The sequence below is a fragment of the Neolamprologus multifasciatus genome, chromosome 17 (assembly GCF_963576455.1).
Source record: "Neolamprologus multifasciatus chromosome 17, fNeoMul1.2, whole genome shotgun sequence".
Taxonomy (NCBI): Eukaryota; Metazoa; Chordata; class Actinopteri; order Cichliformes; family Cichlidae; genus Neolamprologus; species Neolamprologus multifasciatus.
This window is the reverse complement of record NC_140455.1, coordinates 15,191,652-15,293,605: the sequence shown is the minus strand read 5'-3', so window position 1 is coordinate 15,293,605 and position 101,954 is coordinate 15,191,652. Positions and strand designations below refer to the sequence as shown.

General features: G+C 39.2%; 5 protein-coding genes across 7 annotated transcripts in view; 3 read left to right on the top strand and 2 right to left on the bottom strand.

Annotated features, from left to right (window-relative positions):
* arhgap39 (Rho GTPase activating protein 39) overlaps positions 1-2,808 on the bottom strand; it is a 66,713-nt gene extending 63,905 nt beyond the window's left edge. Inside the window, exon 1 of one of the 2 annotated variants that reach the window (XM_085139049.1) lies at positions 2,550-2,808. In XM_085139049.1, coding sequence (XP_084995175.1) covers positions 2,550-2,560 — 11 coding nt within the window. In that variant the 5' untranslated portion in view covers positions 2,561-2,808. The remainder of the gene's footprint in view (positions 1-2,549) is intronic. The other variant, XM_085139050.1, reaches the window with a different exon arrangement.
* Positions 2,809-7,650: 4,842 nt separating this feature from the next.
* LOC146499130 (calreticulin-like) lies at positions 7,651-13,893 on the top strand. The gene is made up of 9 exons (XM_085139053.1): positions 7,651-7,864; positions 8,486-8,587; positions 9,960-10,163; positions 10,299-10,393; positions 10,496-10,705; positions 11,059-11,172; positions 11,284-11,427; positions 11,616-11,708; positions 12,620-13,893. The coding sequence occupies exons 1-9, from the start codon at positions 7,771-7,773 to the stop codon at positions 12,830-12,832; spliced, it is 1,269 nt and encodes a 422-aa protein (XP_084995179.1). The 5' UTR covers positions 7,651-7,770; the 3' UTR covers positions 12,833-13,893.
* Positions 13,894-14,005: 112 nt separating this feature from the next.
* On the top strand, positions 14,006-39,095 carry rad23ab (RAD23 homolog A, nucleotide excision repair protein b). Of its 2 annotated transcripts, XR_014870441.1 has the most exons (11): positions 14,006-14,244; positions 19,499-19,580; positions 25,999-26,078; positions 27,873-28,318; positions 29,001-29,047; positions 32,099-32,226; positions 32,302-32,422; positions 33,225-33,282; positions 34,920-35,101; positions 35,378-35,524; positions 36,009-39,095. XR_014870441.1 is itself a non-coding variant. In XM_085139051.1 (10 exons), the coding sequence occupies exons 1-10, from the start codon at positions 14,176-14,178 to the stop codon at positions 36,120-36,122; spliced, it is 1,416 nt and encodes a 471-aa protein (XP_084995177.1). In that variant the 5' UTR covers positions 14,009-14,175; the 3' UTR covers positions 36,123-39,095. The 2 variants fall into 2 exon arrangements, 1 of the variants encoding a protein (XP_084995177.1); XM_085139051.1 differs by lacking the exon at positions 33,225-33,282 and having other exon boundaries at positions 14,009-14,244.
* Positions 39,096-42,857: 3,762 nt separating this feature from the next.
* On the top strand, positions 42,858-91,317 carry eps15l1a (epidermal growth factor receptor pathway substrate 15-like 1a). Its single transcript, XM_085138286.1, has 28 exons — positions 42,858-42,997; positions 44,418-44,460; positions 44,581-44,670; positions 46,581-46,628; positions 46,864-46,959; positions 47,152-47,220; positions 48,521-48,646; positions 49,197-49,256; positions 50,171-50,413; positions 51,516-51,673; positions 52,867-53,023; positions 53,977-54,039; positions 54,293-54,313; positions 56,951-57,036; positions 59,556-59,588; positions 61,595-61,667; positions 63,474-63,635; positions 63,944-64,141; positions 64,823-65,002; positions 65,521-65,626; positions 68,134-68,184; positions 70,287-70,423; positions 70,806-70,869; positions 72,109-72,251; positions 74,803-74,896; positions 77,768-77,929; positions 82,027-82,043; positions 85,394-91,317. Exons 1-28 carry the CDS (start codon positions 42,858-42,860, stop codon positions 85,538-85,540), a joined length of 2,967 nt encoding a protein of 988 aa, XP_084994412.1. The 3' UTR covers positions 85,541-91,317.
* Positions 91,318-97,832: 6,515 nt separating this feature from the next.
* Positions 97,833-100,644, bottom strand: LOC146499127 (Krueppel-like factor 2). Its single transcript, XM_085139054.1, has 3 exons — positions 100,213-100,644; positions 99,024-100,017; positions 97,833-98,937 (listed from the first exon to the last, which is right to left on the bottom strand). Exons 1-3 carry the CDS (start codon positions 100,282-100,284, stop codon positions 98,762-98,764), a joined length of 1,242 nt encoding a protein of 413 aa, XP_084995180.1. The 5' UTR covers positions 100,285-100,644; the 3' UTR covers positions 97,833-98,761.
* Positions 100,645-101,954: the final 1,310 nt, after the last annotated feature.

Here is a 101,954-nt window from a genome sequence, read left to right as displayed (position 1 = left end):
CACACATGCCCAAGCATATGCGTGATTACACACTATCTTACACAAGGAAGACAAGGGATGGGAATTCGTAACAAGTTAGCAGTTACGATTCCATGATCAATATCACTTATTGATTCAATTCCTTATTGATTCTCATTGCGTTCTTAAAGACATCAATGGTCATCAGTGTTGGAGTCAGAAAAGTAATGGATTGCACAAAACACTTTTCTTAAAAGTAACGCAGTACCTTAATTACTCCCAGTAGAACGTAATTCATTATTCAACTCGTTACGTTACATTGAGTTTGTCCATAACACAATTACTAGTTAACAATTTAAACCTTTAGGTTATAGTTCCACACTACAAAACAAATCCCCATCTTAATGAGGACACACATATGATCTTTCTCTTAGCGTTTAGGTATAAACACAAAGCCGACAAGCCGAAGCAAAGATAAAAACCAGCCCAAAGAGTCTTCAAAGCGACGTCCACAGTGATTCTACTTTAGAAACATGAAATGGTAGAAACGGAGGCTGCAGCCTGACTGTTCATCGCTGCTTTTGTTACCAGTTAAAGTTCAGGGTCTGGCTGCTGTGGTCGGGTCAGCATTCACTCAGCTTTAACCTCTGGGTTCTTGCTAGCTTAGTGTTAGCATGCTGTCTGTGCAGGCTGTCTGTGCAGGCACTTGCAATCAGTCTGTCTTGGATCCAGTTTGCACTTTACAACTGGGCTCTCATCATTCTATGCAATAGAAATAAAAGTTAAGTCCATATCCCTGCTGTACACTGCTCCACTGCACACAAACTGAAATCAGCTGATTGTAGTGCAAGTGGAACTAATAAGCAGGATCAATAGGTAGCAGGCAATAGGTAAGCAGGGAACACTGGCTCTCAAATCCCTACTTAAGAACTCAAGGAGCATGAGATCAATTTATCCACCTTCCAATTGGTGGACAACCCACGCTACCACCTGAGCCACAGGTACCAGTTTAACTTCTACAAGACTGCGGCAGCAATTCTTAGTTTGCATTACTTTTACTTCTTATCCTCAACCTTTAACTACACCATCCAATCATCACTGGCTAATACAGCAAATAAAGCAGATATGCAAGTGTGAGTTTTCTTTTGACTTGGTTCTCTGTGAAAGTAATATATGAAACATAAAAACTCACACAATCGGGGTGGCGAGAAGAAGGTGGTGTAAAGCGGGCTAAGATTCTGATGCTTTTGATCCAAACAACAAGAACAACTGCATTTGAGTCCAAAACTACTTATCTCAAACCTTTCAATTATTACTGTACCTTGAATTCAGATTTGTTTAAAATGACCGTTTTTGAACAAATCAATAATCTGAATGGACTGACCTGCAGTCGTGATTTTCATGAGGCTAAATGACCCCTGGATATTCCCAGCCTTCATTTATTAACACACCCACATGAGCTTGTTAAGTTCTGGGGACAAACTGCCACGATGTGTTCCACACCCTCACTTTCAAGGCAATCAGCGTGATAAAAACACGTCCATATTTTTGATGTTGGCAGCTGAAGAACACCGGCCTGGGAGGCTGGATTCACGTCGACTCTACACTCTATTCAAATTCAGCCTGTTTTGTTTATATCAGGAAAGACAGATTTACATGAACAGCATAAGAACCTGTTCGGCCTCATTAAAGAAAATACTATTAAATAGGAGCATGGAGGAAACAGGAGGATTTGAACATACACCAAACAAGTCCTGATCCAGCTGGATTTCTGTCGTTAATTTCCCACCTCCCTGCACTGATCATGGAAGATCATGGCGAACAGAGGGGTGCAATTTTACTCAATGTGGTTAATTCATTATATGAACACCGAACCTCCCACGCAGAACTACTAAATGAGAAAAAGCTGTTCACGCCTGTGTTATAAAAAACATTGATGTGTTGGGATTTGGCAGGATTTGGTGTTGCGTTTTCTCTACGCTCGAGAGTTAACCACTCATTAACTGAGCTGAGAAACTATTTTGTTTGTTTGTTTGTTGTTCTTCATAATTATAGGCTAATGAATAAGGAGACACATATGTAGTTCTGTGATTGGGCCATGCACCTCTAATTCTAGTGCCGCGCCATGGGAGTCGCCTCGATCCATCACAAGGACGAGATGCTGCAAAGGAGGATTTCTCTATTCGAGCCTCCTCTCGAAGTGATAAGGTGCATTTCCTGTCAGCATCTACTTATAAAAGCAGGTTAGCAGCATTCCAGCAAAGAGATGGGAATTTAGACCGACAGGTGCAACAGCATCATCATCTAGCCTCCACGCATCGCTCCTTCCACGCTGACAAATATCCAGATACAACCACCCCGGCGAATAACTAACAACCGAGGAAGATGACAGGGAAAGACACTAAATTCGCACATATGTTCTGCGTGGAAATCCTTGAATCGTGGGAGCGAATACGTGGCGAACTAGCTAGTAAGCACAGCCACCAAGCGAACCGCGGCTGCTAGTCTCATCTCTGGGCTGGCTGCCTCCCTTGCTTCGTGCTCGTTTTCCCCCTCAACAAGCAAAACAGTGCGAGTGTTGCTGGACTCACCTCTCGGCCATTTTCCCGACGGTTTTTAAAATCCGTTCAAGATAAATCCCACAACATCTCCCATGTTGCCTAAATTGCGGTTACCGTCACCGAGTCGGTCATCCGTTCCAGACTTCTATCAAGCTGCCAAAATTAAGGTACAACACATCCGACCATTACTTTCAGCATAAAAGCTTCTCGCCAACGATATAGTGTCCCAGTGACTGGAGAAACGTTTTATGCAGTTGGGAAGTCCACCGAATTTATGTCAACAAGCACTATACTGCAGCCTGGATGATCTTATGTCAGCTGTTGTAACATGACAGCAGTTTATTGCACTGTTATCCCACAATACGAAGCTCATGTAAAATTACAACCAGAAAATTTGAACGGCAAGATCTCAACTTTTACCGAGGGACACCTGGAAACCGTCCCTAATGACACACCTATCAACAAAATAACAAGAGGAAAAATATATATATAAAATTTCTGATAGCATCTGCTGTGGGCTTCTTTTTAGTACCACAATGCTTTCCACAGCTTTATGTGGAGGGGAGGCAGGTCTACCCTGTGCCTCCTAAAGTCCACGATCATCTCCTTTGTCTTTGTGGTGTTTCACCGACCTGAGGAATATTTACAGATGCAAATGACTTGTCTTTTATCCTGTCTTCCTTCTCTCACCCCAACCGGTCGCAGCAGATGGCCGCCCCTCCCTGAGCCTGGTTCTGCCGGAGGTTTCTTCCTGTTAAAAGGGAGTTTTTCCTTCCCACTGTCGCCAAAGTGCTTGCTCGTAGGGGGTCATATGATTGTTGGGTTTTTCTCTGTATCTATGAAGCACCTTGAGGCGACTTTTGTTGTGATTTGGCGCTATATAAATAAAATTGAATTGAATTGAAAATGATCAACAATTTGAAAAACACACCTATCAAAGCAGTTCATCATAATCACTCACTGATCTGAAATCAATGTCAAATATGCCTGTCTAGACATATACTGACAGTAGGTTATTATTAGGTACTATTTGGACCGTTAAAGTGCTGAACTAAATCCTGTACTTACAAGAGAACCTCTGGTGGATGCCTTAGGACTAGGTTTAAAATTGGGTTTAAGGCTGGCTGACAATTGAGATTTTTATGTTTTTTATGGTTTTGTGACCAGTTTTTATTGTTGCAGTTGTGCTAGCAGGATAAGAAATGTATTTGGTGTCCTCACAAAGACAGCGGACATCTATCTGTGCATGCCGTTTTTAACCCTAAGTGGACATTCAGAGCATTTGCTGCCTAGACCTGCTTCCTAGATTTTTCCATTGTAAAGAGTTTCTATGCTCCTGTTAACACATCAGCATTTGGTCATTTGGTTTATTTTATTTCATGTTATTATTAGAGTGGATATTATGTTGTAGAGGAAAGGGGGTGAGAGCAGGTTGTAGAAAGACAGGAGAACGTGGCAGAGGAATATAAAAGGGTCAGAAAGACGAGAGTGGCAAAAGTCTAGGATGTAACTGTTGCATCTGCAACAGAACACACAAAGAGAAACACACAACAACGGAACAAAACAAAGTTAGGTACACAAACAAACATACTATTTTGCTGTGATTTGTGTGTGTGCATATGTGGGAAAGAGTGAGAATGTGTGTGTCTTTGTATGAGCGTTCGCCATGAAACGTACTTGAGGATGAGAGACTGGAACAAGGCCCCCAAGGAGCTAGAGGCAGACGGCCCCAGACCCAATAGATCTGCGGTGTCTGCAGCCCCCCAACAGTGCTGAGACCCAATGCCACACATTCTGATAAAATGTGAATCCCTAAAAACAGTGGAAAGTGGCGGGTAGGGGGGATGACCTTTTGGATTGGGAACAGGACCTTGGTTGCTCCAGGATTTCTTTGAGAAATTGACTGTTCACACTGAAGTCGACTCCTCTCAGCTCTTCACCGCCTCTTCTTCTTTAAAATATTCAAAATTGTTTTGAGTCTGCATCCACCACTTCATTTACCCTCCAAAAATGGGCATGATGAAAGCTGATTGTTTTAACCACATTATCAGTTTCAGGTGAATCTGGATGAAATGTCTCTGAGAAGCCTGAAAACAGAACGTTGTCCCTCATGCTGCGGGCTTGAAGCACAACTACAGTTTCTTTGATTTTTTAAAAAGTTTTCTTCCGAGAGCCAGGTCATTCATTCAGCGAAGGATTTCACCAACTCTCTGAGGGCCACGTTTTCAGCAACGGGTGTTTCCACCTGCTGCTGGCTGAACTCCACAGACTCATGCAGCGCCAGAAAGTCTTTATGAAGGAGTTCCAGCCAGGCATGTTTTAAAGCTGGAAAGTTTTTGCATCTATGGACACCAAAATGTACATCATATCACTGTTGTGTGGAGAAACCAGTTCCAACAGAGTTTTCGGGGCGGTTTCATTTCAAGGATGGCATTCCTTTGCTGCCTAACGATTTATAGTTAGGATGATTTTTCCTTTTATGCACAACCCCCATGCACACAACTAACCTCCACCCACTCTGCCTCCAACTACGCCTGAGCCGAACCAGGGTTTGATGGACCAGGGTCTCTGTGTGACCTGGGTCCACCATAGCCTGGTGTATACGCCCTTGGAACCTTACTGGTATGCAGGTACATCCCTCTCGAGCTAAGGGAGAGTGTTGTAGGGCCGGGAACATGGAGCACCTGTCCCATCTTCATCCACAGGCAGTCCCAGTGAACATGGCCTGGTCGCCCACACCTCCAACACTCCTGTCCCAATGCTTGTGCAGCTCCCGGTGGGTGGGGTATACCATCTCTAACCTCTGGGGCCTGTGGAGAAACAGAAGAGACAGTAGGATTAGATGGATCTGCCGGCCACTACTGCAGCGGATCACAGGGATGATCCACCATCATCTGGGCTAGCACCTCCACCGGTAATGCCGTCCACCAGTCTGTAATCACACAGACCGGGTTTTAGACAACACTTTAGCATGAAGGACCCACTCAGGCAGAGAGCTGTGATAATGACACTTTATTTACTTTTACAAAAATATTTGACAAAAAATGTCCTCAGGAAATTTCAATTTCCACAGGCCACAGCGTCTGGCTTTCTCGGCTGGCCCCACCCCTGCATCCTGCTTACAGCTCCCCTCTCCAGGTCCATGCCAACGTGTGTCTACTCACAAAAGGGAAGGCATGATTAGATTATGAGGGTCAGCTGTGTGGGTCAGCCTTCCCTGACACCACACCCTGCTCCACCCATCCCCTACAGCTAAGCCACAAACCACAACCCGCCAACTTAGCTAATTTAAAGGCAAATCTCCAACCTTCCTTTTATCTCTAAAATTCTTGAAAGAATAGTGGTAAAACAGCTAAAAAACCATTTGCAGATAAATAATTTATTTGAAGCATTTCAGTCCTGTTTCAGAACTCATCACAGTACAGAAACAGCCATAGTGAAGGTTACTAATGGCCTCACACAGTTGGCTCATTTCTAGGGAGGCCTGCTGGACCTCAGTGCGATACTGCATACTGGTGAACACAATATTTTGTTACAGGGATTAGAGCATGTCGTAGGAATTAATCGGTCATAGCTATCTAATAGACTCCAATATATCCATGTACATGGGAAGTTGTCTTCATGCACAAAGGATAATTATCAGTTCCACACGATTCCATGCTAGGACTAATTCTGTTTACATTATACATGCTTCCCTTAGGTAGTATCATTTGAAGGCACACAATACATTTTCATTGCTATGTAGTTGACACCCAGCTTAATCTATCCATGAAGCAGATTAGTTAAACTGCAGAAATGTCTTAAAGACATAAAGACCTGGATCACCTGTAATTTCCCCCTTCTAAAACTGAGGTTCTTGCACTCAGTTTAAAAAATCTTAGAAACATGGTGTCTGATCATACGTATTCTGGATGGCATTACCTTGGCCTCCAGTAACACTGTGAGAATTCTTGTATTCATTTCTCACCATGATATGTCCTTTAATGTGCAAATTAGGTAAATATGAAGAACTGATTTCTTGCATTTCCACAAGAGCTCTAAAATCAGAAACATCCTGTCTCAGTGATGCTGAAAAGCCAGTTCATGCATTTACTACTTATAGGCTGGACTATTGTAATCATTATTATTGGGCTGTCCTAAAAACCTTTGGAAAAGCCTTCAGTTCATTTAAAATTTTGAATCAGCTAAAGGCTGCTGCAAAATGCTTTAAAGTATAAAGGACATTTAAAATGAAAATTTCAACTTATAAATGAATTGAATTAAACTTTATCAGCTCCACACTGTAAGGTGAGCGGTTCTTTAAAATACAGACGTAGAAATCTCCACTTTCAGGGATTTAAATAAAGCTGCGAGGGCAAAATATGGATCACAAGTAGTTTCTCGTCATATCTTCGTTTTTCCTTATGATAGATGATCCAAGTGGTTTCGGCTCGAGACAGGTGGAAAAAACAACACTTTTTTTCTGAAGCAACAGTGACTGTCCACTGTTGGTCACCATGATACCCCCCAGGGTAGCAAATCGATCACGTGACTGAAAACTATGACTAAATCGCTGAAACTATTCCCGATTTTCCTAGCAAATGTGGGACAAAAGAGATGATGGGTGGCTCAAGATTACACAGTATTGTAGTTATGGGTTTAATGGGAGGCTAGACTACCCTGCAGCACTGCAGGTAAACTAAAGGGTCGGTTGAGCTGATCGGTGGTGTAGCAAGGAAAATGTCGGCTTGTTATTTATATTACAGAAAGCCAGCGGGAGAGTGGAATATGTAAACAAATTTAATTAACCTGAACGATACCGGCATCACCCCGTGCTTAGTGATGGGTGTAACCGGTCTCGTGCCTGCTGATCACTGAACAGGGCACACAGACGGAGGCCTTTAAAGCCTGCTTTGAACTCTCTCGTATCTTCTTCCAAAACAACTGTTAATTATTCAAAAGTCAAATATATTTTCATAACGTAACCGGCGTTTTAAGCCTTCCTTCTTCCGTCGGACACCCACATTTTCATTTTCATCGTCCCTGGCTAAAAACTGCAGGAAAGCAGACGCCTCCTCCGATCTCCTTCCGATCGAACACGAGCATTCCCGAAAAATAAACCGTGGTCTGTTTCCATTGGTGAAACGCTCGTCCAATGAACCAGGGCCATCTGTGTGGGATTCAACGCTGTTAGATTTCTCAGCTTACGTTTCCTTCATCGGACTTTCAATCTCATCGTTTCACCACCTGCTACCAGACTGCAGCTAGCATCATGAAGTTTCCGGTGGTAATTACTGTAGTTTTGGCATCGTTAGCTCTAACTATCGACGCTACGGTTTACTTCAAGGAACAGTTTCTGGATGGAGGTAGAACACAGTCCATTTCATATCTGCTTGTCTTATACGAATGATTGCATTAAAAAAAAAGTCAACGTCTTCACGGTAGTTCACATTAAATCTCTTATTTGGTAATTTAATTAAAGACAACTTAATATATGTTCCTGGAAAGATAAGGTAACTTACTCTATAAATTTAACCCACTGGTATAGATGAGTGGCTGGCTGAAAATAATAGCGTAATACATTAGTAAAGCATACGCTCCAATGTTATTTTTAAGTTAAATGTGTCTAAATGTCGTCTAGTACTGGGTTAAGGGCGCAACTATTTTCTATTTTCCTATGTTAGGCAAACCATGCAGAACCGTGCTGAAACATTTATGGCTAAAAGCATTTGGATAAAATATTTGGAGCCCCTTAATATTTTTTTTAAACAGAACAACTCTAAACCCTGTCACTACATATAGGAGTTCATTTATATAATCTCAAAGTTTTTCACTTTTATCATCATGTTGAGTAATTACATTTGGAGTCCTCGGTAGGTTTGTGGAACAAGTAGTGTAATAAATGTGCACGGTGGCCTGGTGTTAATGTAACCAGAATCAGAGGAATTCCAGTGAGTAACCAGTGGGGTTGCATTAATGTGTTTCAGATGGATGGAAGAGCCGTTGGGTCGAATCGAAACATAAATCAGATTATGGACAGTGGAAACTGAGTGCTGGAAACTTTTATGGGGATGCTGAAGCTGATAAAGGTAAGAATACTATGTTGTGTTAGAAACACAACTGATACGAGTTAATTTGTTAAAATTGTGTTATTTGCATAGACCAAGAGTTGGTGTCTTATCATGCAAATGCAGCTAACACAGGTTTGCCAATGTAAATGTGAGCACAGGGTCAGACAGGCTCAGGACTGGAATATCCTGCAAAGAGCCTCCAGTGCTCTCATGGCCTTTGATACTCCAATTCCAAACCTATTTTAAATTTGGATACTCAAATGTAAAATGTGTGTTTCGAATTAAAAATAGTTAATATTGGACTTTAATTACAGATGGAAGAATTATAAATATGACTGATAGTCATAGAGTGCATGGATGTAAACACAGTGCTCTGACCCAATGCAAAAGTACCCTTTTTTTGTCCAGAGAATTTTCCCTGTCATTGTCTTGGCTCTTTGAAACCAGATGTCCTGACCAGGCTGCAAATCTGACTAAAAGTATGGGACATGGCATATTTATATAGCCCAGCCCCATCATCAACTTTTTGGGTACTATTGGAAACCATGATTTTACGGAAGAGGATTAGGGCCACTGGGAATAAAAAGTGGGCACGTCTTTTTTTTCCTCTCCTTTTTTCTGAGAAAAAAAGTCTGAATTCTGAGATTAAATTTAGAATTCTGAGAAATTCTGACTTTTTCATCATAATTGTTTTTCTCAGAATTCTGAGATTAAAGTCAGAACTTTCTCAGAATTTAAATCTCAGATTTTAAAGTCAGAATTTTGAGAAAATTCTGACTTTAATCTCAGAATTCTGAGAAAAAAGTCAGAATTCTGAGAAAAACAATTATGATGAAAAAGTCCAAATTTCTCAGAATTCTGGAAAAGAAGAAAAAAAAGACGTGCCCACTTTTTTTTTTTTAGTGGCCCCAATCCTCTTCCGATACAAAATAAAGATGGTTTTATTTCAGATTTTAGAATCTCTGACGTTGTTGAAGTGAAACATTGAACCACAAAATTCTGTTAGTGCAAAAGAAGAATAGAATTAAGAAATTTAGGGTGTCAAAAATGTGGCCCGTGGGTGAGAATCGGCTTGCCAGGGGTCTGTTTGTTTGACTGGATGGGGCTTCAACATGTGAAAAATCCCTAATTATTCAATGGTTTTCATTCTACTGCAGTTCCTACTATTCAAGATGTAGTTTCAGAATCCCAGCATTAGTGCATAGGATTATAGAAACAGAAAGATTACTTTTATTTTTCTTAAGGCATTTCAGGCTGCTCAGTGTTCATATGGATATTTTAAGAATATACTTCTTTACATGCCTTTACTGAAATTAGAAAGAGTTGTGCATTTATATTCAGTCTATATTGGTAATAATAATAATAATAATCACTTTTGTACTCATTCTAGGTATCCAGACCAGCCAGGATGCCCACTTTTATGCCCTGTCAGCCCTCTTTGAGCCATTTAGCAATGAGGGAAAGCCCCTGGTCATCCAGTTCACTGTCAAGCATGAGCAGAAGATAGACTGTGGAGGTGGTTACGTCAAGCTCTTCCCCGATGATCTTGACCAGAGTGACATGCATGGAGACTCCCAGTATTACATCATGTTTGGTGAGTCTTGGAGAGACACTGAAGCCTGAAACCAGAACATGATGTTTTTCCATCTGACTTTGAACTGTTCGAAATGAAGTCCTTCTTTTGTAATCATGGTATATAATCATATCATAATGTTGCCTGTGTACACAGGGCCTGACATTTGTGGATACAGCACAAAAAAGGTTCATGTGATAATTAACTACAAGGGTCAGAACCATCTTATCAAGAAAGACATCAAATGCAAGGTAGCTATGCACCAAGACTGTTAAATATTTTCCCTTTTTAAATTTTGTAAACCATGAATCTGTTAGAGATTTCCCATAAATTCTCTCCATGTCATCCTTCAGGATGATGAGCTGACCCACTTGTACACACTGATCGTGACTCCAGACCAGACATATGAAGTGAAGATCGACAATGAGAAGGTAGAGTCTGGCTCCTTTGGGGACGACTGGGATATGCTGCCCTTAAAGAAGATCAAGGACCCCGAAGCTAAGAAGCCAAGCGACTGGGATGACAGGGCTGAGATTGACGATCCCAGTGACACAAAGCCTGAAGTAACATGACTTAAAATGATTTTAGATTACTTGCAATAAAGCTATACAGATGTTCTGAGATCGAAGTCCCAAATTTACAATAAAACCTTGAACATGGTGTTAATGACGTTGAGCATTTTCTTATTGTTCAATTTTGTTGTAATACATAATTTCATTAGGCCATTCACTGCAGCCAGAATACACTGAATAGTGCCAAATGTGGTGTGATAATGTTGATCCAGTCTTACATTAATGTTGCCATTCCTTGTTTTTCTTGGAACAGCCAGGATGGAGCTATCTGTACTCTTGGACAAGTCACATTCCTGTTTTGATTGGCATCTCTGATTGGTAACTTCAGTGCTGCTGTCTTCCAGGACTGGGACAAGCCAGAGACGATCCCTGACCCTGATGCCAAGAAGCCTGATGACTGGGACGAGGACATGGATGGAGAGTGGGAGCCCCCCATGATCGCCAATTCAGAGTATAAAGTATGGGCTGCATTGCTTGAGGTTTACAGAAAAAGTGAAGAATTTCCATTGGAGGTCTTTTTACTAGTATAAAGGGGGGAAAATGTAACTTATTCTCTAATACCTTTGTAGGGGGAATGGAAACCCAAACAAATTGACAACCCTGACTACAAGGGAACATGGGTCCACCCTGAGATAGACAACCCAGAGTACACTCATGATGCTACTATGTATAAATTTAACAACATTGGAGTCCTGGGCCTTGATCTGTGGCAGGTAATTATACTACACTACTCCCCCATTAGGGTCTGTTATAAATAAAATGTTACAAAACCGTTTCCTTCATGTAAAAATGAAACTACATTGCGGTTTATTTATTTCAAGACAAATCAATTTATAATGTATCTGTATGTCACGACAATATAATATTGCATTGTTTGTTTTGTTTGCTTTTTCATTGAAAGGTCAAATCTGGAACCATTTTTGACAACTTTCTGATTACCGACGATGTGAAAGAAGCAGAGGAATTTGGAAAGGAAACCTGGGGAAAAACCAAGGTAGGACTGTTTAGATGTAAATAGTTTAATGGGGGGGGGGAGTTTCAATTTAAAACCCTCTGTCAGAATACAGCCTGAAATCAGTTCTAGTCAGAATTAAGGGCAACACAATAAATAGACAATGCATATGTAGCTTTACAGAGTTGATCAGACATTTTCCAAAGAAAGAAGATAACTCAACAGCTTTCATGTAGTCTGTAATGTTTCCACAGCTCACAGCTGATCCGGATAAGTGGTTTAGGGCATGTAAACACTAGAAAGCTATAAAACTATCACATGTGAGCAGTTGTCTAGGTATTTAAACAGGGAAGATGGTGCTTCTTGTAGCTTAAGCAACATTAACTATAAGGCCACTTCAACTCTTGAGCAGCTTATTGCAAATTGATTCTTTGAGCAACTTTTGAAATTCCATATTGGCAATACAGGTTGAGTTTCTTCACCTAATAAGTTTGTCAGTATTATACCATCTAACTTTTAATGGTTGGCACATTATTCATGATCATGATAATTTTTTTCTAGGTCCAAATGATTGCTGGTTCTCATTTGGGGAAGAAATATTTTTAGTTCCGTAATTTATTATGGAACAAAGAGTTTTGGTCTAGCTTATTATTTTGATGTTTGTTTTGTGCACCTTGTTTGTTTATTTTTTTGTGCTTGTTTTTTATTGAGAACTCGTGGTTCTCAGTCAAAGTCCTGCGTTCAGTTTGGACATCAAACTTGGTGTACTTAACATAAAAAGGACCCGAACTAAAAGTTTGGCAGGTGATAAAACAACAGGATTTTAATGAAGACAAAGAATGTAGCTTTTAGGTTCAGCATTGGTTCACACTGCAGGTGACAGTTCAGTACTCCCCTATTGTGGATTCACTTTCCATTATGTTAAACATTAACATTGTTCTTCACCTGCCTAGGGACCAGAGAAGAAAATGAAGAAAGAGCAGGAAGATATGGAAAGGAAAATGAGGGAGGAAGAGGAGAAGGAGAAGAACAAGGAGGACACTGAAGGTGATGATGAGGATGACAAAGAGGATGCTGAGGAGGAGGAGGGAGAGGAGGATGAGGAGCCAGATGATGATGCTGGGATAGAAGAGGAGAATAATGGCAAACCAAAGGACGAGTTGTAACGGTGTGAGGGGTGTGTGTGTGTGTGTGCGTTCCTCAGGTTCAAATGACAGACCCACAGAAAATAGGCTGATGCCATCTGGACTGTAGCTTTTCGTATAGCAGCCTTTTATTCAGGTGGGATGTTTGAGGGATGGGATTTCTTTCTTGATTCCCAAACCATCAAATTGGAGAAGGGTTTGTTTATGCTTGTGTTTGTGTGTTTGGTATATACGTGGATTTTCTGATTTAATGTGATTTCTTTCTTTCTTTTTTTTTTCTTTTCTTTTTTTCCCCTTTGGAAATCCCATAACTTGAGCGTCTGCGATGTCTGGTTGTGCACTTTGATCTCTATCATACCATGATGCACTGTTTGTTTTCTGAGGTGATCCTTTCGTAAATTATTCAAATATTACATTTGTTTGTGGACATGACAGTTCACAACGTTTTTGAGTTTGCTCATAAGTCCTCTGTGTGATATGTGTGTGCGTGCGCGTGTGTGCATTCCCAATATTTTGATTGAGTATCTTTACTTTGTGAACACAGTTTTGAGTTAATAAATTGAAGCTTCTCAACTTTGCTGTTTTTCATTACTTTCAGTAGTTGATCTCTGTTGCCCTCCTAACTTTGGCGGTTTCTTTCACACTGAGTGATTTTAATCTGTGTATACAGCAAGTATTTAAGTATTTGTGTGTTATTTATGTGGCATGCTCATTTCAGAAGCTGGAAAACAAATCAAGTCACCCACTCCCAGTACTTTTAAAAATCATTGACCAAACAAAGTCTAATTTGCCTTTCACCATGCATCCCTTTTTAAAAAAATTGTTATTATTTTTTGTTTTGCATATTTGTATAGCTCATTTATTGTGAAGCACTGGGCTGCAGCTTGCTTCAGTTGATGTCGCTGATTACATTTGAACATTTTAAATGCTTCATTCAGCGTGATCAGCTGACTGAGTTTGACAGGCAAGCTTTGAATAGACAAAAACAAAATAGTTGCATTGATATCTCTAATCCCTGACAATCTGTACTAAAGGGACTATTTGTGAGTTAAATTTGGAGGCTCTAATTAAAAATTTTAATCTCCTTGAGGTAGCTGTGTTGTGATTTAAACTGAATTTAATTGAATTATAATCATTGTAAATATTTTTGTGCTTAGAGTTGGGTATTTCCGACAGGATGTGAAGTCAGCAGCATGTCATACTGTGACTCCAGCAGTAGATGGCGTGGGTGGCCAGCATGCTCAGCGGCACTAAGACAGCTGAGTCACACATATATACAGAGCCGGAAAAATACTGACAAAAAAAGAGCTGCTGCTGTTGAGAAATTCTTCCGAGTCCACTGTTGTGCGAGAACCACCGGAAAGATGCTAACTATAACACTGAAGACACTCCAACAGCAGACGTTCAGAATCGAAATAGACCCAGAACTGACGGTGAGTAGAAGTTAACGGGGCCGAAGTAAACATGGTCGGGCTCGGGGGGCTGGCTGAGGCATGCGGGAATTTTACCCGGTGTGGGGAAATCGCCATAGTAAAGGGTGTTTAAATTGAGATAAATCAGTTATTTTTTTTAATTACAAAACCCCCCAAAATAAATAACATTACGTCGATGTGACAAAAATGCTTCCAGACAAGTTATCAGTTCTGCAGTATCGCAGAGTTCACATAAGGTACTATAGCGCAGGAAAGACAGGAATAGACCACAGTTTCCTTCAAAATAAAAGAATAAAACACTATGAAAAGTAGGCTCCATCCCCACCACAACCATGCGGAAGAAGCTGCATGAATGGAAGACCTGCAGTTTACTCATGGATGGTGTTTGCGTATTCACTGGGTTTCGTTGTGACGTTATGCAGTAAATAAGCAGCATGTGTGTACGTTGAAATAACAGACCGGAAATATGTGTGTTTTGTTATTTCACTTGACACTGTTTCACTCGGACTTGTTTCAGTATATCACCATGAATGACGGTGCAGTATTTTAAGCCTGTCCGCAAATGTAACACTGGGATGGCTGATCGTTAAATCTGTTAGATTAAAAAAAAAAAGGTTTCCTCATCAAATAATAGTTCATCAAATTAAATTATGTTTATTAAACTAATAACGTTTTTAATAACGTTTTAAGTATTATGTCATGTTAATGGCAGGGACTGTAACAATCATTGGCATCACACAGTGTTTGGTGTTTAGTTCTTCTTTACATGTCTTCTTATCAGTTGGTTATGCAAATATATACTGATGTAAAAGTGTACCATGAGCTATATAATGAGCTTATAGCTTTTTATGTAACTGTCAAGTCATTTTAAAAATGTAAAATTGCTCAATTCATTACTAACTGGTGCGCTTGATTGCCGTAAGGTTTGTCACATGGAATGTGCATTGAGCTGCCTCCAGAGAAAAGAGGGTAAAGATATTTAACCAGCTTAAAACAAACTACAGGCATATGTTGTTTTATTACAAGAGACTCAGAGACCTGCCGCATGAACTTAATACACCTTTGTTTCCTAATGTGTTCTCAGCCTGCTATAGCTCTAGGCAGAGGAATGTAGTGATTTTAACACAACACATAAAAATATTAATTTCACAGTACTCACAGTTATAGATCCAGAGGGAAGAATTCTAATTATTAAATTATCCATACTTAACAAAAAGTTCTGTATTGTAAGTGTATACGGAGATCATTCTTCCACGTTTTTTTACTGCACTCTCCCTAGATTGCTTACTTGTTCTTGGGGGCGACCTCAACTTTGGACTAAATGAAGAAATGGACAGCTGAATTCAGCAGGAACTCAGCGCAATTGGCTGTCCGCAAATACAGTGGGGCAAAAAAGTATTTAGTCAGCCACCGATTGTGCAAGTTCCCCCACTTAAAATGATGACAGAGGTCAGTAATTTGCACCAGAGGTACACTTCAACTGTGAGAGACAGAATGTGAAAAAAAAAAATCCATGAATTCACATGGTAGGATTTGTAAAGAATTTATTGTAAATCAGGGTGGAAAATAAGTATTTGGTCAATAACAAAAATACAACTCAATACTTTGTAACATAACCTTTGTTGGCAATAACAGAGGTCAAACGTTTACTATAGGTCTTTACCAGGTTTGCACACACAGTAGCTGGTATTTTGGCCCATTCCTCCATGCAGATCTTCTCAAGAGCAGTGATGTTTTGGGGCTGTCGCCGAGCAACACGGACTTTCAACTCCCGCCACAGATTTTCTATGGGGTTGAGGTCTGGAGACTGGCTAGGCCACTCCAGGACTTTCAAATGCTTCTTACGGAGCCACTCCTTTGTTGCCCGGGCGGTGTGTTTTGGATCATTGTCATGTTGGAAGACCCAGCCTCGTTTCATCTTCAAAGTTCTCACTGATGGAAGGAGGTTTTGGCTCAAAATCTCACGATACTTGGCCCCATTCATTCTGTCCTTAACACGGATCAGTCGTCCTGTCCCCTTGGCAGAAAAACAGCCCCATAGCATGATGTTTCCACCCCCATGCTTCACAGTAGTTATGGTGTTCTTGGGATGCAACTCAGTATTCTTCTTCCTCCAAACACGACGAGTTAAGTTTATACCAAAAAGTTCTACTTTGGTTTCATCTGACCACATGACATTCTCCCAATCCTCTGCTGTATCATCCATGTGCTCTCTTGGCAAACTTCAGACGGGCCTGGACATGCACTGGCTTCAGCAGCGGAACACGTCTGGCACTGCGGGATTTGATTCCCTGCCGTTGTAGTGTGTTACTGATGGTGACCTTTGTTACTTTGGTCCCAGCTCTCTGCAGGTCATTCACCAGGTCCCCCCGTGTGGTTCTGGGATCTTTGCTCACCGTTCTCATGATCATTTTGACCCCACGGGATGAGATCTTGCGTGGAGCCCCAGATCGAGGGAGATTATCAGTGGTCTTGTATGTCTTCCATTTTCTGATGATTGCTCCCACAGTTGATTTTTTCACACCAAGCTGCTTGCCTATTGTAGATTCACTCTTCCCAGTCTGGTGCAGGTCTACAATTCTTTTCCTGGTGTCCTTCGAAAGCACTTTGGTCTTGGCCATGGCGGAGTTTGGAGTCTGACTGGTTGAGGCTGTGGACAGGTGTCTTTTATACAGATGATGAGGTCAAACAGGTGCCATTCATACAGGTAATGAGTGGGGGACAGAAAAGCTTCTTACAGAAGATGTTACAGGTCTGTGAGAGCCAGGGATTTTCCTTGTTTGAGGTGACCAAATACTTATTTTCCACCCTGATTTACGAATAAATCCTTTACAAATCCTACCATGTGAATTCATGGATTTTTTTTTCACATTCTGTCTCTCACAGTTGAAGTGTACCTCTGGTGCAAATTACTGACCTCTGTCATCATTTTAAGTGGGGGAACTTGCACAATCGGTGGCTGACTAAATACTTTTTTGCCCCACTGTATAGTTAAACAGTACATGATAAATTTCAGACTTTGCGATGCATGGTTCCTTCCACCCTAACCGTAAGAATTATACTTTATTCTCACATATCCATCACTCCTACTCTCGTTTCTATTATTTCCTAGTCAGCAGCTCACTGTAAAGTGACATTTCAGACACTGAGTTGCACTGAGATACTAAGATGCCTGTATCTTTAATTCTAATAAGTTAGAAAATCATTCCACCAAGTAAAAACTGGAGATTAAATACATCATTGCTTAAAGATGAAGATTTTATTAAATATTTTAAAAAACAGTGAGCTTTATATTTAGACTGTAATGACCTGCATGGACCATCAGCATCTGTTTTCTGGGAAGCAGGAAAAGCTGTGATGAGAGGTAAAATAATTTAATTCTCGTCACATAAAAAGAAAAGAGAAAACAAACATATTCAGGAATTAGTAGAAATAATCAGATCGTAGAAGTGTCCTCCCAGGAACAGGAAAATTCTGAAAAAATACATAAACAAAACTAGAATTAAATTAAATTTTCAATAAAAAAAAATTAAATTCTTACTACAAAGACTGCTTGCAAAAGTTTGAACATGGTAACAATTCAGGTCGATTTCTAACCAGTTAAAAATAAAGAAAGAAAAATGACTATAGGTGCCATTAAAGACTTATCTGGGAACACATTATATGACCCTGAAAGAATAAACAACACTTTCAGGAAATTTTACAAAACTTCATATTACCAACAGACGAACCCATCAAAAAATTAAATCGATCCATTTCTTGACAACGTAATCTTTCTGAAATGATCAGACAGTCAAGCAATAGCACTGGCTTCACCGCTGACATCAGGTGAACTTTGTATGTATTGTATTATTTAATATAGTTCAGACTGTTACTGTTATTGTCTTGGAGCAACGTAACCACTAAATTTTCTTAGGGATTAATAACGTATTCTGATGCTGATACTTGTGTTGAAAGTGTGGACTTCAAACTATGTACCAGTTTTAACATTGTGTTGATAGGCTACGAAAAACCAGAGTTATGATGAGAAAAATACTTCACTCATACTTTTTCTGAATACTATCATCACATCTAGTGTGGGAAGAAACGGTAAAAACAGTAGTGATGTCAGGCCTGCAGGTTATCCCTGTGATTTGTTCGGCTGTCTTGTGGTGAACAGAAACTATTTTTGGAGTGGCACAAAGTGTGGCATCCCGAGGCATTAGCTGTTTAAATTTACAATTTATATTTGCATTTAAACATTAAATATTGTTTGTGGTTTTTACAGTAAAAAATATGACTTTTTCTAACTTGGATTTTATGATTTTTGTGTAATTTTAGATCAATTGTGTTAACACGGTGTCTTAATATAAAACAATAACTCTAAATTCAGACATGTGAGGTTGTGCTGAAAAGAATGATATCAAACAAGGCAAGTTTTAAAGGTGAAATACAAAGGCAAAATCAAAAGTAGTGAAAAACCGCCAATTAAACCCTGGACCTGGAGGGTTAATTAGCCAACAGCTGCCAGGTGTGCCTCATCAGGAGGGTCGAGGGGCGCGGGGTGGGAGATGCTTTCTGGAACAAGCCATCGGAAGACAAGAGAGAGAGCAGGTCAGTACAGGAGGACCCAGGGGATCATAGTTTAACATGCAAAGAGGTGCAGCTGTTAAAAAGAATTTACAGACTAATAAAATGCATAAATGAATCCACATCAACTTATAACAATATTCTAGTTAGAAATCCTCGTGAGAACCAGGAGATATAATACAGCAACACTTTGTGTCTCTGGTTGAAGTAAGAAAATCTCCCAAAAAGTCAAAGTAATTGTATTTAACATCACTGTACTTGTGATTATTTATTACAGTTGTATAAAGCGCTTTGATTGCTCAGAAGAGTAGAAAAGCGCTATATAAGAACCAGTCCATTATTTATTTTTCGATTTAGGAAAACGTTTTCTTAAAAAACTCTGATTTTAATATGTCACGTAAAAACAATGAACAGCTTTGTTTTTTGTGACAGATGTATGCAGTTAAACTGTCAAAACATATTAGGCGGTATTGTGGCAAAATGGCATAACTGGAATTATAAAAGCAACAATCAAACTCTTAACTGTGCTCTCATTTTAAATAGTTACATTTTGAGTTATATTGATAATCACAAATAATCACTTTGACGTGAGACAGTGAGTGCAGATAAATGGATCTGTCAGTTCACAGTCAAAGGATAGTAAGAAGAGCTCATTCCAACTAATATTTCTTGATATGTTTGACAGGTGAAAGCCCTGAAGGAGAAAATAGAAGAGCACAGAGGTAAAGATGCATTTCCTTCAGTGGGACAGAAACTCATCTATGCAGGTAAGCTTGAAGGTTAAGAGAAAATAATAGCTGTGTTTTAATCAGACCTTGTTTCTCATGTCATTACCTCAAAAAAAAATAGTAATAATAACTTACACAGTATAATTAATTTGGGAAATGCAGACTGCAAACACACTATAATTATAGTAATTAAATTGAATAGAACAGCTGTGGCAGAGGTGGATAAGCTGCAACAAATGTGGCATTTAAACAGTTCTCCACTTCACGACCTCTCCCGCTATCATCTGATCTTAAAAGATTGTCTGAGAAACAAGTGACAATACCTAAGTAAGTTATGTGCCCAAGTTTTAGTACAGACACCGCCACAGCAAGCAGTTGAGATATAATTGAAATGAAGACTGCCATCTTTATACATTTCAGAAGAAAGCCTTATATGTTTGTTGCAGTTTATATTAAAATTACAAAAATTGTTGTCTTTTCTTTTACATAACTCGAATGTCACTATGTTCAACTTCCGACTGAAGGATTTTAATCTAACTCACTGGGCTGAGCAGGTTTTCCATATGCTGTAAGACTAAAGCAGAGGTCCAGGCTCCAATCTGCTAATGCTTCTATTTGTTCTCTAACCCCAGCTTTCCTGTCCTCTCTCCACTGTCCGAACACAATAAAGAGTAAAAGCCACAAAAAATACATTGGGAAAAAAAACAGAAAGTAAAACTGCTTCAACACACTAAACTGTTTATTATTGGAAAATTTAACTTAAAGTATTAAATCTAAAAGTACTTTCTCTGCAGAAAAGATTTCTCATTGCTATATGGAATAATACATGTTCTGAACAGATTAAACGTATTCATCCATCCATCCATCCATCCGTCCTCTTCTGCTTATCTATTCAGGGCCGTGGGGGTGCTGGAGCTTATCCCAGCTACCGTAGGGCAAGAGGCAGGGTACACTCTGGACAGTCTGCTGCAGGGCCAACACAGAGAGACAGACAACCACTTGCACTGACATTTGCACCTATCTAAAACGACCAGCTAACCTAACCCCACTTAGTGCATGTCTTTGGACTGAGAGGAGGACCCAGGGAGAACAGAAAGGCCTCGGACACATGGTAGATTTGAACCCACAAACTTCTTGGTGTGAGGCGACAGTGCTAACCACCACACAAGATGCTGGCCCAGATTAAATGTATATTAGAAAAATTTAAATGTCACAACTGGAATTAAAGGTGAGCATAAGTTTGAGTTTGACTACTACCATAATGCTGTTGAATTGGGGTCATCATAACACTTTGACTGGCAGCTGCAGTCACGGAGAAACTTGCACATCTCTGTTTGGGAATGGAGGATCAGGACCCTGAGAGGAGGTCCAGCGTTTACTTTCCAAAACCACAATGGACTGTTTCAAACTGACAGCGTGAGGTGTTCTGCAGTAAACTGGATTAACCGACAAAAGGACCCGAGGCCCTGGCGTACTTTTTCGGTAAGTTAAATGCGTGTTTGTCAGCTATTTAGCAACTGTGTCCTTGGCTAGCTAGCTACGATGAGCAGTTGGCTGTCAGGGAAAGCGGTGTTCATCAGTTAATCTGTACACATGAATGAACTGAGAGCCGACACTTTGAGCTTGAATGTTCATTAAATTCAGTGCTGTAGTTCAGACATTAGCTCAGCTGCTCTGACTGTACTGAACTAAAGGATGTTCAGACCTGCAGCTGAAGGTGAGGCGCTGAAACCAGTTACATGAGAAACAGAGAAAAGTCACCGGCCTGTTCAGTCACTAACTAACGTGTGTTAAGATTGGAAAAGCAACAGGCTGGACTGTCCTTCAGCTCTGTGTAGAGCTGATTATTAAATATGTGCAAACAGCAGCATGTTTTCTCTCTCTAGCCACATCTGTAAGGACAGTAACACGAAATGTACAAAAGCCTTGCAGTTCAATAACATAACAATTTTAACTGTAGGTGAATTGCAGAGGACTGAGAATGTTCTCACAGTTACAGCTTACAATACTCAGGCAGCAGCTCAAACACTGGTGATGATACATCCATATGTTTGTCTGTTTCCCTGCAGCTGACCACGATGCACCAGGACTGGAAAGCTGCTCCATCATCTCATGTTTGGAAATCACAATTTAAAAACCACCAACAACTCAAAGGTAAACATTAAACTGTAAACCTTTTTGTAAATAAAAAGCTAATGTCAGCAGAACTGTAGAACTGAAAAAATGTAAGCGTAGAACTGCAGATCCTGAAGCGTGTGAGGACAGGAAAGGATCAGATTTATTTCAGACTTGAGGGATGAACATTTTACGGTTTGGGTTGATTCTGTTCTCTTTGTGATTACAGGAGCTGCCCTCAGATTTGACCTCAGCACCACCCAGTGACAGCAGACAGATCATCCTATGATTCACACTTTGCAGTAACTCCAACATTAACTGATGAAAAAAGGGCAAAGGCTAAAGTACCATATTGTGTGCTTTCAGTGAAAGCTGCAGCTGTTTTATTGATAAAGTTAAAGACAAAAAGTCAAAGGGATTAATCATCCATGCTATATATATATCAGCATAAACAGTACCTCAGTTTGGTGTTTCAGAAAGCTGTTGATCTCAAACCTGCACAGCTTCTGTTTAAAAGACTGAATGTAGTCAGCTGCATGAAGAAGACATGAGATTTTCTCTGACAGCATTAAATACAACCTGATGAAGGTCAAAGGTCGTCACTTGTATGTTAAACTAAAAGGTTAATCTGCAGTTCTTTCACACTGCGTGTGTTATTTGTAATTGAGTCATTCATACCAGAATAATCAGAGACGATAATATATATTTTAAATATATAACTAGCTATAGGACTGAATACAACCTGATCATGCGAGTCCAGAGCCTCTTTACATGAGGATGATGTGCAGTACTTCTAACAGCACACAAAGCAAATGTCACTGTCACACCGTTCATGATGTGCTGGGGTTGCACATTTTCTGGGATGGGCTTAAGGCGGAGGTCTGATGATTTCCCTCTGAGGGCGCTGCTGGTAAACAGTTTGAGTCCTGCTTGATCCCTGCGATGAGCTTCAGTCTTCCTGATGTTTCTGAAATGACGTCTTTCTCAGTAGTTAAACAGAACATCTGGCAAAGGACAGCTGTGGTCCTGCTGGTCACTGGTTTCCCCCAGGGTGAATGTATCTGTTGATGATTCTAATAAATAAATAGAAAAATGACACCGCCTTCTGCTGCTGTGCTTTTAAATCTAACATTTTATTTAAAGTTTCCATGTTACCAAGTATGAGAGTGCTCTGTGAGTGTAATTGATCTAAAACTGTTTAAAACGTCATTTTTATATTATCTTTGGTCTTATGTAAAATCTCAGGGCAACAGTTAATTTCCAGATAATTATGGTATGAACAGTAACTCTGGGCCTCTGTGGAGTGTGCAGTAGTAACAGGTGTGTAGCATTGCTAACTAGATAGCAACATGCCTCTAACACAGTGCGTATGCTAACGGCTAGTCTAGCAAATGAATTAACAGGAGCTAAAGAGTTAAATGTTGTAGAACAATAAGATGTTGCGATGTGTTTTTGTAATTATAACAACGTGGTTGTTAGCATAGGCAAGTTTAGACCCTTTTTCATCAGAGCACCCCTAATAATGGCCATATAAACAGTAGTAATAATAGCATATTTTCATGTTATTTTCTGACATTGTCTTCAAATGTTATATTTTCCTAACTTTTCTATTGATGACAGTACAGGATAGAATGAAAGCAGGTTTTATGTCCAGTGTTGTTGATGTCATGGTGTTACAGTCCGCTCATACAGAGGCGTTGCTGCTTCTGCAGCCTGGTTTGTCATCTATAGCCTGATAAGCCTTCCATTGCTGCCACAGAAAAAAGATAAAGAAGTAATTAATTCTTTGAGCTGATCTCTTGCAATGAAATATTACACATTATATTCCTGTAAATAATTAAATGTGTCACTTCTATAATATTAACAAGTTTTTTTTTTCTTCTTTTATCTTTATTCCAAGGTAAAGTATTGTGTGCCAAGTAAATGGGTTATAGCAACACCTGGGTATGTACAGGTGCATATATCCAATCCTACACAGTTGTTTTGTATGATACAGCACAATTCCTCAGCATCATTTGAAATGGTTTTCTCCAAATGAAGAAAAGTCATTACCAAAAAAGAGAAACCGGTACAAGACAGCATAGTGGAAAAAATATTATTTCTTAATAAAAATGAGCAAAGTCACAGTCACTCTAGTATTCATAAGCACATTCATGTCCTATAATTTGACAACACTGCAGCAGTTTTAACATAAACATCTCATGCCCTACTGGATTTTATTCAAACATAAACGTGAAATCACACTGGCAAAATTTTTGACATTGATAGACTTCTATTAGCGTTACCCAAACATTAATCCAAAACTAATTAGATGAATGAATGAACCACAAAAAACAGATTCGATTATTTATTTCTTTGTTCTTAGTACTAATTATTCTCATGCCGACACTGTTGTAAGACAGAAAAAGGCTGTCACAAATAGCTGACATTTGGGGTGGGGGTGCCACGTTGTCCATCTTTTTTTACAGTCATCGATCTTGCCTGTTTCATGAAACCAGTCATCTCCATCATCAAAGGTTTCCTTCTTAACATGTTAAAGGAGTTATTAAAAGTTTCTTCAAACTACACATTTGCCAGCGTTATCAGTTAGAGAAAACCTATGAGGATAATAAATAAAAGCCACAAATTTGATTAGTTTAGTTATTTAGTTTAGTTATTTCCGATCAGTTTTATGATCACATAGCAAACTGCACATACTGATTATTCTTAAAGTGAGTTCAGTATCATATATTTGTCTGAGCTTATTAGGTGCTGATATGGGCCAAAAGACTCTGAATGTAAAAGTAGAATTCTTATTGTGACTCCCAGAGAAATTAAAGTAATTCACTTAGATTCACTCAAAAAAGAAGAAGAAAATATTACTCTCTGGCTTCTTCTACAGCCTGTCTTTGTCCTGTCAGACACTACACTGGCACACTGGGTCCAGGCTCCTCCCGGTGCGTGACAGTTTGTGGCCTCATGTTATGAAAGATGCAGTGCAGGAGGTTGCAGCACCAGGTTGCACCTCAGATTGTCCACGAGCTCAGTGATGCCCTGGTCCTGATCTGGGAATAAATCCTCTTAAGACACCACCCATCGAGTGCCCCTACCTTGTCAGGCAAGCGGGTGGGGGACATACAAACTATGGAGTAATACTTTGAATTGCTGCAGTGAAATTTCTGCAAAATGGACTAGCCTGCCACTTTTTTTTTTTGGGAGATTCAAGGTGTTTTAGAATTCACCCATTAGTAGGATGATAATTCTCATTTGTACCATTCAATGTGGTGTCCTTTCTTTCCTAAAACATGACCTAGTCAATATCAGTCTAGGTATCCAGCTAGATTGCTTTTTAAGGCATAGCTCAGAGATCTCTGTCTGACTGGACTGGGGAGGGTCCTTAAACATTTGGTCACAGGTTATTTCAGATGTGAAAACAATTATTAGCTTATTACTGATGCAGTTACATGATAAGGGCTTTAAGCAGCTTGTTAAAAAGCTTGACCTTCCAGAAAAACATATTGGTAGCGCTTTTTATTACAGCCTTGTAATAGTTTAGTAGGATAACACGGAGGAACAGAACATAATAAGGTGGTAAGTTCTAAGTTATTACCATTCAGTTACCAAAGTAATAACCACTTAATACTAAAGTAATATTGTGGTAGCAACAGTGGTTACAGTTGAGTAATATTACACTGAAATTTATGTAATTGGATAATAATGGCCCAAAACTGGGGGTAATAATGTGGAAACACAGCTCTGTAAGAAAGTGGCAATAGTAAGGTAACAAGTCAGAAACAAGTATTAATAATGTGTTATTACCACTCAATTACCTTTGGTAGCTTAAAGGTGTGTTATTATTGACCGGAAACAACTGTGGTAGTTTTTACGTAATAAGCAGAAACCAAATAATAACCAAATAAGCAAAATGCAAGGAAAGCAGGAAACAGAGTTTTGAAATGCAAAAGTGCCTAATAACATATTCATAACCATGTTAATAAAATTTTAAAAGAAACTTAAGTGTATCTTGCAGTTTTAAAAAGGGAAGCCATTGTAGAAGTGCATAAAACTTTTTGTTTCGTAAAACGTTTCGTAAATTATAGAAGAAGGATGATGCCACTTGCAGTTGCTTGCCTTGGAGATTGATGGATCACACTATGATTGTGTGATAGCAACAGTGAAAATACTCAGCTCAAAGCTTTTTGATGGGACTTCCTAAACCAGTGATTGATTTCACATTGGCTATGTTTATATTTTCTATACACCCTACATGTAAAGGTTACAGCCTATAAATCTGTTTCATAGTCAGTGTTCAATAATTCTGTCATATCTTTTGTCACTTGCTGTTTCTGTGTGAATGTCACAGGCAAAATCTTAAACGATGATATCCCACTGAAAGAGTACAGAATCGATGAGAAGAACTTTGTGGTGGTCATGGTTACCAAGGTTAGTGTCTTTGGTTTCTTCTTTAGACGGTCATGTTATACACACAACTTTGTTGCTGTGAGCTTGCTTGTTTTTTATTTACTCAGTTTTACTATAGCTTGTGATGGCTGCCAGGGTGACTATATTGGTTCTGTGCACTTCCTCCATAAAAACAATATCAATACACTATTATACTCTAAGCATCAATTCTTAACACTATCACAGTTATTTATTGCAATCCTTGTCCAGTTAAAGTTGTGCACAACAAAGTTCTCCTGAAGACTTTTGAACTAGTGCTTAACTCTTTGCCTGCCATGTATTACCAATACTGCTATCATATCCCTGTATTTCGGCACTAAGCCTCTGCTAGAACCTTGTGGTCTAACTAACCCTCTGTTAGTTCATTTTTCCTGAATCTATTTAATTGGTATACATTTTTTCACACCTTTGGTTCTTCTAGTGAAGTTTTAATATCTGCAAAAATTTCTAATAACACATTTTTCATATCCTTGAATATCTCTGAAAACTAGTTTTATATGCCCCACTTACAGAGTTTTTGCTCACAAGCTGTTCTGTCTTACCTGCGAAGCATTACAAAAAAGTTATTAGTTCCTTTGCATGTCATTGAGTGAAGTAAGTATTTGATCCCCGAGCAAAACATGACCAACTTGGCGAGCACGGTGGTGACAGTTGTTATATGTGGAATTTTGTCCCACTCCTCTTCACAGAAACTCTCTAAATCATGTCGATTCCTTGCCTGCTGCTTGCCTCAACACAAAGCTTTCAGCTCCCTCACAGATCTTCTAGGACTGAGGTCTGGACGCTGACCAATCCCTCATCTTAACGTGCTTCTTTTTTAGGCACTCATTTGTTGCCTTGGTGGTATGGTTTGGGTCATTGCCATGCTATAATACTAAGTCAACACTCATCATCAGTGTTCTGGTAGAGGGGGCTTCTCATCCACGAGTTTACAATACATACCTTTGTGCTTGGCTGTGGGCTGATTTTCTTTGGGTCACACACTAGCATCTCTCTTTCTCCACAGTGGGTCAAGTTGATGCTAAAGAGATCGATTTTGGTTCCATCTGACCACAGCACTTTCTCCCAAGCCTACAGTCTTCTCTGTGGCGTCCTTTAAGAGGTCGTTGGTCTTATTCATGGTGTGGAGAGGTTATAATGGAAAGAAGTTATTCTGTGGACAGGTGTGCTTTATATACTTAATGAGTTGAGTGCAGGAGTATCTGTAGTTGATCGAATTGACTGATTGGTTGTGACCAATCCGTAGGAGGCTCGGTTGTGGGAGATCAAAGATTTATTTCCCTCAATGACATGCACAACAATTTATAACGTTGATGTAATATGTTTTTTTAATGTATATTTAATATCCTGTCTCTCACAATTAAAATAAATTGGCACAAAAATTAATTTCTTTGTAAGTGAGCAAACTTACAAATATATTAGAATTCAATGAGTCGCTTTCTCTCAGAGTCATATTTCTGAATGTGTAATAATGTTCTATGGTTTAATCTTCTCCATAGTAGTCACATTTACTTATTATAAATAAAGGAAAGTTCTGCCCTTTGAAGTATATGGGTTTTCTATGGGAAAGCCCACTCTGCGTTGCCTAGAGAAAACCATGATGGGCATGGGCTAATCCACACTTGTCCACTGTGGGCTCACATGGAAATGTTTCTTGGGGTAGTTTAACAGGGTTGCATCCTAACTGATTCTGTTTTAGTTACATGTGTGTAACTGTGTGTTTGTTTGACTATCTTAGCAACACCACTAATAATCAGCTCTCAAATGTCATTTTAGCCCAAACCAACCTCTCCTGCTGAAGCAGCCACTCACTCCGTTCCCACGCCAGCTGCAACTCCAGTGCCACCCTCAGCTGCAGCATCAGCACCAGCCTCTGGCCCAAAACAGGTGCCCTCCACACCAACACACACAATGTCTGCTGCTGTACCTGCCTCACAGTCAGTGCCTCCCTCGGAAGCCCCGCCCTCTGTTCAAGAAAACACCACTGTGGCTTCTGTTGGTGCAACAGCAAAACCCACCTTGGACTCACACTCAGAATCAGCTCTGGCCTCTGGTTCCACAGCCACTGTTGCCTCTTCCACAGCTCCTGAAGCTGTACAGGAAGCCCCTGAGTTAGTCCCTACAGATAGCCCCACCCCTGCTGCCCAGTCAGAAGAAGAGCTGAGGGAAGACCCAGAGAATGAACCATCTGGCACAGCACCAGTCCAGTCCTCTGCTTCAAGGTTGGATAATAGTTTTATGTAAACTTTGGCAGTTTAATTGTTAGATCAAGAAATATCATAAGAAGTTGTAAAATGGGTAGGTAAGCTCATATTATTCTAGTTTAGATGGTTATATATTGAAGAAGCTCTAATTACTTTCTGCATGTCTTGTCACCTTCAAAGAATCAAGGTCATTTTGTGCCTTGTGTGAGAGCATGGATAATTACAACTTTAGATGTAATGCGTAGGTGGTCCAGTACTTTTCTTCGTATAGTGAAGCTGAGTAGTAATTGCAGTGACAGTTTCTTTTCTTCAAGCATAAGTATGCTGCTGTAAGTCGATCATAAAACAACACAACCTTGATGAACACGGTGAATATGGATTCATTTTCATTGTTTAATCAGTGTTTCATTCATTCTGGCCATGTTAGTGCTGTGGCTGTAGTGAGGAACTCACATGATGTATGTTATTTCCTTTTTTTAGTTTTAGTATATTACTGGCACTCAATTCAGTTTGATTTATATCGTGGCAGTTCACAAAAACAGTCATCGTATGCAGGAAGAGAACCTCAATAGTGGATATAAGCGTTTAAGTTATAGCATCGTGCCTCAATATAGAGCAAGGAACACTTAAAATCCTAAATCCTGGTTCTTTAGAATGAACATTTATGTCATGTTTTTATATGTTTGTTCATCTCTCTCAGCCTCGTTGATGAACTGGGTCTTCTTGAAGAAGCAGCATCAATACTGGGTAATTATCAGCGATTATTCTTTTCTTTGTCATAAATAGTAAAATACTAATGTACTAATTATATGGTGCTTTTTGTTTTAATCATTAGAGTGCAACTGATACAGTAAACATTTTCTATATTACAGCATACGTGGAGATAGTAAGGAAATTAGAACAGTAGTTTCTATTGAAAAATTCAGCATTTAAACAGATACAGACTAAATAAGTGGAGTTCAGTTTTAGCCAGTAGTTGACAGCATTTTTTTCCCCAAGCTTGACTGGAAATGTATCTTGTCCACTGCAATACTTTGGCAAGATACGAACGAGCCACCAACCTCCTGATTAGTAGACAACCTGTTCCTGAGCCAAAGCCCCTATGATGTACAGTACTGTGCAAAAGTCAGGTGCTACCTCTCATTTATTCCTGTTTTGCTTCCAATGAGTGAGACTGTTTTTCTTTGGACATTGGCTACTTTCTTACTCAATTTAAGTCCTGATCTTTTTGTTTGCCTCTTAACTCTGACCCATGGGTCATAACTCAACTGATGATCCACAGTTGTGTCAAGACATAACACACAACAAAAAAAACAAATCTTAAATTATATATTTTGGCGCTTTATTACTTGCAGCCTCTCAACCCCCCCACACACACACACAAAATTTGTTTCCATTTTTTTTAGCTGAATGTATGACAAAAAAATCCAAAGATGGCAAAACTGGAACCATATGCAAGTATTTTTGCACCAATAACGTGTTTTCTTAGTCAAAAATGTTTCATATCTCACTGGAAAGTGGAGAACAAAAGAAGAAGTTGCAGTCCTAAAAACTTTCTACAGCACATGAACAGTATCTGAACGTTTGTATCATCTAGCTGACCTGACATCATGGAGATGTTCTTTCAGTTGATCTGTCCACTGTTTGCTGTTTTATCAGAAATGATCACAAAAGGTGGAAAGATGTAATGCTTCTTTTTTCTCTTTTTAAAAAATATGTTCTTCAAAGTGTTTTCTATCTTTAATAGTAAACCAAAGAACAAAGACTAACAGTCACTAATCACAAAAAGCAAAAGGATAAGACATCACTCCCAGGCTTGTAATTTCTTTCTCATTCATCCATTTGTGTGTCTTTATGTTGGGTTATCAGCATTCTCTTCAGCCAATATCTTTGATAAGGTCCATAAATGGTACTCATACATAAACTATTTTAAAATTATTTAGTAAAATCTTGTTTTTTTTGTTTTTGTTTTTTGTCGACACATAGTTCTATAGTAGTATTTTACTGATTAACATATAGATATAATAAGATGCATTGTGGGAGAAACAGCCATCCCGCCCTGACTGATCTTACCCAACAAAGATGTATGCATATTAGCCAAGTTTTGAATGGCTGATTGAATAGCCTGAATAACAGTGGGAATTTTGGTTTGCATATTTGTTTTAATAAACCTGGTTAACTGATGTCACACTTGATGACATACATTTGTACTGTGCTGGTAGTGGCGTGACCTCTGACACAGTCCAATTAATCATGCAACCAGAAATTTCAGAGAGTGGATCAAATGGAAAATGAACTGGTTCACCCATTCACACAAGCACGTTTTCCTGTGTAAGTGCTTTCTATCTAACATTCACACACATTCATACTCGGATGCATCGGAGACCAGCTTAGGGTTAGTATTTTCCCAAAGGACATTTGGCACGCAGACCGGAGCAGCTAGAGATCAAACCACCAACCTTCCATACATAGTGGGTGACGTGCTGCATATCCTGAGCTACCCTGGAATCAGTAATACACGAGATCTCAAATGCTGCTGTGTGGGGATTACTGAAGCTAGAAGAATGTTGTCAGCATACTGAAAGCAGTTGTTAAAGGTCAAATATTAATGGTGATGGTAGTAAACCTTCCCTGGTACCACAGCTAAGATTAAATTGGAATGACATAATTCAATTAGAAAAAAAAATCAGTGCTGATGGTTCTGTGTACTTTGCATAAAAAGGAGGCAAAACTCCAGTTCTTTTTCAATGTATAAGTAGAAGCAGCCTTCTCAAATGCCTCCATTCTGGTCAAAGTGGGACCAGTATTATTTCTGAGTTTTTAGATAATAGGCAATAATCTGTACAACCAAACCAACCACTGAATGAAAATGGTTAGTCATTTCCACAATATTGGGAGGTTTTTCCACTTTGGAAAAGATGGCTGCAAGAGAGGGTAACATAGCTTTCGATCAATATGTTGACCATTTTCCTACAGCTTTTGTTGCCCACCATGTTTAATGAATATGACTTTTTGTGATTTGGTGATTTCAGTGCACATTTGTGGATATTGTAACGTACAGGTTCACTTTAATAGATGCTGTTGGATGAGTCATGTTAACAACCCCTGCACTGTTTTTCTTGGCCGTCATACAATAATTACACTGTCTGTGTTTTCATTGGTTAGAATAAGTTAAATGTGTTCTGCAGTGAACTAAACAACACTGGGGTATTGGAGCATTTCCTTTTAGTATTGCTTGATCATGTTTCTTCTACTGTGAGAAACCAAAATATTGAAGTTGAGATTAAAATTCAATGACTTGTGCAGCCCTAATATGGGTTTTTGAGATTAGTAGATCATTGCTTTCCACTTAATTTTACATTTTAAATTGCATCCCACCTTTTGTATATTTGAGGTTGTATCTCTTTGAGGCTGCATAGAGACAAGAGGAGGCACAAAAAGGCAGCGTGGACGCACAAGTTTGTGAAGATAATAACTGGAGAAATAGGCAAATTAAAATATGTAAATTTATACCATAGGTTCAAGTACTAGAAATCTTGGACAAGTTTGAATTTCAAGGCCAGAGGTTAGGTTTTCTGAAAATCTTGCAAATGCGATAACTCAAGAAGGAAGTCACCTAGGACTGTTTAGGTAGAAAATTCTTAATTTACAGATTTACAGACTTTCAAGTAGCACTATTCTGTATTTAGTTCTATTGATATATCTACTGTGCCAAATAACACAAAAACAACCTGCGCACTTCATCTAGGTTCAGGTCAACTTTCCTGCCCCTAAAAACCTCTCTTGTTGTTACCACAGTGACTGGACCAGCATATGAAAACCTGGTGTCAGAGATTATGTCGATAGGATATGAGCGGGAGCAAGTTGTTGCTGCACTAAGAGCCAGTTACAACAACCCAGACAGAGCAGTGGAGTACTTGCTCATGGTGAGAGTTTAACCAGCTTCATAATCATGCTGCTGCTGTATTGTAAACTATACAGTAACTGTTCATGTGTTGCAGGGTATTCCAGCAAGGGCTAGTGGTCTGCACAATCCACAGCCAAGTAGACATAGTACTCCAGCCAACCCCTCTACACCTTCTACAGAAGAACCACCACAGCAGCCTCCAGCACCCCCCAGTAGTAAGAGCCCAAATTATTTATTTTTACTTCTCTTTAACTTTCTGTTTTAAACAAGGCAGCTTGTTTCCTCCGCATGAACTTCCTGGGGACATGGAAATTATGCCAAGATGACAACTGGAATAACTGTGGTCTAAAGCTACACAACGTCCACAAAAATTCTGCACACCATTAACGTTTTATCACTAGTGGAACTTCAACATCACCAGAGGAAGAATTTGGAAGTATTTCTTTTTTAGATTATTTCACTTTTTTACTATTTCCACTTTGTGCTGTGTACCAGTACCATTCCCACAGTATGGTAAGACCACCACCGTGCTTGACAGTCGGTACAGTGTTCTTAGGTGTGAAAGTCTCACTTTTACTCCTCCAACTCCTCTTGTCATTGTGTCCAAATATTTTTTTCTCATCTGACTATAAAACATTTATCCAGAAGGGATTTCGCTTGTCCAAATTTGTCCTTTATACAAAGCGTCTTTGAATGGCAGAGATGCAGAAATGTCTGCATGTACCACAGAGCCATATCTCAGTGTTTTGAGTGTCTAAAGAAGTCTCACAGGTCTGAATATACACTTGAAGCCATTTATAATTCTTCTTGTTTGATTTTTAACCGGACTTTTAACAGTTTAATAAAATTGGACCTTTAACTGTATTTCCGTAAGTTTTACAGTTTTTCCTATTGATAAAAATCTCCCTTATGACCATTCATACTACACAAAGGAATCAAGAAATAAACAATTATATGACAGAAAACTTTCTGTTTTTCACTTTCTACTACAGAAATTTCTGTTTTTTATGACTACAGTTAAACCCCACACCAAAACACTGGACAGTCTGGCCAATGAGCTACCAGAACTTTTTCTGTAAGTTTACACATTTATTTCTTCCAATTTAAGTCAAAAGAGTCATGCTGACAGATTTCTTTCTTTTCACAGCAACTTTTTCTTTATCATGTAGAAAAACACCAAGTTTTGCCACTAGTGGACGATGAGAGTCAAACCTTAAATACTGATCTGTATACATTGGTTTACAGTACACATCAGCGTTTAAATGTCCCCCATTACAGATGGAAATCTCACAGCTAGCCTGTCATATCCTCCGTGGTGAATTTGATGTGTTCGTGCGTGATTATTGAATTTTGGTACGTCCTGAGATTTGATTTTCATCCAGGTGTCATCCACATAATCAATGACATGGAGGTGTTCCAGGGTAGGATAACAGAGCCCTCTTTTCCCCTTCTTCCATGTACAAGTTGGGGACAATGGGTGAAACTGGGGAAGCCAAGGCACACACATGTTTCTGCCTGTAGTACTGACCCTTGTAATGAAATAGGTGGAATTAAGACTCAGATCCAAGACCAAACAGACTTGGTTGGTGCTGAGAGTGGTCGTGTTGCTCAGGTTGGGGTCATCCTGTTATCTCTTGCAAACTACCGCCACTGCTTCAGTGACTGGAACACAAGTGAAGAGAGATGTAACATCGTACAACACTATTATTTTATCTGCCTCCATAATGACGTCTCTCACCTTCTCAACAAAATTCAAGGTGTTCTAGATGTGGTGTTCAGAGCTGCCTACCAACGGGTTAAGGATCAAAACCAGAAACTTTGAGTTGTTATAGGGGACTGAGTTAACCATACAGACAATTGATCTTAAAGGTACACCCTGTTTATGTATCTTATGTAAACCATACAAACTTGGTGAAGCATCCCCTGGGTATCCGGTCTTTAAGTCTGTTGTCATTAGCCGCTCCCGGGACCAAACTCCGCTTCAGGTCCCAAAGTCAAACGAACACTGTGGCATCACTGAGAGTTACAAACTGTTTAAATTCTTTCATCTTTAATAAAATGATCAGTGTGGCTGCTCTACCAGGTGAAACAATTAAGTTTGACATTCAGACAAAACAGACAAACCTGGTTAACTGATGTCACACTTGATGACATACATTTGTACTGTGCTGGTAGTGACGTGACCTCTGACACAGTCCAATTAAACAGAATTTATGAAGTTAGCAAGGAGTTAGCTAGCTAGTTTCCATCTAAAGATGATATATCATGTTCTGATTGAGGGATTTCTGAAAAATTAAAACGTACAGCTCTGCTATCACTTTTGACATAAAGGAAGACAGAAAACGAAACAGTCGTGACATTTGTAGGGTTATTGAATTTGGGCTAGCTGGTATGTAATAATGTGCTACATTGTGGCTAGCTACACAGCTATGGTTGTCTTGTTCTAACTGCTTCAGACAATCTTATCAACCTCTTCCTAACCACTTCCTGGGTCTCGTTTCAGGGCCTCATAAGTATTTTTGTCACTGAGCAGTAACAAAATTTTCTCATGATAGTCTTTCTGGTTTAGCAAAACCGTGCACCAAGACAGAACTATGAAGCCACTCTCAGAACAGACTTCACTGTTTGGTTTTACTGTCTTTACATTGTATCCTATAAAATGTAATCTCTTCTTGAATAGCAACAGTTAACATTTTGTCCCCTCCTGAGCAGGGCCTGTGTCCAGCAGCCAGCCTGTCACTGCTGGAGGAGGGTCTGGCTCCATAGGGAACCCTCTGGAGTTCCTGAGGAACCAGCCTCAGTTCCAGCAGATGAGACAGATCATCCAGCAGAACCCAGCCCTCCTGCCAGCCCTGCTGCAACAGCTCGGGAGAGACAACCCACAGCTGCTGCAGGTACCACAGCACAAAACTCACCGTTCTCTAGTGGCGTTCTGTCAGAGTCTGTTAATATAATTTCTGTTTGACTGTTTAAGGTATCTCAAAGAACTGTTCCTAATAGTAAGAACAATAAATAAATAAATCTGTAAATGTATTTTTCAGGAAACATTTCTCTGATATGTTAATGCAACGTAAAATCCCCCCAAGTGACTATACTAACTTGTTTACCATGTCCACTGTAGTTTGCCTAAACTGGGTGGTTGATATACAGTTCAACTGTGTAACTTGCAGCAAATCACAGAGCACCAGGAGCGTTTTGTACAGATGCTGAATGAGCCACAAGCTGGAGATACAGGAGGAGAAGATGCTGATACCCATGGGTCACCACACACTAACTACATCCAGGTCACCCCACAGGAAAAAGAGGCAATTGAGAGGGTGAGTTTGCCAGTCACATTGACACAGTCACCAAATTTCCACAATTTGTGCAGAAATTAGGAACAAATATTTTTCTCTTTTAAACATATGAAAGGAAATCAGTCTGAACACAACCTCCTACTGAATTTCCATGACTTTTGTTGAAACATCAGTGATGGAAAATTATGTTGCTGGATCCTTGATGTTTTTCTGTTAGCATTAATGAAACAAATTCTTAAATATGCACATTGGAAAAAATACAAATTTGAAGGGCAGTATTCTGCAATATTCTTGATAATTCTGAGGCAGCTGGTTAGAGAGTCAAGCAGTTATGTATACTTAATAGTTTTTCTTCATGTAATTTTTCAAACAACAAATGAATGCATAAATGCAGGAACACGAGCATGAATGTTTTATAGTAGGTGTGTTTTTACATTTAATAGTCTTGTTGAATTGTCCATAAGGTGAAAGGAGGACTGAAAATGTAAATGACATTGTTTTCCAGTTAAAAGCACTGGGATTCCCTGAAGGTTTAGTCATCCAGGCGTACTTTGCTTGTGAGAAGAATGAGAATCTAGCTGCTAACTTCCTGCTACAGCAAACATGGGACGATGAGTAAGCCCACATCACCGGGCTCATCACTGCTCAACAGAGGGCTGCAGAGTGGATGACACCACTGCAAGTCTGCCAGGGAGAAACAAGGGCATGAGAGGAAGGGGATATTTCTTTTCACACCATGAGACTGTGGCCATTAAATGACGATGATGATGATGATGATGATGATGACATGGTGTTCAAAGTTAGTTGCGCTGCCTACTCTTCATTCAGCTATGATGATCATCATAGGTGCTACCACTGAGCATTGCCTCACTGCTACTACATCATTACTGCTGATGCTTGTATTGAGTGACCACACTGACAGAAGTCCCACCAGTAAATTTGCAAACAGCCTACATCACAGGCCAGCAGGATTTAAGTTAGAGGATTTCCTCTGCAGTGAGCTCACAGGCTGCCTGTTGAACATGTTAAACTACTGTACATGTGTAAAGTAAGGTAATATATAATAAATGAGAAAAAATGCATTTTCAACATGCCTACATGAACCTACATGTTGGAGTTCCCTGAACATTTGACTAAAACTGTTGACCTCACTGCTTGGAAGCTACTATTGATTTAGATCAAAGCTCATATTGGATCCTGTCACTTCCGCTGCTTCTTTTGTCCATGCAAAAAGTCTTTGCAAATTCTTCTATTGGTGTCTGACCATGTAGATGTGTAAAAGGTGACTGAATTTCACAGCTGGATAGTTGAAATGTTGACACCTATTCAACCGTTCCCCAAAAAGGAGAAATGATAAAATGTTTTTAATTGAGATCATTTACATTTTAATTAAATGTAGAAATGTTAGTGTCCTCTATCTTTCACAAGTCGAGACTATCTCAAAGTTTTGTCTTTTTGATGACTGACTTACTCAGTCTGTTGAAAATGCACATCTGATAATGTCACAAAGAGTCCCTGCAATTAGGGTTAGAGAAACTCGTTTTCCACAAGACACCTGTTAAGTCAGAATGAATCACTCACACAAGTGCAGTTAAACTGTTGTTGCCTTGTTAAGGAAAGCTCTGGGGACAGTCGATAATAATGATAATAAGGCAAATAAAGAAACAGTGATGTAATTCGTCATCTGCTGTTGCTGCTTCTCCTCTTCCTTCTCCACCATGCATTTGAGGTTTTAGTAGCTCCTCACTGAGTCTGCTCTTGTGCCCTGCATTTTGACTTAAAGGTGTTTTTTTTTTCAGTTTGTTGTGATGGTGTGATTGAGTCACTTTATTTTAGTGTCATTACATTATTAGTACAAACTGCATCTATTAGTTAATTTTTTTCTTGATGGTTTGGATAAGTAATATTTTACTTTATGTATTATTAGGGGCAAGGATTAATTTATAAATTTCAGTCAATAAAATAAACTTAAGGATGATTCATAGAGCAGACAAATCCTGAAAGTACAGAAATATACACGATACTTTCTCCAGCTGACACAAGGGAAACTCCTATTTTTTATTTACTCTCAATGATTGCTGTTTTAATTTGACATTCTCACATTTGTATTGGAGAAATGATAAGACAACCAAGACAACAGGAAAGCCTTTTTAGGTTTGTACTGTGTTAAGTTTACAGGGAAAACTATGTTTATGTGCTTTTTCAGCATAGAATAAACTTCTAGGAGGTTTTAACTAGTTTTTTTTACCAGTTTTGTTAGATTGGACCTTACATTACTATTCATGTAGCCATAAAGGAAAAAAAATATGAAAATGTGAAACTTTCTGTAAACAAAGAATCCATGAATTTCTTTTAAACAATCATTTTCTGTTCAGTGTTCTCATATCACATCCTCTATGCATCTTGAAACTGGAAAAGGGTTAGGCTGCTGTTCCTCCATGCCTTACGGTCAAAGACTTCACCACATTTTATTTTACAAACAGTGTTCATTTAAAAATGGACTAAAAGAAATGGGAATGTCAAGTCGGTTTTCAGCATCCAGTGTGCTTGTGTTTAGACACACAATTGTTCTGTAGTGTTGTTAATGGGATAAACTATGGGAGCGAGAAATTGTATTTTGCTTTGACAAATGCTCATTAGCTTGTTCCTTGCAAAAGAATTTTATTTATGGCATGCCTTTGGATTAAGGATTGATCAAACTGCCATTGTGGCATCTCTCTGGTGTTAATTTGTCTGTTTTCTTTTTTGGGTCTATAAGAATTACTACCAACCTTAAATGTGCGAGTTGAGAAGTAGTTGTGATGGGGGTTTTTTTGTTTTGTTTATGCATTGTGTATATTAAATGGCTTTTAAAAAATGAATAGTGATATTTTGTCATCAATATTATTTTTGTGTGTACTATATTACTGCAAGCAGGCATTGCATATTTTCTGTGATTGCTCTGCTGATTAATCTATCAAGGAATAGCTCAGAAGGTAGAGTGGTCGCCCCATGATTGGAAGGGTTAGGGGTTCAAATCTACTGAGGTACCCCTGAGCAAGGTACCGTCCCTACACACTGCTCCCCCATGCGCCTGCTTAGTGGCTGCCCACTGCTTCACTGAATGAATGGGTCAAATGCAGAGGAGTAATTTCAATAAAGTATACATTATTATTAATAACATATTTCTAGGTAGGAGAACCCTGCTGATGCATGTTCCTCTTGCCACATCCTACTTGTGGCCTCTGCTGTGGCTTCAATCAAGACAAAAATACAGATCAAAACTGGACTGCGGGAACCTTAAACCTGCATTCTCCTTAACTGCCAGTAGGGGTAACTCTTGTGACAACGACGTAGATTACCGTAGATCGATGTAGCTCAGAAATCAGGCAGCAAACCCCTCTGATCCATACGACGCTAACTTCACGTACACGTCCTGAAATGTAACACGTCGATCCATGAAGCCCGCAACTATTGTAATTAGTATTAGCATCAGTATAAAAAGTCACATTCTTGAAGGGTGCTTAAGCTGCCACAATGGACGTGAGGGAATCTACAAAAAAGTAGAAAAACTACATAGACAATGTGTTTGCCTCCTAAAAGAATGAAACATTACTTACTATAAGAAAGCGCGGACACCGGTGGGAAAAGTCTGGTTATTTATCTCTATCAGCTGTTAATTAACGCGTAATACACCAACACAAGTGCATCACTTACGTAGGTTACGTCGTAGCTCTACGAAGGCTCATCGCAGATAAAACAGGCATCAGATTGTACATGACCTCATATGTGACCTCTTCTGATAAAATTTGAAACGGAATTGATAAACTTAACAGCAAACACACAAACACACACAGAAAAGGCGAATCTGTGCTTTTGGTTGTAAAATATTTGTGACACATCGAAGAATTCACGTTAACGATAAATGTAGAATTTCAAAGTGTAGCTTCAACGCTGTCTTCCGTTTATGCAGGAAAGCGTGCCGTTGTCCAATAGGGGGCGGGGGGGTCATGTTTTGGAGAGGAACGTTGGGTGCGTTCCCGGAGCAACAGGGAAGATGGCAGCCCTCACATCTCTAACCCAGGTAAAGATGCCGTAGTATATGACTTATAGTTTAGATCAGACATATGATTTTTCGAAGCGTGATACAATATACGTGATTCATGGCAGTGGGTTTTAATGTAACTGCGAACTGAAGACGAGTTCCTCTTTAAATGCAGTTCGTAATGAGGCAGGCAGCTAGTAGAAAGAAAGGCCTATTGCAGTACCGTTAGGTAGCGGGCTGGATAGCATCAGCTGGCAGTACCTAGCCGTGTGGCCATTTACCTACGCCCGAAATATATAATATGCAGTCGCCCGATTATTATTATACGTTTAAGACAATAAGCACCACGAAAGCTGTACATAAGGTTACAACAAAGTGGAGCGTAAATGAAAAAAAGTGTCAATAAACTATAATAACGTTCACTCATCGAGCTAGCAAGCCCTAGCTAACCTAGCCTAGTACTGCAAGGATGAGGATAAACGCTCATCCAAGCAGGCTGTGCATTGAGCTGTTTAAGATTTATCATGCCGAAATAAAACGGTTCTTAGCTCTCAGCGTGGGAGTTAATGTCGAGGCTGATAGCATCCACGCTAATGATAGTCTTGCTTGCCGAGTTTGCGCGTCAGTTGTATAATGAATGAACGGATTTTAAATAGCAAAATAGAAGCGTTATATGTTATATATTTGAATGACCTGTTATGTTGCGATATGCACGTCCTCTATCTGCACTAAAAGAATTCTCCTCAGTTCTTCTTCTTCTTTTTCCATCTTATCCAAAACTAATGCCTTATGTAGTGTGGAGGCCCCAAGGGTCAGGCAAAAATATTTTACTTGCTGGGGTTATTTATGCTTGGTTTCTTTCAGCTGGCAGAAAAAAATGTCGTTTAAAATACAGTGATAGTGGTAGCTGCATTTGATGGATGGATGATAAATTCTATTTTGTTAAAGTTTTATTTATATAAATCACAACTTAAGACTCCGTGATTCTGGTGAGACAATAATAATACAAAACCCAGAAAGTGAATGGTTTTACAGGTGGTGACCACAGACTGTTGCTCTCTCCTTATGCGTCCTCACTGATTTTTCTGAAGCTTGCCTACTAAATAAGCTTCTGGCCTTATCACAGACTGGTAGTGTGACCTCTGTGTGATGTCTTCTTGGGCTTTCTAAATGGGTGAACTGGAGCAGCATTTTATAGTAACAGCTCCTTTATTTAGTGTTTGCATTGATGACAAAGGATAACAAACTGGGATTGTTAATTCTTGTGGTGAAGCAGTGCGAGGTCTCTATGTTAATCCTCTGTTACTCTGAGGATTACCCACAATACTTTCCCCTTACTATGTGTAACACATTTTATCATTTGCATTCTGCTGTATACATTGGCAGTGTGATCATATAGTGATTTCGGTTTGTGCCAACAAAATAAAAAAGACTGAGACAATCAGTGTCTTAAATTACCAAATTTGAAGATAATACTATGTATGTATGCTCTAAACCGTGGTACACAGTCACATGCCCGCATTTATGACGAAGGATAACAAAGTGGGATGGTTACAAACCGTATGAGGTCTGTGTGAAAAGATGGCATCACATCAGAGTTAGCTAGCTATACTCCAGATCATTTTTACTGGTAACGATTTGACTCAACAAAAGCATAACAGAAATAATCCACACCAGATGATAATAAACCAAAAATCCCAAGTTCAGATTCTATTTGTATTTCTTTTAAGTGCCATATATTTTTGTCCACAACATTCACAGATGTGTTACCTCTATGTCAGAGGTGTCAAAGTCATTTTTACACCTTAAGTGGGTCCAGTGAAACTCCCCTTTCTGTCAGTGGAAAGAAGTTAAATATTTAACTGTTTTTCTACATGATAAATGAAAAGCTGTTGCAGCAAAGAAAGAAATCTGTCAGCACAACTCTTTGGACTGAAATTGTAAGAAATAAATGTCTCCACTTACAGAAAAAGTTCTGGTAGCTCATTACCCAGATGGTCCAGAGGGATGCATTCCTTAAGCTTAGTGTAAAGCAGTGGTTCACAAACGGGCTAAATATTTTTCTTTTCAGTGACTGGTGTGAACCTGCTTGTTGCTGCAGATCTTCTCAAACATGGGTAACAGTTAAGACTGCTACTCCGAGTTCATATTCAATGCCCAGCTTTGATCTGTATTTTGTCTTGATTGAAGCCACAGCATAAAGCCTACCTCACATAAGTAGGATGTTGCAAAAGGAAGCTGTATGGTCAGGGCTCTCTTACCTAAAAGCGGGTAATCTTTCTCCACTCCAATCCAAAATGCAGCCAGTGTCTTTGACTTAAACGGCATCCTCTTTGTTGAATCAGAGGTGAGATAAATGAACTGTTCCTCCTCAGATGTGTTGAAGCCAGCAAGTGGTGTTGCACTGAAGGGGTCACGGATCCAGTCATCTTTTTTTAAAATCCTGCACCAGAAAATATCTCAAGAAATGTTTCTGAAGGGCAGACGTGTTCTTTCATGCATGAGATCACTGTGTTCTGCAGCTTGTTGTTGTCAGTGAATGATTTCAAATTCAAATGAGTCCACATTTCCTCATTTCCCAGCCATAGCTTGCTAGTCTAGTCTGCAGATCCCCACAAAGTCCTCCTGTTTGTTACTCTCAGTGCCTTCATCCATCTGTAGAGCAAAGCGGCTGTCACACACCTTAAGCTGCTCCTCTGTGTCCTTTCAGATATCATAAATGCACCTGCTGATTGGACAAAGGAATAGCCTGTAGTCTGCTGGCTGTTGTGTCATCAGTCATAGTTGAAACCATATCCATAGCACAGCGAAGTATTTATTACTCCGCAATAGTGTGTGGTTTTTTTTACACTGTGCCACTTGGTAGGCAACTTTGTTGAAGCTGAGCTGAGAATTGTCCGGAACAGATGCAGCTTTAGTAAATAGACACTGTTGAGCACGACAATTCACAAGTTTTTGTCTGAAAAAGTCAACTGACTTGTCTTTGTGCTCTAGATGTTTTGTCTCCAAGTGGCATCTTCGCTTGTTAGGCTTTAAACTGTCTCAAGCTAGCAGTTTTAAGACAGACAACAGTGTGGGAGCCCTGTCAAAAACCTGTCTATTATGCTAGCAGTGTCCAAGCATTCTTCTTTTTTTTCTGCTAATACATCAGGCTTATCTCTGTCCTGTCTGGGCTTTCAACAGAACTGTCATTATTGTATTACACTTCAGTAGCGTCATCATAGGTCATCTTTTTAGTCGTTCTCTTTCTGCCCTATCTGGTGATACATGTAGACCGTCTTGGTTAGAGTAATGTCAATCAGTCTCTGGACCAATTTTCTCATTTACGGAATGAAGCAGCATCTGCAGACAGTCAACAAGGCCACTGTACTGCAACTGCAGGTCGCTTATCCCGAATGCTCGGCCCATTCATCAGCAAGGGTGGTGAGCTACTCTAATGCTCGAATCACAGTGTCATCAGGTGGAGTGTTGTTAGGGATAAACGTGCAACAACTAGCCTTGAACATCCTGCATACCCTGCCCTTCTCTGCCTGGCAGGGCGAAGGACACTGTCTCAGCTGAACTCTGGACACATACACACACACACGCACACAGACATATATATGCACATGCAGATGTACACTCATCCCCCCCTCCCCCTCCAAACGCCTTCGACGCTTATTCCCTTCCGATGCTGACGGTGGATCAAGGAGACCAGCGCATATGCTGCAGGCCCGGATGCACTGTCTACACTGGCTGTCTCTCACCCTTTACCCATCCCTGTTGCTTGTCATGTGTTCTTTGCTGTATTAAGAGTTTTTTCATGTGCTATGTGCAGAGGTGGTTTTTTTCTGTTCCCAAACTGATCTCCCTGTTGGAGCTCAGTCTGGGGGGGAGTTATTTTTTTTCTCCTTATCTTTCCTCATGTTGTGCATTTTCCATTGTTATACCTCTCTGACCTGTCTTCCCCATGTGATGTTTTCATGCAATGTATGTATAGTCGGAGGGTAAGATGGTGCCGCCACTGCGTGCAATTGGTCGACAGCTTTAACATGAAATTTCCCACTTGTGGGACTAATAAAGGTATCTTATCTTATCTTATCTTATCTTATCTTATCTTATCTTATCTTATCTTATCTTATCTTATCTTATCTTATCTTATCTTATCTTATTCTATCTTAACATATCTAAAGCCATTCTGTTCTGCCAAATCATCAAGTTGCATTTAGTTGTTCACAGAGCCCCTTCACTGCATCCCCAGTGTAATTCAGAAATCTCTACTGATTGTAATAACAAAAATTTATCCGATATACACGCATTTTTTTTAAAAAATTGTCCAGATAAAGACTGACTCAGAACCCCCGCAGGTATTTGATTTCTAGCTTTAAACTCGTCGGGCGTTCCACGGGGAGTGCCCGAGGAGGTCGGGTGCTGAAAGTCAACACGATTTACATATTTTTGAGATGAGACTAGGCTGAAAGCCATGGCAGATGTTCTTATGATATATATGGGTATGTGCCATCCTGGAGGAGCTGGACCTGAATGACTTGCAGTTTGCTGTCTCTATACTAGCAGTAGTGTTAAGGAGACTAACAAAAAGAAAAACTGACTGGAAAATCTTTCATTTTTTCAAATCTTCAAACTGACTGGAAAAAATGAGGAGGTCTTTGGCCAGCACCTGCAAAACCATTCTCCTTTCGGTTGTTATCTTGTTGCCTCACCAGTGCACCTGCTGTCTCTTTGATTTGTACCAAAGAAAGAAAAATGGATTCAGAATGATTTATTCTTCCTAACTAGACAGATTGAGTTTAACTGACCGGGTGTTATACTGTGATAAGAAAGTGATTTTTGAATAGTGTAGATGTCATATATGCCTGTTAATCATTTAATAACTTTCTTTCTCTGTCACAGTTGTCCAGTGGGATACCCTGTATATGAGAACTTTTACAGGCAGGTAAGATGATGACACAAAACATAAACTTTAAGCTCAACCTATTTTGTGTAAAAGAATATAAAAGATGGTAAAGAGAGAGATGCCTATGGAATGTAACACTGCACTGATGATTTGTTTTAGGTGGATCCTGGGAATACAGGGAGAGTAGGACCAACAGAAGCTGCTCTTTTCTTAAAAAAGTCTGGACTCCCTGACCTTACTTTGGGAAAGGTAGGTAACCAAAGTTACACATCACGTAACAGCTGGTTATGGCTCTTAGATTTTTACCAGTCAGCACACTCGCACAACTGTGGCATCTGTTATCAAAATGATGGTTGAGTTTGTAGATAGGTTTAAGTCCTCGGGTAGAGTGGAAAAGTGCGTTATGAGAACCAGTGTATTTACCATTTGTGGTTGAACCCACGAGAACCTAAAATAAGGGGAAAATGTAACCATTTACTAAGGGCAGCTTCATTTGGCAGTATTTTAATCTAGAAAGTAAAAATATAGTTCTGTGTAGGCTTTGTCATGTGTGTACACACAAACAGACACAAACAGACACAAATTTTCAACAACAGAGAGGAACAAAGTCACTGACATCGTGTCAGTCTGGAAAGAGTTACAAAGCTAAATTCTTTGGCAGTCCAGGGAACCGAAATGAGAGCCATTATCCACAAAAATGGGAAAACTTGGAACTAGGGATTATAATTGATATAAATTTCGTGATTCCTATTCCATTATCAGTTCGATTCCTGGTCGATTCTCATTTTGTTTTCATCGGCTTCCGCTTTGAGAGTCACCACCATCTCTGAGCAGCAAGACAATATTTGTGCAAATTGATTGCACGTTGTGTGGTCAAATGTTTGCACATGTTAGAGGTTGTGACCATTGCTGGGGTCGTTGCTCGCAAAAAGTAATGTGTTACGCTTTACTTGTTACTGTTACTGCAGGACAGCTCAGTTTGAAACAGGCTGGACCTACTCTCAGTCTCTATTCTATCAGTGATACACAGTTTTCTCTGTGACTGCAGTTACCATTCAAAGCTGCTACCATGACAAATTTAACAGCATCAAGTTAGTAATTAAAATCAAACTTAAGAGAAAGGTGACCCGTTGAACTTTTTTTTTCCAGTCATTGGTTGCGTTCATGGAAAACTTGCCAAATCTTCTCTGACAGACAGCACGCAGCCATTCTCCAATCTCATAGAGTTGATAGGCCATGATTACCTTTCCCCTTCAGGCCTGCTTGTGCTGGTGTTGGTAACATGTTCACTGGAGCCTGAACATGTGGTGAAATATTATCTTAGTCCAGGTTCTGCCTACAGCCCTTGGATCAGTGTGGAGTGTGGAAAAGCTGCGGAGAATGCCATGCTGATTGGTGCACTGATAGGATAAGAGGTTTTGGTGGAGATAGTGTGATGTATGAGGTGGCATCTCCCTCACTAGGATAAGAAGGCTTGTCAGAATTGAAGGCAGTTAAAATGCAGAGGAATATTAAGATGAGATTCTGCAACCAGTTGCAGTCCTATATCGTCACATTCTGGGACCATACTCTATCCTGCAAGATGCAACCGCTGACCCCAATAGAGCGGGGTTTATCAGACACTACCATTAGAATTTGAGAATGGAGAGGGGGAATGGCCCGCTGCAGTCCTGACCTCAGGCCCATTGAACAGTTGTGGTATCAGGACGTGCTGTTTGTGCCGGAGTGAACAACACAGCTACACTGGCTGACTTGCAACAGTATTGTTTGACCAAGCAGGCGACCACCATGAAGACTGGGTGAGTGTTGTGGCTGTGTTTGGTTCTTCCACATGCTATTGAGCCTCCTGTTTTTTCTGGGCACAGCTCACATACTCAGCTATGCTGCTCAGTTCACAAATGCATTTTCCTTCAATTGTGGCGCCATTTAAGGCGAAAGAAACACGCTTTCCAACCATTTTTGTCAAGAAAGATTGTTACAAAGAAATAATCGACACCCACTCCTCTTACTGTGATCCTGCTCTGCTGGTGGTGCACCAACTAACAGTCTAAACTACAGTAACGTAAGACTAATGGTTGATAATGTTATTTTTCCATTTCATCTTTTTATTTATTCATTTGTTTATTTTACATTTAATTATATACTTGTGCGTGTTTCAGATCTGGGATTTGGCTGATCCTGATGGCAAAGGCTACTTGGACAAACAGGTGAGGTAGAGTTTTAGAGATGATTGTAAATAAACAAAAGCAAACATGTACAGATTGATCTACATCACACTGTCCAAAGAAACAGTAATAAAAATGTACTTTTGAGAGCATGGAGGAAAATATGTTTAATTCTCTTAGACATATTGTTGTTCTAATTAATAAAAGCAATTGGTAGAAGTCTTTTTAATACTACATGTGAAGGACACAATGGGAAGCACTTTGTTTTCTTACTCAGGGGTTTTATGTGGCTCTACGACTGGTTGCCTGTGCTCAGAACAGTCTGGAAGTCAGCTTGTCCAGTCTCAGCCTAACAGTCCCTCCTCCGAAGTTTGTGAGTGTATTCCTCATTTAAGCAAAAACTGTCATATTTTGTATACAGAAACTACAGCTTACTAGAATTATAATTCTTTTGCTCATATTCATTTTGTAGATGAACAGACTCTGTCATACTCATTTCATTTCATTATATTATTAAACCTTTTCTTGAAAGTTGGACAATGATCACTGTAACGTGTGATTCCAGAAGGACACCAGCAGTCCATCTCTAAGCAGCACAGCCTCTGTACCTGCTGAATCACACTGGGCTGTCAGGGTGTGTACAAATACACACACACACACACACACACTGACTCAGACTTTGAGATGTTGAAGTAAAGCAATAATTACAGAATGGCCTTGAGAGATTGAAAAGAAGGCAACTCAATGTCTTTAGTTTTATGAAGATGTTTTGCCTCTCATCCAAGAGGTTTCTTTGTTTGTAAAATCCCAGGTAATAAACCTCTACTGGGGGCTGCCCCCTTTGAAGGTGGTCCTGAGGGTCTTTAACTGACTATTGATCATTTGAGTCCTGACAAAGAGGGTGTGAAAAATAGTGTGGGTTATTCCTGTCACCAGAGCCTCACTCCAGCATCACCTTAATGTGGTCAAAATTTGTTTTCTCAAACTGGCTGATGATGGTTTGACGGATGTTTTTATCCAGGCTTGGATTTCTACAAGCACGTGTGTCGACTGTATTCAAAAAGTCATGCTTATAGTGTAATGTCTATACTGATTTTCATAAATAAAATATCTCAATAAATAAAATAAAAAATAACACTGAAACTAATAAAAACTAAACGTTTTAAAAAATTTAAAATAGAACTGAAACAAGAAACTCTGGCAACTAACTAAAATTAAACCGAATTAAAAACAAAGACCTGTATGACCTGTATTCTTTGCTCTCATTGGTAGTTACTTCAGTCACATGCCTGAAAATTTAGAAAAGTTTATCTCAGGTCCCGCCCACTTCCTGTTGCTGCAGCCTGTAATTGTTTGACGCTGCTGAATGACATTCACTTTTTTACGGTCTTGTGGTTGCCACATCGTTGTGAATCCCTTACAGTGTGTACATAGCTTAACTTTCTTTTTGATGTAAACGTCATCCATTATCTTTCATTTCTGTGTAGAGTGATTTGTCAGAGTTATAGAATCATACATATACCCGCTTAATTACAGAATGCACGATTTTTTTTAATGCAGCAATCCTTCTGAAAACTTAACAACGTTGTAATATTCAGATACTTTGCTTTTTCACAAATGAAAAATCTGTTGGTGCTCTTGCTTCGGCAGCACTCAGAGTTTGTGCATCACATGGCATACATTGTGTTAACTTTGCTTATGAGTTATGATAACATGACTATTTTTCTTTTTTAAATTTAGCACAAGCTATGTTTAGCTTATGTATAATTTAAGAAACCCCCCTCTGTGCAAAGCCTCAAATTGTAGCAGATGATTGCCATCATATCTCCAAGCTCCAAAAATTGTATTTGGGAAAGCAACGTTTGTCTTTATGGTATGAATAAACACAAGATGTTTAAGCTTTTGAAATAAATAGTGTGTCTTTTGCTTTGTAGCCAGAGGAGAAGAATAAATTTGATGGGATTTTTGAAAGTCTGGCTCCAGTCAACGGCCTGCTGTCAGGAGAGAAAGTCCGCCCAGTCTTAATCAACTCCAAGCTACCTCTGGATGTCCTTGGGAAGGTATTTAGTCCAATTAGGATTTTTTTTTTTTGGACTTACTAATAAATAAAAATTAGATTTCTATCGCCTTTCAAGAAGCCCAAGGATGTGTAAACATGGCGTTTTGGTTTGTGTTGAAGCTTTAAAATACTGAAGGCAGAATGTAATGGGTTTTCTTTCAGAAACATTCAGTTATATGAATGTAAATGGTAAATGCACTGGGTCTTAAGTAGCACTTTTCTACTTTACCTGTGCACTCAAAGCTTCACACCCACTCATACAAGTACTTTTTTTTTTAAGTAAGTGCTTTCTATCTAACATTCATGCATTGGAGAGCCACTTGTATTGTTCAAGAATATTTGGCATGCAGACCGGGAGCAGCCAAGAACCAAACCACCAACCTTTTGATTAGTAGTTGACCTGCTCTATCTTCCAAGTGACAGGCACCCGATAATGTCATGAACTGTTAGAAAATAGTATTTTTTCTGAAGAAATCGAATGTATTGTACTTTAGTTACCCTTTCAATTACCATTAGTCATCTCACTAATCGTGTTTATTTCTTACTGTTAGGTTTGGGACCTGAGTGACATAGACAAGGATGGCCATCTAGACAAAGATGAGTTTGCAGTGGTGAGTGATACTCATCTGATTAACACTGATATGCAAAAGTTTGACTGACAATATCTGTTTCTATGAAACGTTATGTGAATATAACAAATACTTATCTCCACAATGGTTAAAATTAAAGCTCAAACTGTATTACAAATATCTTGAGAAAGAATACAGTACTTTTTAACCTTTTCAGCTGAAAAAGTAGTTTTTTGCACATTTGTCACATTTAAATATTAGACAAAGATAACCCAAGTAAATACAAAATGATACGAAGACAAGGGTAAGAGATCACTGCTTCTCTAGTTTCAAGTAATGTGAATGACTGGTTAACAGGAATTCTGGAGATCAAGTTCATGACTGGCAAGAGAGAACTGTTTGTAGGGTTGCTTGAAAGAAAACTCAAACCCCATGTTTGACTGTAGGGATCATGCACATATGATGAACACTAATAATTTAGTTTTAGGAAAGAAGAGAACAGAATTTTGACTCAAGGTACTCAAAAGCTCTCGTGCTGTGTGACTGTCTCTAGCTGGAAATAACTGTGCGTGCCTACAAGCCAGTGTTTCAACAGATGGAAAAATGGTCATGTCTCAGCTTTAATTCAAGCAAATGAATTATCAGTATAAGTAGAGAAAGAACTGATTGTGTTTTTTCATTATTACCCAATAGACAAAAGATTTCATGTGAATCAGGTGAACAAGAATTGAGTATTGCCACTGATGAAGTCAATCAAGCACCTTGAGGTGACTGTTGCTGTTTGCTGTATAGATAAAATTGAATTAATTCTGAGGTGGCAGAGCAAGTTAGGAGCAATCTAATGAGGCTTTCATGTTTGGACTTTTGGCAAAATAACAGGTTTGGGACATAACTCATTTCATTCAGGAGTATGTGAACCAGTAAATATGTAGTATTAGCTTGATATTCTCTCCTAGGCCATGCACCTGGTGTACCGGGCCTTGGAAAAAGAGCCTGTTCCTGCACTCCTCCCCTCTGCTCTCATCCCTCCATCTAAGAGGAAGAAGAGTCTCAGCTCTGTGGCCAGCTCTTTACCTGGACTGCCTGCAAGCCCTCCTCCACCTAAAGATTCTCTACGTTCCACACCCTCCCATGGCAGCATGAACTCACTCAACAGCACTGGCAGCCTGTCACCCAAACACACACTCAAGTCTGGACAGGTAATAAACATTATAAAAAATTTAAGGGGACACCAAGTCATTCCCATGCCAGCCAAGAGAAATAATCTCTCCAATTACTCCTGGTTTAGTCCCAGGGCCTCATTTCTGTCACTTGTATTTCACTACCCGTAGCCTGTGACCATAGGTGAGGAACGTAGTCTGACTGGTAAATCAGCAGCTTCACTTTTCTCTCATTATCACAACAGATCAGCTATGCTAAAATTGTTAATTCATATTTTCCACCATCATTGTGCACCAAGTAGCCTATAATTACAAAGCATACTATTAAAAAGGATTTGAAAAGGGTCAAATCCTTGATTAGGAAAATGAATTCAAACAGGTAGAAACGTATACATTTGTTTGTTACCTGTTGAAGTTTTGGGTTTTGGCTGGGGCCAGGATTCAGGTTCTTGGCCTGCTTAGCGTTAGCATGCTGTCTGTGCAGATACTTGCGAAGAGCCAAAGTTGTGTTGCCATAATGACGCAGATGCTTTTGTTATTGATGGAGTTTATTCTTTACCATCCTGCTCTCGCCCTGAGACATCAAGTCTCAGTTGTTAACTTAAGTTGAACTTGAGTCTTGATGTAAATAGTGAATCGTTTAGCAGAACGAATTTCAAATTAAATCTATTAAAACTCTCGGATAAGTTTGAGGTTTGGTGACAGTCTGAGGACAAATTTACTAAAATTCTTGTGAATGCAGGTTGATGTGTTTAAGTAGACCCTTTAAAAAGTAACAGGCAGTTACTGTTTGGTCAAGTATACTGTCATAACAATGCAGGTAAGGCTACATTACTTTTTATTTTTCCTGAGCCATTATTTTATATTCTCTTGCACTCGAGCTGTGATGATTCCAGTCAAAATCCCTATAGAGACCTAAAGAGTTGGAGCTCTCTAAGTCTCTGTAGGTTCATTTCTCTGATGTGCAACGCTTATGTATGTATGCATGTATGTATTACGTAAAGTGATCTCCTGAAAAGAACGAGAACCATAGTTAATCATACATGCAAAAGTTGCAAGTCTAGGTAAAAGATTTGCAGATAGTTTTAACAGGGTCAAAAATAAAAAAAAATGACATAATGTGAGTCTTTGTCTCTTTCAGCATTCAGTGAACTGGGTGGTCCCTGTGTCAGAGCGTGGCCGCTATGACGATATCTTCCTAAAGACGGATGCTGACATGGATGGTTTTGTCAGTGGACAGGAAGTAAAGGAGATCTTCATGCAATCTGGACTTTCTCAGACTCTTCTTGCCCATATATGGTAGGAACTCAATCACAATTCTTCTCAGTTTTCTGCAGACACTAATATTCATAATTTCTATTAATTAGCAGTGCAATAACTGATACGTTTAAAAAACAAAAACTGAATTTTATATTTAAAACTTCAATGCAATTGGTGATACAAAATGTTTGAAAATGTTAGCAGTCCATTATGAGAGATATAAATACAGTACTGTGAAAAATTGTTTTTTGCATATTTGTCTTGGTTGATTTAGATCATCAAATAAAATGTAATAACCAGAGTAAAGAAGAAATGCAGTTTTTAAATAATGATTATATTCATTCAGGTAAACAAGACCTACCGGAATCATACATTTTGGTTTACACACATTGCTGTGTTTTAAAAAAGCATTTGGGAAAATTCTGACAAATACTTTATAGATGAGCTATTGTCTTCATCTTCAATGCCTTAGACTGAGGTAATCAGAGATAGTAAACACCGAGGTAGCGAGACACAGATTAAGCAAAGATAGAGGAAATGAAGAGTCAACAGATAAGGGGAACACAGAAGGCAGGAAAGATAAGATTTAGGGAATTAACTATAAACAGTTAGCAATAATAACAAATTACAAATGGTGGCGACACAACAAAAACTGAGAAACAAAGAGGAGAAATATCCTAGGATAGAAAACTCAAAATTACCAAAACAAAGAACAAACTATTCAGAAACACACAATAATCATAAACAGAACTAAAAAAAATCTAATCCAGAATACTGGGTCATACACGCCAAACCATGAAAAAAAAAAAAAAAAAAAAAAAACGCCAGAAAACTCTCTCATGGGCCTGAATTAAGATTAAAATAATTCTGCCAAGAAGAGCTGCCAAAATTCCCCGACAGCAGATTCCAGGACCAGAAAAAAGAGCTCCGCAGATATTTCCACTTATCACAAATCCTTGATTGAAGTTTTTGCTAACAAGACAGACACATCCAGTTGTTAGTTTGCTGAGATATTACTGGGTGAAAATCATTATAGCACCATAGCTCTGCCCAAAAAATGTGCCAAATGTGACATTGAAAAATGAACTTGGAGCTGCTTGATTTGGTTGCTATTAGACTTGATATGGTTCATTTCCTTTCTATTTTTTATTAGACTGAATCTTTGCAATATAAAAGCTGAGGTTAACTGAATGAACCAAATGTGTCTCTGTCAATTATGTTGTTTCTCGCAGGGCTTTAGCAGATACAAGGCAGATAGGCAAGCTGACCAGGGAGCAGTTTGCCCTCTCCATGCATCTTATCCAGCAGAAAGTCAGTAAGGGCATTGATCCTCCACAAGCCCTGACTGCCGATATGATTCCACCTTCTGAAAGAGGCACTCCACTACCAGTAAGTAGCATCGTCAAAGCTGTTAAAGGTGTGCTAATGTCAACATATTCACATCCCCAGCTTGCATGATATAGTATTGGCTGTCACAGTGAGACCTACATTGTACCTCACCTGTTGTAATTCACAATAAAACATAAAAACTAGTGCTGTCAGTGTTAAATCGTTAAAATGATGTTAATGCCATAACTGCATTAACGCGGCAAATCTCCGTTAGCGAGTCCACGCAGATTGCCCCGTGCGTGGGGCTGCACGACGCTAACTCGTTAACAAGATAATGCGTTAGCCCGTTAGCGTTTGTTGCTCCCATGCCAACTTTGTTGAGACATGCTGCTGCCATCAAATTCAAAGTAAGCTAATATTAACATTTTCTTAGTTTAAACATTTGATATGTTTTAAGTTTATGAGTTTCAAGTTTGTTGAGTTTATTATTATATTATATACATTTTACAATGACCTGTAACCTAAAGCCTAGTTATTGTTTTTTTAATCAAAATTTGCTTTTGTCATCACTGTTAAGCCATGATTATTTCTTCTTTGGTGGGACATAATGTAATCAAAGTCCCTCTTGTTTAAAAGGTTTTCAAAAGTTTCTGTTTTGACATGGAATAAAGCTACATTGGTTGCTGTTTTACACCATCATCAGAGAAATTTGCTGTTTATATGTATTGCACCCGCTGCATCAGCAAAGCCGCCAGCATTGTGGAAGACCCCACGCACCCCTCACACACACACTCTTCACCCTGCTGCTTTCTGACAAGAGGTACCGGAGCATTCGGGCCCTCACTGCCAGACTGTTTCTTCCCCCAAGCCGTCAGACTCCTGAACACTCAGTGACTGGACTGACACACGCACACACACTTCACTGGTTGAAATGACAATAAAACCACTTGACCTTTACACCATCATCAGAGACGTGATGCTGTTTTTCACCACCACCTTCTCTGTGGTTTCAGAGTATGTCAGGATACATTACTCCAGTGGGATCTGAGATGGCTGCTCTGTCAGAAATGAGGCGGGTGAGTCAGTTCTTCTTTTCTTCCCTGTTCTCCTCTTTCTCAGGCTGCAAGGTGTACATATTTCCCGCTACATTTGTTATCTTGGGAGTGGTTTATTTCTGCTGGAAAATGTCTCAAATGCTGACCCGTGTCAAAATAAAATGGAAATGTTGTGAAGGGTTAAATTGGTGAAACCAAAGACATTTACTGCTCACTGTTCTATCCTCTCTTTGCTGCTAACGTTTCTACCTTTCGCCTCTTCCTCCTCTCTTAGGCCATAATGTTCAAGTTGTGGGTAGGTAACATGGGCTTATAACGTACTACTTTCTAAATGCTTTCAGCTTTCACTGATTCCTGGAAAGCATTTGCAAGAATTTTTTCTCCATTTCGATACAGTACAGTAAGATTGCCTCACACTGTAAACTGTCTTGATCATGGCAAGATTCAGGATCACTGGATTCTTTTTTGTTGAGGATGTCTTTTAAGGAAGCTCAAATCTGTTAGTAGCAGTTGTAGTTGTGGTCTTGCAGTAAATAACTCAATTTAGCAATCATCTACTCAGTTGAACGCGCAAAACTAGTTGCAGTATAACAACAAAAACAGATATATGATACAGTTATTTAAACATACAATATACTCACCAAACACTTGGTTAGTTACACCTGTTGAACTCTTTGATGACAGACATATGATCAGCCAATCACATGGCAGCAGCTCCATGCATTTACACAGTGGCACTTTTTAAGACGTCAAAGTTCAGCTGAGAATCAGAATGGGAAATAAAGGTGATTTAAGTTACCCTGAACGTGGCATTAATTGGTATTGTTTGTGCCAAATTGGCTTGGGTATTTCAGAATCTGCCATTCTACTGATCTAATCTACTTTTCCCACACAACCACTTCTAGGATTTACAAGAAAGAAAAGTAAAGACGAAGAGAAAGCATCTAGTGAGTGTCTGTTCTGTGGCCAGAAATGGCCAACATTGGTGATGCCAGAGGTCAGAGGAGAATGGCCAGACTAATAGAAATGCAACAGTAACTGAGCCTAGCATTCACACAGGGTTACCTAAATTTGACAACACAAGAATGGAACAATGTTACCACGTCTGATGAGTCTCTATTTCCGCAGCGACATGTGGATGGTAGGGTCAGAATTTGAAATAAACAGCATGACAGTATGGATCCATCCTGCCTTGTGTCAGTGGTTATTACTCACCCCGTCCATTCATTTATGACCACATTGGATCCGTATTATGATAGCTGCTACCACCAGAATAACATATCATGTCACAAAGCTCAGATCTTCTAAAACTGGTTTCTTGAACATGACAGGAAGTTAAAGCGAGAACGGCAAATTTACATCATGACTGTGTAGCAGGCAACTGTGTAATACTGCGATGTCAGTATGGACCAAAATCTCTGGAATGTTCCCAAGACCTTGTTAAATCTGTGCCATGAAGAATTAAGGCAGTTCTGAACAGGAGAGAACTGGAAACAACAAACTTGAAACTCAAACTTGAAACAGAGATGGAAGAGGGAAACGAGGCGCACAAGAATACACAGCCATGTGGGACGATGTGACAGCAAGCAGAGGAAGACAGAGGACTAAATACACAGAGGATAATGAGAGGATGGGAAACACGGCTGGAAGTAATCTGACACAACGATGGAGGAAGCAAAAATGAATACACTAAGCACAGGACAAGGGACTATCAAAATAAAAACAAGAGACACACACTAAGATATGGACTTAACACTGGGACTGGGGATCAAACAGACATGGGAACACAGTCAACTGGAAAGACCGAAAGGAAGGAAGGAAGGGAGGAACAGTACCAAAACAAAAGACTAGAACTACAAATGTAACCTTAGCAGGAAATATCTAACTGGACTAGAAATGCAAATGACTTAACTAGAAACCTAAACAATGCCAGAAAAAGCAGAAGAAACAGAAATGCTGTCATAGATCCAGTATCACGACAGGTCCACTCAGAAGGATTTTTAATAGAAGAAATGCCAGTCATATCTTTGCAATGAAGACAGGAAATGTGCAGTCTTTTTTTTTTTATAATACTTCACTGAAAGCTTATTTGGTTGTGAAATGTATGTGATCAGACAACACACATATCTTCCACTCAGCATGTAAGCATAACAAGGGTAGCATGGTGGCGCATGGTTGCTTCACAGCAAAAAAGTACAGGGTTCTTCCCAAAAGTCCAAAGGCAGTTAGTGCGAGTGTGAGCACGGATGGTCGTCTGTTGTCTGTCTGTGTTAGCTTTGCGACAGACTGGCAAGCTGTCCAGGATGTACCCAGGATGTAACCCGCTTCTCACGGGGTACATCATTGTGGTGCTCATCAAAAGCAAGCATAAATGGCAGACAGCGTGGAGAGTAATTATTGGGATGATAATGAATTGAATTGATAGAATTTATTTAAATGTCATAATAACTGTAATAAAAACAAAGATAACACAATGCTCCCGAGATGCATTTTTTTCATAATAGGTTACACAGACATAAAAGCATTGCAGAATCGTTGTCTTATTTTTATTGCAGGTAACATATCGTTATAGTACCATTAAGTTACTCTGCAATTCCCAAAGCTAGAGATAAAAATACTGGAAGCTTGTTGTAATTTTTTTTAAAGGTGAGGTGAAGATAAAATCGAAAAGTCCTGAATCTTTCCTGTCCTTTGCAGGTTGTCATTGGTGGTGACACCTCCCTCACATGTTGGTGATAGACATAGCCCCACCTCCGTGCTGCTCCTCTTCTTGACCTCCAGTTTTTCTCCTATCTGTTTTTTACCTTTTTCTCCTTCCATTGGCCTATTCTGCCATGGCTCATTTGGTGCCATTTCATCATCCTACTTCATCGTGCTTGTTGAGACAACTTGACCGTCTCTTATTTTGTCCTTTTTTGCTGTTTTTTTACAGGACAGCTCTAGTTCAGTGGGTTCAGGAGAGTTCACTGGCATCAAGGAGTTGGATGACATCAGCCAGGAGATAGCTCAGTTGCAAAGGTAACAAACAGGGTCATCACAGTACCAAAATTGCAGTACCAAAAAAGCTCCATCACTAATCCACTGTCAACATTAATATCAAGACTTTTAATTCATTTCAGTTCCATCCATTAGTATAATCATAATAACACATAGAACAGTGTTCTACCTTTTCTGTCACCGTACTATCCTGTCAAAATAATTTTGGAAGTAACGACGAGACATCTTTTAACTATATTTTTATGCAGCAGCATTCTCATTTCCAAAGTTACTTTTAATGTGGCCAGTTTTCAAATTTGAACCGTTAAGGAATACTAACTGTAAGGAGTTGACAAATGGGAATATGGATGTCTATAACACACAGGCAGAGCTTGCTAAATGGTGGAGTGGGGTGCAAATATGCGTTTAGAGACTACATTCTTAGTCTCTTTAGACTGTTTTCTATCTGTATACATATTTATGTCAAAGGTCACCTGCAATAAAAAAAACATAATCAAAGCCAGATTTCATACGTGCAGGTATTCATTGTCACTTGTGTAAATAAATCCCTTACTCATAAATTCATCATATTGTGCATGTAGTACTCAGCAGCCATGTGCACAAAGAAGCCATCATACACGTGAGTGTCTGCTTTGCAATTTCTGCAGCACATTCACACTCTTGAAGGTAACTCTTCACTCAAAGCTGAATTATTTTTCCTTAAAGCAATCTTGCTTTTGACAGTTTGGAAGGCAGAAGCCAAAGGAAGAGGAGTCCTGGTGTGAATCTTAATTTCCCCTTGGGGAATAAAGTCTCTCTGATTCTGATTCTGATTGGTCACTTTCAAAGCATTGCCACCACAGCCTTTGTGATAGAGTTGCTCAGTTTACTGCATGACACCAAGTTACACTGAGGCAACAGCATGCACTATATTGTTAAAAGTATTCCTTCACCAATCCAATTCAGGTGTTCCAATCACTTCCATGGGCACAGGTGTTTAAAATCAACCACCTAGGCATACAGATGGTTTCTACGAACATTTGTCAAAGGTTTGCTCTCAGGAGTGAAGGAGGAGTGAAGTTGAGGTGATGGGATGCTACCTGTGTCCAGTTGTCAAATTTCTTCGCTAATAAATACTCCACAGTCAACTATTAGTGTTATTATAACAAAGTGGAAGCAGTTGGGAATGCCTGCAACTCACACTAATTTTTCATGGTTTGTCTTTGTGCTAGTTAACACATGGTTTCATTTTAGTTATGTCTGCTGTTGATCAGTCATTCTGGTCTTCTACCCTAAATCCTATACTTGTATAAAAGTAGAAATACTACAATATATGTACATTCTGTGAAAATAAACTTTTACTAAAGTAAAGTACAAATGTTCTACGTTAAAATATCCTTTAAAGTCTAAATAATTGTTGAGTCAAGTGTACACCACACGCTAGAACAAACTGTATTATATTTGGTTTATTTTCTATGTAATTTAATAGGGTTAAATCTTTAAATGAACTTGAAAGTCACATATTTGCCTTTGTATAGTCTTATCATTATTCTATGAATAAATCAAAAATCACTATGAGAGAATCGATCTGTGCTACATGTCAGTAAGTACTTGTCTTGATTTGTTGACTTGAATGAATGAAGTTTGCCAGTTTAACTACAGCTGTAATTTCTACTGTGTGCTGTTGGATGAACTGACTTATCAGTGGCTTCTGAAAGCTTTCCCTTTTAGTGATGGTTCAATTACACGTGTTTGCTGCAAACTAAACAACTTTTTGTTTGCAAGTTTCTATGTTTTTATTTTGTGCAGCATCCTGATTCTCATTAAGAGTGTTCTTTTTATTTATTTGTTTTTAATGTTCACAAAAGGTATATAATAGTGTAGAATAGACTAATGGGACAGGAGTGCAGAGTATTCTGAGCTTGCCTTATAGTCCCAGGGTTTTAAGATTACTTGAGCATTAAAGTAGTCTTCAGTAGACAGTTTTCAGTATTTTCACTGCTTTACAGCAAAAGATAACTGTAATAGTAAATAACGCATGCTGCACATACAGGATAATTTGGTTTAAACCAGTAAACAGCACCTGTCCATTACTGAGACTGTGATTTTATTGCTTTGAAAGTGACCAGTCATATTAAGGCCCCTCGTTCTTAGGGCTCTGCCTACCAAACTGTCAGTTCAGGTTAATTCTAGCGAGCAAGTTATGAGACTATGAATTTGCTGCAGTGCTTGCAAAGTAGACACTCTTACGCGCAATGGCTTTGTTGAGCATGTGGCTGCTGAGATCTATGTACATGGGTTGTTGAATTTACTTTAATTTGCTTGTGATTATGTTTCCCCTCATGTGTGACTTTTGACATGAATATAATTACACAGATCTGCTTTTCATTAGTTCACCCACCCGCTTATCCACCCATCTACTTATCTATCCATCCATCCATGCATCCATCTACCTACTTAGCCACCCAGTCAGCCAAACACACAGCTATCCACTCTTCCTTTGATGCATGTATTTTATCAAATTTTTGTTTGTTCACTACTTATTCACTATGCTGCGTCAGCACTCTTGCCTATACCCAGTGGAATACTCTCAGGTAACAAACTGGCTACTTATACTAAATACTTATACTAAAATGGACTTGCATTCAAATGACACAGAGTTAGCAGTGTCTATCTTACCTATCTTTTTGTTGTATAATGTTTAAATACTGCTCAAAAACATATTAAAAACCCCACAGAATATAGCATCAGTGCAATTAAATTTCTGGTTTATTGATCTGGTCAGTTAAGCAGCAGAGGTTGGTTGTTAATCAGTTTCAGCTGCTTTGGTGTTAATGAAATTAATAACAGGCGCACTAGAGGGGCAACAATAAGACAACTGCCAAAACAGGAGTGGTTTTACAGGTTGAGACCACTGAGATTTTGGCAGGAAGTTACTCTAGGGAAGCTGACAGGCTTAAAGAAGGTCCTTAACCCATCAGCAGGACTGGCGTTTGCTCCCTTGTCCGAGGAGGAACAGGACTGGTGTGAATATCTCTGACCACACAATCAGCAACAGGCATCATAACAATAGCTGTAGGCCCTATACTGCCCAGCACCACGGAGCCCGAAGAGCATTTACCACAGAATACCAGAATTGCAGGTCCACCACTGACGTCCGATGTTTTTCACAGATGTGAGGAGGTTTAATTTAGTAGTAGGTCAACAATGGTGTGGGGATGCATATCCAATTTAGCTCAATTCAGTTTTATTTATGTGGTGCCAACTCACAACAAAAGGCACTTTATATTGTAAAGTAAAGACCCAACAATAATACAAAGTAAACAGAGAAAACCCCAACAATGACCCCCTCTGAGCATGCACTTTGGTGACAGTCGGATAGAAAAACCCCCTTTTAAAAGGAAGAACCATCTGCTGCGAGTGGTTGGGGTTAGGGGAAGAAGACAGGTCAAAGACACACTGTGTAAGAGAGCCAGACATTAATAATAACTAATAATTAAATGCAGAGAGGTGTGTAAACACATAGTAAGTGAAAAAAAAAGTGTGAAGAGGAAACACTCCCCCAGCAGCAACACTCAGTGCCTCATGGGAATTCCCCAGCAGCCTCCTAGAGTTATTGCAACCTAAAGGTAGTATCAAGGTCACATGATCCAGCCCTAACTGTATTCTTTATCTAAAAGGAAAGTTTTAAGCCTAATCTTAACAGTAGTGAGGATGTCTTCCCTCCGAATACAAACTGGAAGCTGGTTCCACAGGAGAGGGGCCTGAAAGCTGAAGGCTCTGCGTCCCATTCTACATTTAAATACTCTAGAAAGCCTGCAGTCTAAGTGCAAAATCCATCCATGGAGGGACGCATAGACCTCTACAGGCTAGGCAACAGCACCCTGACTGCCATTACTCACCAGAAGGAAATCCTTCGACCCATTGTCAGATGTGGTGTAGTAGGTCCTTCGTTCCTCATGGTGCCTGACAATGCCCAGCCTCATGTAACAACACATTGGCCTGACCTAAACCCATTGCCAGACATGGATACAAGCACGAGGGGGTCATACAAAATACTCATTTGAGATGCAGCGTTATTTTTTCCCATTTCAGATCTGATGTTTTTTCAAAGTGTTCCTTGATTCTTTTTTTAGATACTTTAATCATTTCTATCAACCTTGATACCTGAGGACCAGAGTACACAGACAGCTATGGAGTCTGTCAAATGCCCGGTGGTCACAAATTACCAAGTATATCTGTCATATATGTGCAGTAGATTTTTCTCTGTAAATGACTTTTTCTTTACTATGCAAGACTTGCATAAAACCTGCTACAGTAGGGAGATGTTCACTGACCTCTAAAAGTTTAAGCAGCAAACTATTAGACTGTTCTGTATTAGAACATAGATGTGATAATTTTGTTTTGGGAAATAAAATTACCTTTTATATGATTCTTCTGTCAAGTTGCACACAAAGTTTTTTTAAAAATTGGCACCAGTGAAATATGCTTTTCATTTATTTATTCTTATTCTGTAATTATTTTATATACATATTATAAACCTTTAAAATAAGAAAATCAATGTGCCTGTGTTTGTGTGAATGTTTCTGGTTTTGTCCAGGGAGAAGTACACTCTTGAGCAGGACATCAGGGAAGCAGAGGAGGCTATTAGACACAAGAGTGCCGAGGTGCAGGTGAGGACAGCTTGTTATTTGTCAGTTGGTAGCAACTGGATGTGGACTCAACATAAAATTGAGACACTCTGTCCTTGATGTACGTGTATAGTACTCAGCCACCGTTCATGTCTTCATATTGTAATATTTTTTATTTATTTTTTTAAATTGGCCTTGAGCAGTACTTGTATAGGCTTTCTCGAGGCCCTGTAAAGTTTTTCTTTGAGCATTGACTGCATTTTTACTCATTTTCAGTACAGTTCTTGACCATTTTCAGGGGAATATTTATTTTTATTTGTTCAGCCACTTAACACTGAACTGTGAGTCATTCAAGGATAATAAAAAAAAAAGCACCTAACTTAAGAAACCAATTTTAAATTATATTTGTTGGTACTTTGTTACTATCAGTTTGTTACAAAGACAAATAATTTGTTCCCATTTTATTAGGTGAATCTACAAAATGTCCAAAAACAACACCGTTTGACATGTGTAGAATTGTAATTTTGAACTAACAAGGTGGTTCCCAAAGAGCTGTTAGCCTCAGAATCAGCGTTATTGATCAAGTGTGTGTATATATACACAGTGTTGGGGAGTAACGGAATACATGTACCGCCGTTACGTATTTAAAATACAAAATATGAGTAACTGTATTCCGTTACAGTTACCGTTTAAAAAGGTGGTATTTATAATACAGTTACTTTGTTGAAATAAATGGAACACTGCGGTACTTCCCTGTTTCATATTGTCGCGGGTCAGGACTGTTTGGGTTTTGTTTGACAGCTACGTTCTGTTGTTCCAGGCGGCAGCGTTACGGTTGCCATGTTTACAGGGTGACGCTCTCTCTCTGCGTGTTTCCTGGGTGAGAGAGCGCCTGTTGTTGTTGTGCTAAGCTAATAGGCAGAATGCTACAGGCATAGCCCTAAGGAGCCTTAGGGCTATGCCTGTAGCATCATAGGCAGTGTAGTCCGTGCTGCAGGGAGAATGGACTGCCATACACGTTATGTGTCTGTGAGCGAGGGAGGGAGAAAAAGGAAAAGTACGAGCTGTCATCGAGCAAAAACGGGAGCTGGAAGCATGTAAATATAATAATAACCACTGCAGCCAAGAAGAGTGCCTGACGAGCCCAGTTGTAAGTAAGCTATTAAGACTCGACTGTACGCTGTGTTCGTGTTTTCCTCCAAAAACAATAAGTTCCGTTGGAGCAGCCTTTCAACGCCTCTCTCTGTCTCTCGCTAGCAAAGTTGACCCAGACAACAAAGTAAAGCTAGTTTTCAGCTACCAGCCCGACACAGAACCCACCGTATTAGCCAGAGGTCCCTTTACTACGGTTCAGAGCCGCGGACTTTCAGTAAGAGTAATAAATCACAGCAATTGTACATTCACGTAGTTGTAAACAGCATGATAATATATTAAGTAATCCAAAGTATTCAGAATACGTTACTCTCATTGAGTAATGTAACGGAATACGTTACAGAATATATTTTGGGGCATGTATTCTGTATTCTGTAATGGAATACATTTTAAAAGTAACCTTCCCAACACTGTATATACAATATATGAAGGTTCGTGGGGGGTTTTAACACTGTGACACCAACCCTCATTTATATAGAAGCACATTCTCCCTCTCCTAGCTTTACCAGAAAGATCTCTATTGCAATCCACTCAGAGAAATTTGAAGCCCAGCAAATATAATGAGGTATCAGGGAATGTGTTCACCCAGCCCAGTTTTGTTGAAGTACAGGGCAGCATATCTGGAATTCAATTCAGTTCAATTCAATTTTATTTATATAGTGCCAAATCACAACAACAGTTGTTATTGTCTATCAGGAAATGCAGAATGACCTGGACAGAGAGACAACCAGCCTGCAGGAGTTAGAAGCTCAGAAACAAGATGCCCAGGACCGGCTGGAGGAGATGGACCAGCAGAAACACAAATTAGAAGACATGTTGAATGAAGTCCGGATTAAGTGCCAGGAAGAGTCTCAGATGGTAAGCGAGAGAGAGCAGTAAGCTGATAATGTAGAAGTTTCCCCTTCGTGGAGTACTGCCTCAGTTATTATACAACAATCACAGAATCAAAATACCTGAAAATTAATGTATTCAATTTCTAATATGCTGTTTTCAGTGTTTGTTTGTTGAAGTCAAAATTACCTTGAGATAACTACCATGATGCAAAATAGAAGAAAAGAAGAAATCAAACAGATTAATGTAAAACAAATAGCAACGAGCACAGAATGGTCTCTTGGCAGGTTTTAACCTCTGACCCAATCCTTTATGCCACCGTTTTCTGCCTTCAGATCTCAAGCCTCCAGACTCAAATCCACTCCCAGGAGTCAGACTTGCTAAACCAGGAAGAAGAGTTGAGCCGGGCCAAGGCTGACCTGGGCCGGCTGCAACAAGAGGAGAATCAGCTGGAGCAAAGCCTGGCCGCAGGCAAGATTCAACTAGAGACCATCATCAAGTCTCTGAAAGCAACCCAGGATGAGATCAACCAGGTAGGGCACAGATCCTGTTAATGTGTATGTCTAAAAAATGTCAACAGGGGGCACCACCAGAATGTTTAATCCATTACTTTATCTTGTCAATTAAGTCAGAGGAACCAATTGTGTATGTTTGTCTCAGCTGCTGTGGTGTGGTGTGTCTTCTGTTTCCTGCCAGCCACTGCACACACACACACACATAGTGCAGTTTCCATTATTGTTTTATAGCATCCACAAGTTGATGTTGAATTCAGTTCTTGTATTATATTTGTGCAATTTCAGTGGAAACATTTTTTTTGCTCTAAGCAGTGTTTTTCATAGCTATGCCAAAAAACATTACTTGAGCATTATTGTGCATATTTCTGTGTGTGTGTGTGTGTGTGTGTGTGTGTGTGTGTAATAGACAATGCCTTTCATCTTGGCGAAACTGTCTTGTAATGAGGAAAACATATTTAAGACAAAAAAAGCTTTTTGAAACCAGCTTAAAGAAACTGATCAGTGTTTCCTGGAAGCAAACTTTCAGTAATTTCTATTCATTTTAAATTAGCTCACCTTATTGCACTTTTACTGTATGATTTAAATGAGAATTTCACACAGAGGAACATGTTACACCAGTGTCACACCAGCCCAGTGTCACTGGAAATGTTCTGGAAATGTTGTTGTTTTTAACGGTTTGCTTGTATGTATACCTTGCAGGCTCGCAGCAAGCTGTCACAGATTCAAGATAGTCAACAGGAAGTGTCTAAAAGCATTGAGCAGTACAACAGCACCTTGAATGGAAACCATGGAGGCAGCATGACCAACTTGGCTGACATGAGTGAAGGCTTCAGTGACCGAGAGAATGGAGGATTTCCAGCCATGGTGAGAGCAGTACAGGTCAGGATCTTTGATAGAGGTGTGCTTTTATTTTCCAGTGTGCTGTGTAACATTTATTAAGGTCATAGGATTTGGTTTTATAGTCCTGGGTAGACCTGGTGCTCGTTTGTTGTGACCGATCGTTGTTACCTTTTCCATTTGTGAAGTTCCATATTCACAATTGTGGTGTGGATTTCTTTTTAATTCATCTTGTATGCCATCACAAGTATTTTAAGCAATCTTCATTCATATGCCTTCTTAAATTTTACATGACCTTCTATTGAATGCAACCAGAAGTGTTACATTGTTTTTGACAAGCAAAGATACAGCTTGTGTGACAGAACGCATAAAGCTGTAGTGAATCTGATCCCATGGATGTATATGTTATAATATGTGCTCACATTACTTGTACAAATACAACAAACGAAATAAAACCTATACATATCATAGTGTATAGAAATATTCTGTTTGTCCACAGCAGAAGAGATGATAAAAGCTTCTGTTCTCTGTCTCTTTCTTTGGCTTTCTCATTTCCACAGGAGGACCCATTCAAAGTGAAGCCATCTGTGTTTAACAGTCAACCTCAGGGGCTTCCCACTGACCCCTTCCAGTCTGAAGACCCCTTCAAAACAGACCCATTCAAAGGTTGTCATCCCCCTTAACTTTCACTGCATCACCATCTCTAAGTGTTCCTCTTAATCTTTTAATACAAGTGGCTCATTCCTCTCCTCTCTTTACTGCACTGCATGTTGGGAGTATGGGTGAATGAGTGTCTAAAGATGATTGATGAGTGTGTGGATCACGCCAAATCACAACAACAGTCTCCTCAAGGCATTTTATATTGTAAGGTGGACCCTACAGTAATACAGACATGAGACTACAACACATAGTCTCTTTTAATATAGGCATTTATGTATTGGAGTGACCAATTACAATATTTTTTAAAGTTAAGTACAACAATGGTTTATACACCATGTAAAACTGGATAACTTTTGACTCTGGTGATGTTGGCCTACACTACAAAAGTTCATCCAGCCCTCACGATCAAAGTGTGGGCATGGGTTTAGGTGAGGAGTGGCAGGCTGGTGACTGTGGTGTGCAACAACTTGCAGGCTAAACGGCAGGCAACAGTTAGTGCTGTCAATGGCAACCCACAAATATCTCAGCATGGTACAGTATAGGCAGCACGTGTCTCTCTGAAAACTGATTTGATAAATGATGTTGTTTGAACATCCGTGGAGTCCCGTGGCAGTGTGCTTTACACCACAGCATCTGGTGATGCAAGGCATGTAAGCTGCTGCTCAGCTTTGGAAATAGATTGCATGAAGCTCTCTATGCACAGTTCTTGATCTGATTTGACGAGTATTTGAAGTTTGGAGGTCTGATGCAACTGACTGCAGAAAGTTGGCAACCTCTGTGTACTATGTGCCTCATCATCCGCTGACCCCGACTTGCTGACATCCCAATAATAAAACTGACAGTTGACTGTGGAAGTGATAATGATCAATAATCAGTGGCAATGCTGTCAGAGTTGCCATAGAGACCGTGAGCTCAGGTTGAGCGAAAAAAGACTTTATTCTAGTTTACAGTTTTCCAGCAGTTTTCAATCGAAGCACCTCTTTGACTGAACATGAATAAAAGCAAACTTTATAGTTGCTCCTTTCATCCACAGTCATGACACAGTCAAGTAACAGAAGTTAAAACAAGAGCACTCGGTGTGCACAACTCCCCCCAAAGGGCAAGGGATGTTTTATGTTTTTCATTACAACATTCTGATGTCAGCCTGTTTTTGTTACAATATGATGATGTCAGCCTTTCATGGCATTATTATGACATCGTAGGGCATTGTATTGAAAAAACAAATAAAACCATTTTTTATGGATATTCTTCCAATTTCACATTGATATACTAGGCCTTGGGGGGACATGAGTATCTAGGTTGCCCAAGCGTTTGACCTTGACCTTCATTGTTAGTGCCTAAGTTCAAGGTTAACCTAGAAAACTTTTTCAAGAAACCATGTTGAGTAACATATCATATAAAAGGGCTTGGATAACTTTCCAACACACCTATTTGTCAATATGACACCCTATGACATCATAACGATGCCAAAAGAAGGATGTTAGCCAAACTAATGTCCTTTATGTACAGCACCACTCACCCCCTGCACTGTGGAGCAGCTCCTAAAGCAGTAGACTGTTATGGTGTAGGTCTGAGGGCCGTTGTAGGTCCTTCATCCAAACAGCAGATGGACTATACAGTACCCACACAGGATAAATAGTGTTTAAAAATACATGTATTTTGTTTATCCCACTGCATTTTATGTAGATATAAAAATTAAAAATCCTGCTGTATAGTAACCAGGGGTGGTATAGCAACCTGCCCATCACCTGCCCATAGTATCGTATTTTGGGTTTTTAAATTTTTTTAATATAACTCTGATTCACCTTTTCTTCCTGTTCCCTGTGCTGCTGTAACAAGTGAATTTCCCCAGTGCAGAATGTAATAAGGTGGATGTCTATAAACATGAACACACATCAAATCTACGTCAACCAGAAGATACAATAGTCAGAATGTTTTTTGGCTCCTCTTAATGTAAGGAAGCCTCCCAAGAGTACAGAGTAAAGACTACTTTATTACCTTAGTTTAAGTTGTATGTATGCCTTATTTTATTTGGCATTGCTATATTTGTTTATTTTTGTATTTAATAAAATGTTTTCTTCAAAAAACCTGATTTTAATACAAATACAATGAGAGGGTTTTTAATTCTTTTGCTGGATCTTGTAAAACACAGAAGTTTCTAAAATGGAATCCAGCAAGCAGTTCATTTTAAAATAACTATTTGTTTTTTTTAAATTCTTTGAATATTTATGGTCATTAAGATGATAAAAAACATTTATTATCAATTAATTGATGGAATTATCCATTAAATACTCCATTACTAAAATAGTTCATAGCTCCAGCCCTGGTAAGTGGTCTCATCCCTTCTATGCGTTCCTCTCTCCTCTTCTCTACTCCTCAATCTGCGTTTACTGCTTTATGTGTATTAAGTTGTCTTTCCTCCTAATAGCTTATATTTTCCAGCTTGAGTTAATTTATGACTGTCTTTTGTCTTCTTCCTGCCTTTCCCTCTTTGCTTGATTCCTCTCCTGTAGGCGACCCTTTTCAGAATGATCCTTTTGCAAAGCAGCCACCAGTACCCACAGGTATTTACTTCAGGGAAGAAAGGTCAATAATTTTTCTTTTTTGAGAGGGAATTTAATCTTGGGGCAGAAAATAAACTGCAATATTTCATCACTTAAAATGTTGCACTAAAACTGTTGTACACACTACATTGAACAGGTTTAGCATTTACTAGAATGCATGCATGTTTTTTCCTTAAATTAATTACAATAATTCGCATGGAATGTACCTTACAAATGTATCATGTAGCATATTTTTGGGGAGGTTGTTTTTACAACCCCAAGTGTGTATTTTTTACTGAAATATTAAATGGGCTGTACCTTTGAGTAGACACTTTTCTACTCAGCTTGAGTACATTCCCACCACATGGACCAGCAGAAACACAAAGTACATTCCCACCAAAACCCTCATAGAAGCACTTTTTTGTAAGCCGTTTGCATTTCTTATAGGTTTTTAAACATAGAGAGACTACCTCAATAAAAAAACCAAAAAATCCCAAAACAACCTCCCAGCTCATTGATTATATTGACTTACTCAGAGCGCTTTCCAAGTACTTCTTGGAATACTTACTGTGTTTGTTTTGACCTTTTGGTCCATGCTTTGGTTTGATGTTTTTATGATGCCTATCTGCTGATATTTTTGTTTACACTTGGCTAGACTTAGCCATACAGTGGGTTAAAAAACATATTTGAGCCCCTGGTCAATTTGTAACTTTCACACTCGCAAAAGAATGAACACACTCTAATCTTTGTTCAGAATCAGAGAGGCTTTATTAATCCCAGAGGGAAATTGAGTTGTTATAGCAGCAAACATCAAGCACTCATATAAAATGAGTATAGAAACAGAGGTATTAATATAAATATACATATAAATATTAAAGAACTTGCTACTATTGGTTTTGTTTAAAAAGACGCAATACTCCAGGAAAAAAATGTTACACAAAAGTTATAATTTTTTTTGTATGAGTCATTGAATGAAGTAAGTATTTGATCCCAAAGCAAAACATGACTTACTACTCTCTAAATCCTTGAAGTTTCTTGACTGCAGCTTGGCAACTCAAAGTTTTAGCTCCCTCCACAGATAGAGGATAGAGGTCTGGAGACTGGCTAGTTGCATAATGCTGGAAGACCCATCTGCAGTGTTCCGTCTGAGGAAAGGGGATACAGGACCTTGTCCACTGGCCCCTTAATGTGGTCAAGTCCTGTACCTTTAGGACAGAAACAACCCCAAGGCATGTTTCCAACTCCATGGGGATGGTGTTCTAGGGGTCATGGTCAGCAAGACTTCAATCCATTACATTGTAGTGTCTTACCAGAGGTGTTTTTTGGAGACTGAGGTCCCAGTTGCCTTCAGATCATTAAGAAGCTCCTCCCATGCAGTTTTGGGCTGATCCAATACCTGTCGAATGATCATCCTCACACCATGAGGCAACATATTGCACAAAGCTCCAGACTGAGGGCAATTGATGGTAATCTTATGTTTCGCTCGTTTCCAAATAACCACATCAACAGCTTTCCCCTTCTCTTTAAACTTCTTGCTGATGGTCTTGTTTACCAAGTCTTCAGTCTTGTCCCTATCATCCTTTGGCAGCTCATTGGTCTTGCCCATTGTGGTGGCCGGGAATGATGGATTGATTGAAATAAAGAAAGGAAGAAAGAAAGAGAAAGAAATCTGAGGGAGGCAGAATTCTGGTTGGGTTGTAGGGAATCCGCATGCATGCACTGCGGTAGCTGGCCAATGCGACGTGACTCGCTTTTTTTCTCAGCTTCACTGTGCAGCAGACAAGCTACAAGCGGCCATGACAGTCAAAAAACACCTTCTCATGTTCCCAGATTTTGGCTCTGCGTTAAGTGGCTACACACATCACTGTGCCCGGCTCTGCACTGTATCTGGAGCTGGATGGTGCGAATGGAAGCTGCCATAGTTAATTCACCACGTATGGAAATGTCCCTGGTGTACCCATGGGACAGCGATCGTGTAGCTGGCCCCTCAACTCTTCTGTCTGAGCACTGCAGATTGTTTCAGCAGGACAAAACTGTATATGTTGTACCACATGCATATGTCTCTGGTCAATGAAAGTTTTAAGAAATAGAGTTTAAGTAGCTCAAGTTCATTTCTGCTGTAGATCCATTTGGAGGAGACCCCTTCAAAGAGACAGATCCATTCAAGGCTTCATCAGAAGACTTCTTCAAGAAAACCACAAAGATGGATCCCTTCTCCACACCAGACCCTTTCAGTAAAAGTGCCACTTTACCCTCCAAGGTACTTGTTGAGATTCAAAGGTGGATTTGTAATGTATATCTGGTTATCCCAAGAAGGGATCAGAATGTTTAGTTTGCTCCCTCTGTTTCTGTTTTAGTGTTAAGTCTCAGTTTTTACAATCGTCAATACAAACAACAGAATTTGTATTAATTTATATTTTCATTTAGATTGAAGGTTTCCATAAGAACCTCAGAGATTTCTGGTTCAGTTGCACCCACTGTAGAGTTTACTCCAGCATTATAAACAAACAAAAAAACCCAATAATAATTAATGCATTAATAAGTACACGGAAAACCCCCTCAATAAACATTGTAGTTAGAATACATTTTCAATTAACATTGTATTGTTTTGTATATATTTCTCTCTTTTCTGTTTTATGCAGCAACCTACTACCTTCACAAGCAGTGACCCATTTTCTTCAAGCCATCAAAAACCTAAAGGATCAGGTATGATTTAATACTTCCTCCTCAATAGCTTTGGACATCGTGTAGTTTTTGTAACTACAGAATAAAAGAACTTGTTATTCTTTGTGCTGTATAATATCCAAAAAGGACAGTTTTGGCCAGATACACCATTGTACAGCAGACCTAAGCTCTATTTTGAGTTTAGCTTGGAGTCAATTTTGGAATTTTTTTCAGTTTAGTGTTTGTTTTTGACACAAACATATTTTAACAAACCTTTATGAATCCATTGGACCTGTTTCAGTAAACTGTGTGTTCTCTGCTGAGATGTGAGTGTAGTCTATACAAACATGCTTGTTCTATGGGTCAAGTTGACTGTCACAGTGATTGAAGCAAATTGAGCCTGTCACCACACTCTGACCATTATTTACTTAGCTGAAGAGCACCATGTTAATTTGCCTATTAAAACCCAGGTTGTACGGAAGATGTGTCATGTTGCTTACCCAATGCTCTAAGTCCACTTAATAACTCAGATTTAATCCCACTGATCAATGGACATGAGTACTATTCACAGAGAGTTGGGGAATGGCTTCAATCACAGCATTGTAAGATGGTGACAGATGTACCCTTAGGCCCCCTCCTCGATTCAGAGATGGTCTTTCCCTTTTCACGCGAATTTCAGAATTCATCCTGCTTTTTCACATTATGAGTAAAGACTAGTGACTAATTCCACTTACAGTCTACCTATGATATGACTGCCTGGTTTTGTATGCCCTTCTATTCCTTCTCTATTACTTCTTCTATGTTTCTATTTCACCAGAAAGTTGAAAGCTTTTCTGGTGCTGTGCAGTCTTGAGTTTCTTTAGCGTTTACATTTTCAGATAAACCTTTTATATTCATATTTTTGAAAATTCCTTTTGATATGTACTATCAACAACATACTGACAGCAAATCAGATTGATCTAGGAGGCAGGTGACTGGGAACCATATTTCTGTTAAACCCTTTTAATTAAACCTGAAAATCTAGACTGCAACACAGCATGATTTCTTCATTCTAAATCTATTCATCTTAACAAATCAATTTAACCTGATGATGGCTTTGAAAAAAGGTTAAGGTAGTTAATGTAAACTGAGAATGTGGAACGTCAATAAAATTTTATAACAGTATGAACAGTATCCTGGCAGATATAGAAAATCTGGAAATATGTGATCCCAGCCCTACCTAATGCTTCCAGGTACATTGAGATTGTTGATATAAATTCAGTGTAACTGTGTCATTTTCAGACCTCTTTGGCACACTGGACCCGTTTGGCAGCAGTTCATTCAACAGCAGTAACACTTCTGTTGGATTTGCAGACTTCAGCCACATGTCGAAGTCCAGAGACCCTTTTGAAGGAAGGGCCACCTGGCTTCCAGACTACCAGAAGGTATGGGAGGTGAACCTCATCTTGAAAATAAACCCTCTACCAAATATATCCAGATCCCACTTATTACATGGGCTCTGAAAGAAAACATATTGACAAAATTAAATCAATCAATTAAACCATTACAATAATACTGTATTGTAGTGGTAAAAGTGAACATTTTTCAAGTTTTCTGTCAATCTTGTGAATGTGATTACTCAAGAAGGAAGTAGCTTAGGATTTTTAAATTGATACCACAAGTGTGTCTACTAGGAGGCTGAGGGGGTAGCACCGGCAGCTGCCAGTTTTTTTTTTTTTTTGTTTTTTAGTGATAGTTTTTGTAAACTTTGTGATAAATTAAACAGTACTGTGCTTCCCTTGTGGGTGTTGGCTCTCTCCATTCCTATTACAATGCACAGTGGTGTTTGTTCATCCAAAGCACACTACTAGAATAATTTATTTGAAAGCCTGATGCTTCTCCTTGTCCACTTTATTTGGAAAACTCAACAGCCAGTTTTATTTTTCATCTATCATCAACTGATTTCTCAGACTTTTTATCTGATTTAGAACAAGTCTTGTTCTGACAATAAAAAAGCCCTCTGTAAAGCTTGAACTTACAATTCATCACTGATCGAAGAAAACAAAGTTTTCCTTCAGCACTGCAGTCAGGCTGACAGAAGGTCAGAGCTCTGTTGAACCAAGCATTTTTTAACCCACAGACGTATCATTATGTACAGCTACTTTCAGTACCATTGATATTGACATATTGACATACATACATTTTCACTGCTATGCAGATCTATCCATGACGCCAGATAACATACATCAATTGGTTAAACTGCAAGAATGTCTTAAAGGCATAAAGACCTGGATGATCTCTAATTTTCGGCTTCTTAATTTACATAAAACTGAGGTTATTGTACTCGGCCCTGAAAATCTTAGAAATATGGTATTTAACCAGATTCTTACTGTGAATGGCCTTACCTTGGCCTTCAGTAACACTGTGAGGAATCTTGCAGTCATATTTGCACATGTTAAACAAATGTGTAAAGTTTCTGCTTTCTTCCATTTGCGCAATATCTCTAAAATTAGAAACATCTTGTCTTACACACGCACACTTGACTCTGAGAAACTAGTTAAATAATCCACCCCCATCTTATCTTGATGACTTTTTTGGAACCCTATCATCCTATTAGAGGATTTTGCTGTCAGATTACGGGCTTGCTTGTGGTTCATAAAATGTGTAAAAGTACAATGGGAGGCAAAGCTTTTAGCGTTCAGGCTCCTCTTCTGTGGAACCAGCTTCCAGTTTGGATTCAGGAAACAGACAACCTCTTAAAGCTTAAAACGTTTGTTTTCGATAAAGCATATAATTAGAGCTGGATCAGGTGACCCTGAATCCTTCCTTAGTTATGCTGCAACATACACCTCTCTGAACTTAATTACTATTGTTTATTTATTGCTGGCTCTCTTCCCCAGCGTGTCTTTGTCCTGTCTTCCTGCCCTAACCCCATCGAGTCACAGCAGATGGTCATCACCCTGAGCCTAGTTCTGCTGGTTTCTTCCTGTTAAAAGGGAGTTTTTCCTTCCCACTGTCGCCAAACAGCTTGCTCATAGAGGGTCATATGATTGTTGTGGTTTTCTCTGTTTTTTTTATATTATTGTAGGGTCCTTACAATATAAAGCACCTTATATGAATAAAACTGATTTGAAATTGAATTTAAATTAGCTATCTCTCATTCCTTTATATTTTCTTCCAGACTTTGTTTTATCTCTTTAAGTGGTTTTAGCCATAGTTTTCCAGGCTTTTTGAAGCCTTAAACTATTTCTTTTCTTTTTTTTTAGTTTTCCCCTTATTTTCAGTCGAGTTTCAGTCTTGTACCTGATGAATTTCAGAGGAGTGTTTCCTCTGTAGGTCCCACGAATCATTCAAGTTTAAGAATGGCACCTAACTCAACACATAACACTTGGAAATGTTTTTGTCAGCATGTTATTAGCAGCCTGTCACAAAAACACACCATTTGTTCCAATTTCTTTAGCTTAATTGATGACGAATCCCAACGATTCAACAGTTTTACTTGTATAAAATAGTATTTTTGCACTGATAAGACAATTTCCAAAAACTTGCCATAGCTTGGCTTTAGGGAACTGGAAAAGTGGAGGACAAAACAAGTGGCTGGTCAAAAAAAAAAGATACTGGTCAGAAGTTGACCAGTATCTGAAACTCATGTCCTTAGGAAATGCGAAGAAAACTAACAAATGCATGTCACGAGACCTGAGAAATGCATCTGGCCCTTCAGTTGACCCATTGCTGAAGCCTCATCAGCGTTGGTTCAAGCCTTTGCACAGTAATGTATTTCACTTGCTGGGCCCACTTCCTCATTTTAGGTTTGACAGCGTTTTAGTAGGTATGCTTGACATGAATTGAGCTGCGGTTTGGGGAAGGCATCGAAGGGGACTGGCGACGGCTCCCGGGCCTGGCAGATCCCCATGTACTCAATAGGAGTGAAGAAGTTAAAGAGTATTGATGATACTGTTTCAAAATGACACATTCCTTTTCTCAAAATTTTTCCAGCCAGTGTTTGTGGATGATCCATTCAGCAGGAAGAATGACATGCCGGCTCTGCCTCCAAAGAAAAGTGTTCCCCCAAGGCCCAAGCCACCCAGTGGTGAGTGTCACACTGTGTAGGCTTTTGAGGTGGCCTAGAAAGGTGCCAGAATTATACAAGAATACTGTTAATAGTATTATTTGCAGGTGTTTGACCTGAACTGTTTTCGTTTGGTAAAGAAAATTGTAATCTTTAGTGAAGACTAACAAAAATGTCTGTGAGAATCTACTGTGGTGAGTGAGGCTGAACACCAAAAAGGAAGTGGGACTTTAGCTTCTGTATCTCAAACCAGCATAAATTTGGGGTTTTACTAAGTGTGATTTCCGCATCACTGCCATGCCCGTAATTACATCTCTCCATAACTTTACAAGCATTGTATTTTTAAAGCCACACTAAACACATTTTATCCATCCGTTTGTCTAGTTATCAACATCAGGCATGATTTCAAATCGTGCTTTCTTTCACACATAAAAAGACAGTGAAGAAATAAAAACAATCCTCCTTAAAATCAAAGATGACCAAAGAGAACAAGTACAATTTAGCCTACGTTTCCATATAACATTGCTTTTGAGAGGAAAATGTAAACAGATTTCAGGTAAGTATAATTTAAAGAAAAATATCGCTTTCAAACGAAAGAGGAGACAGAACAAATTCAGTTTCCAATATGGATCAGGCAGTGACACTGATGAAGCCATTTAGAAAGAGTAGCTTAATTATTCATGAAAAAAATGCATTTATTGATCCATTTCTTATCTTTGACACCTTAATCTACCGTCTTGTGTTTTTGTGTAGATTTTATCCTTGCTTACAAATTGGTGCTTTGTTGTTTGTGTGCATGAACAAGGTGATGTCGTAAGAGACATGATGTGTGGTTTGGTTGGCCTGTTGTTTGCAGACACACCCTGACATACTTCCTCTCTCTTTCCTTGATGTGTTTGTATGCGAGTATTTATGTGTGGGTGAGTTGTTCAGAGAAGGGCATTCTTTAGACTGCAAGCTGTGTGCAGTAGCAAAGCAGCAAAACTTTTTTGCAATTTAAGAAGTTAACAATATTAATTAATATTATGAACTTCTTAAACAATATCTTTAAATATTTAATTAATGGTCTTTACCATTAATTAAATATCCTAAACCTAATCCTAAACCTAACCCGTCTTCACACCTGTTTATTCTCTGTTATTTTCATTGCTTAATGAAGTGTAAACTATATAACCGAGGGAAAATTTGTGTGAAATACGAAATACACGTGTATATGTCACTTGTCTTTTACTGTATTGTTTTTGGTTCATTAAATGCTGCATGCTGCATGTACAATCTTCTGGTAAACATTGAAATTAGATGTGAAAAGTGTAGTAAAATATTTTAAAACAGGGTGGAGCTCATAATTGTGGTTTCTCAAGTGTGTGTGTGTGTGTGTGTGTGTGTGTGTGTGTGTGTGTGTGTGTGTGTGTGTGTGTGTGTGTGTGTGCGTCCATGTATACAGTTTATCGAAAGAGGAATAACTGATCGCCGGGCGTGCACTTTTGCTCAGTGTTGAGTGTGAAATGAACTCACCATTACCCAGATAACTGCTCAAGGGTTATCTGGGTAATGGGACTAAAGGTATATGTGTGTGTTGTGTGACGCATGTGGTTTAGCACCTCCACAGCAAGTTAACGAAGTCTTAATGTTCCCAGGATCCCCTGTCCACCCCAAGTTCCACACCTTTTGTTTATTTTTGTGGTTGCTCATGTGGTTTAGCGTTACTGCGTTATTGAGACTGATTAACTGCCATTTTAAATGAAGATTGTGTTAAGTGTTGGATTGTTTAGTCCTCGTGGACAACAGAGCATTTTTTATTCTGGAAGTCAAAACTTATACTGAATAGTCAGTGCAAGGATCCTAGTATGCAACGAATTTAAAGTTAAGAAAACAGATATATTTAGTCTGAATGATTTATGTAGATGTGAAACAACTAGTAAGTTAACATAATTAAATATGGAATAATTTCAATAAAAAGAATTGCTTTCTGTTTTCAAGTAAAAATGTGTGTGAGAATGTTTTTAATTACTCTCCCGGCGTCATTATTATGATGTTTTACAGAGCTAAGTTAACAAGAAACTAATCATCCCTAGTGTTAAATGTATAGTTTAACAGCTTTGAATATGCATACTCTGTGAACATGGGCACTGGTCTGTTCATCTAGGTGGTAAATTGGGGAACCAGCATTGGGTAACATGGGTAGAAAGCAAACCAAGTGATTTACTAGGAAACCGTTGAAAATCGTTTTGTGGGTTATAGGTCACTACTTTTGGTTTTTGTCTACTGGGTGTGGTCCTTTGCTCGTGTTTTTTCCTATGACAGCTGTTTTCATGTGTTTCCGTTCTCTTGAGAATGTAGTACTGTTAACGGTTTGCACTGGGACCTGATTTGAATTGTATAGTGTGCTGTGTGTGGATGTGAAACTTGTGTGGCTTTCAAAGCTGGCAGGTAACTTTGAGGTGACACTGGAGGTTAAGCAGGTCATGAGAAGAACTATGTGAACCAGGTCTTAATATGCATGGTTTTATGAAAAGCACACAAAATCAGATATTTTGTTGTCAGCATAGTTGTTTGTGATCTGACCTTGGCCATTTTTATGAGTCATGACATCTCTCAGGTTTCACTGAACCTGTATACCTAGTTAATTTATATCTTTCACTTTGACATCTTTTTAATAGTCCTTAGGTAAATGCTTGTCTAAATGATACTTTCTTGTAGTTCTTCAAATTTTTAACACATGACAAAGTTATATCAGCGCTATGATCCTGTTGCTTGTATCAGTTTTTAGTCAGCAAGCTTTTGTTGTGGTTTAAAATCAAAACTAAAACTTGATGTTGATGGTAAAATAACCTGTAAAGGAAAACTCTTCTCTTTATGATATTTACCTCCTTTATTCTTTTATGTCTTCAGGTAAGACCACACCAGTGAACATGACTGGTTCATCTGACTCTTCCAAACCCTGTGATCCTTTCAAACCATTCAGTGGCGAGGTCATTGACCCTTTTCAGAGTAAAAAGGGCCTGGGAGACCCATTCAGCGGCAAAGACCCTTTTGTCTCATCCTCAGCATCAAGTAAACCCACTAAAGGCTCTACTTTGGGTTTTACAGACTTCAATTCTGTAAGTTGAGATGAGTGATACTGTTTAACTGTCAGTGTGCACAACAGGTGTCACAGCTCAGTGGACAGAGCCACACTACCACAATTACAAGGTTTCATTTTACTGCAATGGAAGGATCCTGATGAAGACTACTACTACTAAAAGTGCTGTTGAAGCACAAGACTTAGCAGAGTGTACAGTAATTTAGAATCCCAATGAGACAAAAACCCATCATCCTTTGGGTGTGTATGGTTGTCACTGTGTCCTCTGTTTCTCAGGACCAATTAAACAGCAGCTTTAAAGCAATTCAGCACAGCTGTTGTTCGTTACCCATATGAACAACACCCCCATAGCCTTTCACCCCATGTTTCATTCTTCATATGGATGGACTTTATAGCTTTCATGACTGACAGTGTGTTGGGTGTTCAAAAAAAAGCTGGTAACAAAATTTAGAGCTGCTTATCAGGAGCTGTAAATGATGTTGACACTATGGACATTCAAAATGAAATAAAGAAATTAATTTCTCTTTCATGCAGAAATCTCTCTATATGTATAACATATACATCTAAAGCAAATACATAAACAAAGCCAGCATTATCCTCTTTCATCTGGCACTCTTATTATTATTCGTCTATTATTAACTATATTACTATAGTTACTTACATCTCACAGCTTTAAAAAAACATCCACAAGTTATACCTCCGTAAAAGTTATACCTATATGCCTTACAGGCTTAATGTAAGCATCAAAATGACCTTAGCATTGTCCTCTGTCTTCCATTGTTATTCTTCTTATGATAGGAATTACAGTTCTCTCATAAATGCCACTTAAGCACAGACTCTTTAACCACCTCACAGCTCCCTGGCTGAAAATCTTAAGAGCATGCTGTCTTTACACTGTTACCACATTCATATAGTACAGTATGCACACATATAAATTGCTGCCACTCACGGTGAAGAAGTTTTTTGAATATTGTAATTAATAGTTGTACCAACAGATAATAAAAGAAGTGTTCTTGCTGCTGAAAGTTAAAGCTGTGATAACACTATATAATATGACCTGTGACTAACGGTGAAGTTTCCCTGTAATTAAATAGAATTTAATAATATTTACTTACAAGTACTTAAAGGGAGGGACACTAGAATAAGAGGGTAAAAAGTCATGTTTTTAAATTAAACAACGGAATGATTAAACTATTAATATATATACTATAGATGGATGGATGGATACCCATCTTATATCTCACTCACTCCACACTCCATCATGCTCCTTCTTGGTCAAATAGACCTAACACAGCCTGGAGGTGTGTGTGGGGTCATTTTCCTGTTGAAAAATAAATAAATAAGCTCTCTCTTCACCACGAAGAACTGACCTTAACCCAGGTTCACAAAACACATGCAGACTTGAGCCAAACTCGCAAACACAAATATCCCTGAGATGATAAAGAGACTAACAAATGAACTTTCCCTTCCACTACTCTGGCATAGACCTTACCAGGAAGGTTGAGCATTGTGATCCCTTTGTAGTTGGAACACACCCTGCGCTTACCCTTCTGAAAGATTGGAACCACCACCCCAGTCTGCTAATCCAGAGTTACTGCCTCGGATCACCAAGCAGTGTTGCAGAAGCGTGTCAACTAATACAGTCCTTTCACATCCAGAGCCTTTAGGAAATCAGGTCAACTGAACTTGTCCCATACCAAAGTTTTTCCTGCCCGGGTTGCAGCTGTCACCGGAGTTCCACATGCTATCCAAGCCCAATAGGACTCCTCCTTCAGCTTGATGGCTCCTTTCACCACCATGGAGGTGCAAAACATTGTCCATTTGGACTCAATGTCCCCAGTTTCTCTGGAATCCGGAAGTTCTGCCGCAAGTGGTTGTTGAAGTTCTCCTCTTCAGCAACCTCCTATTGGTGTGGGAGTATGCAAGGGAATCAAGAAAACTAGAGGATTATAGAAACCAACTCCACTTTAACCTAACCAAATCAGCATGTCAAGTATGTCAGCAACGATGTCAGCTTGAGAATACCCTTGTTTTACATTGATGTTACACATCTATTAATTGTATCTTGTAAAGCCAGGCTTATTGTGGTCTGAGTCCAGAAGAGTCTAGACATGAGACTTGCTAAATCCCCCTAAAATTTGCGGTTTTTCAAAACTGTGAGTTTTTCCTTATAAACCTTTGTTTGCCACTGTTGGAAGCCACCAAAGGAATCCTTAATAGCCCTCATTTTTGTTGGAAAAGATCTAAATTTTAATTAAAAGAACTAAAGTGTAATTACAGAACAGCTATTTATGTCTGTATCTAAGTATCTCAAAAGCCCACTTTAACTGTACCAAATAATCAAAGCCTTTAAATTTACCCCACCCACTGCAATGGCACTACATAAACTGGCTTTAGAAATTACAGTTTGGTATTGACACTGTAAGGCTTGCAGAACTGCACTGCAGAGAGTCTAATTTTCATGTTGTGCAGGAAAGGGTGTCAGCACTTTGTGTGGTTTTTTTGTTTTGGCAGGAAGAATATCATAGGTGTTTTCAGGGTTTACCAAGACATTCACAGAGGCAAATGGGTTATATCAGTTGTGGTAGATCTGTTTTGTCATGAGTGTTACTCTGAATTAATTGAGTCACTGAGACTAGAACAACAAACACAAACCTGTTGTGATCTTGGAACGGGTTACCAATCCATGGCGAGGAAAGAGACAAACATTCACTCTCATGCTTGGATCCATTTTTAAATCCCCAGATAACCTTACACATTTTATTCTATTTTAAGCCTGGGAATAACTTTTCTGTCAGATTGGTTGACAACTCAGTTCAAATTTTCTGTTAGAATTATCTATTGAACACGAGACACCACAGTATCACTACTCAACTATCAGCTCTTGAGTCTGTCTGCCCTGCACGCTCTTGATGTTTGCTGCTATGTTTACCGCCTTTGTTAAACTACTTTGTTTTCAGTAGTTGATAAGTGTTTTATATTAACTGCTTATTCTTGTAATGCATGTCTTTGTCTTCCGTTACTGTTTTAGGTATTCTCATTATTCTCATGCATCTACTTCCATGTCTATCTTCAACCTGACACTGCAGCTAAGAACAGTGTCTCATGATCTGTCAATGCAACCTAACCTACATTCACAGCTTTACTCGTTAAATTGTAGATTAATACTTCGCTTTACTTAGGACATATGTCTCCTGAAAAACATCACAGTTCATATAAAATGTTTACAGAAAAAGTATTTGTAAAGTATTTGGTGTTTGGCCATCCAGACATTATTTGAACCAAGATGTACCATTATAAATTTGAATGGTTCTTGGATCTAATATTGGTATAACTACTATACTACTAAATCTACTACAGACAACACTTTTATTCCAGCCCTCTGGTAAGGAGACCTTTACATAAAGGTATGTTAGCTTTAGACTGTTCTACTTGATTTACAACATTTATTTCCACTTTTCCAAAATCAGGCAACTGCAGCACCAACACAAACAAAGACCTGTACTTCCTTCTTAAATTAAAAATAGTTTTTTTAAAAAGTCATCTACTAAAGGCATAGCACACTTTGCTTTTAGTAGATGACTGTTATATCTGCCAAAACTCATCATTTACATTGTGTTTAAAATACTCAGATACAGATTTTCATCTACTTTCTCTCACTCTCTGCATGTCACATCTTTTTCTTGTAGAGGTCTTGTTAAGCTTTGCTTAGATCTTTGTGTTACACATTCCTGCTTGAAGGGATTCACTGGCATTCTGTTTCTTCACAGTCCAGCTGTCTTAGTTTTTTACTTTAGCTTCAATACCTTTTATCAGTTTAGGAATTACTGATTTTATATGATTTTTTATAAACTGTCTAGTATCCTAATGCTAGTAGAATCACTTGATCTAAAAATTAATTACTAACAAATCGCTAAAAATAGTTTTTCAAAATGGACTGCACAGAAACCTGGCCAGTATCCATTTACATTGTCTGTTTGCTGTTGTGTGGTGTAACCAGCTTAGATCCATTGAGGTCAGGTGTTTTTGGTTATTAACTTCTCTGTTCTATAATCCAACTCTCTAACAGGACCTGACAAAGTCAAGGTAAGAAGCACTATTACATTCACATAAAATGATCATTAGGGAAGTGTTATCAAAAATGTTGTTGAATATTTGTTGAAGAGTAAGACGAGGATTTCAGATGTACAGTAATAGCAAGAGCTTTAGTTGCTAAACTAAAATGAATGATGTGTCAAAAAATACAGAAACTGTTTTTAATTTATTATATGAAAAGTGCTGTATACATATAACAAAGGGCAGAGAGTCTTCTACTTTTAAAGGTTATTGTAGACCCTGCAAGCAGATTTTTAAAATGGTATCGCTAGGTAAAGGTTTGGACACATATGCTAGATTGTATTCCTTTGTATGGTTGAGCAATCTTTTTTTATTTTAGATCTTTCAAATCTGTCACCTATTTACACACTTGCCTGAAACTTCTCACATTTGCATTTTCTTCAATCTGCATGTCAAAATGTTTTATACCATCTCAACTGGGTTTATTCTTGACATCAGATCATCTGATGGTCAAACATTCAAGGCTAATCAACTTTATTTTGACTAGACAAGACTACAATGAAAATTCTCTCATCTGGAATCATCAAAGTTGAGATTTTTACTCCTCTAAAGTTCCACTTATTTCTTCTTCTCCTTCTTGATTTATTTCACTATTGTTTCTTTACAGTAGTTTAACCAGAAAGACCAAATTTGCACATTTTGCGTTAAATACTTGATGTTAAGATGTACCTCTGTAAAATCTTAGTTTCTGAAAATGGCAACTGAGAAGCTTCTCCTCAGCAGCAAATGGTTTTAATCTTAAGTGGTTGGAGTGGTTCAAATGTTCCTCCATCCAAGTGTTTGCATCTTTCTGCATCCAAGTGCTAATACATGTCAGTTCTACTAAACCAGGGGTCGGCAACCTGCAGCTCCGGAGCCGCATGCAGTTCTTTAGTCCTTGTAGTGCGGCTCTGCGTGGTTTGGGAATATAAATTAGAAGTATTTAGCTGAAGTGTATTTTATTTATGTTAGTTCTTTTTTAACTTGTAGTTCTAAATTGGAAGATTATTGTGATATTGAAATATAAAAATAAAATTATATTCTATTATGTTTTCTATTACGCTCAAAATAAGCGTCACACTTGCGGAAGCCGGTGTATCCGCCGAAACGCCGTGCCTTTATCGAGACTTTCAACCCCAGGTAGGCCAATTATGGACCTCCAGATCCACATTATGTCAGCAGCTATTCTCCACCGTGAACTATGTTAAAAACGAACACCGCTCACCCTCACAGATGACAGCTTACAGTCCTGCATAAAGATGAAAGTGACTTTGTACAGCCCCGATTTGCAGACGCTGTGCGCAGAAGTTCAGGAGCAGAAGTCCCATTGTAAACATATCACGGCAGACCCGACACTGTTTGCATGAACATGCTTTTCAGCATCTACCACTTTTCACACACGGCTGCTGTACGCATACAGCCGGCTGCAGCTTTTCAGCTCACAGCCCGACACATACCAACACAACAGCACAGATAGCACAGACGTTAAGGCGGCGAGGCGTGATTGTGGGTGCCGCTCAGGTGTGTCCGCCTCCCCTGCAGCGGCGCTGCAGACCACGCCCCGCCACATACATTAACCAGGTAAAATACATATTTAGGCAGAATTTTGCAAGTATCTATTTTTCATCTTTTAGCAGCATAGTGCTTTTTTTCCAATTATTTTTTAAAAGTCAGGTCAAGGCTCCAAAAGCCCAAAGGCGATATAAGGGTGGCGGCTCACAACAGTTTTTGTTTGCTGGATCATTTTAGTTCAGCTGGGTGTCTTTCCTTTTGTTATATTTCTTTAAGAGTTCAAATGTGTTAATTACATAAATAAAATGTAATTTTCTCTGTAGCACTTCATGGATTTCATAAGTAATAGACCTTAGTTGTTCACACAAAGCATAAAGGTAAAAAAACAATATATACAGTTTTATCTTCATTTTAGATTTCAAAATGTATTTGCGGCTCCCAGTGTTTTCTTTTGCGTGGAAACCGGGTCCAAATGGCTCTTTGGGTGTGAAAGGTTGCTGACCCCTGGTCTAAACCAACCGAAGGTGCAATATCCAATCAGTATCCATCAGTATCCTGTTTTCAATCTGACAGTGGTTCTAAATTACCTCTAATTTTTGATATGTTTGATAATTGACTTTTGCTACTGTTCAAGTTGGAAACTCTTCAAACTTAAACACTGGACACATGTCTAAGTATGTGGATGGTCAAATTTGTGTTCTTTTGGCCACAGCTTAGGTCTTCTCTGATCTTGTTATGTGGAAAAGGGATTATTTCAAAAACAAGGACTTATTGTGCAAAAGTCTTGAGCCGTGCCTCATTTCTATATCTTTTGCTTTTTTTTACTAGCAACCTATCAGACAACACAGTTTGACAGAAATAAATTATCTTTTTGACACCAACAAGATGCTATTAGCGGAAAATTTTCCATATCTTCAGATTGTGCGCAGAGAATTTGAGGTGACTAGACAAACAGACAACTATATAAGAAGTGGCAGGCCTATACACTATCTACTGCAGATGAATAGTATCTGAAAATTAAGTCCTTAAAAAATTGGAAAAAAAACACAGGACCTGATGGCTACATCTGGCTCTTCAGTTCATCCATTCACTGAAGCCTCATCAAGAATCTTCTCAGTGAAGGGGGCCTGTCTAGGAGCCCTTAAGGAGAACAGGGATAAAAGTATGATGTATGATAAATTGCACAAGAAATGGACTGAAAATCAGTGGCAACGGTGTGTGATGGACTGATTAATCTAGATCTGAAATTTTTAGTCAAGTGGTTGCCAGTATGGGAGAAGGCGCTGTGAGCTTCTACAGCTATCTGCAAAACCACCAGATTTTGATCCACAATGAAATGCCATCTGGAAAGCAACTGATTGGCGACAGCTAGTTTTTTTCGCCATGACAATTAACACACACACTGTCCCACACACAAAACAATCAATGCTGTCAGTCACTTATTGGCCTCCCCAGAGTCTGGAACTCAGCATTATTAAAGCAGTTTGGTATCCACATTTCAGAGCTTTGAGAGCTTTGAAAGCTTTAAGAACTATTCTTTAAGACTACTTGAAGAAATGACAAGAAAGGTGCCTAAGAGAGTTCAGACTGTATTGAAGAATAAAGGTGTTCATACCAAATATTAACTTTCAAGCTGGTTAGAACTGTACAAACTGTTTTTGACTTATATACTGTATTTCCATTTAAGTTTCCACATTTCAATAAATCTCTTCATCTGTTTTCCATTTTCTTTGCAAAATATAAAGAAATGAAAGACTGCAGAGGACTTTTGCACAATACTGCAAATCTCAACGCTCTCTCTCGCACTCTCTCTATCTTTCTCTTTGCAGTTTGGAAACGAGGCTCAGCAGTTAGAATGGGCTAAACGTGAAAGCGAGCGTGCAGAACGTGAGCGGCTGAAGAGACTCAGACAGCAGGAACAGGAGGACCTGGAACTGGCCATTGCCCTCAGTAAAGCAGAGATGTCCAATGCATGACCTGGAGGTCCCACTACATGTGAATACTTGTATAGCCATAGTGAGGCTAACCTGCAGACAAAGGTGACTGACTGAAATATTAAGACATGAAACGCATCACTGAACTAATTACTGCACACACACTCACACAGAACTCCACACTCAGTGACTTTATTGGATTGGAAGAAAACAAGAAACTTTCAGACAAGTTTGGATGATGGCCTTGCAAACAGAAAAAAAAACAGTAAAACAGAATCGTGGGTTGCAAAACATCATTGAAAAATGGGTGCTGACATGAAGAAAAGGGGAACTGAAATATAAAGACGTGGAAAGAAAGCTGCTTGGTAGAAAGAGTGTACAGGCCCCATAGTAGCTACACGGTAATGTTGTTTTACCGATTAGGGAGACTAGCTAATCGCTGCACGACAGTTTGTATCACGTCATGTTTCTTTGTTTTGTTTTTTAAGCTACACTCACCATATGGAAACAAACCTTGCTGTCATTAATAGACGAGCAGATGACCTTTTCTTTTGTTGTAACAATCAGCAGCAAAGAAATTGCCCCTGTAATTCTCAGAAGGGACTTGTAAATTGGTTGTATCATTTTATCTAATGAAATTACATGATGTAGTAAGTATGTCAGTTAATATTCAGTGCTAATGCATAGAATGAGGTTTAAATTCCCATTTGGTATAGAGAGGCTTATAGAAAGGACTGGATTCATTCAGTAATACTCATTAGGGGAGGGTTTAAAAAATCTATTTCCCCGATTCAAATCGATTTTTGTTTGAATAAAGCGATATCGTGTCATTAAATCCTGATTCGATTTTTAATTATTTTTAAGTATTTGGTCAGAAACGACAAAATCTCAGCTTAAAGCTCACAAAATGACTTCAACAACCACAAAACAGCAAATGAGAGCAGTTAAATGGATTCTGCGAAAAGACGTAAACACAAAGCGCGGATCATTCACCCGAAGATCTGCGCACAGACACGCCGTCAGGTGCTGAAAGCAAACAGATTCTGAAGTCGCAGGTTTTGCCACTTTCCGACCAAAATTCACTGATAGGCAGCAAAAAAAGATCAAAACTACGCTTCACGTGTGAAAAACATCGTCGTGAATTCCCTCTTACTTTACAGTTTTGCTTCCACTACGATAAAAATCACACTTCCTGCACGGCTCTCTCTCAGTCTATTTCAAGAACAGTTTCCAATCTGAAATCTGTTTTCTGCATTATGTACAGTTTTATGTACAGCGCTGTTTTTTTTTCTCTGTAACTTTGCTCTGCTTCACTTCAGCAGCGTCAGGTAATGTTTATATGCAGATTCATGGTTTTCTTCTGTTTTTGTTCAACTGCAGAATATTTTTCAGGCGGTTGTCTGCTTTAAAAAGCCAGGCCAGGAAAATCTCCTTCATGCTTTTCTGTGTTTTATCCTCAGTTACTTTGACACAAAGGCATCTGCTGTGATGCTCACACCTTTGATGAAGTGTCAGCTTTTTATACATACATATAAAAATATGGATATGTATTAATGAATGATCAGAACTATAATATTTCTGACTGTCTGAATCGAAACTGAATCTAATTGAATCGGGGATCGAATCTGGACCTTCTGAGTCAATCGATTATAGAAATGAGTGACAATACCCAGCCCTAATACTCATTAAATATTCTTTTAAGGCCAGACACTTACACTAACAAAGACTGAGATAAGAAGTGAAAAGATCGATATTAACAGTATTTTTAAACTGTATTTAACCACTTTGTTTCAAGCTAGACTAAAGTCGGTGCTTCATTTTTTCTCATGACTCCAGGTGAGCTTTTATCTCCAAATATCAGGATTTAGAGATTAAACACTTTAACCAGATAAAGATTCAGGCAATCTGGGATACCAAGAGCCTTATTATCCAATGGTTCCACTGTATAACAATTTTAACAGTAATACCTTCATGAAATATTCCTTCTGTGTACTACTGAAATTCAAAAGGCCTCAAGGAACCACAGACAATATTATCTTTTCAGGTGTGTGCTGTAGTCCCTGAGTTTAAATGGCTTCTCTTGTGAATTTGTCTTTCAGCCTCCAGTTTAAATGTGACATAATGTGAAAATCCACTTTACTTTGTGTTGTGCTTATTTATCATAAAGAAATAAATAATACAGAGCGGGGGAAAGAGACTCAGAATAGGGGTGTTTTTCTTTGGTACTCTTCTGTCTTGAGTCTGTAGCTTACATGTTTCTCTTTTTCAGTATTACGTTTGCCACCCATCGCAGACGCTCCCTTCCTCTGGCTCATCATTTCAGTTTAAAAAAAATCTTTTAGCCTGGCAGTGTTTAAGGTAGAGGGTTTATTGGCTCTTATTCACATTATGGAAAATGAAGACATAAATTTAACAGAAGCTGAGGGAAGCAGCATGCATTACATTGGTTTCCTCTAATGTGATAACTATCTAATGAATGAAAATAACTATGTCAGGATATCGACATATTCTTTGGAGTAAGAGTAACGTACTGTAAAAATATGTTTTCCGTTATCATGAGTGAGGTCATTGTGTAAAGAGTCCTCTGCACTGACCTGTAGAGCTTTCTTGCCGTCTCTGCGGTGTATATAGACAGAGCCTATGCCTCTCCTTGACAACTGTACTCTGATCACAGTGATGTGATATCAGACCACATTCAGCAAATGAAATAAAAGATGAGGGAATTAATTTTTCATATTTCAACTAGTCTGTTTTTTATTGATTCTTTTTTAGAAACTGATGGTTTTAGCACTGTTTTTAGTTGATGACTACAGAACAGCAAACACAAGTTGCAGATAGATTTCTGACTGGCAGGAAACTGGATGTTGAAGAGTGCTAATTCTTATGTGACATAGTTTGATGTTCCATAACAACTCACTTTGTTTATTTTAGGAGTTGTCTCTTTACTTGAACTATGAACCAATGCTTAAGGGAGACAGAAATAAGTTGTTTCTAGAGTTTTGTTTTGTTTTTTATTTGGATTTTGTTTTTGTTTTTTTTACTGTCCCAAAAAAACAGATTTCATTGAACTTAACTTCTGAGCTGTTAGTGCAAAGCAAAGCTTACTGATGTGATCTTTATACTGTAACATTGCACTGGATGCAATCTGATGGAACCTAAAAATGTTTCAGTCATTCTGAAATCACTTCAGATTTGTTGCAATTCAATGAAAATATAAACTCCTTCTAATAACAGAAAACACTGGCGTACATTCTGCTCAACTTGAAGTTTAATACATAAAGAAATGTACTGAAATGTTCAGGTTGCGTCAGATTTCAGTCCAAAACTGTGATGGGATGGTCCCAAATAAGAGCTGGCGGCGTGTAAAGGCTTTGTACTGAGTGATATGACAGAATGACCTCCAATAAGTGTTACACTTGCTTTTCCACTCATCACGTTGAAAAAAAAAATGCTGGTACTAATGTGGTTACTTTAATGATGCAACATTGAATATTTGTTTGTCTTTTTCTTCCCAGATGTCAGACATATTGAAACCGCTTTCCAGGGGGTCAGCATTATATAAATCCTTGTAATGTGAATTCACCAAAATAGGAGTGAAAAGTGAAGTTAAGGTTGATAATGCACCCCTGATTCTACGCGTAAGAAGTGTAAACTGCCTCTCTCAGCTTTTCTTTGTTATGTTCACACATCAAGAGTGTTTCTTTTACTATAGCTGTTACTGAGCGGTGTCCTTAGTATGTGATAAACCTGCTTTCATCTACTTCTCAGTCATAAAACACATGTTGGCTTTTATGTCTCTGCCATGAATAGAAGCCCCCTCGTGTCCGTCCGTTTTCTCAGTTTAAATAAAACTGTTCATGAGCTTCTACGCGCCAGCAGGTCGTCAGCTACACACTTGTTCTCACTGCATTATAAAAAGTTACAGTTAACTTAATTGCTATCGAGTAAAGAGCTTATAGTGTGGTATACTAGAAGTTGAATAAAAAGCTATGTGTATTATCTAAAAGGTGCAGTATGTTCAATACCTTACTGCAGAATTATTTGCCCCTGTTTTTCACAGTGGCTAGAGGTGTTACTTTTGTTTGTTAACCAGATTTCTTTCATTCTTACAGCACATTGACATCAGATCAAGCATGTATTCCAATAGCAGTCACCTAACAACTCATCTATACTAGCTTGAGAAGCAATGTGATCTAAGCTTCTTGCTTGAGGCATCTCTAAACTTGTCACTGCTGATTGTGACATAATAGTCTTAACTGCTTCGTTAAGGTGATATCATAGCAAGAATGTTCATGTTTGAGCTCTCCTTTGAGCTGGCCCCTCACAGGTGGAGTTTAACTTTTCGGCTTCCTGCCACAGTTCAAAGACGTGGTTGGTTTGACTTCTACATAGGCTGTGATTTTCACACAAATATGCTTCATAACCTAACGTGCTGTATACCACTGAGGTCACAATGTGGTACTGAGCCTGAAAGAAGTCTGTATAGACACAGCTAGAGGACTGAAGCTTTTGCTATTCTTCTTGCAACTATGTGGAACCCACACTGGCTTAAGTGCTATAGAAGTTTATTTTTCCCAGAACTAAACAGAGTGTCCTTTGACTGAGTGTGTATGTCGATGGCTCAGCTGAATTTTGAAAGCAAAACGTGGACTCGTTCTGTATATTATAGGGCAGAGAGGTGCGTTATCTTTATAGCACAGCTGACATTCTGTGGCGGTGTATATACTTCAACAAGCTAGGATGTGATATTTTCACACAGTATAACTAGCAACATGTAGGAAACAGAGGGACCTGTGATTACGCCAACGCACTCCTTGAGAAGTAGGGTTGGACAGCAGTTCTATTGGTTTGATTCTGACGTTCTGCACCAATGCTGAAAACAAAACTTGAAATATTTCAAAATTCAGAAATTAGTAGTATGTGGTGAGATGGAACAACATGCACATTAGCATTAGCACCAAGAACTAGCAGCACTCAATACTCGGTCCTTCTGTAAAAGACCGCATATGATGTGTGTCTGCAATCACCCCGTCTGCTGTGTACTGCTGTTAACAGACTGGTACCATTGTTCATACTGTATTTGTCATTAGATACCTCCATTGTGCAATAGATATGTTTCTTTTATTGTTGTTTTATGTATAGTCTGAAAGAAGTCTAATTTTTTATATGTTGTGTATGTTTTTAATATAATTATTTATGTATCCACAGCCAGCCACTCTTCTGACCTGATTTTCTTCCAAGCATCAAAAGCCTTTTATCGCAAATCCTTTTTTTTTTTATTTTGAGGAAAAACAAGTAAACACAATGTTAATTACTAAATGTTATTAAAATATCAACAGTGTTAGCAGTTAAGAAATATCAGCTTATGATTGATGATAAGTGTCAAAATTACAGCTTAACAGTTTCTTTGTTTTAGTGTTCATTTTATCAGAATGGTTCATGTTTTCTTGTAGTGTGAAACCACTGAATTCTGTCTTTGCTGGAATGCTGATGCTTAATATTAAGCAGGCAAAATGAATTCATTGTGTCATTCGTCATTTATTTGATTTCTTTTCTAACTCTTGTTGTTGTTGCTCTCTCTGCTATCGACAAATTATTCAGCACTGTTTTTATAAAAATGCATACAGTGCGTGTACGTTCTCTGTAGTATCATGTCTGGTATATGTGTCCTAACAGCATAAACAAACGAACCAGTGAATTTTAGAGGAAAACATTTGGAACAACGGATAGAGAACAGAGGTTTACCTAGAAAAGTGAGGATCTATATGGTCTCTATATGGTCTGTACTGTTTACTAGAATAAACATTTCCATTAATGAATGCATGTTTGACTTGTCAACAGTTTTGTATGACTATTCGTAAAGCTTAATATAGTATTACACGTTTAGAAATCTTAAATTCTTAATTACATATTTAGGGACAAAGTGCCAAATGTAATTTATTAAATCCCTAAATCGCAATTTCATTAAGAAATAAAGTGATTTTAATCATTTTAGAAGCTATTAGAACTTAAAATCCATCCTTCAGCATTTTCAAAGTATTTTTTCCAAACCAGACATCTGTAGCAGTATTCACAGTGCTTCACTTCTTCCACATTTTGTCAGCCTGATTCAAAAATTGAGTCATTTTTCACCTGAAAAGTCTACACACAATCACCATAGCAACAGTGATGAAAGTTTACAATTCTCCATTTCAACTAAACTCATCGTTTTGAATGTCATGGCAAAGGATGTCAGTACTTAACTGTAATACTTGTTCACGGTATGCTTTTGTTTTTTAGTTTTTATACATATGGATGAATTTCAAGCGGACTTTTTATTCATGGATTATTTTTGCATTATATTTTGAGGTGAGAAATGAATCCATTTTGGATTGAGGCTGTAACAAAAGTAAATACTTTACAGATGCTCCTCCCCTCCCAGACAGTCACAGTGTGAGGTGAATTACACTCATTTCAAGGGCACACCTGTAAGTGTGAAATGAATGCTGTGCAATTCTGGACATATTAGCTGTAAACCAAGCAATCCTCTATGTTGGCAAGTGCTAACTGTCTCACTGAGGAATAAGAGGAAATTCTTCACACCATTGTGTTTACTCTACGATAATGAAGAGGAGGAAAATGAAAAACCTGTGAGCCAGAGAATATTTGTGGGTAAATGTTGGAGTGCTGTTAACATTTTTGATACTAAAAACCTAACAACCTGGAGAAAAAAAGCCCTTTGTATTGGAGGAATTGACCATGAGCACTCACTAGTCCCTGTACATCTATTCAACTGCTTGTTGATGCACTTATGTGATCAACATGACAGAAATTCAATATATTCAGGCAGACATAATCAAGACAACCCACTTAAGTTCACCAAGCATCACAATGGCTCAGAATGATGAGTTAAGTGACTGAGAATGTGGCATGGTTGGGATTTTCCTGCAGGAACATCTTTAGGGTGTTCATGCAGGAACATCTTTACAGATAGTGTTCGTTCAGGGGACTGGTTTCAGTTATTGTGCAATGTACTGTTTATTGCAAAGTGAAAGTGTTAAGGAACCACAGCAAGTATACCTGAAGTTACAGAGCAGAGTTCCTGAATGCTGAGGCTACGGTAAAAGTTGGCAAAGCTCTGCTGACTAAACCTCCTCTGGCATTAACATCAACACATAACCGTGGACCTTGAGCTTCATGACATGGCTTTCGATGACTGAGTGGCTCCTGTTGATGTAATGTGTCGGTAGCCTGATACTTTCTTCCATATAGTGTATATGTGGACTTGACTTTTATGTCAAATGGAGCCGCGCACAAGTTTTGAAATTATATCTCGATTGAGGTACTAACATCTTGACCATAATCTGCCATGGCATGATGCCGTCCTGGAACGTCCCGACAGTCTCAAGCTGAAAGGAAACGGGAGCCTCACTGTGTTTTAGGGGCTGTGGCTCAGCAGGGAGAGCAGATTGTTGAGTAATTGTAAGGTTGGCAGTCTGCGTCCAGTTCAAGAGCCATAAGACAGTAAACTGAACCAAAATTGCTCCTGATGCATCCGCTGGAGTGTTGTTGTGCAGTAATTAGAAAGCACTTAAAGGTATACAATAAAAAGCACTGTGTTAATGTGACTTCTTGTTAAAAAATACTTTGAGTCTTCAGAGTGGATAAGCACTGTATACACACCAGTCTGTTAACTGGTAACAATGAATTTTGACTCCCAATCTTAATGTGTGTAAAATTGTTTATCTAAGGAACTCAGCACTAAATCACTTAAGCAAAATGTAGATATTTGAAGAACGTGTTATTTTTATGAAGATAAAAGTCTGAAACATAACTAAGCCAACAAGTTAATCATTAGTTATACAGGATTACGGTAAACTACTGTGACATCACATCACATGGAGGCTGAGACAGGAGAATACATCCAGAATGCTTTCTCCAGGCAATTGTTTAGATAACTACCTTAACTTTAACTGCACATGTGTATTCTGTTTGTCACAGAATGTTTAGTTCTTAAAGTAAGAAAACACAGTCTGTAGCTGTGGTTCACATCAAGAGGCTGGATGCTGTTTGCTTGTAGTCTCTTTATTCCTGCTTACCTGAGACTTCACATGTTGACTGTTTCATTTTAAGCAGTTTAGAATGCTGACGCCATCATTTGGTCAACAACAACCCTTATATGGCTGCTAGCACAGCTACACCTTCTCTGATTTCATAGTTGCTGAAAAGCTGATCTTGCTTTCATAACACAAATTACCTGCCCAAATAATGGGGCTATTGGAGATATTTGACATGCAAATTTAACATGATTTTATCTTTTTACACAAAAATGAACTGAGCCAGTGTTTTTGTAGGAGTGTAAATCTTACCTTCCGCAAAAGCATGCAGCCAGTGTTCGATTAGCTTTGGCTGCAAGCTCATTTTATCCACTGGTGAAAATCTAATCTGGCCTAAAAATTGTTACAAAAATACACACCACGGGGTATAGTGTATGTATGCTGGGCAGACATATCTCTTGTATGTTCCCTTGTACTTCTTTGTGTTTATGCATGTGAGTGTATTGTATTTTACATGTGTTACAACGCACGTGATCTAGAAGAACCAGAACTTGCTGGAAGCCTGTTTTCCAGTTTGAAAACTGACATAAACCTGTTTGGTTACTGAGCCACACAAAGTCTGACAGTCGACAGCAGCTAAATGAAGACTGAACGAGCAGTCTTTATAGTCTTTATATAGTTTTAATAGGAAATGCATTGAAAAGATGCTAAGAAATAATCAACCAAACACAAATTTACTTGATAAGTTTTCTTTAATGTACAATTCAACCTTTTACAAACTAAAAATAAACAAACAATAGAACATTAAGAGTCTAATGTTCAGGTGTTTTTTGTACCTGTTTCTTATCATTTCATTTGGTTTCCCCTGCTGATGTAAACTTAAACTTTTTTTTTTCCCTTTTTAGGTACATTTTGATGCGTAACTTTTTGTTTAATTTTCTTCATCATTGTCCCCACACGGCATCACATGTACAGTGGGGCAAAAAAGTATTTAGTCAGCCACCGATTGTGCAAGTTCCCCCACTTAAGATGATGTCAGAGGTCAGTAATTTGCACCAGAGGTACACTTCAACTGTGAGAGACAGAATGTGAAAAAAAAAAAAATCCATGAATTCACATGGTAGGATTTGTAAAGAATTTATTCGTAAATCAGGGTGGAAAATAAGTATTTGGTCAATAACAAAAATACAACAATACTTTGTAACATAACCTTTTTTTGGCAATAACAGAGGTCAAACGTTTACTATAGGTCTTTACCAGGTTTGCACACACAGTAGCTGGTATTTTGGCCCATTCCTCCATGCAGATCTTCTCAAGAGCAGTGATGTTTTGGGGCTGTCGCCGAGCAACACGGACTTTCAACTCCCGCCACAGATTTTCTATGGGGTTGAGGTCTGGAGACTGGCTAGGCCACTCCAGGACTTTCAAATGCTTCTTACGGAGCCACTCCTTTGTTGCCCGGGCGGTGTGTTTTGGATCATTGTCATGTTGGAAGACCCAGCCTCGTTTCATCTTCAAAGTTCTCACTGATGGAAGGAGGTTTTGGTTCAAAATCTCACGATACTTGGCCCCATTCATTCTGTCCTTAACACGGATCAGTCGTCCTGTCCCCTTGGCAGAAAAACAGCCCCATAGCATGATGTTTCCACCCCCATGCTTCACAGTAGGTATGGTGTTCTTGGGATGCAACTCAGTATTCTTCTTCCTCCAAACACGACGAGTTGAGTTTATACCAAAAAGTTCTACTTTGGTTTCATCTGACCACATGACATTCTCCCAATCCTCTGCTGTATCATCCATGTGCTCTCTGGCAAACTTCAGACGGGCCTGGACATGCACTGGCTTCAGCAGCGGAACACGTCTGGCACTGCGGGATTTGATCCCCTGCCGTTGTAGTGTGTTACTGATGGTGACCTTTGTTACTTTGGTCCCAGCTCTCTGCAGGTCATTCACCAGGTCCCCCCGTGTGGTTCTGGGATCTTTGCTCACCGTTCTCATGATCATTTTGACCCCACGGGATGAGATCTTGCGTGGAGCCCCAGATCGAGGGAGATTATCAGTGGTCTTGTATGTCTTCCATTTTCTGATGATTGCTCCCACAGTTGATTTTTTCACACCAAGCTGCTTGCCTATTGTAGATTCACTCTTCCCAGTCTGGTGCAGGTCTACAATTCTTTTCCTGGTGTCCTTCAAAAGCTCTTTGGTCTTGGCCATGGCGGAGTTTGGAGTCTGACTGGTTGAGGCTGTGGACAGGTGTCTTTTATACAGATGATGAGGTCAAACAGGTGCCATTCATACAGGTAACGAGTGGGGGACAGAAAAGCTTCTTACAGAAGACGTTACAGGTCTGTGAGAGCCAGGGATTTTCCTTGTTTGAGGTGACCAAATACTTATTTTCCACCCTGATTTACAAATAAATTCTTTACAAATCCTACCATGTGAATTCATGGATTTTTTTTTCACATTCTGTCTCTCACAGTTGAAGTGTACCTCTGGTGCAAATTACTGACCTCTGTCATCATTTTAAGTGGGGGAACTTGCACAATCGGTGGCTGACTAAATACTTTTTTGCCCCACTGTACATATAATTTATCAAACAAAAAAATGTTACATTGGTTAAAATATTTAAATACATTTTTCGTACTTTGATTAAATACTCAACCTGCAAAAATAGAAAAATAATTAGTTCAACTGGGAGACACAGCGTCCTTTTTTGATTTTTGTCTCTTCTAACTATTCTCCTTGTGATTTCTCGCTCTCACACTCAGCGGAATTTACCATCCATCTGGGAAACTGCAGGGAAAACATTCCAGCAGAAGTTTCCTGCAGTCCACAGCAGTGCTGCTATCCCAGTAGATGGCAACCTCTTCCCATAAATACACTTCTTGTCCCTTTTGCTGCCTACTGAGCCCAGTGTTGCTCATATGCTGTAGGCCCAATCAGCCTATGGGGCTTGCAAGCCCTTGGCCTCTCACCTAAGTTGGATCAGACCGCACTCACGACCTGAGCGAACTTTGCCCTCTTCCTTTAAGGCAAATCTATATTATGATAATGAATCCATCTTGTTCCGCTGCTTTCACAAAGGCAGAAACCAGCATGTAAACCAGGTCACCCTCACGCCAGAGCTTCCCACGCTCCACAGTGGCAGTTACCCTTCTGCACCCAGCTGAAAAAAGTGAAATGAAAATGTTTGATTTTTCACTTGAGTGAATGTACTAAACATAGAGGTGGGGAGTGTTCCTCTTTTCTGAGGGCTGGCACGGGGCAATTGTGGAGATGGTACTGAGACAAGTGACCTTTCACAACCCAAAATAAACACAGGCCTTGTCACGGCTTTAGCGGAAATGGAGAGATAGTGAAGTTTCATTAAGAGCCATCACCTATATGCTTCCAACACTACATGTGGCAAGCATGTATGTTACTTGACAATGGTCAAATTTACAGTTTAAAGAATATTGGATGGTAGTTTTATTCTTGTAGTTTGGATAGTAATTGGATCTAACCCAGATTCTTGTTTCCAGTGTGTGTGAAGTAAGAATGATGATCATACCCTTACTATTCGATCATCTCTGTCATGCTCTAATGGTCTATGAGGCAACTCTTCCCATTACTGATTTAACATGTAATGCATTAAAGGCTCACACCACAGAATTTAAATCTTTTTGATCTAAACATCTTCTTTGTGGGGTTGAAACATTCCCTCGACTTAAAGATATCAACTAGCTATTAACAAGGTTGCTTTTGAAATTAAATTTAGCGTTGGCGGCTCAAAACTGATTTTTTTGCAAACAAAACATGACTTACAAAAAGTAGCATTACAACAAAATATCTCTCCAACTCCCGGCTTCAAGCTGCCGGAAAACAGTCTTCCATCAGGCAACTTTTTCTTTTTTGAGCTTTTCTTTATCCCTTTTTTAGTTTATTTGAAACACTGTCTTTCTTTTCACCACTCCATATGGTTTGCCCTTATGTCCCACGTAGCATCCATCTATACTTTGTAATTATGTCAATGTAATGTTTATATTTATGAGTATATGAGTGGGTTGACCCAATTTCTCAGGATGCTTCACCTATTACTAAATGTCCACATACTTAGAATTAAAAATTAAATAATGTATCTACATGCCCTAAGATATTGCTTGTCTTCTGAGGTGCTTTTCTTCTGATATACCCTTCTATGTTGACTCAATTTTTCAACTACAGTAAAGTATTGAGTACTTTGAGTATTTGAACTTTTGTCAAACAAAAACCCTTTTATAGACCTGTGAACTTTGAAAATCAAACTCTGGAGTCAGAGATCATGTTATCCATTTAGTTTAATATGTACATTAAAATAAACTATTTCCAGTATATAAAATGACTCAATTCACAAGGCAGTACATTTCTTCAAGACACAAACAAACCTTTTTACCAAAGACTGTTTAGTCCTTTGTCAGTCGATTGGAGTCGAGACGACGCGCACGTCTGTGAGACTGTAAAAACCCTGACTTCAAATGCTACTAACCAGCAGACAGACTCACAGACAGGACATTCAGTTCAAACCTTCAACGAGACGATTTCATAAGAAAACATTTTCCTAAAACATTATTTCATCTGCTTGTTACAAAACAGTTAATAAAACTTTGTCTTTTGGCCAGTAGAGATTATGGCACTTGTTAGTTCTGTACTAAAGTGATGTATAAGGCACTTATTGTAAAAAATACAAACTCAAATATCACACATTTAAGGATCATCTGCATCCAGTTGCTTCATTGGCACGTGTCTGATATGTTAAGTGGAACGTCCCTGTAACCTTTGCAAATAAACAAAAAAAGTAGTACCAGCTACATCTGCAAGAATTCAGAAAAGAATTTGTATGTTTGCTGTTTGTGGTTTTCTTGTTATTTCTTACACTCACATACACATGCACGTACATACACATATCAATAAAAATATATATATTTTCCCAGAAAATATGTTTATAGTCTCATGTGATGGCACGTTATCTTAATGCCTAATCAGTCTTCATAAAAGTCACCATAATAATCCTATACAATACATATAGCTATTACAGTGTAGTCAACAGTGGTCCCATTATCCATTCATGGTACCAGTAAAATTAACACTCCTATAGGAACTTGCATCTATATATTGTCGTCGGATCCATGTGGCCCATCGTATGATTCTTTAATCAGGCTGATGCTGTGCAAATCAGTCATTGTCTGTTTGTTGTCCTTCTGGTATTTGCTCACATGTGCCTCTTCATGTGGAGGGCGAGATGGTCAGACCGGGAGAATGCCCGTTCACACAAGTGACACTGGAATGGCCGGTGCCCGGTGTGCTTTCGGAAGTGACGTGTGAGCTCGTCAGAGCGAGCGAACTTCCAGCCGCAACCCTCCCAGCTGCAGTGGTATGGCTTCTCTCCTAAGAACACAAAGAACACCCATCAGTGACATAGTTCGTGACCTAGTTGAATAACATGTCCGCCACACTCAGCCTGCAGATCTTACCTGTGTGAGTCCTGAGGTGCGCCTTCAGGTGAGAGCTCTTCGTGTAGGTCTTTCCACAGCCGGTGAAAGTACAGGTGTGTGTCGCGGTTCGCTTCCTCGGCCAGGACCTGCGACCCCTCTTTGGCTTGGTGTCCATAACATCCAGCGGGGAGGAGGGCGGAGTGAGTAAAACCCGCTGGCCAGCTGCCTGCTGCAGGCCGATGGCTGCGTCCTCTCCGAAAACGCCGGTGAGTTTATGCTGGTGGAGCGCCTCAGAGAAGGAGAAGTGCATCGCGCCGTGCTGGTGAGGAAATCTCGCGGGCGCCTTGCAGTGGTGTAGGTGGAAAGTCTGCGGGAACGTCGGCGAGGTGGAGGTGCACATCTGGCGCTGCTGGCACTCGGGGTTCATCAGGTCGTCCGGGCTGAGCGGCGGGGTCATGCTGCCCATCGCTCCCTGCGGGGAGCTTGCAAGCCGGGGCTGCTCGTTAAAAACCATGCATGAGACGTTCCCTTCGTGCTTGATTTTAGTGCAGCTCTGAGGCGCCAGACCCATGACAGGTCCGTATGTGTCCACTGAGACCGGCTCAGCTTTAATGTTCGGGTGCTCGAGGAATACACCCTGAGTGGTCTGGAAAGGCGTGGAACTGACCAGGAATCTGCCCTGAATACCGGAGCTGCTCGCAGGGAGGAAGCTGGTATCCATGTCGGAGCGAAGGAGCTCTGCCATCAGGCTGCTGTATTGGGAAGGACTGTTCATGTCTGGAACAGACGTGTAATCGTTTGTTTGATGGGACATTTCGATGTGATGCTGTTGCTGCTGCTGATAAACAGACACCCCGGAATCCTGAAGGCGGTATGACTCCGGTACCGTCCCGGCGGCCGACGCACTGCTGGAATCGGCGGTGTTCGCGAGAATAAACTCCAGATCCAAGAACCTGTCCAGGTCCTCTTCGTCTTTTCTGCCCTGGCAGCTGCTGTTCATATCTGCCCTGCTGATCACGTCGCTTTTCCACTTCTGCTTCAGGGATGGGAGCACAGTTTGTTTCAGAATGCATCATTTCTTTCAACCCGTTCAGATGATCAATACACACATATGTATAATATACACAGATAAAACAACAACTAATAGAAATATGTTTTCTGATAGCAGGAAGACAAGTGCATGAAGCTCGGTGAAAGCAACAGTTAATAAATAAAAAGGCCAACTTACATCTTCCCAGTATTTTTCTTTTTGGTTGGAAAATGTAGAGATGGATGGTAAAATTGTCCCACTCGAGGCCATTATGAATAGTAAAAAAACACTGAATTATAAAAAACTTCTGTTTAAGGCAAGTCACCAAAGTCCGCTGAGTTGCCAGATAAGGCTACGAGCGCGTAACTTCTGCCGTCCGGTGAGCTGGTCCTCGCTCACATGCAGCTCTGCGCCTGGAACAACTGGTTTTCTTATAAATATCCCTACATACATAAACCGGACCAGTGTGCGGCTAGGGGAAGGAAGCGCGTTCAGGATAGGGACACGGTGTACCGACCAGCCCCTAAATTTAGCCTCAGTATAAAAGCGTGAGTTTTCCCCGCGAGTCACAGACAGAGAAGCGGAGACGGACTAGTGCCCAATGCTTTCTCTGCTCTGCTGCGTGGAGCTACTTAACCCTCGCGGAGAAAGAACCCGCCCCTTTGGCCAACAGCTGGCAGAACAACCGCCCCCATATCGGCGCTCAAAGACAGAACAATTAACAGTTTAAATAACGCGTAACAAATATTAACACGTTAACATAAAAAAACAAAGTAACAGTATCACATACACACAAAATCCAACATATTGGAAAGCGACACAGAACGGTCTCCATTTTAAAGTGAAAACGTCTCAGTCTTTCTGATAATTATTGTGTTCTGAAAAGTTTGATCCATGATAATTTTTGCTCCTGTGTTTCTGAGTATATGACAACACTGAGGTCAAATATCTCTGTCGGTTTCTATCTCAGTGAGAAAGCGGACAGAGGTGCGTGTGTCAGGCTAGAACACGACACGCCAGTAGCGCACACTCCCTTGTAGTGAATGCAGCCACGCAGTTTTCTGCAGCAGTCTGCAGCCACCAGGCGCCACCTTCACCATCGCGGATTTCTTAAATGCTTTCTATGAAACCTCTCAGGTTGTTACATATTAGCCGTGCTGTTCATCTGGTTAAGCCTACCCCTCTGTTTCATTTTGGTGACATATAGTTGAGTGAATGTACCAACCCTTTCTGTAACAACCAACAGCCTGATCAATGCAAGTTTCCAAACAAACCAATTTTTCTTATAAAAAAGTAAAATTGATTTGTATATATCCATCTATGACACACAGCTTTTTAAAAAGTATTTCAGTAGTTCCTGAAACTATAAATCTTTGTTTTAAAGAACAAAACAGGAACTGAGATTTAACTATAAAAGCTTTACAGAGCATCAGGGGATCTTTTTTAAATTATTTTTTAAAGGATCTCTTTAGGCATAAATAAAAGCTACGATAAGACTATTTCTTCAGAAGAACATGGACTCTTGATACCTACAATCAAGGTGTTCAGTGGTGTGCTGGCATTGTCAGAGGTGAAATCAATATAGAAATGTTCTAAGAGATAGTTCACTGAACACTTACAGGACATTTTGGACTGATACATTTGACAGCAATCTCCACCTGCATCATAAAAAAAAACACCTAATGAAACACTAGTTTTTAGGATAATATTCTTCAACAGAAAAGTAGGGGAGACCAGGGATAGTTGTAACGTGGGTCAGTTGTAACCAGTGTTGGGTAAGTTACTTTAAAATAGTAACTTAGTTACATTACTAGTTACTTCTATCAAAAGTAACTCAGTTACTTCAAGTTACTCGTTACTTTCAAAGTAACTAGTTACTAGGGAAAGTAACTTTGGTTTTACTCAGAATTCTCTTGTTAATGTGTTGCTTCCACAACTTT

What these genes read in the sequence shown, in the direction of transcription:
- rad23ab (XM_085139051.1), top strand. Translation starts at nt 14,176, where the DNA reads ATGCTAACTATAACACTGAAGACACTCCAACAGCAGACGTTCAGAATC. An exon ending in GCCTCCAGCACCCCCCAGTA is followed by an intron (nt 32,423 to 34,919) that starts GTAAGAGCCCAA and finishes CCTCCTGAGCAG; the next exon opens with GGCCTGTGTCCAGCAGCCAG. An exon ending in AAAAAGAGGCAATTGAGAGG is followed by an intron (nt 35,525 to 36,008) that starts GTGAGTTTGCCA and finishes ATTGTTTTCCAG; the next exon opens with TTAAAAGCACTGGGATTCCC.
- eps15l1a (XM_085138286.1), top strand. Translation starts at nt 42,858, where the DNA reads ATGAAGCAGCATCTGCAGACAGTCAACAAGGCCACTGTACTGCAACTG. An exon ending in CTGACCTTACTTTGGGAAAG is followed by an intron (nt 44,671 to 46,580) that starts GTAGGTAACCAA and finishes TGCGTGTTTCAG; the next exon opens with ATCTGGGATTTGGCTGATCC. An exon ending in ACAAGAGTGCCGAGGTGCAG is followed by an intron (nt 61,668 to 63,473) that starts GTGAGGACAGCT and finishes ATTGTCTATCAG; the next exon opens with GAAATGCAGAATGACCTGGA.
- LOC146499127 (XM_085139054.1), bottom strand. Translation starts at nt 100,284, where the DNA reads ATGGCCTCGAGTGGGACAATTTTACCATCCATCTCTACATTTTCCAAC. An exon ending in AAGAAAAATACTGGGAAGAT is followed by an intron (nt 100,018 to 100,212) that starts GTAAGTTGGCCT and finishes TCCCTGAAGCAG; the next exon opens with AAGTGGAAAAGCGACGTGAT. An exon ending in GCACCTCAGGACTCACACAG is followed by an intron (nt 98,938 to 99,023) that starts GTAAGATCTGCA and finishes TTGTGTTCTTAG; the next exon opens with GAGAGAAGCCATACCACTGC.
- LOC146499130 (XM_085139053.1), top strand. Translation starts at nt 7,771, where the DNA reads ATGAAGTTTCCGGTGGTAATTACTGTAGTTTTGGCATCGTTAGCTCTA. An exon ending in CCAGTGACACAAAGCCTGAA is followed by an intron (nt 10,706 to 11,058) that starts GTAACATGACTT and finishes GCTGTCTTCCAG; the next exon opens with GACTGGGACAAGCCAGAGAC. An exon ending in AAACCTGGGGAAAAACCAAG is followed by an intron (nt 11,709 to 12,619) that starts GTAGGACTGTTT and finishes TCACCTGCCTAG; the next exon opens with GGACCAGAGAAGAAAATGAA.